At 40.3% G+C, this 109376-nt stretch overlaps 3 protein-coding genes across 4 annotated transcripts; 1 reads left to right on the top strand and 2 right to left on the bottom strand.

Annotated features, from left to right (window-relative positions):
* The first annotated feature begins 4059 nt into the window (after positions 1 to 4059).
* LOC310957701 (noelin-3-like) lies at positions 4060 to 15322 on the top strand. Its single transcript, XM_083928391.1, has 6 exons — positions 4060 to 4457; positions 7496 to 7639; positions 8872 to 9027; positions 9709 to 9928; positions 12575 to 12681; positions 13720 to 15322. Exons 1-6 carry the CDS (start codon positions 4389 to 4391, stop codon positions 14395 to 14397), a joined length of 1374 nt encoding a protein of 457 aa, XP_083784517.1. The 5' UTR covers positions 4060 to 4388; the 3' UTR covers positions 14398 to 15322.
* Positions 15323 to 35828: 20506 nt separating this feature from the next.
* LOC310958266 (retinal-specific phospholipid-transporting ATPase ABCA4-like) lies at positions 35829 to 75772 on the bottom strand (the record flags this gene model as incomplete). Its single annotated transcript, XM_083929120.1, has 49 exons — positions 35829 to 36019; positions 36580 to 36829; positions 37271 to 37363; positions 37570 to 37673; positions 38240 to 38374; positions 38650 to 38791; positions 39778 to 39884; positions 40291 to 40353; positions 41205 to 41325; positions 41508 to 41637; positions 42013 to 42136; positions 44445 to 44592; positions 44925 to 45040; positions 45232 to 45409; positions 45712 to 45881; positions 46191 to 46265; positions 46364 to 46469; positions 46560 to 46592; positions 47191 to 47472; positions 47636 to 47734; positions 47896 to 48020; positions 48316 to 48488; positions 48958 to 49017; positions 49224 to 49278; positions 49968 to 50173; positions 51449 to 51551; positions 51746 to 51927; positions 52315 to 52452; positions 52560 to 52699; positions 53390 to 53521; positions 53781 to 53958; positions 54934 to 55140; positions 56256 to 56348; positions 56460 to 56664; positions 56974 to 57195; positions 57447 to 57669; positions 58568 to 58744; positions 59733 to 59938; positions 62355 to 62552; positions 63133 to 63249; positions 64067 to 64206; positions 65223 to 65460; positions 69380 to 69469; positions 73388 to 73585; positions 73778 to 73905; positions 74777 to 74916; positions 75119 to 75260; positions 75394 to 75487; positions 75707 to 75772. 49 exons carry the CDS (start codon positions 75770 to 75772, stop codon positions 35903 to 35905), a joined length of 6969 nt encoding a protein of 2322 aa, XP_083785246.1. The 3' UTR covers positions 35829 to 35902.
* Positions 75773 to 78294: 2522 nt separating this feature from the next.
* LOC310957444 (rho GTPase-activating protein 29-like) lies at positions 78295 to 109153 on the bottom strand (the record flags this gene model as incomplete). 2 transcript variants are annotated; one of them, XM_083928005.1, is made up of 21 exons in its annotated part: positions 78295 to 80157; positions 80798 to 81098; positions 81672 to 81904; positions 82219 to 82356; positions 82504 to 82692; positions 82930 to 83093; positions 83795 to 83893; positions 84423 to 84557; positions 85078 to 85247; positions 86663 to 86850; positions 87856 to 87993; positions 88303 to 88470; positions 88907 to 88987; positions 89785 to 89895; positions 90023 to 90087; positions 90994 to 91143; positions 91751 to 91811; positions 92051 to 92123; positions 92390 to 92486; positions 96073 to 96216; positions 108868 to 109153. In XM_083928005.1, 21 exons carry the CDS (start codon positions 109151 to 109153, stop codon positions 78985 to 78987), a joined length of 4164 nt encoding a protein of 1387 aa, XP_083784131.1. In that variant the 3' UTR covers positions 78295 to 78984. The 2 variants fall into 2 exon arrangements, with proteins under 2 accessions (XP_083784131.1, XP_083784132.1); XM_083928006.1 differs by lacking the exons at positions 96073 to 96216; positions 108868 to 109153 and adding an exon at positions 93327 to 93534.
* Positions 109154 to 109376: the final 223 nt, after the last annotated feature.

Raw genomic sequence — 109376 nt, 5'->3', positions numbered from 1 at the left:
ACACACACACACACACACACACACACACACACACACACACACACACACACACACACACACACACACACACACACACACATAGACTCAATCTGAAAAATACCAGAGCAGCTGGCAATTTGTGAACTTACTGTAAAAGTTTGTACCTGAAGCAAAAGAGCAAAAAGTACAAGTGCACATTTTTCTAGAAATGGGGACACCATATAATATTCAGCCTATTGGAGAACAAAAAACAACCTGTATTGACTGGTGCCTCTTTTGTAGATAATTGCTGATTCTCTGTGTTGATGTTGTCTTCAACTCCTACAGACACAATACATCTGCTGTTTTTACAGCATCTACATTTTTTCTATTGTCTATTGATTGTTTTTAGTTACTTCAGGAAATCGATTCCTTGTGTCCGTGCATCTGAACTAGGGCTACAGGATATAGCATGAGGAAAATATGCAATATGCGATAACGCTGTTGAATATCACTTAAAAAATAAAAGCTGCTGTCAGTATACTGATAAAAAACAACAAACTGCTTGTTGTGGAATTAAAAATACTGAAAGGAAATTATGTCCGACATTATTTTATTGAACAATTTGAACGTGGAACTAAACACAATAGGCACCATAAAAAATGAAATTACATTTTAAAGTTTTCTATTGTGTCTTTTACGATGCATCTATTGTGCAAGCTTTTGTTGCAATGATGATTAAAAAGAAGATTTATTGTGCAGCCCTCCTCATATGACAACCAAATTGAACTGGATTGAGTCACAAAGCATGCAGCAGCCGTTGTTATTGCTGGAGAGAATCTCATAAGGAATGCAGGTCATGGCTTACGAAAAACTCTTTGTTCAAGAGCACCAAGAAACTTCTGTCTCCTTCTCCTGTCAAAGACACTTTTTGAGTTCAAGTATTCTCTGTTCAAACTGTTTCGCTGGGAAAGACTCCAACAGTACTGTGCTTCATTGCCTAACCCATGACCTCATCCCAACCTGCTTCTGACTGCTGATCTGGGAGAGGGCCTGGAGACATCCTCCTCCTCAGGCCTGCAGTTTATTCTACCTGTAGTCCTATTAGCATTGCCTGACATGCCCAGAGAAGGCTGAATAGCTGAACACCTCACCCAGCCAGTGTGTGAAACCAAATGTGTTCCCCGAAACTGAAGGAGCTTAGCATCCTCCTATCTCCTTTGCTGCTTTTCCACTGTAAAACAACAAGAACAGTCTGTACAATTTCCTCAAAAAAAGGGAAACATTGATGGGCCAGTACAAAGTAAAAGTACGAAGGCTTTCCACCAGGGTTAAGGTGGCTCCATGATGTCAAGGACTGTGAGCATATTCTCTAGTCTAGGGGAAAGGTCTGAATGGCAATCAGAGTACAGAAGCCACGGCCGGAGCTCAAGTCAAGAGCTCCAAGAGCACAAGAATGCTCCAGACATATATTAGTGACGTAATGTTTAAGTACATCCAATCAAAAATGTTCAGCAAAGTCTACTACTTAGACTCTCAGTTGATGAAATGATCGTGTTTTTATACGGGTTTTTGTTGTTTTTACTGGATCATCTCATAATCATGCAATATACAATTAGAATATTGACGTTTCATGCTATGTTTGAGTAATATTTAAAATAAAAAAACTTCTTAAAATGCTGCGGAAACTGTTCCTGAACAACTGTCGGAAAACTGATAAGGACAATTTAAGATAAATGTAAAACAAAAGCAGCCAGAAGCACTTGCTTTCAAAACACATTTCCAATCTTAACCTACTTCAAAACATCTGAAGGTTATGTTTAAGATTTCTTCTAAATCTTATAGAACAGCTTGAGCACAAAATCTGAATAAACAGCCGTGCGTCTTACTCCTCCACAAGCCGTGAACTCCATTTATATGCATATTGAGCTCCACGTATTATTTACTACCTCGTCTCAATTAATTTTAAGCCCTGAAAATACTGTCATATGAGAGTATGTGACTTATGGTTTTGGCCGTTGAGGAACATTATAACAGCATTACACCACAGAAAGCCTGTGCCACTTGTTTCAGCAGGATGATAGATTATATTTCTATATGGTAAAGAGGTCTTGGGATTTTAAGTGTTTCCAGTGTTTAAATGGTCGGTTAATTCAAAATAGGATTTTGTTTTTAGTGGTCACATCGTTGTCTCTATTTCCAGACACGCTGACCTTCTTAACCTGAATTACTATCCTGCTGTGAGAAGTTTTCATAAGGACTAGTTCTTCTGTAAAAAAAAAAAAAAAAGAAGTTCCAATAAACATGTAAATGTAATGTAAAAAGTAATTAAAAAATAATATTATTAGGCCAATTATTTCTGATCTTAGAAAAGTTTTCAAAGTAGCGGGGAAAAAAAGATGGAATAGGAATGAAAAAAATCTAAATACTAATGGTAAGTATGAAAACACCAAATTAAAAAATAGTTTAAGTTAAAAGGTAAATTACAAGATCATTTGTCAAAATGTACACAGCCTCATGTGTGCCATCAGAATATGTTTTTGTTACACTATATTTAGTTAAAAAAAATGAATTGATATGCAAAAATGCACTTAAAAATCTTTAAATAAAATAATTTTGTTTTTAAATGTAGCCTACTTGTGTGTCTGCCCATCAAATACCAACTCATAATTCATCTGTGCCCTGGTTTAACATTAAGGTTCCATCTCATGTTTTAATTTTAATATTTGTAACCAGCTAGCTGCCTAAAGTTGTGTTCGCACGTCTGCGTTCGCAAAGTCAATGCAAAGACACAAATAGTCGTCAATCTGCGGGAAATATTTACAACAAAGCACGGAGTTGTTTGTGCTTTGTCGTCTCGCAGGTCTCTGCTGATCGTGGTGGTGCCTGCTGCCGTGGTCCTGCATGACGCTTCCTGCTACTATTATAACCTATCACCTTAGCTGTGCTTGTTTCTACTATTCTGCTGTATTAATAAGTCATATTCACATTACTATAGATATTATTATAGTTACTGGAAGTGTGTCTGTCTCTGTTTGTCTTTCTCTGTCCATCTGTCCGTCTTTTCTCTCTTTTCTTCTTCCTCCCCAACCGGTGCAGACAGATGTCCGTCCCCTACAGAGCTGGGTCTGTCTGAAGTTCCTGCCTGTTATAGGGAAGGTTTTCGTTGCCACCGTACTCTACGGGGGAATTGTTGAGTCTATGTTTAGCATAAATAAGTCATAGAGTGTGGTCTTTACCTACTCTGTAAAGTGTCCTGAGATAACTTCTGTTATGATTTGGCACTATAAATAAAATTGAATTGAATAGAATTGAACACAACATAAAGGTTCAAATCCTACCCACAAAGCAGCAGCAGGAGCTCTGATTGGCCAGACTCTTGTCAACACGTGGGCCTCTCATCTATTACTCTTTGGGTTCAACTTAAAATGTTTTGACTAATTAGTCAAAATATATGACTTATTATCTCACAGTTTGACTCCTTATTTGATGTAGCATTTCATATCATTGAATATGTTTCTTTTCTTGGCATGAATGGGTTCCCATATCATACCACACCAGTAGGCCTGGAGGGGAACTTGACAGTGTTTTGGGATCATTGTGGTGAACTGAACCTTTACTCTCACACATTTTCACTAAAGTACTGACAGATAATATTCAGTGCCATATGAAAGTAAATTGCCTTTTTTTTTTTTTTTTTTTTCGCGTGCTGCTGTCATAGCATCCTCTCACTTATTATCTCACAGTTTGACTCCTTATTTGATGTACCATTTCATATAATTGTATATGTTTCTTTTCTTGGCATGAATGGGTTTCCATATCGTACCATACCAGTAGGCCTGGAGGGAAACTTGACAGTGTTTTGGCATCATTTTGGTGAACTGCACCTTTACTTTCACACATTTTCACGAAAGTACTGACGGATAATATCCAGTGCCATATGAAAGTAAATTGCCTTTTTTTTTTTTTTTTTTTCGCGTGCTGCTGTCATAGCATCCTCTCGCGCTCCTTCTCTCTGCGCGTGCACTCGGGGAACAAAAACGCAGCATCTCGCGCCTCCGTCCCGTTTTCTGGTGAATACTGCCAGCTGCAACTTTTGTCGCTGCACAGCTGCCGGTGGATCCATTAAAAGTCGAGAGAGGCAGCTGTATGATGTCATATCCGTGAACAAGGGTCCCTGTAACGTTAACGAAGCGGGGTTTTTTTTCCGCTGCGTGCGTACCCACAAACTTTTTCCCCTCTCTTGCAGACAGAAACCGGGTTTCTCCCCGCTGCCCCCATGGCAGCGTAACGGGGACGCTGGAAGCCATGTTTGCTACCAGCGCGTAGTGGACGAGGACGCGCGAGCCCACGGGCAGAAACTTGCGTGAAATTGTTGTTCCCTGTCGCGGGAGTGGGTGGAGGAGGGAGACATTGTAGCAGCCGACAGAATGTGGACGCTGTCGGTGGTCCTGAACCCGCTGCTGTTCCTGCTGCTGTTCGGATACTGCCCTTCAGTGGTGAGTTCACCGTCTTCACGTTACTCTTTAAAAAAAACCATAGAAAGGATATAAAAAATAGGAAAATAGGATAAACTTCAACAGCGTGCCATGTTACGTCCTTGTTTTAAAGTTCAGTTATTGGGGACGTCTTTAATTAGGGTGGAGCATTGCAAAAATGGTAAGTGGATACTGGTGAGTCATTTCAGTTAGCGGGCGTTTTTGCATGTGGCTGCTTCTTCTTTTGCTGTAGTCACTATAGCCCGCACACACATTTCAGCGTTGGCAGTGTTTAACACGGACATGCCAGCAATGTTTGGAGAAAGATCATGTGAAATAATAAAGACTGACTTTAAAGTGGTGGCAGAGGAAGAGGCACCCTCACAGCACTCATGTTTATTGCCTACATCCACCACGCAGCACTGCTATTGATCCTGGAGTATTGCCAGGCATATAACTCACTTTTAAGGGAGAGTTCAATCATTGTGAATAAATGAATTAAAAACATATTGCCTCTGTGAAGTCTATCCCATCCCTCCAATGCAGAAAAATGCTGCACATAACATCTTACAGGCATGTTCCCTCTCTCAGTCTTACTTTACCGTGAATGAGTGATTTATTCTGGATGCCGAAATGTTTTCTTACTCATGCTTCTTTATTTTTTGAAATGTGATGTCTCATAGAGAAATGTGTCCTGTCCGTTTGAGCTTTGCGGAATTGGAATGCATCTGGGAGCGTTATCCCAAATTAGGAAGAGCAGCTTGCAGATCACCAAGCCATTTGGATGAGAACAATGGTCGATTAGGTTCATGCCACCCATGCAGAGTACAATCCCCTTGCCAGTGTCTTGATTGCAAAGCAGTGTCCTCAGATACTATATCACCTTGCCATGATTGATAGTGATGTGCAGAATTAATGTTTCCCGTTTGTTCACAAAAACAGGAAATGTTTACAGGATGCTCAAAACTGAATAGAGATCTGTCAGAAAAGTCTGAAGGAACGGCAAAAACAAAAGAGGAACCAGCTGTCTGAATTATTTAACAAATTATTTGTGGAGACTTGGAGAGTGCATCTGGCTTGGCTGAGCTACAGATTCATTTTAATATGAGAAAATGTGAGAGCGAGAAGAGGGAAAGGACGTGCGTCACTCAAGAGACGGAGGAGAAAGACCGTTTTAACAGTGAAACAGGATTCTTTTAAGGAGCCTTTCAAAGTAAGAAAAAGAAGAGCTGAGGGTGTTCACTCCATTCAGCTACGATGCCATAAGAGAGGAAGATTCCAGCTACACTCATGGTGCACCAAGCCATCCAGTATCTCCTACACATGACCTCAGTACAATATACAGTGTTTCATCATGTAATGCGGTTCAGAGTTGGCACATCATGTCAAAAATCCGATTGTCACGGTGAGTTTATGATACCGTTGTCATGGCTTTAATCTGACGATCATAAAGGGACCAACTTCACATCAGGGCATCAGTACAATAAGTTTTAATTCGTAAATCACAAACTTTACCAACAACCAATAAGGGGGGGGGGGGGCAAAGATCAGGGCTGCAGTGCTTAAGGAATACCTGAAACTATTTTCTTTGAATCTGATGAGAGTTGTGCTTGTAGAAAAATGAAAGTTCAAGAGATTTATTGCAGAAGGTATCGTTTTATTTTATTTTTTGACTTCAAGATTAAAAAATGAAAAGAAGATGGGGCAGAGTGCCAAAAAATAAAATGGTAATAAAACAGCATAACACAAATGCCTGCATTGCAAATGAAGTCTCCAAGGTTTGAACAGCCATTCCATTCTTACAACAGGACAAACGATTCCTAGACTTTACCGTCAAAAGTCTCTCAGGTGGGTTTAAATGATGAGTCAAAGTCTAAGCTTTCTCATCAATGCAATGTTTTGTCTGCTCGCGCGGGGTGTGTGTGTGTGTGTGTGTGTGTGTGTGTGTGTGTGTGTGTGTGTGTGTGTGTGTGTGTGTGTGTGTGTGTGTGTGTGTGTGTGTGTGTGTGTGTGTGTGTGTGTGTGTGTGTGTGTGTGTGTGTGTGTGTGTGTGTGTGTGTGTGTGTGTGTGTGTGTGTGTGTGTGGGGGGGGGGGGGGGGGGTCATGATCTTCCATGGCTTATTCCACACACTCTTTAAACTGTTCTGACTGACAGGTGAAGATGACTGGGAAAAGGAAAATGATGCATGCACAATGAAAACGGGGCACTTCTCTTTTGTGTTCATGAGCTTCAAAGGCTGGCTGATTCCACATGTTATTCTCCAGCCACATTGAGTTTTAGAATGTAAACCTAAGTCCAAACAATGGTTGGTTGTCTGCCAAAGACACTGGTAGTGCAGACACATTTACCGTCCGCAGTCAAAAGGTTGCCAGCTTTTGGCTGTAGGCTTGTGTTAATTTCCCAGGCTGACAATGAACAGAGGTATTGTTCAAATACCGATGCCATTTATGTGTCTGATAGCTTTCAACTTTTCCAACACTTGAGGACACTTTGATCAATATTTGGAGCGAGACATTTTTTTTTACTGTGTACACTCTGACGTTAGTGGATGGTGCTGCATTAAAATATGCTGCATTGGCTTATGCTGCATCACTTTATGTTCTTAAAGCTTTATACTCTGGTGCTGTGGAGCATGTTGGATGTAATAAAGAGTGGGAAAAGCTCCCACAAATCAGGTTTATCTGCATCTCCCAGCAGGACTTTCAGTTTAGGCTAAGTGAGGAGGAATAGAGGAATTTTCATACTTGGGTTATTCATCAGGACCAGAATACTGTATTTTTAAGGAGGAAATTCATTGTAGGCCATATATTGTGGAATATCTTAAAGTAAAAGCAATGCCAGACTTTTTTTTTATAAGTCAGGGGAATTGGTTGTTGTTAAAGCTTTGGGTGCATATGGCAGAACAATGGAAGTCCCATGAGGGAAAAAATAAGAAAACATAACAGCTGTGTGCCGCAATTTCATGATGATATCATTGGTGCTGAATCTAGTCAGTGTATCTGCCTCTAGATGTGTTTGCTATATATCTACAACTGTGCTGCGTTTTTCTGTATGCAGACCATCAGGCCAAAGGAAGGGTGGCAGGTGTACAGCTCAGCTCAAGATGCAGATGGGCGTTGTGTCTGCACAGTGGTGGCACCTGAACAGAATCTGTGCTCCAGAGATGCCAAAGGCAGACAGCTCCGCCAGCTCCTGGAGAAGGTTTGTGCACACAGCCACACACAACAACACACAGACTCTCTAAACACACAAGTTTACTGTAAGCATCCAGCACATTCACATAGATATAGCACATTGATTTCTATCGTTATTCATGCTTCTTTGTTGCCCTAATCCTCTGAGAGATTGCACCAGCAACGTCCGTAACCCTATTTTCCACCTCTGCATATATTACATGGATGACATCAGCTGAATGGCTGCAATAGAAGATGAGAATGCTTTCCATCCTACCTTAACAGAACTGGAGTATTGCTGTTTTGTTTTTTTGGCAACAGATCATTCAAGGATAATGCTATGGTTTTGATTGTCATTATTATTTGATTAGGAAGATTATATCTGTCAGGAAAGAAAACTGCCTTTCAAGAGTTTTTATCATTCTTTCACCATGAGTATGGATTTTAAAGTGATGTAGCTCTGAATTCAACAGCCAACTTTGTGAATTGAATAAGAAACATGACTTTTTATACCAAATTACACCCCCCCTTGACAATAGCAATTTAATTCATTATCTACAAACAAACAGCACAGCACCAAGGTCACTTTTCTAAATAAGTGTGCCATATTAGGAAACATTTCTCTAGCCTGCATTTTAATGTTGTATTCCAAAGGGTGTTCTCTGTCATTCAGCGGGGCCTTTGCCACTAATGTACTAAGCTGCCTCTGGGCTTCAGTGAGGCCATTTCAGGATCCCTCTACCAGAGCCAGAAAAGTATGCAGAACACAATGTGCGAATGTTGTGCCACTTTGCTAGTGATGTGCTCCAGTACTGTCCATTAGAGTCAAAGGCAGAAGAGAGAAAGGACCACATCTCTTCTTCTTCACATGCCCCATAAACCTAGTGTGCTTTTGTTAAACCAGAGAGACACAGTAATGTTTACGTGTCAAATATCAACTCTTAATTGTGATATCAAAACTAGCAGGTTCAATAGTTTATTCACGACAATAAACAACACAATTTGCATTAAATTATAACCGCTAAAGTGAAATATAAACATGTATAAACATGAGCAAGAATGCAGCCATGTAACCATTGTGTGTCCATGTAATAACACATGGCTCAATTCAGTTCACACGCAGATGGGTAAAAGATGTTGGAGGTCAAAATGTTGATTTGTTCCTTGGGAAGTTAGAGCATGGCACTGAACAGCTGAGGACATTTTCATCCCACACTGGACGGAAAAATCAATGCTGCACTGTTCCATTCTTTTCAAAAGGTGCAGAACATGACACAGTCAATCGAGATGCTGAACCTGCGGACGCAGAGGGACTTTCAGTATATCATGAGGATGGAGAGCCAGATCAAAGGGCTGCGGTCAAAGTTTCGACAGATCGAATCGGACAGGAAGACACTCGTAAACAAGAACTTTCAGGTATGATTTGGTTTGATCTGGATTGGATTTTGGATTGGATTGTGTAAAAAACATCACAGGAGAGATTGTGAAATGACCTCCTCTAAAGATATCTGAGAAGCATGTAAATAGACAAACCTATTGATCGTATTGATCTAGTCACAAATAAAGTGACTCGATCAATACGAGACTACCACTTCCAAACACAAAATTGCCTTAAAAGCTAGACAAGCTTTATAAGAAACTTCTGACTTGAAATCCTAAAAAACATCCTAAAACTCTTTTTTTATGCTATTTTGTAGGTTACTTAAACTCTACTACATTTGGAAGAAAGGGTATAAATATTAGAAATATTTGACTTTGTACTTCACTACAATATATTTGCAGTTACTTTACAGACTCATGTTATTAATATAAAGTACAAATGTATGTACGTAATGAATCATTATGGATTAATCGTACACATTAATGCATCAATAATCATAATCATGAGATGCCATTATTCGAGTTGAAAAAAATTTGACAGGATAATATGCTTCTGTTTACTTGAATCATATGTTCTGGCGTAGTTAAAGATGCCGAACCTTATAACATAAAACTCCCCTGAAACAACTGCATTGGTAACGAAGCTAACTGTCTTTCCCGATTGAGAGATTTGCGAAGACAGGTATTTTTGCAGTGGTGTGTCCTTGGTGTTTTCAGGACCTAAAGGGAAAGATGGAGTCCCTGCAGCCACTGATCCCTGTATTGGAGCAATACAAGACAGACGCCAAGCTCATCTCCCAGTTCAAAGAGGAGATCAAGAACCTGTCTGGCGTATTGATGGGCATCCAGGAGGAAATGGGAGCTTATGACTATGAGGAGCTGCAACAGAGGGTCCTAAACCTGGAAAATCGTCTCCGCAACTGCATGAGCAAACTCAGTAAGTCCATAAAAGCAGACTCAGGAATGGTGACTCCAGATTATCCGAGGGTCCATAGACACATTTCTTGCAGCTATCAGCAGATTGGCATTTTAGATACAGAGCAGGGAATAGTAGGACTGCTACTGAAGACAGAGATAATGTTAAGAAAATCTCAAAGAACATTTTCAAAGAGGTAAAACGTGGTAGTAGCATGAAGCTTTGTACTCTGGCTGCTAATTGTGATAAAATGCAATTTACTTTATTTTTTAAGCTATTTGTTTTTTGTTTTTTGTTTGTTTTTATACCCTTCTGGGTTCTTCCTTGCCATTTTCAGTTTGGCGTTCAAAAGCTCTTCTGGTGGTTCTTTTGCCACCCAGTTATGTGTAAGTCATCTAATTCTGCCTCCAGAGCAGCTTTGCCTCTAATAAAGGTTTGCATAACTAAAGTCCAATTTGCCAATTTCCTTGTTATCAACTTTGATGGAGCATATCAAAGTGCCAATGTGAATAGCTAATATGTTTCAGTTCAGTTTATTTTCAGGCATTTCAGACAAAGACATTTCATGACAAACACAAAAAATAAATGTATAAGGTCTGAAAAAAGGGAATAGGCAGAAGCTAAGCTTATAACGCCTACCCTTTAAATACATAAACTTAGGTCGCTGCTACACACAGGTCAAAAAGAAAATGTCTGATAATTAATTTATTCCTGCTATCAGGATACACAATCAACATGTGTTTGAATAATGTTCCTCTTGAGAACAGTTTTATAAAAAATTAATGTTCTGCAATCTTTTAAATCTACGGCAAAATCATTCCAAACATTCACTCCAACAACAGAAATACAATGCATTTTTGCATTTGTTCTAACAATGGGCTTTTTTAGCACGTCTTGCCCTCTCAGCAGTTAGGTACTTTCCCTTTCCTGAAACAGGTTCTGAATCAGAATGGGGAGTTGATTATTCATTATTTCAAACAGAAATTGTGCCGTTCGAAAGTAAACCAAGTCCTTCAATTTCAAGGCTTTTTTTTCGGATGAAAAGTGTATTTGTGTGTTCCCTATATCCAGCTTTATTCATAAGTGGCATTGCCCTTTTTTGGATCAAACTGACTGGTTTGGTGTTAGTTTGGTATGTGTTTCCCCACACCTCCAGACCATAGGTCATGTAGGGGAGCACCAACAATACAATACATATAATGTTTTATCATTTAAAAATGATTTAACCTTTCTTACTTAATGACTGCTAATGATTTGCAAACTTTTGCCTCTATATAATTTATGTGATTTTTCCAACTTACCTTTTTTTGCAATATTATTCCTAAAAACTAAATTTCATTTACTTGTTCAATCTCTGTATCATTTCCACATTGATTGGACGATTTGCAAATATTATAAATTTAGTTTTCTTTAAGTTCAGAGTTAATTTATTTGAGTCGAACCAATGCTTCAATATTTTCAATTCATTTTCTACAGCTTCAAATGATGCCTTTAAATCTCTACCACAACAGAATATATGTTAATGCTAACGGGATGTGGCTGGAAATCTGCCTGAGCTCGAGATGATTATTAAACTATTCATTGTGCATATAGCTTTGATTGATTAGGTAAAACAGCAGTTAAATACTTAATAGGGAACTTGCTTGAGTACAAGTGCCTGGCAAGATTAATGAAGTGCAGCTACTTCAAATAATAAACCATGTGGGATAAATAGTCAGCCAGCTCTGACACAGAAGAAGAGGTTTTACTAGTTGTTGTACTGGTTTTTCTGGTAATCGTTTAATTTCTATAGTAGCAGAGAAAAGCTCTAAAAGTTTCCCGCTAAGAGTGTCCTCTTAAAACCTTTTCACAAAGCTCCTGGGAACTTTTAAGCTAATGCATGATGTCCTGTTTCGTGAATGTGGTTGATCGCCTTGGGTCTAGAGCTGTTATAGGCTATAGGCTAATATAGGCTAAGTGTCACTGATGAAAAAAAGACTAATAAAGGTTACTGACTCGTCACGTATATGTGCAGCTAATCGTCAGCCCCTTACATGTCTGGCAGCTCGTAAACAATTAACAAATATCAATGTAAGATGCCTCGTAATTATCAGACAACAGTAACCATGACTGATAGTGACAGGTGCAAACAAAAACCAAACAGCTTTTATTTCTTTCCCAACTTGTGCATGAAAGGAAGGACACTATTTGAGGAAAATTCAGTCGGGATAAGGTCAAAAGCCAAAAAAAGAAGCGTAGGGAAAGAAATATGCCTGGAAATAAATGCAGCTTTCTTACCATCATAAAGGTTTCTTAAATGTTGACGTGATTGCAAAGATTTCCGGCAGCAGCCATTTTAGGATTGTTTGGGATTTGCTCTGAGAGGAGTCCTCTTCTTTGCTACTTATAACAGATCCAAAATGTTTTGTGAAATACTCTTAAACCAAAAATTTAGGAGTCCTTAATTCAGGACTTACTTTCTTAAGAGTTACTACAAAATCAGCAAGTTAGGAGCTACTTTAGGCCTTAAGATGTACAGAGCTACAACTTTTTTTGTTTATCCCTTCACCACAGATTGAAGCGATGCTTGGAGATTTCTTCCGGTATTACCATCATAATATTGTCTGTAGTTTTCTCCTGTGGAGGATGTGCAGTTTGTGACCAGAGCTGTGTGTGATGTGTTCACAGCATGCGGTAAGCTAATGAAGATCACTGGGCCACTGACTGTGAAAACTTCAGGGACCAGATTTGGAGCCTGGATGACCGACCCACAGGCATCTCCCAAAAACAACAGGGTGAGCTGAGTTGATGTTCTTTGCCGTATGTTGCGACCCTTTGAAGCATCGCGCAGCGGTTTAATAATTCACATACAACTGCTTCCCTCCTGTTGTTCAGGGAGGAGAGACGTTGAATTGCAATACAATACTCACTAAACTTTTTTGTACACTTAACTGCTGTGATCAAATATAAACCTTTTTGTTGCTCGCTTGATATTTTGGACATTCTATTGAATGAATGTGAAAACACATTTTATTCCCTTTTGGCACAGGGCCTTCATCAGCATTTACATACACCACAAGATGGCTGAGGCCTTGTCAGGCATCCAGTGAGCACTAAAGGATGCTTTTGAAGGATGCTGCACCTTCAGGACAGAGATTTACAAATAAATACACAATACACAAACTGGATTGAAACCACCACACAAACAGTCACAGAATAGAGAAATTAGGAGAGGAGGTTTAATGTAAAAAAAACAACTTTTGTTTTAAAATCACATATTACATTGTGTGTATCCTTGAGGCTTTAACTAACATGTTAATGCATTTCCATCCACATATGCATTTGCATTTTTTAAAGTCAGTTTTTCCTTAAAAATAATAAAGACCTCAGATGCTAGTTAGTAGGGCATGGCATTGCATACATTATGCCTCACTAAGTAAAGTCCTTTAACATAACTATTCTCTTTGCTTTGAACATTTTTAATGATTTGCGTCACCTGCCTTTTTGTACGCAAACACATACACATAAAAACAGATACAAACAGACACATACATCAAAACATTGTTCCAAAGCACCAGTTGACTAGTGGTCAAAAACTCCACTGCAGATCTTAAATCGGTTAGTAAATAAGTTCATTAAAAACCTACTAGATACATTTAATAAAAATTACAGAACTATATTTTACTAAATACCTAAACAAACTCAAATTCTAAAATCCTTATTCTGAGATTATGTGAGTGACTGAGTACTATTAGTGTTTCTTGTACATTTACAGGTGGCACTGTTTCTTATAAGTTATCATAGGAACGCTGTCTGTATTTGTTTGTCTTCAGGTCTGGTACATGGACAGCTACACCAACAACAAGATAGTAAAAGAGTATAAATCCATCGCTGATTTTGTGGCAGGAGTCGAGTCCAGAACCTACAACCTGCCTTTCAAATGGGCTGGAACCGACCACGTGGTGTACAACGGCTCTCTGTACTACAACAAGATGCAGAGCAACATTATAGTGAGGTACAGCTTTGAGACGGGCCGCGTGGTCACCCAGAGGGCTCTCGAGTCAGCCGGATTCCATAATGTCTACCCTTACACCTGGGGAGGCTTCTCTGACATCGACCTGATGGCGGACGAGCTGGGCCTGTGGGCCGTGTACGCTACCAACCAGAACGCTGGGAACATCGTCATCAGTCAGCTGAACCCGGACACGCTGCAGATCCTCAACACATGGAACACGGAGTACTCAAAGAGGAATGCAGGCGAGTCTTTTATGATCTGTGGGACGCTCTACATCACTAACTCCCACCTGACCGGCGCCAAGGTGTACTATGCTTACTCCACTAAAACCTCCACATATGAGTATACAGACATTCCCTTTCATAACCAGTACTTCCACATGTCTATGTTGGACTACAACGCCAGGGACCGCACCCTCTATGGCTGGAACAACGGCCACCAGGTCCTGTTTAATGTTACTCTTTTCCACATCATTAAAACTGACGACGACTCTTAAGCACAGGAAAATACTGTACACACGAAAGAAACAATTTAAACATGTAGGGGTTGTGTCTGAATGTTTCAATTCATTTTATTTATTTATTTATTTATTTATTTATTTATTTATGCCATTTCTCTGATTAGTTTGGGGCATTTTATACAAATGCATTTACCAACATCTTGCTATTTGTCTTTATATGAAGAAATTCTCGCTTTGGGAACGTGACCCTTTCTCATTTGTGGAATAACTGCAGGTCACACATTGTCAATTTAATAATGGCACTTGTACTTTTAGAAACACTAACCAATTAAATTTCTGTAATTTCTACGGTTCCTGTCTCTCTCCAAAATGAAAGCTTTTTCCAAAAGGAAATCTTCATATTTATATAATGGTTCTCTCATTAAATATTGCATTTATTCATGCCCCCTAATTCATCCATATTCTTCGTTTTGTTACCATTCTTTCCTTGTCAATTATTCATCATCATCATCATCTGCTAATTTATTCCGGCCTTTCACTGCCTCCATTTAGCCTTCAATTTATCTTTGTTCTTTCCTTTTTATTTGCACTTGACCTTGTATGAGACAATGAGAAATGTGGTGAACCATTATGCACCTGTATAGTTACTGTACTTGGCTTTTGTGTATGAAGATTCTCAGTCGTCCAGGTCATAGGATATCTTAAGTAAAAAGTCAGAGTACTTCAGAAAAAAACAGCTAATCTGGTTGTCTTTAACTTTACACTTTGAGATATGAGCTTCTTTTTTTTGTAACAATCAGCAACAGTTTGTAGGCCTTATTCAGTGCAGTACGTTCGACTCTCGTGCATGAATGTTGGCTATCCTGACAGCATTTTTACTGTGACTGTATATCTGTGTATTTTTATCTGCACAGCCCATTCTCCTGCTCTCTAGCTATCTCCATGGTAAAGATCCATTTATACAGACAGCAGTGGATAACTTGAATAAGCATTCATTTGTGTAAATAAGAAGTTATACATAACCAAAATAAAAGTATTGTTTTCATTAAGTCACTGTTGTGTGCATTTGTGATCTCAGGATGACAGCTCGGTAAAATGTGTTCAAGTGGCTTTTCTGCAACCAAAAAGAAATGCTTCAAACAGGAAGTAACGCTGCACTATAATTCTATGTGACCTCACTTTAACTCATAGTCCTGAGTGCATCAATGTTTTTCTGCCAAAAATGTTATTTCATTGTCCTCCAAAAGGACAAAGTGGCAGGTTTTCTCCCATTCCCCTCACTTATTTACTTATTTCACAGTGCTGTAACTCTTTGTCAGAGCTTTTATTACATTAGGCGACATTCTGCTGGTTACTTTCTGTCATTGGTGGAAGAAGTACTCAGATATTTTACTGAAGTAAAAAGGTGGAAATACTCACCACCAAGCACCAATTGGCTTCTTCCTTTGAGATTGACTTTGGTAATCAACTTGAATGGACTTCACTATGAGTGGAGCTGGTACAGGGGCCAGTTGGTAAGTCTTTCAAAACACTCTTTCAAGATACTCCGGGTTCACTAACTACGTTGTTGGTGCTTCTAATTATGTGCTTCTTTTTATTTAGGAACTCTTCTTATGCTACAGCAGAGGTTTGGTGTTATTTTGAGCAGTATTAGTGGTTAAAAAAGCGGTTTTAATGCCTTCACCGTACTGCCTCGCGCTAATCAGTGTTAGCCACATCCGGCTGTTAGCGACTCTCCAGGATTTCTCCGTTAATAGTTTATACACCTAAAAAACTGTCACGATGGCTTAATTCATAAATGCAAATCCAGAAACAGACCATGGGATGATTTTGCACCAGAATTACACTTTAAGGCAAAAAAAAGAGAAAAGCACTTGAGTTTTACTAGTACTTATGAAGGTAATATAATATTAACATGGAGGCTTCATAGTCTGAACCAAGGCAGTAAACTTTTTTGCCTTCCACCTTGTCAACAGCAGCTCATTACAACTTCACTGCTTTGTTTTTACCTTTCACAATAAAAGCCCCTTACATAAACTAGGCAAGTCAACAATACAGCTTAGAATGCAACACAATATCTTACAGTTGCTACAACCACACTTTTTTGTGAGTCCTAAAATACTTTTGTGAAATATACCTTGAGGGAAGTAATGTGATATACTGACTAATGTAAACAAGTGAGATGACATTCAAAACAACTGGAATTTTACTGCTCAGTACAGACTTAATTTCAGATTTACACCTTTTGCGGTCTGTTGAATCATTAGGGGGGCTTTCTGTGGTGGGGAGGTGTAATCACACGGCATGTGTCATGACCTTAAGGACTTTTTTTAGCCATCCACTGGCTGCTGCATGCCCAAAGGTAGCCTTCGGCATTGGACCAAACGTCCTCAAACTGCACGCACATACAGCGCACACTGATATCCACTGACCACCCACAGCTCAAGCTCTGACAGGCTCTGTGTTAAAACTCTCCTCCAGGTCACATCAATGCAGGTCAGCTAGACAGGAAGCATCTTAAAGGTCAAAGAAGCAGCCACGGTAACTCCATGCTTTAGGAAAATACAATATGAATCCCCTGAGATATTGATGCTTCTTATAGCATCAGGAGGCATTGGGTCTGGAGTCTATATAATGGAACTATTATAGTTTCAAGTCTTGTACAGCATGCCAGCTGTACAGGTCAGGGATCAGTTAAATCCTGACAGTAAATGAATCCAATAATAAACAAAGAATTCACAGAAATACCTATGAAAAACACAGCCCTACTATTTACTATGAATAGGTTTATTAAACATATGAATTATGTCATGAAATAACACATTGAGGCACTAACACATGAAGATGATTTTTTAAGTGTTACACTTTTTTTTCTAACTTCAAACTTAAACTTTGTTGCTTATTTAGTCCAGAATATGTCTTGTTAGACAGAAAGATATAGAACCAAGTTTTCTGGGGCTTTAAAGTGAGGTAGTGAGGATATTAATATTTGAGTCATTCTTAATGATTCAACACCCTACAGGCCAACGTATCACCTGGAGTACATACAAGTAGAGGAAACAGTCTGCAAAAGATGGCATTTTGTAGCTTTCGATTCATGTGTATTAACTTTACCTTAGGTTCTGCAGGATTCATACCAAACTTGACTATAGGCCTTAAAAGCATACATCTACTTAGGGTTGGTCGTTCAGAAGAAATGCAATACAGAGCAACATGACAAACACCATGTAGGGAGCATTAAAGATAATAAAAACACAGCAGGAATTGATTTTTAAATAAAGACGGCACACAATTGGAGCAGAAAAGCGTGTGGTGCTCGGCTGGAGAGACCTCATGTTAATGGTGGCAACAATACAGAGTGAGAAATTGCTTTCAAACAGAAAAATCAGTGCAGTTAGATAGCAGGGCTGGTATATGCAATTTTTCAGACAACACAGACACAACATGATATGCCTTGGATGCCCTGTCATTATTATTGTTTCCAGTGGTGTCCACTCAAATGAAACAGATGTACAGTGACGGGGCGTTGACGTCGAGGCTTTTTCTATTCCTGTTCATTGTTGGGTTGCTAGGTAACAGATTGGGTTCAAATGTATTCCTTGTCAGCTATTGATATTAATATACACCAACAGGAAATCAACCCAGACTAATTTAAAATTCTGAATATGAAATGAAACAGAGGCTGTACTTAACACACAGTGCAACTTTTAGTGTTGAGAGCCATTACCCATCATCCAAATGAGACGTATAATTACTCAGGTCCATTTTATGCCTTTTTATGAGCATTCACTGGGGACCCTTATTTATCATTATCACAGTATAAACATCTGCTGACCAACAATGTGGATGACTCTGGCTGTCAGTCCAGCTTTGCCAACACAAATAGATTAGAATGTTATGTTAACGCTATGGGCATGGTGAAATAAGATAGATTTCTGATCAGTCTGATTATAGTATGTGATGCTGTAAATCATCCTGACAGCTGTGAGCTAAAACCTCAAGAGATTGCCTTACCACTGTATGTTAAAATGGGATTCAAACATTTCTTCGCTGTACTTACAGCACCAAAGACAGGTTTTGCGGCAGAAAACACAGGAAATGGAAAAAAGAAAAGCATGGAAACAGATCTTCCCAGGTTAAGATGGATGGTATTATGTTGACAAGAAGGGGGGAAAACACAAAAAAAATGGCATTCTTTGGGAAATTGTGTTTTTTTAGTTCCTGTGCCAATTTCCGATCTAAGTGAGGGAAGAAATGGTTTTCAAATATCAATTCAGTTTTTGATCGTGTCAGGTGTTCTCTCATGCAATCCAGGCACATTTTAAGGCAGCAGAAAACAGTTTGAGAGCTCGAGATACAGCCGCAGACTGATGTCTCTAAAACAAGTCAACTGTGGTGATGAAAGTCATTAAAGTTAACAGCTATTGGTGGAAGGAACACTTAGACTTTACATTTAGAGCAGGACAATAACGAGACAAGATTTAGCCTCCATCAAAGGCCTCTCTTTGTGTGTCACACTTTATGGGTTCGTTTCCAGATGAGTAAAAATGGAAATTGTTCTGTGATTGCTGTGATACTTTAACAAACGACATTGTTTTGAGTTTGATAATGAACCAAATGTCTTCACAAAATCTTGCTTCACCACAATGTTGTTTTTGGTACAAAATCATTCCATCTTTACCAAGAAGCAGATATTTCTCGCCCCCTTTTGATCCTCAAAACAAAAACTCTTTCTGTCAGAACATGATCCAGGACCTCCCAGATTGGGGCCGTAGTGTATTTAATTGGATCTGGCTCCTCCTTTGTCACAATCAAAATCCATATATAGATCCATATCCAATATTTATCTGTTCTTTTATTTCCCAGCGAAGTTACTTGTCTTTTGACTATTTTGAATGCATTTTAATTCCAATTTTTATACCCAGGGTGACACCTGAAGCGTGAGCAATTTGAATTAGGATTCCCTCTCTGAGCCTCTCTGAGTCCTGCCACCTGCAGAAGTTTGCTGACGATTCTGCAATTGTTGGCTGTGTCAGTGAGGGGAAGGAGGAGGAGTACAGGGGCGTTGTGGACTCCTTTGTCGACTGGTGTGCAGCTAATCACCTGATTCTAAACGCCACCAAGACAAAGGAGCTAGTGGTGGATTTCCGCAGGAGTAAATCTGCCCCCACACCCATCTCCATCAACGGCGTGACTGTGGATGTTGTCCAGGATTACAAATATCTTGGAGTATACCTGGACAACAAACTGGACTTTTCCAAGAACACTGAGGCTGTTTACAAGAAGGGCCAGAGTCGTCTCTATTTCCTGAGGAAGCTCCGGTCATTCAGCGATGTAACACCATGCTGAGGATGTTCTACCAGTCAGTGGTAGCCAGTGCCATCTTCTTTGCTGTTGTGTGCTGGGGCAGCAGACTGAGGGCAGCAGACGCAAAGAGGATCAGTAAGATCATCAGGAAGGCTGGCTCCATTCTGGGGGTCACACTGGACTCTTTGGTGGCGGTGTCTGAGAGGAGGATGCTGTCTAAACTGCACAGCATCCTGGACAATAACTCTCACCCTCTCCACCAGCTGCTGACCTCCAGCAGAAGCACCTTCAGCCACAGACTCATTCTCCCCCGGTGTAATACTGAACGCCGGAGGAAGTCTTTTCTTCCGGCGGCCATCAAACTTTATAATTCATCTCCCCTCAGTCAGGTAAGGAACAGTGGAGACACTGTATCCTGAAAATGTCACTTTGTCACTTTATATCATCACTGCATCACTTTATTCAGTTGTACTTTATTCAGTTGTACTGTCACTTACTTCAGTAAGTAATGCTGCTATACGACACTGTCACTTTATATCCCCACTACATCACTTTATTTATTCATTAATGGTTTACTGTAACTATCGGCTGATACACTTACTGTGCTTTAGGATATGCTGCTACATTTCACTGTGGTTACTGTAACTTACTTAAGTACGAAATGCTGCTACACTCCACTGTGCCATACTGTCACTTAGTTCTGTAGGACATGCTGCTACATTTTTAACATTTTTAACACTTATAACTTATCGCTCCTTCTCACTTATTTAGTTTGTACTTATTTTATTTCAATCTGCTGCTAAACTGCACGCTGCGTATTGTTGTATATTGTATATACCTGCGCTTAACCACGACGTCTGTTGCACTCTGTCACACTTGGTTCATTGCTTGATTTATCTGACGTTAGCTTTATTTTGATTTGATTTATGTTTATGCTTATTGTTACTCTGATCCTTTTCCGCCTTTGTATCGAAACTGTTGCACAATAATTTCCCTCGGGATATATAAAGCTTCTTGAATCTTGAATCTTGAATCTTGAATGCAAACCAGTAGGTCAATCAATATTCCGGCATATTATATCACTGTAAGCCCCGCAGCTAGTTGGTGTTAAGGTTCATTATTCAGTACATCCCATTGTTGTGGGTATAGACCAAGCTTCATTGTCATGTCAGAAGCTGCAACAATATTTTGGCGATCTGCGCGTAACATTATTATGTCATTCATGTTAAGTTGCCCCACGTAATGTGGTTTCAATGTGTCCTGTGACTTTTTTCGCTCCCAACCAGCCCAATCAGCAGCCTCTCTGCTGTGTTCCAGCACCTTATTTACAAAATAAATACTGAAAAGAAACCTTACAACACAAACTGGTTCATTGAGAGTTATTTCAATAGTTGGGAGTGTTCCAGATGGGACTGCAAAGGTGTAGCCACTATAAAGATGTTCTTGAAAAGAAAAACACAATTGTATTTTATTCTTTATACTCTAGATGATCATAGAAAAAAAATCATATTAATAAAATTTGGGCAACATAATTTGCTGATTTAGCATTTATCTAAAAATAATAATCTTTCGTATTCTCCCTAGTGCGTACTAAATTTTGAAAAATCCATCCTACAGACACAGTCACGGCCTTAAATTCTAAATGCATTAAACATCATTCAAAACAATGGTATTGTATCCTATTTCAGTAATCCTTAACTTTGATTTGCTTGCCTTTAATCCCTACAAAACCTTGTTTAACTGTTGAGCACTCCTAAATCTTAACATGCTTGTCAGCTTGCTTGTCATCAAGCTTGTCAAAAAAAAGACAAGAAATAGTGCTTTGAAATGGGACTCCCTGTCTGTATCTGCGTCTAAAACTGCAGGCCAGTGACTACATTAAAAGTGTCAGTACCAAAATGAATCTTTTATGGAATGATAACAGTTGGAGACAGTTTCATCCCCACAGAAATAATGGTTTATATCTTGTAATGAAGGGGTCGCCGAAGTGGGAATCAAGTCCCTAACATCCTCAAAGCAATTTCAGTCAAAAGCAACTGGAATGGTTATTTGTCTAGGAAGACGTTTTACCTCTCATCCAAGAGGCTTCATCAGTTCATATACGCATCTGACCAGGCTGGGACTGGTCCAACTAACTGGTGTGAGATCCAGGTATTTAACCTCTCACAAGGCCGATGATGTCACTGAAACCTGTTGTGCTCCAAGTGCCAACGCCTGTCGTTAGAGTGACAGTCGTTGGTGGGAAGTTGGTTTCGACTTCGTTAGTGCTCTTTTGAGTCTGAACGACAGTCGTTGGGGTCACAGGAGGCCATTTGTGAACAGTTGTTCTTTGAGGTTAGATTGTTGAATCTCCTGGGAAGGGATGAAAGGGCAGCATTGTAAATTGGAGATAAGTGGTGTCTCAGACCTCCTCCTCTGTTTAGCGATGGTTTCTCTACTTTTACATAGACGGCTTCTTTTACTCCTCTTTCTCAGATGCGTACATGAACTGATGAAGCCTCTTGGATGAGAGGTGAAACGTCTTCCTAGACAAATAACCAAGTCCAGTTGATTTTGACTGAAATTGCTTTGAGGATAACGATGACCTGGACGAATGAGAACATTCACAGGCTTAAGTCCCTAACATGCCTCTCAATTTTAACACAGCAATAGACACTTCATGAACAAATACAGAATAACCACTAAACAGGGCACAACAGTTACAAAATTGCTGCCAACACTTTCCCTCATTTATTCCTAACCCTGCTCTATAATTACACCAGTAGCAATTATTAAAAAAAATCATGTACTCGTGAGCAGCATAAATGTCACATCCCCTCAAGCCATTACGCATTATCAAAGCTACTGTAAAGTCTGGCCTGCATGCCCCCCCAAACCCAATTACTGAACCCAGAGGCAGCAGTTATCGTCTTGGATATTTCATGATGGTAGATGAAGTAGGAGAAATAGAAGCCAGAATACTTCGTCTGAATCTATCAGGTTTTGTGTAAGACAACAACTTGGGTGGAAACTTCAATTTCTGCCGATAGATATAGATGGAGACGGAGAGCTAAAGGGATTAAAAGAGAGATTTTGTGTTCATTTTGAATGTGGCTTGTTTCCGGCATGGAATTTCTGTACTTGGCCGCACTTTTCTGCAATCATTTCTTATCTGTGTGCACAGCAGCTGAGGGGGTCATCTCTCTGAAAGAATGGGCTCAATAAAGCTGCCACAGCCCACACTTGTTGACTGTGGATTGACTCAGGTTACAATGATCCATCCTTTTTATTAGCCCCAGTTTGGCCACAGATTTACAATGGGATGTTCTGCCCACACATGACACTGCCATAAAAACACAAAGTCACTAAATATAGTACACTTGTTCTGCACAGTTGTTGTTGTTGCTCTCAGTACCACCTTGTAGGGCACAATTAATTGGATATTAATCCCAATTCAATTTAATTCCCTTTTCAATTTACAGGGCCACTTCATAACAGTTAAATTAACATGATCGACTGTGATATTGGCTCTTAAAATGATCCACTCATAGAAAACTCCCTTCCGGTATAATTTTGCTTCTGGAATAATAGATAAGAATCGTATCTTAAGTCCTTCTTTAATGCAAATATTTAATTAGTGAAGTGAAATCAGTTGATTTGAATGTAAAAGTGCCATAAAAATATTAAAAACAAAGAATAATTGTGATAAATAATCGTGATCTCTATATTGATCATCATGATTATCATTTTACACCACTTTGGTGCAATAACTTTAAACCAAGACCTAGAAGTCAGTGCTTATCATTGTTGTTATCTAATTGTCGGCTATACAACTACTTATACTTGAGACCAGAGTAATTAATATAGGGGTTTCTGTGAAGGTGTCCATATACTCTTTTTATCTGTCACCAACAGAATCAAACTCACATGCATACCCAAGATAATTGGTCTCCCCACACCCAACCTTACAGTACGGAACAAGGCCACGTCACACATTGCAACCTCAATGGAACAGGACATCAGACACTCAGTCACCTCGTCTCTCTGCTGCCGTCCGAGCGCAGGTACAAAGCACTTCTGTGCAGAAGGGCTCATTGATCCCTCGCATGATCCCTGCAGCCATAGGGGCCCTAAACAACAGGCCATGCTGAACACACCTGAGTGTTCCAATACTGTCTCTCAGTTTGGACTTGTTCATCGATGCTATGTGCTGTTTTTGGACCATTTTGCATGGTTTTTAGTTTAATGTGTTTGCCCTTTGTCAGTGTCAGATGGTATACATTCAAAAAAATGTCCTACTGGAGGGACAATAACGTCTGAAGTCTAAGCAAGATTCCTGAACAGTGTTGTCCCTGTCAAACTGGTTGGCTGGTCTGTAATACAAGATACAGTAATACAACAACAATATATGCTTAAATAAATAAATGAAATATATGTTATGCTTTGGGGTAAAATATCAGTTTACATTAACATTTGGAAAGAAAAAATATATAAGATACTGATGCTTTATATGGTAGACTTATTGAATTAAAGTTCACATTTAGGCTGTAAATAGGCTCTTGTGTCCACACCATTTGTTTTCTATAAACAGCGTTTTGCAGCATTTGCACACAACTGATCATCAATTACACACAACCACCTTCCTCAGAGGAAAAACTCAGACTGCTGAATAAATGCAATAAATAAAAAGAGAATAACAGGAAACCAAACAAACACTATTAGGCTACAGAAATGAAACAACCTGGCACTTCTCATAGAATTAACAGCAGAATGAAACATCATCAAAGTGGACAACACTGACATGTTTAAACAATTAAAACAGCAGATGCAGCCACACACGTTAAACATCAGCACAGTTGAACATGTGGAACATTAACACAGCACACACACAATGCTACGTTACCTAGCAACGCTGATGTTCTCCTGTGGACAGTGTTTGATTGTAACTATGTATATTGACTCAAGTACACATAATTAGAGAAGAGTTTCAGTAGTTTTTAACCTGGACCATATTTACTCTTGCATTTCTGCGTATTGGTTCTGTGCTGCAGCCTGGCCGCTGTGAACCGAAACGTGCACACCGACATTATATGATTTCTACAAACCTTCTTTAGCGTTCTAACAGATTTTAATGGATTTATCTTGAGTCATCATCCGGTGCAGCCCAGTATCCTGTATACTAAATCACAGGACTCACCAATAAAGTATATTATACAATAAAGGTGTGTATTTTGGGGGGGGGGGGGGGGGGGGTTGTATGGCCCATGTCCCATACGTCTTCATGGAGTGGGTGGGGTTTATGACCCACTTGTCCGTCATCTTTATCGACGTGCTACTTCAACCACTCACATCGAAACCAACCCATGACGCTGATGAGTGACGCAGGGAAAAGCCAAACAGAACAGCCGTCATCGTTTCCACCAGCAAAAGCCTTCAGTTCTCTGGTGTTCTTTTAAAAAAGAAATATTCTCTAGATTGGACAACACGGATGAAAAAGCAGCATCAATGTTGATGCCTGATTCCTCAATGCGAGCCGCCACAGTCGTTTCTCCGCTACATCACCCCACCCGGCAGTCTTGGTTGGCCAGAAGATTTTTTGCGGACCCTGAGCATCCAATTGCATCCAACATGCAATTCTCTCCTCTCTGGTGTCACTCACAACTCCCTCCATTTACTCCAGTTAGTCCAGAACTCAGCTGCCCGTATCATCACAAGGACCCCATCCATCTACCACATCACCTCAGTCCTACAACAGCTCCACTGGCTTCCTATAAAGTTCCGCATTGAATTAAAAATCCTCCTCCTAACATTTCAGTCCATTCACAGACTCGCCCCCCGCATTCAGCCGCTCTGCTCCCCTTCTCTGGAACTGCCTACGTCGGGAACTCAGGAACTGAAAACTCATCTGTTCAAAACTGCCTTTTCCCTTTGATCTTATTTGCACTGTGCTGTTGTTATTTTAACCTGATTTGATAATTTTGTTTACTTCCCATTTTTATTATTGTTTGTGTTGCACTGTTTTTAACAAATGTACGGTGTCCTTGAGTGCTTAGAAAGGTGCCTATAAATAAAATGTATTATTATTATTATTGAGGAGAGCTCCCAGGGTTGAGAGAGAAAGAGCACGATAAAATAAATATAGCCGTTTTATTAAATCACTTACAACCATTGCCCGGGATGTGCTCACACACAGAGAGAATCACACACATTTTAGAACGGTCAGTCTAGTTTCAGTTCAGAGTTCAGCTTTCCTTAAAAATTCAAACACCCAGAATAAGTTGAATAAGTTACTCTGCTCACTTTGATTTAAGTGAAAACAGACACCAAGACTACTCATCAGATGAAATATGCCTAGGTCCTCTCAAGCAAGATGATTGCTTTTTGTTTTATTGTTATTCAAGTTTAGAATTGCATGAAAACGGCAGATGGTGGGGGTATTCGTGGCGGCAGTTCTTAAGCACTACAGTATTAAATCTGTCATTTAAGAATTAAGGCTTTCATTATGCTCACATTTTTAGTATCTGTGTGATTCTCTTAATCATTACAAAGTCTTGCTGTTTGGGTTTGATCAGCTGACTTTAAAGGTACAGCTCAAGGTTTTAGGAAATGTGCTGCATCTCGTTTGTTTGATCCAGACACAAACAGAATTGTAAGGGCGCACTCACACTGTCCTTCCGCACCGGGCCAAAACCGTTTTTTCAGCTAAAGCCTAGTACGTTTAAGCAGTGTGAGTGCACCCGTTCCGCGCATAACAGCCGACAGCGGGCCGCCCATGGCCCGCTTGAAAGAGGTGGGCTTTAGCAGAGCCGTTTGCACATGTACGAGCACGAGCGTGCGCACGTGTACGAGCACGAGCATGAGCCCTACGGCGGTAGTGTTATGTGCGCCTGTTCGGACATAGAAAATAGAACGACGGACATTTAACAACAACAACAATGGCGGTGAAAGGTTCGCGTTGGTGTGATGCGGAGGTGGAGTGTTTACTGCAGATTTGGTCGGATGAAAATATTCAAAAACAGTCGACAAGACGCACAAAAACTCTGAGGTCTATGGAACGATTTGTAAACAAAGCCACACACACGCGATCAATGCGTGTGACGTGTTACGGCGTGATGGCGTATGGACAGCAAGAAGCATTGGCCGAGGCCCAGGCAGTGTGAGTACAAACGGGGCTGGGGCGCGGGGGGAGAGGGAGTGGGGACAAGTACCTTAAAGCCCAGGTCGTGGTGAGGAAGGACAGTGTGAGTGCGCCCTAAAAGTAACAATTTTAGGGTTTTTAGGTGTGCTTTTGATCTTTGGACAGAACCAAGTTAGCTGGTCTAGCTTCTGATCCTAATGCTAAGATAATTACCTCCTGGCTCCAGCTGCGCACAGAAATGAAAGTGATATTGATCGTCTTATTTAACTCTTGGCAACAAAGGCCTATTCCCTGTGGAATTATTCCATTTACAGAGTCAACAGAGCAAGTTTTCCTGCATTGTTTCATTCATTATAGTAGTGCAGTGCCTGTTAAAATAAGTGCCTGAACGAGCCGATTGCTTGGCCTCGGTATTGCTGCTTGTATCTTTTTTTCTTGAACCGCTCATGTAAACAATTTCACAGATGACACTGCGCTTCCTTGGGTCCTGAGAAATACATGAAATAGTTGATGAATTTGCCAACAGCTAGCTATTTGGGACCAGGCTATTTCCAGAAAAAAAGAAAGTTTATTCCAAAGGTTACATACGTGAGTTTGCTACAATGTTACATCTTCTGTCTCTCTTTTTGTCTTTTTTTTACTGAACTATGCAGAGAGGTACACAAGAAAAAGTATAATAATTGTACAGTGAAGTGAAAAAAAGACAAAAGCAGAAAAACCGCAACATGACACGTTCACAATAACCAACCAAGTAACTGAATAACATGTAGCATAAGTGGATAGGTAAAGTTAAAAAAAAAAAAAAAACACAACTAATAGCAAAAATAAATGAAAAATATCTAATAAAAAAGGGGGTGTCTATATCTCATAGATCTCCAGAGCTTGGACTAAACACTGCACTTCCTTGGGTCCTTAGCAAGTGTGTAGTTGATCGGATGAACAGTTGTCGAGAAAATCAAAGGACGGACAGACAGACACTTCTTCCATTTTTGTGAGATTGTGAAAGTAACCAGAAATATAGTATTTTGTATTAGTCATGGATGCAGTAGAAGTTTACAGTGACCTGCAACAAGCTGCAGACAGTGACCCTTATTGTGATGGGATTGCACCACCTTCATTACACTCCGCTGCTGCATCAGGACAGATTCAAGCAGACTATATGCGTACATCAGATGTTTCTAAAACCTGTCACAAAGCAACTGTACTGGATTTTGTCTAAACTGTGTCAAAAATGATACGTAATCAACCTATGGGATTTCGAGGATGTGTGTATAACTACCGTAGTGTTCATTTCTAATGGTCTTAAGTTAAATCAATTAGACATTCAGGAGAGATTGGAATGCATTCCCAAAGACAAATGATTCAATTATGTTCTGTAAATGAGGCGTGACTGACCTTTAAAAGAGAACTATTCACATTTTCCCCAAGTGCCTTCACAGTTCAGCTTATCTATTTTGAATTCCCTGATGTATTAAATGGGACATACAATATTAGAACATTTCAGACAGTGACGGGTGACAACACAATCTCGAAGACTGACCTAATTACCGTCCTATAATCTTAATATGTGGTTACAGTTGATATTGCGGCAGCCATATTGGAGGCTCCCAGCTGATTTGGGTACTACACTGTTAATAAATATGTGTGTTGGGTAGCCAAACTGGTCAACTAACCGTCACTATCTTGCTTTGTACTTGCGAAGGTAGTATCTGACAAACGCTAGTGGGGTTTCATGACTCTGTTTACTGATTAATTAGTCTTTGCCTACAAGGAGCAAAACCACAGATGCACCAGTCATCACAAACTGATGCAGTGCAGCAAAACACTGTTTGTACCCACAGAACTTTATTATAAACTCTACTCGAGAACCCAAAGTTATCAGAGCAACCGAATACTGAATTGGGGGTAATGTGTATGAAATTATGCACTCTGAAGAGTAAGCTGATATGTAATAAAGTGTGTGATGTAACCATTTGCATTTTTTGTGATGTTTCCATGTGCATGGTGATGGTGCTTTCCAACAAACCTGATTGAACTAACCACACCGACATAGACATGACAACAACCTCACTTTGAAGTACTTCTGTATGTGCAAGAAGTGGAACCGTCCGCACAGAGGTTTTGAGCTGGCACAGATTTCCATAAGTAAAGTTAATGAGACAGACAAAACAACACAAAACAGCCGTCTTTGTTCATAATCATCATCAATAGGCCAAGAATAACAGTTGAAGCTGAGCCATGTCGATCCATCTTTCTCAATCATCTTTTCCTCTGTTCTCCCTGAGGATGATACCGCTGCTTTAGAGGCAACACAGTTATTCTCACACCTCCTCCAGGGAGTGAAAGCATGGAGCTGAAGTGCTGTGAGGAAGCTAATGCATGTATTTTTCATATCTCTTATGGCTCACTATATCATTATAGCACCTTTGTTTGGGACTTATGGTAATCATAACTGCAGGAAAGTAAAAGGATTTTTTTTCTGTTTCTGTTGAGACACCTTGGGAGAACATTGAATTGACGACACCAGAGTTTTTTTGTGAAAATGTCGACAATGTTCCACGATAAATGACAGCCCGAAAATACAGAGCTAGGAGGTTGGTATTCACAGCAGCCCAAGAGTACAGGAATGGCAAACTAAAGATCAACTGTTCTATTGATCAGAGCTGGCTTACTTTAGTCCCTGAGGCCCTTGTGAGCCCACACACCCAGACCAACAAGATCAGCTTAGTCTCAAGTAACGCCAGAAAACTTTCTGTCTTTTACTCTCCTTTTTTTCCTTTGCAAATCTAATCCAGCAGCATAACTTCATCTTCTTACATTAAGTCTCAAGTGACTTCATTTTTATCTACAGTATGCACTCAAAATGCAAATGACACAAGCATCTCGGGTTCAAAGGCAAGCATTCACAAGCGCTTTATTAATTAATATAGACATTAAAGTCATTCATTTACAAATTACCATTTTGCATGGCTCTCTCTGTGATCAATTTACAACAAATTACCAAGAGATATAAGGTATTATTCACTTGGTGATCATCAGTGGGGGTGCCGGAGTGTGAACAAGCCAGAAGGATATTTCATTTACTTTCATTTGTATGGTTTTGCATTTTTGGTAGCCTGAAAAATAGTGTGTACGTGTGAGAAGGGAGGGAGAAATATTTGTTTAAGTTCTCTCAAGGGTGGCTCCAGCAGGTTCTGCTAGAACAAGAAGACACACGTACGAGAGAAGAAGATGCGACTGTCTGCACAGTTCTGATGCTCTTTAAAAACACACTTGATCAGCAATTCCTCCTATGATTCCACAAGTCTTTCAGACCTTCAACACGCCTCCTGAAGGTTAGGGGCACAGAAGTGAGTAGATAACAGAGGGATACCTCAGCAGAGATGCCTTACTTTGTTGACATACGACATTACCGGGTTATTTTCATAAACCTACTGCCCTCATGTGGCTGCTGCTGGCTCACAGGCAGGATGGAAACATTTTCAGAAGACAACATAAAACTTTGATAACACAACTAAAACTCAGTGTGTGCTCAGCACCTGCTGGATCCTGCAGAAAACAAAATGATGGATGGTCATGAAGCTCCTTCACTGTGAACTTTAGCTACATCCTTTGATTCAGTCAGTGCAGTAACTGATCAATTACACACAAAATGATTGATGATTACTACCTTCTAAGGGAAAACGCCATTAGGCTAATTTAGGAAACAGCTGAGCTTTAGTTCAGTGCAGACTTTATCGATGGGCACGGCCCTCTGGAGCTGTCTGATTCTGCAACACCATGGCCCTGTAAGGTTTTAGAAGGCTCACTGTAAAGATGTGTCCATCTCAATACATTCAGTACTCAGGCCAGTACCATTGGCAAATTTACATATAAAGCATTATTTTAAACTGTTTTGTCTTTATGCTCGCTGTGCTTCTGTCAGTCAATACTAAATGGCCTGTTTCATGGCGTTTTATGGAGTTAATAAAGCCAAAATAATAACTAGTGGCCATTCAAACCCCACTTCTGTGACTGTATCTTGCACGTTTGGGACACTATCACAGTGACAAAATCTGTCCAGAGACAGACAGACATTTAAACACTTCGCAAAATTCTAAAAACCTCCTCTGCGGTAGTTCCTGCTACAGTTGGTATCTCCAGGACCGCATTTTGCCATTATGACACACACACACACACACACACACACACACACACACACACACACACACACACACACACACACACACACACACACACACACACACACACACACACACACACACACACACACACACACACACACACACACAGTCAAAACATTACCAGGTGGTAGCAGGTAAATCCAGCTACAGGACCTGACATTTCATCGACATAAATACAGATAGCCAGCCATTTATGCTCCAGTATACAGTAGGTTACTGGTATCAACTAGTTTGCAGGATAAGAAGAAGAAGAGAAAAAAAGGAAAAGAAGAAGAAATAAGAAAAGTCTGCAGACATAATTCCAATGTTAGAAAATGTATTTTCTAGTTTCTGACCTTCCCTCCATGCGTTCCACCTCTCTTACTTCAAACATCGTGATGCATCTGACCCGATAATCTGACCGAGTGTTGCTGAACTCAAAAGGCAACAGATAAAGCTGCAGTCTCCTATATGACAAGCACAATGCACAGCGCTTCAATACTAAGAGTGTATTCATCTTGCCCGCTGCAATCAAGGCCGTCCTCCTTCTGGCTTACACTTTACTCTCATACTCTCATCTAGGACTTGATTCTTTGCCCGTTCCCTGTATAAATACAAAAGTAATCTTTTTTTTTCTCCATCCTTCAGCCATGCCCCCAATTAAACTTATGACCCAAAACATCCGCCACATTGGCCCATGAAGAAAAAGGATTTAAAAAAGTATTAAATGCTGTAAAGTTTCCGCCCTATCACTCTCTCAACATGAACACTTCCACAGTATGTAGACTACAAATCTCTAATGAATTCCCTGCATGCGCAACACTAATAACAATAATAATAATAACTTTATAAGGCGCCTTTCAAGGCACCCAAGGACACTTTACATACATGGGACAAACAGTCATACACACAAAGAACACGTCTAGGGGCCAAAGTCCTTGGTGAACAGGGATGTTTTTAGAGCAGATTTGAAGGTTATCAGGGTGGATGCCCTTGCGAATGTCTGTGGGGAGTGAGTTCAAGAGGGTGGGGGCTGTGACGCTGAAGGTTCTGTCCCCAAACATTCACAGGTTGGTGCGGGGGATGGAAAGCAGATCTTAGTCTAGTGGGCGTAGGTTCCGGGATGGGGATGTTGATGGAGAAGGTCGGAAGTACTGGGGGGCAAGGGCATGGAGGTATTTGTAGGTCAGGAGGAGGATTTTGTATGTGATGCGGAGCCAGTGGAGGTGGAAGAGTGTGTGGGGGGGAAGGGGGGAGTGTTGCCAGTGCTTGGTGTGGGTGAGAACCCTGGCAGCTGAGTTCTGAACATATTGGAGCCTGTCCAGAGTTTTACTTGAAACCACGAACAGAACTCGCAAAAATCCAGTCTGGAGGTGACGAGAGCGTGGATGGGGGTCTCAGCAACAGAGTCTGAGAGGGAAGTTCAGAGTCTGGAGATATTTTTGAGACGAAAGAAGGCAGATTTGTGACTGATTTGATTCGTGACTGGAAGGACGACGCCTAGGTTGAGGACTTCGGGTGATGGGGAGATGATACAGCCGTCCACCTGGACAAGAAGATCTTGATTGAATTTTGGCCTGAAGTCCAGGAACTTGGAGCAGAGTTCGGGGGCACGTGGGGTGTGTGTGTGTGTGTGTGGGGGGGGTAATATCGGGTTTTGGTTTTCTTATACTGTCATGTGGTCTTTAAATGCTAGGTTGTGGACTGTGAGACCTGTTCTCCTGTAGAGCCTCTCCAGCTGGCGACCACTGTCCTTCATGCTTGCATGGGCGAGTGAAAGAGACTGGTCTTGAGGGGGGCGAGAGAATCGGGGCTGAGGGATAGAGCACAATTGTAGTGAACTAGGAACTTAGGCCATGGGAATTGAGGTCAGGTAAATGAGTACAGCCTGCAGTGGAGCAGATCTAGCCAGTTTGAACCCAACACACTTAAATGAGGTGGTCTTGGGTACTGGGAGTTCTTTGACCAGGATGTCAGCTGAATGGATAACAGCCAGCCCACCGCCCATGGACCGGGGCTTCTGAATGAACACATAGTCAGGAAACATGGCTTGGTTGAGTGCCAGAAAGCTGATTTTGCCATTTGCCTCAGTCAAACGTATGATGTCCATTCCTCTGTCAGTAATGATGTCACGGATGACAATAATTGACAATAATTCACATAATTGACCATGATGGAACATTTATTATCGTTGCAGTTTCCATTAATACCAGACACCAACATTATCATAACTTACATCTGAAGATTTAAGGTCACTTTACAATCAACAGTCAACTACCCCTGACCCATGACCCCGCGGAGGACCACCTCACATTTTGAAAACTTCAACGTAATGTGTGTGTGTGTGTGTGTGTGTGTGTGTGTGTGTGTGTGTGTGTGTGTGTGTGTGTGTGTGTGTGTGGAATTAAAATAATAATGTGAAAATGTAATTCCCCAAAAGGATTAATATTTTTTTAGTATTTCGGGTGTACTACATAACCCCTCTTGGTTAATTAAAGTTATGTGAGTTTTAGTTCTTCTAAATTAAATATATGTATATATATATATATATATATATATATATATATATATATATACATATATATACACTTTCTTATCTGCATGTAGGCCTATAATAATCACTTCACTTTCCTTTTGTCGCTTGTAACTGCTAGTGAATTTAGGCTTTATAACAAAGTCAAGTTGCCATTTCATTAAACTTTAATCAATTCAAATTTCAGGCACTTAGCTGACAGAGGTGATGGTGAGTCAAATGAAGTGTCAAATTAAAACAATAAAAGCCAGGGAGTCTGAACTCAATAATCATTTTGCAACAGTTCCAGCAGAATTACTTTTTGCCACATTGAAAATGGAAAAGGGGGTTTAATGAGACTATCGGCTGTCCACTGATGTATGGCATGACCTGATGGTTGACCTGATCCCAAACTATCTCCTGTCAGTCAACTGTGGTGCACAGGGGGGATATTTCTACTATGCGGTAACTGTCTCCTAGTACAAAGTATCCCTGATGAAAACATTGACTTTCAGTTGTGGCAAGTAGTTAACGACATGTAGTCAAATATTGAATTAAAGTCCTCCTCCAGACACCTTTAAAGTATGCACTATGATGAATATTAAGTTTAACATAGTTGTCCCACATAACAGGTACAACTCTGAAAAGGGTCTGAAGGCTGCACTTGTACTCTCTCTCACCCACTGAGAAATTCTAGATTTGACCTTAGGCCTTGCTCACCACCGCTGCCTGGGCTAGGTTGTGCATCAAGATGGCTAGAAAATATAAAACATGCACACATCAACATTCAAGGAACTGTAGTTTACATGCTTGAGCCTCAAACTTGGTTCAGACTGACGACTCCACAGCTGGAGCGTAGCGGCCGTATCTGCAGCAATAGTTTCACGATAGTAGTGTACATTCATATTTTTTAATTTGGTAGTTGTGACATTTAATTGAATGAATGCAAAAGGGGAACAAGACAAACATTATTATAAATTACACACATTTCATATTACTCATGAAAAAAAGGTATGTATGTGTTATGTGTTAATATTTGTGCACATTCACAATGCTTCGTTATTCAATTGGTTTTGGTTTAGAGAACACCCATCACAGCAGTATACAGTAAACAGTATACAGTCACATTTCACAGCCTGATAAATTGTGACTCAATCGCTTTCCCACAGCAGCACTCAGCGGCTCATTCACGCTCATCAGCTTCACCAGATGACCAGACCATATGAGAGGAGCATGAGATCCACACCAGAGAATTCATTAGCAGCCCTGAATTGTACCATGCCATCGTCCCTCTGTTTCTTTGAGGTAGCCAATAAAATTCAGGCTAGTGGGCGGCCTGAGGCAATGACACCATCACTTGCGGCAGGAGAACAGTAATTGGACCGTGTGTCAGATAAGTCCAGGTTGTGACAAGCCACTCAGCACCTAGTGTCGCCTCGGCCTCGATGCAAAGCTCTGCCACTCCACTGACCGGCAGGAACTTTCTTATTATGTCAGTGGAGGTCAGTGGAGTTATTCCAGGTCGCGGCATAAAAAGCCTTTCAAGTCTTCTTCTCACTTAATAACCCGCAGTAGTATCCAATTGCTTGAAGAGACACAAATGAGGGCTGAAATATTTGAGGAATATATTAAAGAAACACTGCCTCACGTGTACATTATGAAACTTGGGACTGTTTTATTAGAGACAGATGATGCAGTACAAATCAGCTGGTCAAGACTGCACAGAGCATTAAGTATAAAGCATGTTTTATTTGGTCAGATACAAAATATAATTACTCTTTATCTAAAGCTATATTTTTCTAATTACTCATTACCTTCCTTTGTACTGACATCGTAGAACAACATAACATGGAAAAATATGAAATGGTGCAGACAAAGAAATACTTAAATGTACAACAGTGAATGACTGTAAATAATGGAAGCAATAGTAAATAGGTTTTGAAAAAAACAACAACATTAAATGACGTTTTTTCTTTATGTGACACATAAAATTGAGGTGTGCATTAATGTAAACATTAAAAAAATACTGCTTCTAAGGTGCTTAGAGTAAGTATTCATTAGACACAGAATACATACACATTTATATAAGCCAGTCAATCTAAGCAAAAGTATCTTTCTTTCCCATATTTCAGGTGAAGAAGCAGCTGTTTTTGTATGAGTTCCTTCTGTTAACACGTGATTCCAAGTCTATGTAATGTGACTTGGTTTTTGATGATATCGTGGATTTACTCCTGTTTGCAGCCAGAGGCTCATAAGGTTTGTCTGTGCCTGGAAACATTCACTGTTCTACCAGTCACTTTGGCAGGCTCTACTCCAAAAAACAATTTGGCTAGTGAAATATTAAAGTTTTTGAACTGTGGAATGTGGAAAGTTATTGCTGCCCTGCAGAGCAACACCTTTACATCTGCAATTCTGTACACTGTACACTTACAGGCGACATTTTCATGTTTTCCTCTGCACTGGCGAGATCTTCGTGTCTTTTTTTCCACCTACTGTTCGTCTGTGTAACGTAATGTCCTCGTCCTCTCCTGTCTGTTGCTTGGCAAAGTTGACAAACACCTACATAACAGACACACTGAATCATTACAAAATAAAGACGTTTTTTACAGCCCCAAGGCAGAAAAAGGACCATACTATATCTAGTCAGGATCATAAATATTAATCATAATTTATTGATTTAAAGCTTTTGGGCTTTTAGCTACAGTACACGTTCTGTTGAAATAGTGCAACATGTTTAAATAGAATCAGTAATGTCACTTGATTAGACAGAAAGTGGAAAGTTTAATTGATGTGTAACTGAAGCACAAAGGTTGTTGTCTTATTCTGACAGATTTCTGATCGTGGCATTACTGTTTCCTGTAATGAGCCAGTCAAATTGCTCGATGAGCACAAAGATGACGATGTATTGTATCGATTTCATAGTTTTGGTTGTTTTTTTAAACAAAACATGATCAAATGGAATATTTTAAAATTGTATACATATTGAAATACAACCAATTATATAAGATTAGATTCCATTTTTACGTTTCTTATTTTTGAAATATTGCAATAGTTTAATAAGTTATTGCTATGATGCCCTCACTTGCATTGACACACTCATTGTCTTGGTTCACACGTACCTGGTCCAGTGTTGTCTGGGAAACAGAGTAGTCTTCGATGCTGAGCCTTTCTTTATTGGCCACCACCAGCTGAAATATCCTAGCGAGGGAGGAGGAGGCGATCCCGTACTGCAGCGTGTTGTAGTGCTTCTCCCTCTGAACGCAGGTGGGGAAGCTGCTCTCCATGAAGCCCTCAACAGCCTCCAGATCTGGGGACAGGCCTACTTTAGCTGGCTTGATTTTCATGGTCACCACGTAGCCGTCGCCAAATCTGGATCAAGGAAACCCAGTGTGAAGATATTAAACACTTTTCAGGATACATGTTAATTCTCTTGTACTTCATACTGACTGTGGTTACACCTACTACGGGTCTTTTTGTCTTTGGGTTGGTGTTTTTTTAAATGTTGTATTCTACCTCTATTATACTTAATATCATTATCCATCATTTGTACTACATTTTTAAGTAGAATACACATACAGTTGTTCCCATCATTAGTATTTTCAAAGTCTGAGTATATCTCTTTTCATGTATTAAGGTTACCCACAGTATACGCACACAATTCTCTATGGAACATACATTTTGATTGCTATAAACTGTCATGCCATGATGAAGAGAAACCTTTATTTATCATGTTTTAAAGGTTTGGAATCATAATATTTAAATACTACCAACCACTGTACAAGTCTGCTAAAATACAGAAAAACCTCTTACTTGTATTTGAGCTGCTGGATGGAACCCAGACATTTGAAAGTCCCGTTGACCATGATGGCCAGTCGAGTGCAGAGTGCCTCACACTCCTCCATACTGTTGAGAAAACAACAATAATTGTTATTTGTACTGCTGCTATTGCATGCCTATAATAAATGAACCATAGTTAACTGATCTCTATGGTAACATCATGCAAATGTCCATCTAGTCAGGATTGTTGTTGCTGGCAGAAGAGCTAACTGTTCAGTCAGCTGCTGCAGCAGATGTGTGCGGTGGATTAACGTCATTATTAGGAGACGGACCTGTGTGATGTTAGCACCACAGCCCTGCCGTCCTGGATCACGCTCATGATGGCATTCCACAGGAAGCGTCGGGAGTGGGGGTCCATCCCCGTCGTGGGTTCATCCTAAACACACACAAACGACAAACTTTACAAACATGATTCTTCACACACACACACACACACACACACACACACACACACACACACACACACACACACACACACACACACACACACACACACACACACACACACACACACACACACACACACACACACACACACACACAGACCCTGCCTCACTTTTCTTAGACTACTTATGCCTCACTACATATCCTGTATATCTGTACCTTGTCTTGCTGTTTGCACCTCATGTTCATTCATTCATTCTTTTGCTTTGTAACAGGACCAGGAAACTGTGTACAGAACTGTATATGATAAAGTCTCTCTCATCTCATCATAATTCCATATGAACAGATATAAATCCTTATCTCTGTCAGCATATGGCAAAGATATTCATGCCAATTTGAATTGAACTGCGCTGTTGCCTGCCAATGTATAAAACATTTGAGGCCAGGCTTGACTGAACCCATATGGCTTCCCATCTGGATCCATAGAACATTTCATTGATAAAGCCCAAAATCCCAAACAATTGGCTCATGAGCTCCCCTCCATTGGCTAACTCTCACCAGCAGCACCAGCGCTGGGCAACCAATCATTGCGATAGCTGTGGAGAGTTTGCGTTTGTTGCCTCCACTGTAGGTGCCTGCAAAGCAACCGGCGTACTCTGTCAGACCCAGCTTCTGTATCCCCCACTCTGCCACCTACAGGGGGAAGGGAAAACACGCATTTGATGGACACGTTCATCCACATTTTTAGGAAGGTACACCCCTACTGTTAACTGAGCTCTTCATACCAATGTTATAGCAAAATTAAAACGACAAATCCAACAGTAGCAAATGCAGAGCAACAGTAAGGAGACATAACAAAATTAACAAAAAAAGATATTAAGATATCTTTGCAGTGCTGAGCCAAAAAAAGCAGAATGAAACATCCTTAGACTGTTAAAGATGTTTTTTTCAGATGGTGTCCTACTCACCCTGGGGATTTCTGACTCAGGTACCCCTCTGAGACGAGCATAGAGGTACAGATGCTCCCTGCCGGTTAAGAGCTCATCGATGGCATCAAATTGAGGGCAGTAGCCCATGTTCTGGTGCACGTCCAGAATCTCTGTCAGGATGCTACAAAACAAGATACAAGATGCCATTCATTGCATTGAGACAATGAAGCAAGGGTTGGACTAGAGATTAGAGATAAAGTCTGTATCATACCTTATATGTATACTGTATATAGTATATTATGTAAAGATATACAGTACTTTCAAGTGAATGAGAAAGAACTTGACTGGTACTGTATATATATATATATATATATATATATATATATATATACTGTAGAAATGGAAGAGCTTACTCAGTAGAAACAATAGCACCCAGGTCAAAAAGTTTCTCAAATTACAGCTAAACACTAAAATGTCTAGTTTGACAGTTTGATCTGAGTTTTGTGAGCCTGAAAAACTGTGCTGAACAGACCTGCGGACTGGACAGTCAGTCATTCTCTTAAACCCGCCCCACATGGGATAAACACTTATGAGTGATCTGTACAATGTCAAACCACTTGAAATCTTTCTGTATGAGAGTTGGCAGAACAAATTAAACATTAGTTTGGAAGTTTCTGCCAGTTTCTGGTTTCCAGGCTTTATATACTATACCGTATATACGGTATATATACATATATACTGTACAATTTGATCAATTTTTTTTTCATTACTGCTGTGTTATTTATCTTTTCTTGTGAAGTAATTGGTACTTTCCCATCTTTAGGCTTCAAAACATTAAGTCAGACTTTCATTAATCTGGGTTTAATACAGTTTAAATGTCCAGTGACGGTACCACGCAGTTTGAGTGGCTTATTCACCCTGACAAGAATTTTGAGAGAGAAATTAACAGCACTAAAGTGAACCACATGGGTTGGTTTTATAGTCAAATAGTGTCATCAAACAGAATTATGTCAGATTGACCTTCCCGTGTTTAAACGTTCTAATTCATTGAACTGTTTCTAGTCGTCTCCCATCTGGAACTGCGTTTGAGATAAACCAAAAGCAAAGTTTTGTGCACACAGTTTGTGTTATATCGACCAGGGACGTTTTTGACTGATCTTTATGTACCTATAGCCGGCCACAATAGCCTCGCCAGAGCTGACATCAGTGTCACCAGTCAGCATTTTGAAGGTCGTCGTCTTTCCAGCTCCATTAACTCCCAGAAGACCAAAGCACTAACAGGACAAAACACAATCAGGCTTTCGATGCGAGGACACTGAAATGCTGACAATAAAGTGCTGCAACCCACTCGTAATTACCAATATCCTTCCGAAACTTTATTATTTTATTAGGCTTCATATAATGACTTGAAATACCCTTGTATTAATAAAGAATATGAGGAGATTAGAACAGAAACATAATAAAGACACAAAATAAGACCAGATAAATAGAGAGTAAATATACTTCAATATGGTGGCTACTGATGGTTAATTACAACTACTGCATATAATCTGTATCTCTAACAGTCTGGGTGGCAGTTTTATTGGTATAGAGGTTTACTGCGAGCAAAAACATTAGTACTATGAATAAAACAATAGTAACAATAGTAACTCTCGATATAAATGAACTCTGTGGCTTTACCTCTCCTGCAGGGACACCCACACAAATCCGGTCCACAGCTGCCCTCTTCCTGCCCACATAGGTCTGTGCAGAGAAGACACAGAAACAATGATATTTTGCTCATATATTATTTCTTAATGTTAACGATTTTTTTAACCTCCAATTGACTTGGAAAGTCACTGCATCTCCTCCACCCAAGATCTGAGTGTTCATGGCAAACATAACAAAATAGCAAAAATATATACAGCTGCTCTCTGTTTATTGAATACAGAGCTATTGGTGCTGACGGACTTGAGCACCACAGTCTTTTCTCCCCAGGATGAATGAGAAAAGAAATATCATTTGTGGATGAGTAAGTTGAATCACCCTCCCTTTAAATAAAAATAAAAAATACATAACCCTGCGCTGTTTCTGAACCCCTATTTCAGATGTCATAATGCTATATTATTATTAAAATGGCAGTTTCACAGGGAGGTTCCAGTACAGCCTTGGAGCCTTTGTTGCATGTCATACCCCCTTCTCTACCCACTTCTACACTGAAATATGTCTAATAAAAAAGCTTTTCATAAACTTTTCGTCATTCATTCATTTCTATGTGAGCAAATATTTATCATATTTTGTGCAGATATATGTTTAAACAGGCCTGCACGAAACAGGGAAGCGTGTGTATGGTCTCTGTCAATTATTCTGTCTGGATTGTTGTGTTGTATGTGTCCATGTTGTGCCTTTTTATCTGTTTAGTATATTTCTATTTCTTAAAGACCTGTGGTTGGTTGAAACATTGCTAATGAAACTAAAGGGAGCTGTAATTCCTCTTCTACATTGTATTCAGCTTTATACGCAGGTGAAGATGGATGAAAGGTCGAATGAAAATAAAGCAGAACTTGAAAGAATGGAAATGATACATCATGACAAACAGCCAGTGATGTTCTTACCTTAGAGAGGTCTTTGATCTGCAGGACGTCCGTCTTGCCCCCTCCATTATAAATTCTCTGCCTCTCTGCTGCCACGTCCTCATCCTCGTCTCGTACTGAAGTCCTCTTGGAGTCTGATAACCTGAAGGGTGAAAGAATAAGAAAGAAGCATCTGGTACAGCACTTATCTGTTCATAGGTGGAAATTAATTCAGACCTTCTTTGAGAGAATTTCTGTATGGAAAAGGTCAAGAAATTGGTGTGGTTGAGATGATGTGTGTGTGTAAACTTGTATGCTATAGTCTGTGTTATGACAGTAACTTACCAGTGGTCCAAGAAGAACCGGTACTGGATCAGAAGATTGAGGATAAAGTAGACAAAGCCTTCCACTGCCATGAAAGCAATATTCTTTCCCACAAAGTCCCACCGGAAAGGATCCTGTATGTGCTCTTCACCTGAAAACCGACATATATTGAAAATGAACCCTTTGTCCAGTAAAAAGTCTATATTTTTTCTATATCTGAAGCTGTACAAACATCATTTTTCCAGATAGCCAGGACAGAAATAAGTCTTTTTTTGATGCGTCATCACTCACAAATCTGACTTGACCAATGAGTGACTATTCACAACTGTAAAATTAAGAGTATAAACAACCAGAGCTTTAATTACAAAAGTGACAATTTTGTAAAATGTGGTAAGCCATTTCCATTATAACATGTATGCAAAATGGTCTCTATGATTGGAAATATGTTCAGTGATGAAATGGTGCTATATAACATGATGATAATGATATGAAACTCATGTAACTTTATCAGCTAAATAGTACTTACCGAATCTGGCATAAACATCGGTCACAGCCTGGTTCATGGCCATGTCTATCAGTCCTCGCCCCAGGCAGAAGTGAGGGAGCACCAGCAGGCCTTTCTTCAGCCATTCATTGAACACTAGCAAAGACTGGCAACACACACACACACACACACACACACACACACACACACACACACACACACACACACACACACACACACACACACACACACACACACACACACACACACACACACACACACACACACACACACACACACACACACACACACACACGATGCAAGAGAGATCAAAATAAAAATCAACACACAGTCTGCAGTATACACAAAACTTAATTTGGTCAGTCAGTTTTCGTGAAAAATACTTTAACTAAATTACAAATGGTGTGTTATTAATTGTTCGGAATTTCTCTATGCCCACGCATAAATGAAATAAGACAGATGGCAGAAAAAAAACAGTAACAAGATTTTGCATATTGTAGGTTTTTACTCCTTATTCAACTTTAAAAATATGCTGAAAACAAACAGAAAACTTATTGGAATTGAAGCCAGGCCATAGGAGCTGTGGCCAAAGGCTTTGTTTCAGGGTTTGAGGAGGTGGGAATGATTGTGTTAGAATACTTTTATTAACTATCTTAGTATTTGTTACTCTTTCAATGCCCATTGTATTATTCTGCCCAGGGATTACAACTAAAAAAATAACAATTTGCTAAAACTCAGTACATTACATCTCTTCTTGTTTTATATGGTTAATGTTCTTAATGCACCGTCCCGGTTGAAAAAGAAAATAAAGTCTACACCTACCATTCAGACATGTTTAAATCATGTGAGCTGCAACTGTTGTTCATCAGTGTTACTTAAAACTGGAGTACAAAGCTGTTCATCTTTTACTCATGGATTCGATATGAGTTCAGTCCGTTAGCAAAGACTGAGACTTGTATTTCATTTGATATAGTTTCAACTGAAACCGTCAGTCATTTACTGTCAGTTACGAAGAAGCTCTTTAGACTCTTGGAAATATCAACATGACAAACATATGGGCCGCGCCGCCTCAAGTGAGAGCAAAGGAGAACAGATATGTGGTGGAGAGAACCATCTGGCAAAAAAGAACCATCTCCATTTTTTTGACAGTTGAAGGTCAACTGTCACCCTGACTGGAGCGACATCTGTGTCCTTTTCCCTGCATGTATTTTCTTTTCTTAAAAGACTGTCTTACATGTTCAGACTCAACCATCCTTCACCGATCCAACGGGAACCCTCAGTTTGTTCCCCTGCTCTACCGACCTGTGACACATCTTCAGCCCCTCTGCTTCCTAAGATGCACAAAATTATGAGTCTGTCTCTGTGAAGGTACCTACTGTATAATTTTGACATTTTGACGTGTCACAGTGGGAAAAGCACCGGTGTAAATAATAAAATCACCTGTGCCACGAAGGTTTTCTGGCTTCTATTCCTTTTAGCTGCTTCTAGCTCAGGGTCCTGGTATTGTGCATACTGGCTATCTGTCACACTAACATGGCGTACTGAGACACTTGAACAAAACAAAGCTGTTATTAATGTTATAAGTAAAACCTGTGCTTTTCCTGCTATGACAAGACAAATGTCTTATGTGAAAAGGCCTATTGTCTTCAGTCTAAACCTCATTTTGATTATGCTGCAGTCTGCTTTTACATTATGCTGATGTTGTGTAGTGTCTTCCCAATGCACAATGTGACATCTGAGTGAAGCATTTTCTATGTCATTTTTGGACGTCCAAACAACAATCATAGTGACATTACGACACAATGATCACGACACAAGGCGGGGCAGGAATCGAAACACCAATCATCTAAACATTGGCCAACCCGATCTAGCACCTGAGCCACAGTTCAGCAACAGCAACTATAGCAGGTTGTAGTGGGTATAACACTTTGTTTGCTACTAGCAGAGGCGCTAACATTAGCTTGTTGCTCCTGACCAGCATTTGACAGTCGGAGAGTTCTGTCATAATAAAGTGGATAGGCTACCATGAAACTATTTTCCACAAATTGCATTTCCAAATAAAAAATCTGATATATGCATAATATATATATATATATATATATATATATATATATACGCATAAATGAATAACTTGATTACTCGAAATAAAGCAGTTAAAGAAACACAGGAAAATGGAAAATAACAAAAAAAAAACACACATCATGTACATTTCCTGCACTTGTCATTGACATCCAGAAAATGCACCCAGTTCAAAGGTCAAATGATGAATGTCAATAGAACGTTATGTCATGGTTGGACGTCCAAATAGTGGACCTGGTTTGGACGTCGAATAGATGGACCCAATATAGACATGATCTGCACGTCTACCCGACGTCCAATGTTTAGTGGGTTAGCTGTGTGTTGAAAATATTTTTCTTGCAATGTTTCTATCTTTTTTATATGTATGTCCTCACCCGATTGTTTTCAAAAAGCTCCAGGATGAAGGTGATGGCGCTGCTGTTGATGCCTATGAACAGATTGATGCAGGACAGAGACACATAGGCAGTACTTGGGATGTTGAAAATGTAGGACATGGGGTACATCATGGGCGTCACCGACCACCTATAAGTCAGAGAAAAGAGGACATATTTCAAAAACAGTTGAAGTTATCATCTGTCTGTTGTTTTATTGCCTTCCTTTCATGCAATTTATGCATTTTGTTCTCTTTCTCTCTGTGGTTTTACTTTCTGTTGATCTGGGTTGTTATTCAGCTCGTCTTTGTTTTCTGTTCAGAGGTTAGATATACTAATAAGGCCCCTTGGGTGCTCTCACACTATAACACTAACTCACTTCCACAATCTGTGTTACGTTTTTATATCTTCTCTGTGTTTTATTGTTTTTACTTTTTAAGTGTAAAGCAAAACTGGACCAAAATAAACTAAGTGAAGTCTTACCCATAAAGTAGAAGCAGTGTTATCAGTGCTGGCAGGTTGGATGGGGATGTGTAACACTTCTTATCAAAAACAAGGAAAATGCCAACTACCATTGCAGTGCTGAAAGAGTAGTTAACCTAAGGGAGAAATAAAGCATGTTTGCATGTGATAATGAACACAAAATCTGTGTGTGAGATCGGTTTCAAGCTAGTTCATATCCACTAATATGACATATAAAAAACTTTGTGTTGCTTAAAATGATTTTGAAACTGGAAATGTATTTTAACATTAAGAGGAGACATACTGACTCCAAGCCTGCTTGATTTACCATGTCCCAGAAGAAGTTGGCCACCCAGTACACTAAAGGGCTGACCCCACTGACAAACTGCAGGTGCTTGGCCTTGGTCACACGCTCCTGAATGAGGTAGAGGACAAAGCTGGCGGGGATGAAGGACATGGCAAAAATAACACAGATGGCCACCACGGCGTCTACTGATGTGGTCAACCTGAGGGAAGAAGCACACAGAGTCAGTACTGTACATTCTGGTATAACAATGTATTTTTATTCATGCAGTATTTGCAAATTAAGATGGTGCCATTATAGAATAATGCATATTTACAATAATAATAATAATAAAAATAATAATAATAAATGTCAGAGTAAGAACAGCAGGTGTTATGGCTGCTCAAAAGAATAAATACATACACAAATAAATGTGTTTGTATACAGTATAAGAATTGTATTTTTTTTGTATGTGCACACCAATAAATAAAATACATTATCAAACATAAGAAGAGTAACACTCACACTGTGACTTCGGAAAGCTGCTCTTTGGTGAGGTTTAGGGGGTGGTTGATGGCAGTGATGCCAAACTCAACAGGTTTGGCGGATGGAGGTAGGAAGGCCCGGAGGATGGCATTATTCGCCACATTCATGAAGGCCACCATGGCGTGCCAGCCTTTGTTATTATACCATACCTGACAGAAGAGTACAGTACAGGAGTCATCGCTCAACCTCCTGTGATAATTACATATCTAAACTACAATACAGAGACTTGCAAGCCGACTGTCATAATATAAAACATTCAAGTGAAAAGAAAAGCCTGAAAAGCAAGTATTTACTGCCAGTCAGTCAACGTCCTTGTGATATGAGACTTTATAAAATGAAGTTTATATAATAAAAGAAAGGACCAGCGGTGTACCAGCAAGTGTTTGCACTTAATTTCTGCCACTTGTTGATTTGCAATTTGCAGAAAAAACCCACTCCTGTTTCCATCCAACACATACCTTTATATTGAATTCACTTTCCATGTATCGTAAGAAAGGACCAGTCTCCCTCAGTGCAAGTCTAGAATAGTGACCCTGTGAAAGAAAATGCTTATTAGAAACTTACTTGATGGTCTTGACACGCTACACTTATGAAAAAAAAAAAAAAAAAAAAAAAGGGAGTATCACATTACCGCTGTGATGTTGAGCATTCGTCCCAGTTGATGGAAAACATTCTGGATGTCATTGGGGCTGACGTCCAGAATGGGAAGCTGTCCTCCTACTGACAGACCTCCATATCTGAGGGCAGAGAACATTTACACTCAGGATCCCACATCGACGACACAACAGGGCGACTGAGACTGACGGCAACAAGGCGCAAATTGTTACCTTTGTTCATTCACCCAGTATTTGCTCTTCAAACTGTGAAATGAAAAGACAAAATTTATGAATTAAACATGGGTAAATCATGTGTTAGAAATAGTCGGGCGGTAGTAGCTCAGTCCATAGGGCTGGGAACTGGAGGGTTGCTGGTTCGAGTCCCTGTGTGGACCATGAATGGAGTGTGGACTGGAGGCTGGAGAGGTGCCAGTTCATCTCCTGGGCACTGCAGAGGTGCTGTTGAGCAAGGCACCGAACCCCCAACTGCTCGGGGCGCCGGTCACTGGCAGCCCCCTCGCCCTAACATCTCTCCATTGGTTGCATGTATATAGGTCCTGTCTGATCATGTGTGTGTATTTCAGGCCTGTGTGTGTGTAAAATGAAAAACAATAGAGTGAAAATTGAATTTCCCCATTCGCGGGACTAATAAAGGAATTCTTCTTCTTCTTCTTCTAAAGAAAATGTCAAAGCAATCATTGCTTTTTTATAGCATTTTTATAATATGTGTATTGTGTTTGCAGTTTTCTGTCACCTTAAACCACGTCTTATTTGGTTAAAGACATGTTTTTTAAGCCCTTATTATTCTTTAATTCAATACTTGTATCATTTGAATGCAGATGTAAATGTGATTGAAACCTACCTAGTCCTGATGAGACTGGGGTAGGTTTTAACCAGGTAGTCAGAGATGTTCCTTTCTGTCAGGTCTAGCATTGTGTCTCCCGTGGCCTCGATTCGTTGGCGAGGAGGAAGCCCTCCTGCTCCGACAGGACAGATGGGCATCATGGTGAGCTTCTTGCTGGTGCTGCACTGGCAGGAAGGAGACGGGTTTCTCTGGTTCCACTCAGGACTCTGTAAGATGTTGCTGACCACAGGAGAGACATCAGGGATCTCCCACTCTGATGTGCTGTTACTACAGGGCATACTGTGGGGAGAAATGCAGAAAGGTATGACTTTTACTGAAACATTCTCAGTCTGCGTGAACTCTTAATGTTAAAATGCATGTTGCAGAGTTTCTGTGCAAGTCATGTATCGATTCATGTAATGGTCCTATCTATTCTTGTCCTGTCAATAATCCTGATACTCACTCGAGTGGTTCTCCTTCCATGCAGCGTGTCCCCAGGCCTGGTCTGTTCAGTAGGCGATTTGTGAAGCGTTTCATTGTGGGATCAAATGGTTGCTCGTTACTAGACAGGGATGAGGAAATGTAAAGAAGAAAATGAAGTTCAAGCCACTGACTGAAGAAATATAAACAATATAATCACAAGCAATCAGTCAGGTACCTCATTGTTTATGTGATACATGACTGATGGTTTGTCTAAAGTAAAGTGTCTTGCATATGTCTGACCTGAAGAAGGTGAACTGTTGTCCATACATCCAGGGGGTCAAAGTCAGACTTGGATATTCTCCGAACGGAGGGACGATCATAGTGAAGATCAGAGCTATTAGGACAAAACTGGCAGGAAGGATGATCTAAAATCCCCAAAAATACAAGTGAGCAAGTTGCAACACTCGTGGTGGTGCATGAGAGTCCATCATACACAATGCATGAACAGTTTAAACAATTACTCACACATTTGCCTATGAGTTATGTTTTCTACTAGATTTAATGATGGATTTCATATTATTAAAAGTGTTTGATGCTTAAATATGTTGTCACTTTAGTTGAAATACATAACTCCCAGTCTGCAATCAGTCCTTACAACACATAATCCACTTTTCATGTCAACACAAGGCCATCAATCCACCCATCGCTGCATCGCTGTACCTGTGCCAGGAAGTCTTTCTTGCTTCTAATGGAGTGGTGAAACCTTTTCACTAGCAGTGCATGGAACTGCTTCAAGATCAGAGAGGTCCCTTTCACCTGCCTGGAGCCCTTTCCCGCACTGCTGTCTGACGCACCATGGGTAATGCCGTTAGTCTGCATCACACCATTATGTTCTGTGATAAACAAGAAAACATACATCAAGTTCTGTACATAAAATATAGACACAGGAGAGTTTTTTGCTAGAGAGGCAGCTGTAGATTCCACTAAGCAAGGCATCTTAACTCATCGGAGTTTTCTGATTGTGCAGGTGACAAGTCATAAATGTGAGTAAATTTAAAGCAGTGCTACGCTAGAAAAGCGCACACAAGCAGAACAACCTTTATAAAAAAAGAATACCAGCATAATCATTGCTTTGTTAACTTTGCAAGCAGAGCATCTGATCTAGAGTCCAGACCTTTTTGAGTACCAGATGTGTGAGGCTTAATTTATTTGTGTATAATTAATTCCATTGAATGTGTCACAGACAAGCATACTTGGTCAATAGAGTAACTTGAAGTAACGATTCTTGCACATCCTGTTTGACCCAAGTAGTTTAAAAAAAGTTTACATTGCCAGAATTCTATCGCCTTTTAAGTCTCTGACCTTCATCTCCCTCTACACCAACTTTGCTGTCGTTTTTTCTCCGCTGTAACATCCACTGTTCTAGAGGTGGGAGTACACAGGTGAGACACAAAACACACACACACACACACAAACTACAGGGTTAAAACTCACAAATGACGCACCACACACCAAATGAAAATACAAGACAAGTACTGTGACTAATTATAAACTTGGCAGCAATAAAAACAGCTGTGAGACACAAGCATTAAAGAGCGAGGGCAGTGGGTCAGAGTGGTGGTATTTACCAGGAGAGATGGCATTATTCGCTGCTTCTCCATCAGCAGTGACCTTTATGAAGATCTGGAAAGAAAAAAAAGTCCTTAAACTTCCAAAACTTTTGAAGCATTAAATAAAAGCTCTCCTTTAAGTTCAGAATTCATTTTATATACGTTTTTTTGTTTTCATTTTTATTTTAATTTTCAGAAACATCAGCAGAATTGTATTTAGATGTGGACAGGAAAAATGCTGCCATCATATACTTATTCTACACATCTAAAATGTCCATTTTGCCAATACATTTGGGTCTACTGTTGAAAAAAAGACTCATTTCCTTTTTGAAAAATGCTGCAGTTTTCCATAGTCATAGATATTCTGTATAGGAAACATCATCAAATGTTTCAAGAAAACAAAACTGAAAGGACAAAGTAATACACAAAATGTTAAATAAGATGGAGACTTTTTTACAGTGTACAGCAGGTGCGATTTAGATTTAGAATATTCACGATGTGGTTAGCTGCTTTGTCATTATAAACGTTATTACATAAAATGAAAACAATTAATCTTATTAATATTTGGTCCAAATGAATATAATTTTTTATCCTGATTATCATGCTAAGTTTATCATAAACTCCAAACTCCCCAAGTGGAAAGCTGATGTTATACTGTCGAAGCTCTTATTTACCTTATTTTGCATGCAGTGTAAATGCAGCGTTAAAACACCACACAAGGTGATAGTGAAGTCAACGGACGGAGACAGAAGATGTCCTCACCTCTTCTAGTGATGTATCAGAGATGCCAAAGCTGCTGAGGCCCATGTCAGTAAGTGTCTCCTCCAGCTCCCTAAACAGGCTGGCGTACGCTCGATGTTTGAAGCCCTTATTGGGGAGCAGATAGGTCAACTCCTGACCGATCATCTCCATCAGCTTGGCTTCAGGGACGTGGTGGTGGATGAGACTAGTGATGTTGTCTACATCCCCTGGGAGAAGACAGAAAATTATCAATAATGGAGTAGGGTAGTTAAGTGTTACCAAAATTGCAGAAACCATACTGACAAAGAGGGGGGGAAACTGCTTATAATGCTGAAAACATAAAATAAAAACCACTATTCATCAAGCACTAAAATGAGTAAATTTGTGCTTGAATCATTTGATCTAAAATAGAGTGTCTGCAGGCAGAGTTAGGAGGGGAAATCACGTGGGTCAATATCACAGCAGAATTATAAATGTGAGAAAAGTGTGTGTTCGGTTTTACAACTTGGATAAGTGGGCCAGTCGCACGATGACGCTCACACACAGGTTTTTACTGCTATACTTGTGAGGACCTTCATTGACCTAAAGGCCCTGAGAACCTCTCATCTCATTAGGAGCGATTGGGAAATGTTTTCGTTAATTTCGCATTTCTGTATTTTTATATGGGCCTGTGATCTTCCTGCTAATTTTATAAGGGTGAATCTTTGTCGATGTCACAATCTTCCCTGCACCAATGAGGATTTAGCAATATTTTATATAAAATCTGTCGACAGCTGTGGGGCTGTTTTCTGTGTTGCCAGTAGATACATTTGGATAAGACCACACTCACCTAAATTAAACAGATTAGCTGAGTTTTTAAATGTTAAACTCTTTATTAATAATAAGTAATAATAATTTTTTGACATTTAACTTCGATTTTTGCTTATTTCATTATGAACACTAATTGAATACTGTATGGTAAATGTTTAATGTGTGAAAGCAAGCCTAACCTTAATTCCCTAGTTCATATCCCTAAATGTCCGTGTCTGCGTGAGTTTTCTCCGGGTTCTCCGGTTTCCTCCCACAATCAAAAAATATGCATGTGTTTGGTTCATTGATGACTCTAAAATTGCCCATAGGTGTGAATGGTTGTCTGTCTCTGTTCGTCTCTATGTGCCCTGTGATAGACTGGCGTCCTGTCCAGGGTGTACCCTGCCTCACGCCCGATGTCAGCTGGGAAAGGCTCCAGCACCCCCCCGCGACCCCGACCCCGGGATAAGCGGTTGAAGATGAATGAATGAATATCCCTAAATGTAATAATCACATCTACAACATGCCTATCCCCAACTCTTTCTCCTAATCTTAATCTAAACCTGAATCTAAAATGAACTCTTAACTCCTTAAACAGTCTAGACTCGCCAAAATGTCCACAAATACCCCCACTCACAGGGTCTATGTCTCAAGTTGCACATAAACACCTCCTGGGTATGCAGTAGAAAAAGAAATATGCAGTGTAAGGTTACCATCCAGAGCTCTTTCTAGCTGGAACTGGTTCTGAGACTGATCTTTGTAACTGGTACAGATGGAGCAGGAACAGGAGCAGTCTGAGGCACAGTCACAATCATTCTGATGGAAAACAGCAAAGACAAGAACACCTTTAACGATCCAAAACAACCTGCCAGGAAACTGAAACGTCAACAGAACAAAAGCAGGTATTCCCCTCTGTATGTCTGCTTTTGAAACCGATTATGAGTCAGGGCAGAGATGACACACATTTCTTTGAAGCCGGTTTATGGTTTTGTGTGAAAGGTAAAGCTTACCTCCTTATTCTTGATATCCTTCATCCGGCGTACAAGTGTCAAATAGAAACCAACTCCAAAACAGTTCTTGAGGAAGAGAGGGGATCCACAACAGTGGAGTTGACCTTTGGAGATGATGGCGATGCGGTCACTCAGCAGGTCGGCCTCGTCCATGTGATGAGTGGACAGGATCACTGTTCGGCCTGCACAACAGTCAAACTTTGAATGAAGTACATTTTTTATTGGCAGGTCATCTGACTCAAAGGAGCCCTTTCTAGATTAGCAAAAAAAGGATAAATTTCCATAACTTTAAAGTGATTCTGCCACCAGATTATTGACTTTATAACTGCAAGTTTTGCTTTTGTTGAAGCGGTGTAGCTGAATTTTTCCGTTTGATCAGTTCACTACTTAATTCAAGTGCCTGAGGAGAGCTGTGTAGCTGCAAAGCATTTGGTTTCATCCTTCAGTGTAGCAGTTAAAAGTGGATCTAAGTGGGTGACGAGTGTACTTGAGGGGGTAAAGTGCGGATCTGAAGGGGTGCAATGTGGACCTTTATGTGTTAAGTGACTTTGTAGCAGGGACATTTTTACCGGCTCTGTATTTCAGTAGGAGGTCCCATATGGATCTCCTTGAATAGGGGTCCACTCCGGAGGTGGGTTCGTCAAGGATCACAACCTTCGATCCTCCAACAAATGCCATAGCAACTGACAGTTTCCTCTGCATACCGCCTGTAGAGTGTGTGAGAGGCAACTGTTCAGAGCAGAGACAACGATGACGGAATCAATGACATCCTGTCTCGCTCTCATTCACAAATAGAGAGGAACAAGTGGTCCACCTGAGAGGTTCTGAGACTCTTCGTCTCTCTTGTGAGGCAACCCGAGATCCACCAGCATGTCCTCGACCTCCCTCTCCGCCTCCTCCTGCGTGCGACCCTTCAGCAGTGAGTAGAACAGGATGTGCTCTTCCACTGTGAGACTGGGATTAAAAAAAGGGGCAGTGGTAATAAAGAATTTCACAGGGGAAGAGCGTAAAAGTTGTTGTTTTGACAGTTTTGTGACTGTATGGATGCTGGCTGGGAAATTCAATCGGTAACACTTGCTTTAGCAGCTGCTGTCAAAGCCGATGTGTGAAGACTGTGTATTGATTTTAACACCAGTCTGTTCATCACTTCGTCACAACTGAAGACACTCTAAACTTTCCAAGTTCAATCATCTACCCTGAAAAAGCAATTGTTCAATGGACTTGTACTTATATAGCGCCTTTCTACTCTTCTGACCACTCAAGACGCTTTCACACTACGTGTCACATTCACACAGACATTCACACTGATGGCAGTGGACATCTACATACCATCTAATCTAATGTAACTATTCACACCACATTCACAAACACATGCGCAGCAATTCGAGGTTCAGTGTCTTGCCCAAGGACACTTTGACATGCAGACCGGAGGAGCCGGGGATCGAACCACCTGATCTCTCTCTGGAAGACGACCCGCTTTACCTCTGAGCCACAGCCGCCTGATTGATGAGTCATTTTAGTTTCTTCAACATAAATAGTTCCTTTCTTTTTGCTGTATATCCTGGAAACACTGTTGCATGTCATTGGTTTTTGTTTTACTGAGGTGACTCCAGTCCTTTCAGCAGCATGTGTAATGTAACTCACTGTTTAAAGAGGACGTTGAACTGAGGGCACATCCCCAAGGAGGAGCGGATGGTGTCCATGTCGGTCCTAATGTCGCTTCCATTAATGTAGGCAGTGCCAGATGTAGGAGGGAACAGACCAGTCAGGATGGACCTGGACAGAGCAGAAGAACATACAACACCAATAGCACGATACGGGGGTTGCCATCTTTGTGTTCTGAACTTCAGGAGATTATCATCTTGCAAGTATTAAAATTGTTTAACAGTTATGAACCCACATATAAAGTCCACTTTTGAACTTGTTTACACAGCTTATTCAGTTAAATTCTTATTTAATAATCTCTTTGAATGGACCTTTACTCCACTTCGTCATTAGAGCGATTTGTAACTTGTTAAATGTGATTTCAGCTCACATAGTGGTGGTTTTTCCAGCCCCGTTGTGGCCCAAAAAGGATGTGATCTGGCCTTCATAGAAATTGATGCTGAGACAGTTGACAGCTGGACGAGAACTTCCATCGAACACCTTCACCAGGTCCTGAATCTGCACCCCCATCACCAGGCCCAGTGGGTCGGGCTCAAAGAACAACTGACCTGCATGGGCAAACAGATCCAAATAGACAGAGTTAAAACATTTTTTAGATGCATTACGATTTAATGGATGGCACAATAACCAAAATAAATGAAAAATAAAAATGCACACACCTGGTTTTAGTCCACCAGTTTACGGGTATTTCACATCACTTGTAATAACCATTTTCCTTTAAAAAACATATGTTATCCTATGTCTTATGAATTACTGAATTATTTGTGAATTAGAATTGCTGTAATAATTTCAATGGAAATGAGTGGAATTTTGAATATACGTACATTGATATAATTTCCTTTGATTGCCTACAACAAAGAGACATTATTGTTTAGTCGGATGACTGAATGCAACTACTGCATATGCTCACCTAGTCATATTTCAAATATGATGATTTCACTGCTTACCGCAAGTCTCTTGGTCTTATTATTATTTTAGATGCTTTTAAAGTTTAATAGGAATTGAAGATTTAAAAAAAAAAAAAAAACTTTTTACCCTTTTTGGATTATATATTAGTGAAAGCTGAGTGTGTCATGAACACCACCACAATTTCCCATCCTTTCACTAGGTTAACTGAGGCCTGGTACAGCTGACTCGACAGGCCGTGTCCGGTTGCCTGACTCGGCTGAAACTAGGCATGAATGACTCCCAAGAATTGGGCCTTATATACTGGCATCTTTTGGACTTCAGCCAAAACTCTGAAGTCTGGTCAGTCATTAAATTTTCAAAGGCAACATCACATTTTCTGTGTCCCTAATAGCAATACTTGCCAGTTACTCCGACATGTGCACCTTTTCTTTGTTTTCCCTCTAGTATTCCCTAGTCTCTTATCTGTGCTGTTCCAGGTGTAGTGCGTTACTCTTTCTGTCCACCAGATGTCCAGATTGTTCCCCGCACACATTTTGGTGCAACTTTCCAATCCCAAGTCAGTCCTTTCAGTTACTACCAGCTCGTAGGCTTCTGCTCTGCCTTTGTGTCCTCACCTTGCGTGCCTGAGTCCTGACACTCCTCCTCCTGTTTTGGAGTTTCTTCTTGTCGTCGCAGCAGCTCCCGCTCCCTTTCCAGTTGATCCCTCTTACTTTGGTGTTTACACGTTTTCCTGCAGGCTGATCCATTACAGGTGTGATCTACAGGTGTCTCCCTGCTCTCAACATCGTTCTCTGCGTTGTCTGGTTCAGGTTTCTCAGGATCTGAAGAAGATAGATTGCAGAGTAATTTCTTAGTTAGGACGGGTTTAGTGTAACGTGTACATGTATGTTGCTAGTGATGGTAACAGTGTTTCTTCCATGTTAATGGCATCAGTGTAAAATGTTAACCAGAGGAGATGTTGTGCACTCTTAACCTGCTGTTACACAGCTAACATGGAAACTTGCACCCTAAATGGTACATGTTTTATTATTAGCATATTACTGCTTTCTATAAAAATAATATACAATATCTGTATTGTCATTGTACAAGTACAACACGATTAAGATTGCAACCTCTGTGTGGATGCTATAAATATAAATAAATAAAGTAAAAACAGATAAACAAGACAAATAGGTAAATATAGGGATTTGAAATAACGTCAACAAACAGTAAACAGTATCTGGAAGTATTCTATTAAATGCAAATAGTAATAAAGTGGTTAAATTGCAATAAAAGTGTCAGTCAATTATAATATTAATATGAACAGTGTCCGGCAGTGTAAACAGTATCCAGCAACATTATTTTCAAATAGTGCAAATCAATAAATGACAATAAAATGAAGTTATAACATTACAGATGTTGCTTGGTTGTTTTGGTGTGTATGGGGATATACAGGCCTTTTTCTTTGTTTCTTGTCTGTTTGAGTTTCTATGTCTTTTCAAAATTACTAAAATGTTAATCATAAAAAATGAATAGTGCAAATAGCTCGGTTGTGCGTTGCAGCATTAAAACCAAAACAACACAAACAGAACACAGAATATAAAAACACAGAATGTAAGAATGGGTGAATGTTATCTGTTTATCGAATAGGATGAAATCCAAATTTAGATCTAACATCTAGAGCAGCAGTCTCAAGTTGTTTTTGTTCATTTTTATTTTCCTAGGGTGGGTCTAAGAAAAATAAACTGTTTTCTACCAAGATGCTGACTCATTTCCTGCGCTGGTAATGCTGGAGGAGGCAAAGGAGAGAATCTTTCTTGGGGGTGCCTCGACTCAATAAATACCATATGTTGACCTTTCCAGTACAAGCACAATCTTTCAGCATGAATTAGAAACGTTTTTCTCTGAACAAATTACTTTTCAGCATGAGTCATCTAGGTGAGTCAGTCATACTAACCTTGATCACCCATTTCTGTGTATGAGCGAGCAGGTGTCTGCCAGTATGAGGACTGAAACGGGAAGTAGAATGGTCGACCAATGCCATACTGTCCTATAAAAGGAGAAATTTGATATAATCCTCAGTGTAATAATAAACTAGCAGTACTTATAAAGTAGTAAAATACAGTGTAAAGTAAATCATGCAGTATTTAAGCAGCCCAACCTGGAAAGACGTTATCCAGATACCAGGCCAGGACGGCGTAGAGGACAGCATCAAACATCATCATGAGGATGGAGGTGAGGAAGGAGTAGGTGTCTTTCTCTAATGGGCTGGTCATGATGTTGTCCCACTGCAGACCCAAACCCTGCTCCTCATACCGCGACAGGTACTCTGTCCCGAAGCCAAAGGCCACCGGAGACAACAGGCTCTAGAGAAGCACAGGGATGCATTCATTATATACACTTAATTTACTGACATACTGGTAGTAGAAATGCAACTGTTTCATCATCCAATGTAAACGCCTCTACATGTACATGTGTAAAAAATGTACTTTTAAACTCAGTACTATTTCTTCAAACAATCAACCACAATCACAGTTATGCCTGATGTGTGATCTCCTCTAAAAAAAAGAAATTGGATCAAATACTCCCTATGCTTGCAAATGCTTGTGCTCTAGCAGTATCTGTGTGTTTTTTCTATGTTTGTAAAATACGTCACACGAAAGGAATAGACATACAGCAGCCATCTTTATGTTCGTGGTGATACGGTCCTGCCAGGCAAAGCAGAGGACATGCGGCAGATAGAGGGTGAAGTAGATGATGCCGCTACAGGCAGCTGCCAGGTTGGCCTTGTTGAAAAACACACTCAACAGGAAACATTGCATGATAGTGGTGATGGTGAAAGTCAGCAGGAAAAAGAAGACGAGGACGGGGTCGCTGTAATTCAGCACCTTTCCACCCTGAGAGAGAGAAAAAAAGATGTAAAGTGGTTGATTATATTGAGGTGATTCTCACTTAAACATTAAAACACAAGTGGCTGCATTAGTATAACACTTCTCTCCATAAATAGAGATTTTAAAAATCATCCACAAGAGGGCGCCATCGCATGCTACAAAACATGAACCCTCCAAACCAGCAAATCAAACTTGACCCTGGTTTCTCTATGGACATGTAGCCTCCTTCTTTCACCCTCTTTATCCTGTTTACTCACCATGATGATGGCAGTGAGCAGGGCAGTGCTTGCAGTCATCATGATGAAGCTGTCAATGAAACATGTGTACCAAATGACTCCGTTGTCAACCCCCATGGCTTTGAGAGTCTCCTTGAGGCGCAGCTCCTTCTCCAGCACAATGCTCTTCACAGTCATGGAAACAGAGTAGATCCAGGCCAGCACCATGAACATGGGGAAGCAGCGGTTCAATGTGATCATAAAGCTGGAGGAGAAGAGAGGAACAAAGAGGGAGAGGAAGTGAGAATCGTTTAACCCATGGGAAGTATGTCTTTGATGATCTGCTGTTGTACATGTATATTAACCTCTAAATGATTGCATTTACTTCTGGTCTCTTTTAGAATGAATACTGTGAGAAAGGCATGTCAGAAAAGGTGGGTTTAGGGGAACAAGATTGTAAGATTTGGAAAATTCAAACCTTGGTGCCACCCAATGGGGATATCAAAAACAGCACCTTAACAAAAAACAATTTAGGCTGCTGCCCCAACCAACAGACACCGGCAGATGAATAGGCTGAAAACATACAAAAACCATTACATACTGTGTTTGTGGTAACTTAAATTATGTGAGGTGCTGGCGTTCTGGCTGGAGAGGGTGACAATGGAATTATAAATAAATTAACAATAAACCAACAAATCGGTCACGTGCCCTGAATATTGTCATTTACAATGTATCCAACGTGCATATCTGGGGGTCCTTCTGCTTTAGATCAAAGTAACAGAAAATTGCATCTTTTGGCCAATCGCTGTGTATTACTGAATAAATACTGTGGTTTTAAAAAAGCAAAGTACACTGTCTTGTTTGATTATTTGATTTAACATCGGGTAGATCTATATAACTGATGAGGTTTGTTTACATCATAATTTTGTAAGACAGTGTGTGTTTGTTTCACTTGTATTTGGGCTTTGCTGTTCTCCAATGCACATGTCACATATTTTGTTTTTAGTTGGGTTTTTTTTTGTTTTTGAAGAATATTTTACCATAATTCTCATCCTTGTAATTGACCATTGTCATAGCAATACAATTACCAGACTTCGGTTTAATTTAAGGCCATTCAAGTGTTGTCATGGTAGCCTGCTACATGAAGTGACCAGTTTACTCACAGATCATCTACATAGCATGGGTACGGCATCTGCTGCACGTAGACCCCGAGTGGCCAGTCTTTGCCTGTGTGAAGCTTGATGATGCCGTGTTCAATCATGTCCTGCAGGTAGGCAAAGCCTCCCCAGATGTACCTCTGGTCCTCCATTGGGTCTGCTCTGGGGCCTGGGTCCCAGTACCTGAGAGGAGGATACAGAGAGTGAATGACAGAGGTGACTAAAGGCTCTTACGGGTTAAAATGTGGCCACAAGATCATTCATCACACGCTTAAACTACTGAAGTATTTTCTTTGTTGTATGAAATAATCCCAATTACAGTCTCCATTCAAAACATTTTAAAAATAAAACATACAAAGCCAAAGTCTTTAAAACCCCGAACACGCCACGTGTACAATGCTTTTACTTAAGCTGATAAGTCCGAAGCAAAACCCTCTTACAATCTGATAATTCAATTGTTTAGAGGCAGGACTCTCACTGGGTCCATTACAGCCAGTTGGTGCGCTGTAAACAGGCAAAACAGCTAAAACATTTTGTACGCTCCGAGGGATATCGACATACTGCCTGTTTATGAATGGGAGATCAAAGAGAAAGGATGATGCATGTGACAGCCTCACATGCAAGGATGAAAGGGCAGGTATCGAGCTAATATGGAACCACCAAGAGACCCTGGAAAACACACTGAGGCCAGCTGGAGAGGTTTCTCCTTTACTCCTTTGAGGAATGTGACAAATCCATATAAATTGTTTCATTAATACGACAGTAACATGAAAAAAATGAAGGATCAGTAGGTTGTCAGGGTGATTTGGTAGTCTAAACAGGACTGGTTGGATCCTACTTAACCCCTATGTGTATGCACATCAGACAGCTGCAGTGAAAAGGATTGGAAAGTACCTATGATTAGCCTTTTTGTCCTATGTTAATAGAGCGTTTATATCCTGATTTTTTGAGCGATAAAGAGGCTTCCACCAATGGTTTGGAAACCACATCCCTTTGCAAGATACATCTAAGTGGTTACATCATGTTGAACAAAAATAACTTGTAGGAAATGCTCAAAAATCACAATTTGTGATAAAGAGTCAAATATAGACACTACACACTTCGCTTCATCTTGAGGGGTGACAAGCAAAAAAAGGTTGGGCAGACATGGCTCCTCACAGCTGCTACTGACCTGTCTTTAATCTTGTTGGTGCGCTCTACGGCGTCAATGTCCATGCGGATCTTGTACTTGACATGCGGGGGTACGCTTGTGGTCCAGGGATACATGTCCATGAAGACCACGCCTGCCCAAAACTTGTTCTCCTCCAGCAAATACAAGGCCTGAAGGGTCATCTGGGACTCATCCGTGTAAGCCACAAACTTATCCAGGTTGATGCACTACAATCAGAGGAGAAAGGAGAAAAATGCTACAGCAGTTTGATAGAATGCTCTTTGTACTGTGATGTTCTTCTATATGCTGTTTGATTCAACAGTGATAATATGAACAAAGATTATGCTGTTCTATAAAACCATACATATTCATTTTAGACAATTGAATTTAGTTTAGTTAAGTTATTATATAGCTGTTTGGTTTTGCAGCCAGCAATTCATAGTAATAATAATACTTTATAGTAGTATTAGGTAATCATGCCATATATTAATCGCACTTGTTATTGTATAATAGATGCTCTTTTTTAAATAATGTGTTCCTATTTAAAATGTGTTTATAATCTGCTAGTGTCTGGACCCCTATACACAAGCTTATCAGGGTGTCTTCATTATGTCTCATGATCTTGTCTTTTAATTGTTCTGTGAATAAACTGAACTGAGTGACACCACTGTCAGTTTACCACGCATAGTTCCTGTTTCTATTATTATTTGAGTTTTATTTTACATTCTATATCCCTGCTGGAGACCAATAAAGTTTTATCTTGTCTTTTTAACCGAAAGTATTGCCAAGAATATATATATATACTTATACTTATATATATATATATATATATATATATATATATATATATATATATATATATATATATGAAGAGCTCTTTTCCAAAACGAGATAAAAGCCAAATTTAAAAAAAATGAGTTTGAGCCACTTTGCTGTATACAGAACCTTTTCACTGCTTCATCAATGTTTCTGCCAAATCTCTATATTTCCTTGTTTAAAATGGTCCTCAAGATGCAGTTCCTGTCCAAACCGCGACCAGCGCCAAACCTATTTTTAGCCTAAACGCGATACGTCCTCTCGACCAATCAGAATTCAGTGAGCGTTCTATGCGATCCAACATGGCGGCGCTCTGAAGCGGGAGAGTTTTTTGTTTTGTCCGTCCGTTCAACATGTTCAGACTGAGCCAAAAACAATTCTGACAAGATACATTGAATATTAACCAAATGTGTGGGTCTAGGTAAAAAATGTAATTTTCCTGAAAACTATTAAAATGGATTTATAGCGTTTTGGAAAAGAGCTCCTCATATATATACACTGTTAATGCACTGTAAACGGAATGAAAGAACGGTTCGGAAGAAAAACGTGTTTATAATCCTCAAAGTCGGGTATTAAGGTAAAAAGTATGATGTATTTTGGTTCTGTACTGCACATAAACTCAGGTATTGTATTAGCACCAGAAAAGTTTTAAACCATACCCTGCCCTATTGATAGTTTTGTGTGTAGTTATCTGATTGGCTCTTAACAGAACTATCTTTCACTGAGGCGATCTGGTGACATGGGAAAATCAGAGCGTACATTCATTCTGCAGTGACACAAACGTGCAGGAAAGCATAAGCATGCACTCAGACAGGCATATGTGTATCTAAACACACATGAGCGCAACTGCTTACACACACACACTCTCTAAGAAACATGCGTAATTGCCATGTGAAACTCACACACACGTTGCTCTCTAACCCCCCACAACCCTGTGTACACCGTGTCTAATGTCTCTATTCACATTACTGTACAATACCCTGAGAGCGCTCAAAAGAAGAGGAGAGAGGACTTCCCATTCATCTTTATGGGACCATACATTCACAGCATAATAATGTTCACTCAAAGATGGGCTGAGAAGAAAGACCCTCACTGATACACATGTTCCAATGGGATTTCAGTGTGAGAAACATACCCCTGACGGAGTGAGAGGACCTAATTTCAACTGCAGCAGTTATCCCATAGCCCAATACTAGCTGACAGCTATATCTAATTGGCTAAACTGCCTGGGTTTGTTTGTGGGGCTCTGAAGGGTCTCGATGCTGAATTTAGAGACAAAAGACAGATTGAGATGGCTGCACTGATAGGGCTCTCTCCAAAACTGCAACCCCTGCCCCCTTTAAATCAGTCGAGAGAGGAGAGAGGGAAGGCGTGAAGGATGGATAGAGCGATTTGCCCTCTTTTATTTCACAGGCACAGGGGTCTGTTTCAATGTGGGGCCATACACTTAAACAGCATTGAGCTCATAGGGGGGTGACTCACTCCCACCAACTCTCCACTTTATCATTGGCTGTACAATGAGAGCACGGAGGGGGTTGACAGCAGGCTTGTTCTCCCCACCTTTCAGCCTACAGGATGGAGGAGCAGCTCTATAGCCGTGCTAAGTGGCCTGCTCTGTTTCAAAAGGGCCTGGCTGAAGTCTCCTGAGAGCAGAACTGGAAGACTAATGCACCTGTCTGAGAGAGACGAGAGTTGGTCCTACAAAACAAGGCTGGGCACTGAGTCCTGGGAATACACAACATTTGGCTGATAGTAAAGGGGCAAAGAAGAAAAACAAGCAATGACTAGATAGATAGACAGACAGATAGACTAAAGTGTGTTTCTTACCTCTCCATACTTGTTAAACATGCGTATGATTTCGTCAGCAACATTAAAAATGTTCCTCCAGTCAAAGTTGGGCATGCCTGCCTCCCTGAATTCCTCTGGACCGTTGTGCAGGAAGTTAAGAATATGTTTGGTGGTAAGGTCAGTGTCTCCCAGACTGTTGTCCATGAATTGCATCACTGTCGGGTTTCTCAGCGTGTCCTGCAAGTATAATTACAGCGTGTCATATGAACATATTACGTATGCAAGAACAAGCAGCATTTAGTTAGCTCTCAGTATATAGTGTATTAAGGAAAATGAAAAATTGCCTTCAGGGTTTCAAGTCATTATCATAATTCACTTTGTTAAACTAATTGCCACTTGTCTGGAAGGTGATGTTGGTACATTGGTGATTGTGAGTCGACAGCAAGCCTGGATTATCAATTGTTGGAACACTTACCACTAGGGGGCTTCCACAACCCGACCGACTGTGGCCTCCTTCTCGGCTTGCTAGCAAAGAGCCTGTGGAGCCTTGTTTACTCTGTATAAGCTACAGGCCTTTCCAACAGATTTGTTGCTCTTAACACTGGCAATGTGTTCAGTAAGGTTTATTCTACTACTATATGTTCTTTTTAATTTGAGCAAAATACTCTTTTTAAATACTTTCAAATGTACCACTGATGGCAAAGAGGATTCCTAGTTGTTGGGATTTTTTGCATCAGAAGTTAATGAGAATTTGCAGGTGTGCACACAGTTGTGTACAGCTATGACTGCATATGTGTGTATGTTGGGGGATTCCTACTCTGATCATGTTCATCTGGACACTGCTTTGGAAGAAAGTCCAGAGCTGAGGTCCCAACTCCTCCCAGGCCTTGGCCATGTTCTGCAACCTCTCTATCTCCTCGAATGTTGTGTTGGCCTGCAACACACACACACACACACACACACACACACACACACGCACGCACGCATGCAGGCACACACACACACACACACACACACAAACACAAACACACACACACACATGCACGCACACACGCACACACACACACACACACACACACACACACACACACACACACACACACACACACACACACACACACACACACACACACACACACACACACACACACACACACTATGTCAATTCATGACATCAATCAATTAAATTGTAGTGCACCAGCTGTGAAGAAGCAAAATCAACAAACAACTCTGTTGTATATCAACTGATACAGATTTTCTTTGTCAGACAGAACTGAACTGAGATCTCTAAAACCTGAAGTTTTCATTTATCTTAGCTCTAAATTGCAATACTCTTCACATAAGATAGGTAATAGACAGTCACATTAGGTCATTTTCTTTTCTGGAGCTGGTTGCTAAATTCTCATTACCAAAACTCCTCTTGAAATTGAGATCTGTTTTGTGTCAGGGCCACTGAATGAGATGTGACAGACTGAAAAACATTCTGTTATTCCTTTCATTACTGCACCCTCACATTCAATTTATTGCTTAATTCTCCCCTCCTTTTTCCTTCCCTCACACTGCACTATCCCTCTGCCCTCCCCTGCTTCTGTAGTCAGCTCATTCCTAAGAAGGGTGGGGGTTTGGACGCACAAAAACAGATACGTAGAGTGGTGAAAGAAATGAAGAAGGAGAGAAAAAGTGAGTAGAGAGACAGAGAGACAGATAGACAGAGAGAGGTGAGGGGTCGGGCTGGAGGTTGTCTCTCTTACACTCTTTAATATCTTGTGGACGGCAGGGGAGTCGGGGGTGTACAGGATCTTTCCCATCAGCAGGGGTTTGACTGAATTCCACACAATTTTGGTGACAGGGTTGGACTCCATGGTCTGCATGACGGCGTTGCAGAAGGGAGCTAAGGGTCGTAGAATTGCAAGAACAGTGAGATTAGAAGAAATTATTGATACAAAAAAAGTACAGAACAAAGGAGACAATGCATCATATTGAACATTCTTGTGTCCTCCAAACTTGGGCAGCATTCAGACACTATCAATTAAGTTAGTGACAACAGTCACACATGCTAAATTAGTCACCTATTGCTTTATGGGGGAGATTTCTAGATCCATTCAGCACTAACATAGACAATAACAAACTGATAAAAGAAAAGAAAAGCTCCAACATCAAAGCTGTGTACACATATCTGAACAGGTTTTCAATATAAAGAGCTGAAAACATGAAATATTTGAATATTCAAAGATGGTCAATGTGATTATTTGGCAGATGTTGGGGATTATTGGTGCACAATACAATGCAAAAAAGAAATCGAGAAGCTACTCACAACTGGAAAAAAATAAAATGAAAAACGGTTTGGACCAACAAACAAAAGAAAAAAAGGTTGAGAAAAAAAGGGTATTAAAGTAAAGTTATATTAAATCTTTGGAAAATATTTTGCTTTCCCTTGTTGTAGTTTTTAAGCAGTCTTACAAAGTAGTTGTGTAGCAGTTTAATTAATTTCCAACTCGTGTCATTCAAGTTTACTTTCTATTTGCACACTTAACAAAACAATAAATCATAATAAATGAATGGGTTTTAAAAACAGGTTTGTGTTGGTCGGAAAATAAAACCCAAATGTCCATATGAAAGTGTTCCCCCAAAATTAAAAACGAAACTAAACCAAACTACAATTACATTTACAGAAGAACAATTAGAGCTTTATAAAACACAATCATAACACAGAGACAAAATATGAAAAGAATCATTTGTACTGACAATTTAAAATGAGATAGATTTTAATATGGTAAAAGGGAAAGTACATTCATGTCCTGTATAGTAACAGTACACTATATACTATATTGTATCTACAGTAGGCCATATATACCATATTAGTAACATATATTATAGGGTTTTACAGTTCAACACCTCTTCACTTACTGGCAGAGTCATCATAGACATAGTTGTGGTTCTTGGTGCCATTGACCCCCAGAAACACCTTGTAGTTGTTGTCCTCATACCAGTTGAAGGACAAGACCCTGGAGCCGCCTCCCTCTGGGTATCCACAGAAGAGCTTTGACACACTGGACATCAGCTGGGTGAATGAGGGGGGACCCCCAGCTTGAAACAGAGAGGAAACCGCCTTCAGGAGTTCCTGAGAGCTCTCCCGCTCCACCAGCTGTAAAAGTCACACAGAGGGCCATTTAAAAGAGATGCTCTCAGTGGTCAGCAGTTTTAAAACCTATAATAGATCATTAGATCATTATCCAAAACAAGTATTTCTACTAGGTTTGCCTACCTTCTACATTCTATCTTTTTGTATCCCACAGTCGACGTATAGAGCAGTTTGAATTTTCCGTTTCAAAACACGGAAGTAAAAACTCAACACAGAAAGCATCAGGGCTTAAATTCATGACCTTCTTACAATGACAGTACACTGCTAACACTGAACCACAATCCAAACTTCTATATTCAGTTAACGAGACTAGGAGTCAAGAGTCTACAGTCCGCTAGCAGCTCTATAGGGCTGTAGGCTATTTGTATAGTGGTGCTTTGAGATAAATGCTAATGTCAGCATGCTAAACTGCTCACAATGACAATGTTACCATGCTAATATTTATTTTTATGTTCACAATCTCAGTTTAGCATGTTAGCAAGCTACAATTTGCTAACCTGCCTTAACATAAACCACAATTTAGGCTAATTATTATATGCTAGTATTTGGTACTGTTTTGGTCTCTCGACCAACCGGTCCAGACGGATGGCCGCCCACCAGAGGCTCTGTCCAACATTCCTGCCTGTTCACAGGAAGTTGCCGTTTTTGCTCATGGGGGCATTGTTGGGCATGGAACATTATTTAACAGAGACACAAAGATGCATGTGTGCAGTTACACGGAACTATATTGTAAAGTGAGAGCCAGGAATAGTAGAAACAGTATTATTTACATTTTATTGTCTGATAGAAATATGTCCACACTTTCATTAATTATCCTGATGTGGTAACACCAAAAACACCAAGAACCTCTAAACTTTAAATTACAATTTAGGTCCCCGAAAAGGTTTGACCCCAGTCTTTACAGTAGAGCACCCCCACACTGACTGGTCATCAATGCGGCCTAAATAATTATCCAACAGGACGATTTAATGTTGAGTATTGCTGTAGTGTAAATAATTAGCCTTGAGCTATTTGACCTTTTGTCCGATAATTATCTACGGGGTAGGGATATTTCTGTCCTTCATATTCATTCATACTGTGTGAGTATCATAACATAACGATCACTAGAAAACAATAGTTTGAAAGATAAGCAAACATGTTGGATGGACGCCTATCCTTACATCACGATAGGATAGTGAGGGTCGAATAAATATCCTCCTATTGATGAAACAAAAATAGCTTCGTCCAAGTGCATTTCCCCCCGCTATGCATCATTTCCTTGAAATGGCGAGGAGCCTGCCAATAATTTTCAGAGTTTTATGTCAGTCCTTTCATTGGTGAGGATACTAAGAGCGTACACACACTGTCCTCCCGCACCGCGACCCGGGCTTTAGGGTACTTGTCCCCCCTCCCTCTCCCCCCGCGCCCCAGCCCCGTTTGTACTCACACTGCCTGGGCCTCGGCCAATGCTTCTTGCTGTCCATACGCCATCAAGCCGTAACACGTCACACGCATTGATCGCGTGTGTGTGGCTTTGTTTACAAATCTTTCCGTAGACCTCGGAGTTTTTGTGCGTCTTGTCGACTGTTTTTGAATATTTTCATCGACCAAATCTGCAGTAAACACTCCACCTCCACATCACACCAACATGAACCTTTCACCGCCATTGTTGTTGTTGTTAAATGTCCGCACATGGTCCGTCCTTCTATTTACATGTCCAAACAGGCGGACATAACGCTACTGCCGTAGGGCTCGTGCTCGTGTTCGTGCTCGTGCTCGTACATGTGCAAACGGCTCCGCTAAAGCCCACCTCTTTCAAGCGGGCCATGGACAGTCCGCTGGCCGCAGTTGAGCGCGGAGCGGGTGCACTCACACTGCTTAAAGGTACTAGGCTTTAGCTGAAAAACGGTTTTGGCCGCGGCCAAAAGGACAGTGTGAGTAGGCTCTAACACGTTGATCTGAAGATAGAATCAGATAATAATGGCATCCGCCTAAAATGATCTCAAATCTGAGAAATGACTGTTTCAGATCTTGAGATGATCTCATAAGAAGTTGAGTTCTTCCAGGAATAGTTGTTCATAAGCCTTCATTAGCATAGCTTTATAATCCTCTTACAGGTTAAAATATACACTGAGAATCGAACTGGTTTCAGAGGTCGGTGATGAATAACTCATTGTTTCTCAACTCTCAAAGCTAACCTTTTACATGTGAACATACACGTATGCTTAAACACACCCCTGGTTTATTTCGCTCTCCCTTTTCTTATTTATCATTTCACACACGCTCACTCAATTGAGAGGAAGGAGATGTAGGTAGTGAGCGCATTTGGCTCGCCTTTCTGTCACCACAGTGATACGAAGGTCCCACCTACAGGATGTGTCACCTCAAAGGAATGCTCGCCCACCCCCCACACACACACCCTGCAGAAGGTGACGATGGGATACACTCCCCCCTGGGACATACAGTGAACATGCTGAAAAGCACAACACAATCCCAGTCATTCTGTCTGTCTGTGTGTGTGTGTGTGTGTGTGTGTGTGTGTGTGTGTGTGTGTGTGTGTGTGTGTGTGTGTGTGTGTGTGTGTGTGTTAATTCTTGATTTATTCTGAAATGCTATTATTTTTAGAATATCTGCTGTGGCCATACCACTGCTGTGCTGCCATGTTTTTTTTTTTAGAAACAAGGCAACAAAAACCTTTATTTTAAGGAAAAAAACAGTGAGCAAGAGATCAGATTTAAAGAATGCTTTCTTAGAGCTATAGGATTAAAAATGAATAGGAAGTGTAGAGGCCACAGCTTTGAATGACTTCAGCCCATCTGCGCCCACAGGACATCACTAGTTTCTCACACTGCTCTGGTTTGATCTTGGTCCATTCCTCTTCAGTCTCTTCCATAGTTCAGTAACGTAGACATTACTTTGTCGCCCAGGATTTTCTAGAGATTCTCTGTGGGTCTAGATCTGGACTCTGAGCTGGTCATTTCATTGTTTTAATATTCTTAGCTTCAAGGAACTGCTTAACCTGTTCTGCAGTGTGACAGGGGGCATTGTCTTGCATGAAAATTGCAGCTGATAGAGAGACAATTGCAGTGCAGGTATTGCATGTTGCTGAAGGCGGTTCCTTAACATTTGCATTCACCCTGCCATGTAGCTGTGCAAGAGGCCCTGCACTGACCTGGTGAGCAACTCCAGCTGCAGTGTTTAACTGATTTCCCATTCAGAGTCTTCCATATCCTGTCCTCCATCCTTCTCATGCACTTGTTTTACGTGGACCGGCCTGTTTGAGGGACTTAAATGAATCTGTGTCCTTGTAAAGTTTCAATATTTTTGAAATCACAGACTCATAACGCCCAGCCTGTCTTGCAATAGCTGAGAGGGTCATTCATTTGGCCTTCAGTTGAACAACCTGTTGTCACAGGGTTTCAGTCACCTTAGAGCAGCTTGCCATCTTGCATCGTAACCAGAAGAGCTGCCAGATAAATAGCCAATAACTGGGGGGGATCTGAAAGTGTTCACTAATTTTGCTCACTGTTTTTTTTCACATAAAGGTTTTTGTTCAATTATATTGTTCTGCAAAATACTGTATGCTATATTCTACTCTACTCTTATTTACAATATCCATTCAATTATATTCCTAAAAATATCTGTTGTATTCTACTTATCTATAATATCTTTAGACACTTTTACTCTACTACTAGATATATACAGTACATGAATGCCTGTACACATGACCCCACACACACATATAGCTTGTTAACACACACATGTACACCCCACATTGTTGAGCCCATCACTCAGCCTCCTCTGTGAGCGATTCTCAAACTGGGAGCAGCGGAAAAGGCAAGTTTCCTGCAGCACTAAAAATACTGGTGCCTCTGATCCTGCAGGACTGAGGAGGAGAGAGGAGCAGGAGTGGAAAGGGATTGATGGACTTTGGAGAACTTACAACTTGGATCTTCTCCGACGTTGCCTTAAGAACCCCACCCCAGAAGTGCAGGTCAATCCCTTCGGAGCTGCTGTCCATAACTTGAGGCATCTGGGGAATCAAAGTCACAAGATTCATCAGTCTAGTGAACAATATTCATACAGTGTTTTAAAAAATGAGAGGTTAAACACAGTGTGCTCTTTGTTCTTTTGTATCAAAACCATCGCTGCTCTATTTAAGTCAATCCTGTGATGACCTTAGACGGATGAACACATTATTTAGCAACAAAACCGTGAATCAGCAACCCTAAAGGGCTGGAAACCAAGTTCCAAGAAATGTTTGTTACAAAGAAGAAACCATTTTTGGCACACTGTGTCTCGTCTGCATGTATAGTGTTATAAATCTAGCAGTTGTTCAATATGGAAACACACTTCCCCTTAACCTCTCTCTATGACTTCATCTTGAGAAACCATTAGCAGTAGTAGGTGATAGAAAAGGCCTGGTCAGGGCAGAGTGCTGAGGGCTACGGAAACCCCGAATGCAAACACAAACAGGCACATGTGATATCCTTCCTCCTGCATTCCTCGCCCTTGCATTTCAATGAACGAAGGAAGGAGGGAGGCGGTGCAGGGAGAAAGAGAGAAAGCGAGGGAAAAGGAAGGGAGGGTGTTGAGAGGTGGATGGGAGGAAGGAGCCAGGAGGGTAACAACTTGTTACAAGGCAAAGGTCAGTGTGGTAATGGGCTTTAACCTAGAGCCAATGTGTTAAATGGATAGATCACCACTAAGATGCTGTAGTACAAACTAAGAAGTACTGGACATATGCATGGTACTGCTTGGTGTTTGTCAGTCTTATTACTTTGATATTCACTGGAAATGTTTCAAGGCAAATTCAGTAAAACAATGTAAGAAACTACAGCCTCAAAAACACCTGGTATAATAGTTGAGTCCTGCATGTATGGTAATGTTATTGCATGGCTTCTGTACTGAGTTGCTGGATAGTGTGATGTCATTTTGTTTATTAGAATCTGCCCACTCCACAGAACTGACTGGTTATTTAATGTTATAGATGACTTAAGACCTAAAGTGATGGGATCAAACCAGCCACATTGCCAAATCAGGCCAGGGGTGTAAAGTTGTGTGGCCAAGGCCCTTTCCTACTTCCTACCCCCTACTTCTGGCCCCCTTGCTGTGATCACACCCATCACTTGGCCATTAATTTGATCTCAACTACAGGCAATGTAAGGTTTCAAGACTGTATCTTACACAGTTGTGACGTCATCATGGTGACAAATAGGGCGATTTAAACACCTAGCAAAATACTTCAAACCATCTCTGTCCAGGACCACATTTTGCCATGATGACAAACACACAGACTCAAAAAGTGTAAACAATACCAGTGTCGCTGCTGCAGCTGGTAAATATAACAAATAAAAATTTGAAGCCAAGCTGAATCATTACTTATGACCTACTAGAAGTGTGTGTTGGTGTCTGCATCTGCAGAGACCCTGCCCTCTGCCTGGATTTTCAGTTTACTTGGTATTTTGGCCCATGTGGGGGTTTAACCTCCAGCCAATAACAGCATCCAGGGGGAGCAGCCCTTTGATTACCAACCGCCACTTTGCAATGCCCCTCCCCCTCAGCATCAGATACTGAAGGACATGGCATAAGGCAGACACAAAGAGAGACAATGAAGCTCTGCATTAACTTATTATCCAACAGTGCAGCACCTTCTTACAGGACTCTGTGGAGATATGTGTGCTCTAAACGTAACCTCACAGTTTAAGTGCAATATTCTTTTTAAATACTTTCTTAGCAAGTTCATTTCCATATGCTTGCAATGCAGAGATATTTACATTCTCATAATATGATGTATTTTATATGAGATTTAATATTATATATGAAGCTTTAGAGGATAATCAGGTGTAGAGAACAGATGGATGGATATATATATATATATATATATATATATATATATATATATATATATATATATGGGAAAAATATTTCAAATGAGAGGGTTTTGTTGGTCTAGCTTTGCATTATAAATGTAGTTAAATAGATCAGAAAAAAAATACAAATACATAATAAAAATGACCACTCTGTGTATTTGGTTGATCAAAATTCCTAAATCTTTGTTACGCTGTCAAGTTATAATAGTTAATGCAAGATACTCCTACCCTGCCATGCTCTTATCGTTTCAGTCAGGCTTACTAGCAACCAGATGACCAGGTGTGCTCTTTAGACTGGCACATGTTGGTAATGTATTTATACGAGACGCAGCATACAGAATAACTCACAGGCTGAAGGTGGGGTCAAGCTAAGCCCATTAGAAAAACAGGCCAAGAGGGATAAGGCCATGCCACCAGCCTGAGCTAATTACCTGATATGACTCACTCAGGCTGAACCTGAACACATACTGCGTATAGAAGAAATTGGTGGGTGTTTAAATATAGCTCAGTTTTCTGATGTATCTGCTTTCTTTTAATTCTACTTCTATTTCCTTTATTCTTCTATATAATATGCTGAGATACACATACATTTGAAAGGGGGTATATTTCACAAATATATGAAAAATAAATAAATACAAATGGCTTTTTATTTCATTAAAATAATGCTCATCATATATACATGTGTAGTCAATTTGAAACAGAGCACATGGATTATTCCCAGCCCCCAAAATAGAGCCAGTGACTGAGTCAACAGGTCTGACAGAGTCACCTGCAAGCTACAGTCAGGTGCTACGGCCTCAAATGCAGTCTTGGCATCATCAATAGCTCCACATGGAACAATGAGCAAATTTGATATCATGCCACAATTAGCAACAAAAATTCAACATTGGGAGCACAAAGCAGCACCGACACATTTGCAAGCACAAGGAAGCACACGATCCAGAATGTTTACTGTTGCAGAAACAATATCCCAGAAGCAACTGTACTGCACTATTTGATGTCTTCCCCTCCATTATCAACCTCTGTTAAGTTTCCTTTTACATCTGTGAGTGTTAAAGGCCAACAGAATTAACAGACTAATTGCACTGGCCACATCTCCAGGTTTAGTACAATGATTCACACTGTATTGAATCATCCATCTTCATTCTCTCTGGAAATAGTTCACGGTCAATTTACCTGGTGACATAGTGACTCAAAAATATGAATAGATGTGTGTTCTTGAAGGATTATTCCGGGGATGTTTCATATGTTTCTTATAGTCAATAAAACCTATTTAAAAGACCAAAACCAACAATGAATTGTGTGTGTATCCAAAGTTTAATATATCTTATTGTGCTGTGCCATGGAGCTCGATTGTTTCCCCCCCAAAAAATATTAAAAGCACATCAGTGAGCCACATTGTTGCATTGGATGATAACATTCATTACTATGAACACACACAGTTATTTTGTAGTATTTTGACTAAATTTCACATACAATGTCCTGCAGCCAGACATCCTAGCTACACACTAAATATGATAACGAAATCAAAAAGTATTCACTTGTTCAACCAGAGCATTTTAGGGCATTACTGAGCCTTTGTTAAAAAAAAAAAAAAAAAAAAAAAAAAAAAACAGAAGAAACTATTCATTTGTGAGGTGTTTATAAAGATCTACTTCTTCAGTAGGAACCAATGGCCTTGGAGCTGAGTGCTACAGACAGGGTAGGGAAATTAAAAAGTATTGAGACTAACACATTGTTAGTCTGTCTGCTAGAAGACAAAGAGAGACATGGTTTCTTCAACAAATGCAGCCTTCAGAGGATCTCACAGTGGAAATAATTACTGACATGTCAATAACGAAAGTAAAAACAGGGTGGATAGGATGGATGTAAAGAACAACATTTACTCAAAGCAGGAAGCAGGTCATCAGAATAATATAGGAAAATATGAGAAACACTGACATTTATAACGTGAATATACAGTATATATATATACAGATGTAAGTATATATATATATATAATGAATGAATGAATGACGTACCACTGTTGTGACAGTGACATACTGACATTCAAAAGATTTGTTCAAAGCACAACTCACCAGTTTGAAAATTTTAAAGAAGTCCAGATTAGCATAGATGATGTCCTCTATCCTCTGCAGCCTTTGCTGGCTCAGGGCACACATGGCATTGCGGACCCCATGGAGCCCCATGCGACTGGGGAAGATGATAAAGCGCTCCAGCAGAGCCTGGCTGCAGGCTATGTCTTTCAGCTGCAGGTCTGGGATACCAAAGGCGAACTGAAGAATATGAAAACAAAAGGAAAAAGGTGGAATATTGGGTTAAATGTGGGATATGTCTGAAAGAATCGACCAATATGGACCTCTTAATATTGAATCTAACTACATAAATATATAGAAATTCTTCGGTAAGCCAGGATGACCTAATATCAGTCCAGTGCAACTTTTCCCATTCTTCATTTCAAACTGCACCTGTTCAAGTCGTATCTCTGCATTGACGAGCTGGTAGACTATAGATTCGGAGAGGCCAGCATCTCGCAAAAGAAAGGCTGTAAGAACCTCGTCATCCTTCAGAATATCCGCTATCTTAAGCCCACGGCCTATACAAAAACATCAAGAGCAGAGAAAGTGAAAGGTTAGAACCACTGTAGACAATGATTGTCCTGACTGGCTTTGGACTACGCAGAGGAAATGATTCACAGCAAGAAAGATTGGCAGAGATTTTCAGGATGTTTCAGGGAATGTCCAGAGAGCAAGAGGATGTGTGTTTATACGCATGTCCGGGCCAAAAGGTTAAGTTAATTTCAATAGAAGTAATATTAAAAAATAACCTTTTTAAGGCCAGGTCCTGGATGATCCTGTGCGTATAAATCACCACAGTACTGTGAATATTACCAGGAAAAAAGAGGTCCAACAGAGTAAGAGTAAAAGGGAAATTTAGTTTATACACCACTATCCTAGATATATTTTTTTGTAGCTGTCACATGTGTCTATAATGACGAAAATGTATAGAGTTAACATTCAGCAGTTGTAAATGCAACATCTGACATTTCAGATGATGGTGAAAGATTACTGCTGAATGGTTTATATAAATGTAAGTCAGACAGAGCATTTTTGAAATGACAGACAAAGAGAGGGGGTGCTATTACGAACACAAGCCACGAAACACTAACAGAAAGACGATGTGCAGAAAACAAACAAAAAAAAAGGTTATTATCAAACTGTAGCTGATGTTTCCTGTCAGGTTGAGAGTTCATTATAAACATAATAGGAAAGAGTCTTTTTTAAAGGAAAATGATATACACCTGTGGTTTTACATCTTGACCAGAGAGCTACAATCTACGAAAGCTGGCGTTTTTTCTCTCAGACAACAGTGTTTTTCTATTATGATTGCGGAGTTGAAAGCCTTTACTAACCATACACTCAAGAAAAGTGCTTCTGTCTGAACTGTTTTCACATTGTGCACTTTACCTGACACCACGGATGGGTCGTTGCGTAAGGTTTCCATGAAGTTCGAGAAGGACGACATTTCGTGCCAGAGACGGCCGAGCTGCTGGACCTCCGTGTCGCTGAGCAGAAGCTCCTGGGCATCAACATAGAACCGTGCCAATCTAGAACAAGCCAGGAAAAAAACACAACACTAAATGCATCTAATTCAGTATCTAGATTATGCAGAATGTTATACTACATTATCTGATTTCATATAATCACATCATATCATCTGTAATCAGTGCTAGAGCAAAACTGTAAAGCAGGGATTCAAAAAAGAGTTTCTGGCCTTGCGGAGTAGTACAGTTCTATGATCAGGCTTACACTGAGTTGTTATAGTTGGAGACAACGCCCGGAGACTCTCCTCTGGTTGGATATCTGAAGCAGGGGTTGTTGACATTGCAGAAGATGCCCTGGAACCAGGGAAGAATCCCTGTTGAAGGCATGGCCTTGTTGGGGAAATGACCTGAAGAAACACACAGCATATTTTAGTGCATGTGAGGCCTTTAAAAGGGTTAACGAGAGTTATTCTCTCCATGAAAAGAACTTTAAGGAAGAACTCAAATAATCTTGTTAATGAAGAGGTTTGTTTTTTTTACATTCATGTTGTTGGTACAGTGGATTGGCCTTCCTCAGCCACACCAGACCAATGAACAATAACACAGGCCAGCAGATCTCAACCAGAAAGCGGACCTGGACACAAACAAGTAAAGTGGGAGTTATATTCACAAATAATTGGAACACCTGTACAAACTTATTCAATAAAACAGTCTGAACATTAGACTATTCTTTTCCTGTTGTTGGAGGTGTTGCAAGCTGTAGTTTGTGGTGTTACTATATGAGATTGTATTATGCCGAATAGTATTTCTAAGGTTTTGTCCAAACCCAGTCACACAACATAAATGATAATACCTTCTGCCTCTTGCGGAGGGTCCAGTTTTTCCACAGTAACAGGCGGATTTGAGAGCCTGTCTTCATTGCTCTACAGCTTTACCCCTAGAAGGGGTCATCAGACTCTGACAAACCTGCAGATACACAACTCCATCAGTGACCACACTCACTTCTCACAAAGACATCGGTTAATCTAGACCAGACTGGCCCAGAAAACCCAGGACTGGAGTCTGATCTGATCTTGAGACCATTTGAATTCTGTGTTTTTACCTGACTTTTATTTTGCCTTACATATTTTAAGGTATATTTTACTCTGCGTGGTTGACCATTGTTTGTTTTTTGGCTTCTTTTCTTTTTAATATATTTTCACAGTCCCCCAAAAACCTGTGCTTTTATGAAAAGTGTCATGGCACTTCTATATACTGTATCTACTACAGATCAATCCTATGAACTATGGAAAACTCATTAAAACTAGTATTTCCATCAGGAAAGACAAATGTATCATTACTAGTGTTGAAATGCACTTTTTTTTTTAAATCTGGCTTTGTTTTTGACCTGACTTTGACTCAGACCTGGTCTTAGCATTAACTTTAAGGTCGTCTTGACTACAACCTCAGACAGACCCTCCTCCAGAAGGGATCTCTCTACAGGAAAATACAACATTATCAGAATATAGAGCCTAACACTGATATTAAGAACATATAAGCATGAGTTTGTATGTGATTCATAAATGCAATTTGTACGTGCTCGATCGTACAGACTTATTCCTTAAGACAAATTCATTTTGGGACTGAATGCTGGCAAAAAACACAACAACTCAAATGCCAATCACATATACAAGTTATGTGCAGAAGAGCTCAGAGAATGTTGGACATGAAGAGTAATTTGTTCAGAGTGACCAATAGATGTCCAATAGATTACCGCAGGCTTGCAGACTGAGAATCCAGGGACATAAATACTTGTCTAGAAAAACAAGAGGACAAAGACTGTGAGCCTAAAACAGGAGAGTGAAGGCTATTATTATGTCTGACTTCACTGAAATAACCGTATTACTCAAACAGTAATTACACATGACAGGACTTCATTGCACAAGACTGGCAATAAGGGGTAGAAATGTTTTGCCATCGAAATACGCATGTTAGCATCCGCCTTAGGTTAGAGTCTTGGCATTAGAAAAACTGTAATTAGCGGCCGTACACCTGTCAGCTCTTATATGATCTAACAGCACAACCTATTTTGTCAGCAAAAGAACAAAGCGGTTCCTTACCTCTTATGGAATGATATAAAAGTCGTAAGACATCTAGAGAAACAGGTACACAAACCGGCTGAAACAGTGGATGACAAGGTAGAAGAGCTCTGTACGTCTCCAAGCTGCCCACTCTCTCTCCTCTCCTTTGCCTGCAGGTCAGCTGCACTTCTAATCTGATTGCTCTAATCTCCCAGCTCAACATGGGCAGGCAGAAAAAAGACAACAGTCATCCATTTTGAGGAAGAATTAGGGGGATATCGGCTAGAGAGGATGGGAGGGATACTGGTGGAGAGAAAGTCCGTCCTGGGGTTGAGAGGGGTTACAGGTTTGTTGAAGTGCCTATGAGCAAGATTTACCCGCACAGTTATTGTCAGTCCGCAAGAAAGCCGTTCAGCTAAACACCTACAAAATAAATCAGAGTTTTGATTTTGAGATACCAGACTTCCATGAGAACATGTTTCTGTGCGACACACGTCTGAAATGACTCACTCCTCTGAGCAGCTCGACATGGTGGAGCAGGTGACATGGGGAATTAGGTTCGGAGCATTTGAAGCCTTGACAGTCGGACATTAAAGCCATTTGAACCTGCTGTGAAATGTTTTTACAACATACACTAAAGCTGAGGTAAATTCAAGGCTAAAACCCGGTGGCTCAGGCAGCTTGGTCACATAATCCTGTCACACAACTATATCGTGTCTTGGTTTGTCAAATACAGAAAATAATAGCAAAGAATCGGACTGGATTTATGTTTGAAATACACAATATGATGCAGGATTATAGGTAGTATAATTCACATGCAGTAAACTTGTGTCTACAGAAAAAAAATCAAAAATGTTCCAGATATAACCCTGGTTCCCTGAGGCAAACAGCAACAGTGGAATAAAGTCGAAGGCTTCGATGGGAAGAACATTTTTGGAAACTCATTTCATAATAAATCTTATAAATAAATCTTTCATTGGGTTTTGGGGGTTGGTCAGATAGAATAAGGGATTTGAAGATGTCTCCTTAGGCTCTAGTCAATTGTGATGGATTATTGAACTATTTTCTGGCATTTTATAGACTAAGGAAATAATAAATCAATTGAGAAATTAATAATTGGTAGTTGCAGCCCTGATTCCATTTCACTGTGTGTTTCTCCAATTGCGATACATTAATATTAATATAATACAGCAAAGTAAAGAAACAAATCTGATCGCATACATGTCTGAAATACACAATAGGCTGCCATTAAAAAAGGGACACAGGGATTTCTGTGTCAGCATAAATTACACACATGATGGAAACACATTTATATCACAACCCAGGTTCTCGGACGCACTGAGCGGAAATCTAAAAAGACAGACGCAAATCAGAACAGAAGTAACAGTTTAAACTACACTTTTAATTTGTTGCAACCACTGTTGCATGTCATTTTTTCTTTGTATAGTCACAATAATGCAATAAGAGAAAATTACTGTGGCAAACATGCAGTATGAATGAATGAATATTAAAAAAAAACGTAAACAGATACATAAGGTTTACATACTGAGAAAAGATGTACCAATCACAGGCAGCAAAGGACACATTTGAAGGTAAAAATGTTGAACGCTTTAAAATTGAAAACCTCATGTTAAAAATACTTCCATCCGTTCCTTGAGCAATCAAATACAAAACTAAGCAAACTTTAACATTAATGGCAACATTAGAATTTGAACCTGCGTTAAGTGCATTGTGTGATTAAAATAAAATATAAATTCATAACAAATATAAACTGAAAAGTTCAAGGAAAATGATAGACTTACAATTCTTTACAGAGTCAATCTGTGGTTGGCAAATATTCTTTGACATAAAAATAGAAAATTCATGTATTTGTTATTGAAGAACCAACCACTGTTGACATTTGGACTTGAACATATAAAATATTAGTACTTATAACACTTTCACGGTTTATTTTCACAGGCCTACATTTTCTCCCACTCTCAGCGCGTATGATAAAAAAACGTTTTTCTTTCCCAGTACAGATTATGGCACAGATACAATAATATTTATAGATATAATGTGTTTTTTGGCATCAGACAAAATGGGCCTCTCTGTGTTCAAGCTCCTGCAGCCGCCGAGGTCGCAGTCTTTGGTAGACGGGTTTAGTCTCACTGGGGCTGAGGTCGTCGGGGCTGCTTGGGGGTGGGGACTGTGGGGGCGAAAGGGAGGCGGAGGTTGAGACTCCGGGGTCAATGGCGCTGTCAGTGGAGTCTTGTGTCTGGAGCCATGTCTGTGGGGGGCTTGTAAGGGCAGGGGACGGGGTGACTACCTGGGCAGGGTTGGTGGAGGCGAGCGATGAAGTGGTGGAGGTGGTGGTGACCGTGGTAACAGTTGTAGTCCAGTTAGGAAGCGTCCTAGCTCTGCTGTTAAAGGAAACAGGGGGCTTATAGAAAGTTCCAGGGGGAGGCTGCAGAGTTCTCGGTGCCCTGAGCGTTAGTGGAAGTTTTGGTGAGCTGCTGGACTCACTGACTGAATTATCTGTGTCACTTTCCCTTTTGGAAGTCCAGCTGGGCTTGACTGACATTGCGTAGGGATTGTTCGAGAAAACGGTGCTCAAACTACTTGTGGTAGAGAACGCAGTGGAAGAGGTAACTGCTGGGCTGACACTGACAGGCACTGTAGCCTTTGCAGGTTGTACTCCAGAGCTGGAAGGCGGCAGGTTAGCCACAATCATAGCAGTCCTGGGTGTAACATCATAGTGCTTGTACTTCCTGTCCCACGTTCTCCTCTGCATTGTCTGTGTGTCAATGAAAGGAGTTATGTAGTAGGTGCTAACCCTTGATGAGACACTTTGGCGAGCCTTTTCTGGCTCCGGTATCTCCTCTATAGTTTCAGAGATGGGGTCCCGCTCAGAAGAGATTTTATCAACTTTAGCAGCAGTGTTACGATAATTCCTCTCGCTGATCTGGGCGGGTGTGGGAAGGCGTTCTAGCGGCATGCTGATTGGTCGAGACACATGTCTGGTGCGTTGGGTGCGTAGCTGGACCTTTGATGCCACAGCAGAGGTGGAGGGGATGGTGGTGCTGGGACGGCCGGACACTAAGGTCGACCTCTGGACTTCTCCTTCACTAGATGTCTGGATCCCGTTGAGTCTGTCCAGGTCTGAAGCCTCTATTGTGTCTGTTCCTGGCTGGACCTCCTGAACCTCATCCATGATGTGTGTGGATGGGATTACTGATGAGTATCTTTTGTACACTTTGGCACTCTGGGGGGACATGATAAACAATTAGATCTCTGAATCATGTATCAATCAATTAATTTGTCAGTCAATCTATTTGTCACATAAAAATCATGAAATACAATTCTAGTTCAGTATAATCCTGTAATCCATATTAATGTTTTCAATGCAGTTAATACATTCTTACATATCATAACAATTATATAACTTACATAATTCATTTTATATTTCTTAAGAGTGCTCAGCAGATTTAGCCCTGCAGTCCTATAACACTGTCAGACTTACAATGGACAGTGGACAAAAAAAAGAATCGACTCATTGCAGCAGAACTAAGGATAAATCAGCGATAGTCGACAAATAGTTAGAGATACAATTAGAGCAGATGATGACAGTGACACAAACAGGTAAAAACAGTAACAATAATAAACAATAAAAATGTTATGCTAGTAGCAGCTAATGTAGCCTTGAGCTGCTTGCCTCAAACACAGAGGTCTGGGGGCTACAGAGGTCTGGTTACCTCACTTCTTTCTAACTTCTTTTAACTTGTAGTCTTCTGCCCAGACCAATGCTGACTCAAGTTAACCTTTTTTTCCTTCAATTGGTTGCTAATACTAACTCTCTGAACAATGTTTTATTGCATTACTTCCACCATTAAATCCCTCCTCACCTCTTTGATGTCCATCAGGGAGGTTGAGTGTCTGCTGAGCCGCTGCACCTTCTCTTGGGGGGTGAGTCTGGGGGACGCCTGGCCAGTTGTGGTGAGGTCGGAGCCAGACAGAAGTGATGCATCAAAGACTGTTTGGAAGTGTCGCACCAGCAGCTCCACCATCAGGGCCTGATATGGGTAGTCTACCAGGGAGGACAGGGACACCTCAGCGTCCGTCTGCCGTGGCTTGACCAGTGTGGGGCCAAAGATAATACCCAGGTTACTCGCAGTCATCTTGTTCTCCTCTGCCTGCTCAGTCACTCTGTGGTAGTAAAGAATGATGATCCGTTTAATTCATAAAAGGCATAATTCAGGTATTGTTAAAAGTATTTTATCTGGGTTGTAAGGGACAGTACATTGACTTAGAGATTAACTGAAATTCATGCAACCTATATACATGCAGACATGCAGCTGGTCTGTGTTTGTCATGGCAGGATATGAGTAAAGGTTTCTCTGGACAATTTAAAGTGGCAATCGTCTTTTCTGACGTGTGATGATCTAAAAGTCTCTGCAGCTACTCCTGCAAATACTATTGAGAATGCCAAATACTCCTCATTTCTAGTCTAAACCATCAAATGTAAATATATTAAGGACATAAGCACAGAATATCAATTGTAAAAAGGATTGGTGCTGGTATTACATTTGAAACCAGACAATGAATAGAGTATGTATGAGTTTGAGTTGTATGTACTTTGTGCTACTTCCTCTGTGCTCTAGGGAAGTCTATGTTTCCCTATGTGTCTGATTAGGAAGTTGGTGTATCAGTGTATTTATGCAAAAAGCGGCAGACAGAAATCCTTACAATAGACTAGGTCTGGGTGTTCATGGTCCTTACCTGTTTAGGTGTGCTATAAGGAAGCGCAGAGTCCTGTAGTTGGCTGAAGGCAGCTGGCGGAGAAGGTCTCTGATCTTGAAGATGACTCTGTTGAGCTGAATGCTTGCCCCCTCTTTCTCTGCCCTCTGGGTGCTCTGAGATTTATCAGCCTCCTCCACAATCACTCTCTGGCACTCTTTGGCCAAGCCGATAATGTCGTTATAGTATCGATACAGGATCAGTGGCTCTGGTAACTGTACACAGATGGGAAAGTGATATGTTTTGTGTTATTAGCAGTAGAAACTGTTGTGCTAAGTAACTTCAAGTGTATGTATTCTGAATGAATTTTGTTTATTTAAAATAGTTACAAAAAGAAGAGTAAAGGCCAAAGGCTAAGTTTAAGCTGCATCTGTAACCCACTGCTTTATTAAAATGACCCATTTTACAATAAAGAATTGGACTAAATGCAATACTACATACCACAATGTCTAATGATTTAGACTTAAACATAACCATACCCACTCATTTCATTAAACCTTTAACTGTTCAATTAGAATTTAAGATCTACCTGTCTCATGTAGAGTTTGAGGACATTGCTGATGTCATGAGGTGAGAGGTCAGACAGCTCAACCAAGTCCTTGCCATTTTCAAACGCCTGACAGAGCTTCTCGACGCGGGATTTGGCACCATTCACACGATAAATCCCCTGTGAAGAAAAAATTGGTTCACTGATTGGTATATTTTTACTATAAGAGATAATCATGGCACATCAAAGACAACCCAAAGTAAGGTATTTAAGGTAAGTCTACAACGTGTATGACTTCAATCCAAGGTGCAACAAAATTAAGTTTACCTTGATGTTGAGGGCTCGACTCTCAATCTCAGACGTGCACTTCTTGATGATAAAAGGGATACCATCTGGGCTGTTCTTTGCTGCTTGGGTAAAGTCGATACCAAACAGGTGTAGTCTGCCTTGTAGCTTTTTATGACCACACTGTATAGCAAGCGTCTCCAAACACTTCTTATGGCAGGCCAGGGAGCACTGGCGAAGGAGGCAAAGGAGACAATTAAAATAAAAGAATATAAAGTGTCCGATTTGTTCTTTCTAATTCATACTTCTGTAGGTAGTGAAACAGTTATTTGCAATTGCGGCAATGTATATTTATACTTGGGCCGCTATAAAATTAAACTAGGTACTACATAATTTAAAGGTTTGTGTATATAAACACCCAACACCATCATCATTTCTAAAGCTTTAGAAAGAGTACATGTACTGTACCTCCTCACACTCAGCTCCGTGAAAAACCACCAGACTATCACATTCTCTGCACTTAGACGGGGCTCGCAGTTTTCTCAGCTTATGGGTTTGAGCAGCTTTGGACATCTGAGCGTTACGAAAAGGACCTGGAGAACTGGCTGTCTCTGTCACCATCTCTGCCAGACCTGAAAATCAGAAGCGCAGATGAGGGAACTTGAACGCTGAGTTCCAATTAGTTCAAAGCAGAAACAAACTGAAACTGTGAGGGGGGGCCTTTTGAAAAGTGACAGGTCTTGTTGGTGTCAAGTCACTATTAAATTCAGAAGTGTGAAAAAAACATCATACCAGAAAAAAATATCTTTAGATATGATAATTACGATAAAATAAACAGAAACAGCATGTGCACTTAATAACAAGATGAAATAATAAAAACACATCCAGGCATATGCAATTTGATAAAGTCATGTTTTCATATAGAAAAAAACAGAGATGATATTTTATGCACAATTGTACATCCTTATCATCATTAGACCTGGTTTGCTGCTTCAAGTAAAAATAAGCACACACTGACTGGGAGAGCTCTGCATAGATACAGGAAGTGCAAGCTGAGGCCATACGCCAAAACCAACATGACCCCAATGTGCAGCTCTGTCAAGTGTAAAAACATTTGATGTAAGCGAAAGGCATTAGTCAAGCCATACAAAAGCAACGTATGAGGTGTGCGATATTCTATCTATTTCACCATACCATCCTTAACTTCCTGATCACATAAATGAACACACATTGGCTTTGTTACTGCAGACACAAAGCCCAGAATTGGTATACACATTAGCTTGCATCTACCCGAGAAGAAGGAACTTATAAAACACAATCATAATTGACAAACCATTGTCTGAGGGCGATGGTGGCTCTCTCTCATCCAGGTCATCAGCAGAAGACATGGTCCCCGTGGAGGGAGTTCTTGGCAGTCGTCGTTTGAAGTCACCTGCATATATAGATATATATATTTCAATTTGTACACAGGAATGTGAAGAAGTGATTAATTGTAATTTTAAGTTTTACCACAGGACAATTCCCCAGTACAATACTGAGGACAGAAACTATTGTGCTCTACATGTGTACATTTAGTGTTGAATATGTCAGAGCTTTGCACAGTGTGGCAAGGAGTTTCAGCTATAGAGGGAAGTGTGCTAAGAGATGAGTAGTGCGTGGGTCTGGTGTACAATGAGGAAGTTACACTAAAAAGATTATAAGCAGAAGAAATAGCTTTGTTGTGAATTTTATACGGAACTCTATTACTTTATATGCTATTCTTGTTTTTTTATTTTTAGATTTATTTTATTTGTCTCACTTATTATTACTCACTTCTCTCAATATTTTTTAAATCATCTTTTCAGTGGGGTTCTTTTGGTGTTTTCCCTGATATGATTTCTTGATTTTATCTGCACAAATGCTCATTTTCATGTTCAAATACTCTCAGGAAAAGTTCAAAGTTAAATGTAAAATCCTCTTACCTGGACTGGCGGTGGGGGAGTCCATGGACCTCGACTCGCTGCTGCCTCCTGCACTCTCTGAGTCACTGCACATCCCGCCCTGGCTCCCCTGACTACTGGACGCCCATGCTCTCAGCGTGGCCTGGCTTCTCAGCGCTACAAGAAAACATACAGACCACCAGTCATACACAAACCAAATAACAAGAAAGAATATATAATATAATAAAACAGGGGAGAAAAAAAAATATATATACTGTATACACACACAGAATTACGGCTTCCTGTTTAGTGATATTCTTAGTGTCTGTTTCAGTTATTTTCAGAAAGAAGTGGTCACACAGATATTCTAGACTTATGACGAGTGAGCAGCATGCAACTGTTTTGATTTTAGTCCGGAGAACATTTCCATGACTCAGAACATAGGGCAAATCCCTGAAAGGCTCATGTAAACGTACAGGCTGATCTGTCCAACAGCTGTCCAACCTTCAGCAACATTTATTTTGGATTTGGGATTCTATTATATTAAATCTACTAAATTATTATATATTCAGGTTGGGAAAAAGCATTACCTAAGTAAGTATCAATCATCCATCCTGGTAGTAATACAAAGATCATCCTTGTTTGTCTTGTGATCCCTTGAATTCACATTAGTACCCTTAATAAATCGAATGAGCACCTTGTATGTCCGTGCTGCTGTTGGACCTCCCCTCGCTGATCTTTGCAGGCCGAAGTAGGAGACTGTCACCTTCATCTCCACTCAGCACGTCACAGGAGGTGATGGATGCCTGCGACAGGTTGCCATGGGAGGAATGAGTGCTGCCGACAGACCTTTTGTTGAATACAAACCTGGGGAAATAAAGTTAGTATTTAAGGTTACATTTGATGACTCTAGCAGTAAGAAAGATTTCTATTGCCCCAGACCTCAGTATTATGATTTTACGAGATTGTTGATCAACACCATTAACTCTATCATTACTTCTCCAGGCACTGAAGTTTTTGTTTTCCATTTTCTGTTTCTATGTAATCTGTTTATACCCACCGCCAAGAGACCATGCATTTTAACTAATTAGAGGGAGTGGAGTAGCATGAATAAGCAGTATGTACTCATATCGATATATTACCTCTTTACTACACATACCTCTTTGCTGTATTTAGCAAGCCAATTCAATTTATTAGATAAAAATATGACTTTTATTACGGCATATGTTTTTTTGTTCATTGCTGGCTAAGCTGTTCTGGGGACCCCCCCAAGGTTTCCATAGTTACTTATAGATGTTGATAAAAGGTGAAGTAAAAAAGGCCCAGTTTTATTTGTTGAGTAACTTTAAAGAATTTCAAGAAATGAAATTTGTGCTATGGGCATAACTAAGACTGAAAGAGAGGATTAGGAACAGAAACTGAAATTAGCGCGGCCAGCAGACCACTGCAACAGAAAATGTCACGTCAAACACATCCCAATAATGGAAGCACTAGATTGACATTCTAAACCACAAAGGCATTTTCAATCAATGATTTACGCTTTTACTGTACAAAGCCACAACAACATCATTAATCTTACCATTAACTAGGAAAGTGAAGCACTGCTTATTTTATCAGTGTTAATGAGTGTATTGGTGTGGGGGGGGGGGAGTTGATTCTGACACTGCTTTGACAATCTAAGCATAGAGGGACAGCTCTAACTCAGAGCCAAACTCTCACGCTCACAATCTCCCCTGCCGCATTCAGCCTGCGCCACAGATATTTCCTGAGGAAGGGCAACAAATTCAACACGCATTCTGTCTCTCCTTAATCCTCCCTGTCTCTCGCTTCCTCCCACTCTGACTCACTGTTACCTTTGCTGAAAGAAGAACTAGGCTATGAACAACTTCTAAATGGGCAGAAATTGCTTGAAGATCTTTTGAAACACTCTCTAAAACTAAAGTTCAATCCAAGAAAATCTTTAATCCTGAAAGCATGACCTCAGCTGAGCTCCTTTAACATTGACTATGGCCACATGTGCAACCAGTTGCCCTGTAAAGAGTTTGTTTAAACTACAATTAACCATAATTAAGGAAGCAAGCAGATTTCATAAGCGTATCGCTGAAAATACTTCCACAAAGCTGATGAGTTTAACCGACTTCGGTGGCAATGTCATGTTTGGCAGAGTTTAATAAAGCCAACCCTCTCATTCGTAGCCATAGTAGTTTCCTCAACATCATTGCTGAGTATAAATAGACATAATTTCCAGAATCTTAGTGTGTATCCATCAGATTGCTTGGTACCTGGTGTTGTCAGAGGAGGTGGAGTCTAAGTGCACACGCTCTTTAGGCAGATTTTTGGGCAGGTTCCGGACAAACTCGGCATAGCATTCACCCGGTTCGTACAACTTGGCACTCTCACTCAGGGCCTGGTAGTGGGCAGGGAGGGACACGGTCTGCGCCTGCTGCATCTGAAACCAGTTCACTGTCACCTGAAGATTGAGTGAGTGAATGAATGAGAAGGAAAATGAGTACTCAAGTGATTGTAAATAGAAAAACATGAAACAAAAACACAAATTGTTTTATGTACTGTAGTTTCTATTCTTGCTATTCAATATTACATAAAGGATCCGGTGCAACTTTCAGTGCTTGACAGATTTCTGAAATCTGTTTTAAGTACTCAATTCTGTGGACACAATTTGATTAACCATTAAACTCTTAACAATGGGTACAGTGCATGTCAAACTGCTATGAATTCGTGATTATGGTTTTGTCAGCCTTCACATACCTGCAACTTGGCTTATCCAAGCACAGCTTTTTAACTTGACCTCCTATATCTAAATCTTTACATTTAATGTAATTAAAAGAATATTTTAGCACAAAAGTTGTCAAACACAAGAAGCACAGTACATACCATAAGAACACTAGCCTACTGGCCCAACATCAGTCTTTTTGTGATCATGTAAATTGTAGCCTCCATATATTCTACTATGGAAGACTTTGAGTTATAAAAAATCCGCAATGTATGTTTCTTGGGATGCTTTATATCATGTTAACAAATCACCTCAATATGTATAGTGTTTGTGTGTGTGTGTGTGTGTGTGTGTGTGTGTGTGTGTGTGTGTGTGTGTGTGCGTGCGTGTGTGTTTGTGTGGTGGGGGGGGGGGCTTCTCCAATTTCTTGAATCAGCCATTTAAATAGCAATATGCCAGGAGCAGGGCATTAAATGGTATGGCCCCAAAACACCAATGATTACTTAAGAGACTAAATACAACCCCTTTGACCCTTTGTGTGTCTTACTTTGTGTCTATATTATACACAGTTTAACTAGCAAAAGTTTGACACGCCTAGATGCACTTGCGCCATGCACTTTAGAACATGCGCAATATATCGTTTAATCAGGGCCCTTAATGTTCTTGGACAATCCAGTTCCTGCTCTCAGTTCATTGGCTTGTTAGCCAACTGCTAATATGTATATATATATCATGTCCACTTACAGCTTTGAGTGTGAGATCACACTGGAAGACCATCTCTCGGATCTGTGTGAGGATGGTGCTCTTGGCATTGGCCAGATCCATCCTCCTGACGCCTGCGTCAGCCATATAGCTCTGATACTGGTCCTGGGCCTCCTCTGCCTGACCACAACAATGAAAACAGAAATATAGTAGTGTGTAGTGAATAGTGTGAAGATGTGGATGAAATGCTAAATTGCTAAGTAAAAGGAGTGTGCAGGAACTCAAATGCAATGCACTTCTGACACATTTTGACAACTAACAATGTTTGAAAGTATAACTGTCACACAACGATGTAGCAATATAAATTGTCCTAAACTGGCAAACCCCACCTATCACGCGCTCTGAGCAGGCTAGAAAATGTTTAGGAATCATTATAAGATGCTATTTATCATACAGACTATTTTACCCCTTCATGTTCTGCTACCCTACCTTCTGCAGAGCCTCCTCCTCCAGTTTCCTTTTCTTCTCCAGCTGTTTATTACCAGCATTAGACTGCTCCTCCTGGGAGCGGCTGGTAGATGAGTGGGCTTTCTGATACTCCTCTCTCCTCTGGGCCTTCAGCACACGTGCCTTACGCAAGGTTGCATTTGCCTCTTGCTGCCAAAACCACACAGATCAACCACAAAAGCCCATGTGATTAAAATGTGACATAGGTGTGTAAGAGTTATCATAAATGTAATCAGACTCAGTACATTTTGGGAACAGCCAGGGCATTGAGAAATGGCGATGTGATGAAACAAACACTGCTAAGAGAGTAAACAGAAAAAAAAATCTTATTTCTTACTGCCATCAAAGAAGCATATTCTTATACATGACTGATAACACATATTTAGATCTATTTTTATGCAATTGTATTACATGAATTTAGCTATACTGACATTTATGCATCTGATTCGCTCTAGTTGACAACACTGTAACATTTACTCTGTGATGCTACTTTGTCTGTAGTGGAAAAAGAAGATTGTTTACATTGCTATCAAGCTAATAGCACACATCTAAATAGTGTGTTTTAAAACAGAGACTCATTACATACCATTTTCTTTTGCTCCCTCTGCCACTGCTCCTTTATGTCTTTCCTTAACTTGTCAAGTTCATTTTTACGGGCCTGAAGAGGCTGAAAAGAGATGGAAGGTAAACAATTACACTGAGGTACACATTTCAAAGGGCATTTGTCTGAATCAGTTTATTCTCAAAAGCTAAACCTTGAAGATAATTATATCAGATATACTCATTTCCTGATCAGCAGCACTGTTACAAAATATTACAGAATATTACTTCTGAGTAGAGGATTAAAGGAAGTCTTTCTGACTTAAAGTCTCGAGTGTGTTGAAATGATGAGCCTCAAAAGGGATCAAGAATAGTGTGAAGATGAGAAAGATAAACAAAGAAAATAAATTACTGACATTAAACTGTCTTCATCGTGTCAAAAAATTGCCTGTTACTTTTAAGAGTGCTACATTTTGCACAGGAGACACAGTCATGCTTTCTTTTTTCCCAGATAGTGTATTTCACTCTAGGTCTTTTGTGCACTCTTTATGTGGGTAAAAATGTTCCATGAAACAGCCATTGCCTGTGAAATGCTTATATGAATCCAACACCAGAAGGTTCAAGGTACACCCAACTTGTTTGATGTCAGATATGGTAACAGATGACTTAAGTGCTCTATCAGTGGGCTACAGTCTACACTGGAGATCAAAATTAGAGAACAAATTATAAATACTTGTTTTATTATAAAATACTCCTGTTTTTCCCCACAAAATTAAAAAAACATATTACAGCAGTGGTATAGCCACAGTGGATATTCTATACGATTCTGAACAATAACAAATAACAGTATTTCAGATTAAATCAAGTATTAATAATTTGTTCTCTAATTTTTTACATCTCCAGTGTACTTCTTGTCACTCTTACCTGTATGAATTTATTGGTCTGAAGGGCCACAGCAGTTTGAATAAGCAGCTGTTTGTATTCAATGTCGTTCTTGAATGTGGAAACATAGACATCACTGAATGGCATGTAGTCCTTGGACAAATGAAATAAAGAAAAAAACATCAGGGGGAAACAAATCATAAGAATATTTATTTTAATAAAGACATGAGGTAGCAATCTATATGAATTACACATTAGAAATCAATATTTATTCTGTTACCTGTTGACTGGCCAGTGTCTTAGCAGACTCTGCCATTTTGGCAACACTTTTGGCATACTCAATATCTGAAAGAAAAATAGTCATACAAAATAATACAAAATTATTTATAATGTATGTAATCACTGTCAACTAATGACTGGGTATTTTTGGGGATAAAAGCATTTGCAGTGTATTTAATCTAACTGCATAATTACATGGAGGCCCAAAGCAAATAAAATATTTCAAACTCCATTCTGGTTATTACATTACACATTACAGTATATTACAGATCTTACACCGAACAAATTGGAGTATACTAAGTGGATGTCACTATAAATGCAACAAACTGTAAGGCAAACGAGGAAATGGTTTCTGCACAGATTCCACAATAAATAAAGATTCTCAGTAAATACTCTACAGGCATGTTAAGCTAAACAGTTTGCTTGTTAATATAGTCAGCTGAAGCATAAGTATGCATAGACTCTATGATATTGTAAATATGCATAATAAGAGCATAGCATATCCACTATCAGACTGATTTTGAAATTCCAGATGTCTTTTCATGGCCACATTTTGCATGTGATGTGTAGGAAACCACCGTCTCTGCATTTAGATGAAGTTTGCCTTTGGGTATATAGGAGTAAAGCACTTATTCCTGACTGAGAAAATGTACCATGATTAAATGGCTGTAAAGTGCCCCCAAACTGTTCTGCCACTTTTGAAGTCTAACCTCAATTAACAGTCCAAAGGCTTATAACGACTCAGAGGTCTATTTGCAAAACCTTCAGTCCTGGGTCAAATACAATTTACAGATTACGCTGTAATTTTTAAACTGCACTGTAACACAAGATGAAGTGAATTTTTACCATATAATTCCAGTTCATAAGTTGTCAATCATCACATCCTTTCCCATAATATCTAATATAATGTCCTAATGCAGTAACCCTCGTTTTTAGCAACCCAGTGCACGGTCAATAGTATTAATGTTTCACCCATAGCCAGTCGTTTCTCCATCCAGGCCAGAAGGTCTTTAATATACTTGGACCAGGCCTTGGCGTAGAGTAATGCAGACTCCACCCCACTGTCATTTTTCAGCAGGGTCACGTCGACTTCTTCCTCTCGTGACAACGGCACATCTGGACCTGGATTGGCAGCAGAGGAGACACACATATCAAAACAAAGTGAATCAAAACATATGGTATCAAGAAAATTGCAAAGTGTTGGATCGGTGTGACTCGGTTCTACTATCCCAACAGACGAGAGTGGGAGGTAAATGAAAAAAACACATTCAGGTTAAAGTTGACAGTGTAGGAGGATATGAAAGCATTGGGCATCTTTTCAAATAGTCCAACAGCCTTATTTTCTTTTTACTGGTTACACTGTGATGCACCTCTCCTAGCCACCCACCATCTGATTTAACACAAACCCCATGTGTTTCCCATCCCACACGGAACTACTCCTAAACAGGCAAGGAATGTCAGATATGTGGACGGAGAGGGGAAAACGAGCAGCTAGTATGAAAAAAGCAGCAGAAATAACAGGGGTGGAAGCAGAGGCTTAGGGTGGGTCTACCTCAGGCATTCAAGAGTCCAGAGCCTAAAACACAAGCCGACACTCCGGGCTGCCTTGGGCTACAAAGCAACCATTAAATAATTTGCAAAGCAGCCATTAATACTTACATTTCAGGATTAACTCATTTTTACACCCACATTGCTCAGAGGTATAGGACGGAATTTGAAAAACACTTACCCACAAGGTCACTCTTCTCTGAAACATATGCCTCAGGATCCACAGAGAGATTTTCAAAAGACTGTGAAAAAGAGATTTCAGATTATAGGGGGGGACAGGACATCAGAAGCAGGGTGGTTTTCAACACCCCAATTAAGTATAGGAAGAAAGTCTTTGATTTTTTCCCCCCCTGTTTTTTTAAACGGATGCATGGTGAAGTTACTGCTATAAATGCACCCTTTTCAAAACTGTCATGTTTGAAAACAAAGGAAAAAAAATTTAGCTAGCCAGAAAGCTGGGAAAAGAACGATGGTGTCTCACCCTGCTTCTCCTGGTCTGGGGGATCCCCAACCCTGATCCACTGTCCACATCTCCCATAAGGAAGTCAGAAACTCTGAGGGGAAGATGTACAGTTTGATATGCTCAAAAGTGCAATCTATTAAGAGATAAAGGGCTTCTGTGAAGTACAAAATGTGGTTGTTCACTCAGATTAAAAAACAAACAGCAGATCTATTCAAAACACCAATATATAGACAACAGAAAAATTCAAGATTAAAGATTAAATATTGGCTGAAGCAAAGCTGTCAACCCTGCTTTTCTTACACAGAAAAGTCATGAACATCTAGTGGTGTTGAAAAGGTATACAAACATTGTACTCACACATTGCCGAATGTGAATGCCAAAGTGTCAATGGATGTGTGTATCTCGCCAAATATAGCTTTTGTGTTTTCTGGGTTCACTTCCTTGAAGTTAACGCCTGTGGAGAGTGATAAATTACACATGAACTTTAGCCAAAATTAAATTGTATGACGTACCAGGTCACGTATACTCAATCATTCAACAAATAATACAATCAGGCTGTATGTGGCTGGGTGATGAGGTCCCACCAATATAATGGACAGTATGTATAGATATAAAGCACCATAGATCAAAATAGAAACAAAACAAACAACAATTCATGGAGTCACTTGTTTTTTTGTTTCCTTTCCGTAATCATAAGTAATAGACCATAGTAAATTGAGATTTTCATAGACTCTACAAGGGCTAAAGTTATTTCAAGTAAGTGTTGACATTCTCTTTGATAACAGACAAAAAAGTTAAACCCCCTAAGTGGTTACACAGGGTCAAGAGTTTTAAAGACAACGCTATGAAAACAGCTTAGAAATCACAACCGTCTTAATAACTGCTTCAAGGATCTTCAAAGCAATTAATTAGAGCAATATTCAGAAACGATCCCAAATGTGTCCTCCATTGGTCCAATGTGTTATAATCCCATATGCCATCTTCCATGTTGATCATGCACTGAAAAGGCAGTCAATTCTTTACTTTGACATATATTCACAGCAAGACGTTCACCTACTTTAGAACCTTAAGGCCATTCAACCTTGGCAAATCTTTGAGAATGCATGCACAGTGCTTTCCTTGTCAGGGAACAGTTTACTCAGCAAGAAGACATTTGCAGTGAGCAATCAGATGAACCAAAGACACAGTGAAATCCGACTAAGCTGAGTACTTCCTGTCTGCCCGCAACAGGAAACACTCACACAGCTTGAGTTCTGTGACATGTAACACTGTACAAAACGGTGAAAACACTTACCTTTTCTCTCTTTCACCTCGCATTGTATTCTAGTAACTGGGACCAGAAAAAAGCTCTAAACACTCCCAGTTTCCCTTCTGCTTTCTAGTTTTTGTGCTTCCATTTTCTCTTCATGAGAGCAAATTCGATCCATGTTAGCGGTGGTTGGGTAATTGTAAATTCCCAACCTATGATGAAGCACAAAAGGGTCATGGCATCCTGGGATGGGGAGGTAACCCCACAATCCAGGGAGACTCTCGAGGACACCAAAATAGGGGAGACGCCAAGGTGCAAGCCTCCCTGTCGTGCACCTTCCTGGCCCTGAATGCTAGCGTACAACTCTGCTCTGACTTCTTCCTCAGGACATCCTGTGGCTCTCATAACAATGATTCCAGAGCTCTGCCCCCCTTGTCACAATTGAAATATGGAAACTGCATCATTCAAGTACAGGGGCCATTGTTTTCTCACGGTGGAGCTGTAACTGGGACAATTAACCCCTTGAAAAATGTCTTTGGTGAGTTAAAAGAATGTTGATAATTTTCTGATAATTATGACATGACATAACTTGACTACTCTGGTTTGATAGGCCATTCAAAGGAATACTGAATATAAAATTCATTATGAAGGCAAACTAAGATTCATTAAATACTTCTACAATAGGTTTATCTGCCATGAGACAGAAAAATGCCTTTGACATACAAGATTGATAGCAGTAAACAAATACTCTGTCAGCTTCACGCATCTTCCCTAGACAAAGAGGGACAGACAGAAGGGAAAGAATTTCAATAAGTTGAGGAAGTTGACACTTTTATTGCTGTGCCCTTCAGTTTTTCAGCAGGAGGAGGGGAAAAGAACACTCAAAATGTGACCAGGAAAAGAAACCTTAGATGGCACACCGACAGAGAAGAAGTACAGGCAATACAACAATAGCTGCCTCTGTCTAGCACTAAACCTTTTGCATCACACAGCTGAGTGGAGGTGAACGTGTTCTTTACATTTTCTGGTTAATTAAAGAGTGTCAGGTGCAAAAAACAATAGGAGGAGAATAGCTGGAGTGGATAACATCTACATGTTTGGCATTTCAAACTGGTTAGACAACCATGTGTTTGGAGAGGGAGGGAGGAGGATTTCTTTCCAGTAAATTCTGGCAGCTGTCCAAATGCCCCAGGTGTCATGAGCATCAAAGAGCAACATGAGTGAAGAGACGACACACTCTGAAGACACGGAGACGCACAAGGCCTGTTATCATCCAAACCTTTGAGTACTCATCTCTGATGTCTCACTGATTCATTCCTCTTTCAGCCTCTTCTTTTCAGTCCTCCCTCTGGCTCACTGACTGTGTCATATTGTGTTACCTACTGGCCATTAGGGACAGTCTAGCCAGGGTGCGTGTTGATGTTAGGCCCCCCCCTTGTGGACAGGCAAATTTCCAAATTTTGACTTGTCAACTAGATTCGCAACTTCCCTTATAAATACTGCACTGCCATCCGGTACAGTATTAATATCATTTCACCGGTTTTAATGCATATTTTTGTGCAATTTTACTATACAAAATATTACATATCTTGGTAACACTCTGCTCTGATAGTAATAAATTCACTCAAATGTTGGCAAAACCTTGATTGAGTGTTGGTATTTCATATTTAGGGAGCTTTTTCCCAATAAAGATTCCGATTCCTCAACTCAGGCTATCTGCTCATACTGAGTACTAATCCAATATGTATACATAAAAATGGTATAGGATCTGTACGCCTCAATGCACAAAAGTCACTGTAATCATTTTATGTGTAAATTAATGTCACATATTGCACATACCTAATCTAGGGCTGTAATGGTATGAAATTTACACAGTACAGTAAGCTCCTAAGAATATTTCACAGTATACGACTTAAGTATGGATGCTTATACTGATCTGACACATTGGATTGGTGCATTACTATTTGTACTATCAAAAGGTATTTTTGTTGTATTTGAGACATTTCGGAAACCCATTTATTTCATCATTTGTGTTTAACTGGGCTTCAACCATGCTTTATAAATGTGTAGACTGAAGAAGATGACTGGTTCCATGGAGCCACTGCCACAAGTAAGTCTCAACAATGGCAATAATTAATTTGGATGGCTAACAATGGATCTCGTTTGTTTCCATTTTACATTCTAAACATTGTCAAAACACTACTCAACAGATGCAGACATGCATTCTTACACATTCTTTGGGAGTAGGTCACAACTCAGATATTGAGATAGGGCAGGTGAGCTGTCAGACAACCACACACCTCACAAAACAGGGAAAAGAATGAAGACACAATAGATGTGTTTGACCGACAAGCAGCCTGCCAAAGGGCCTCTGTGGTCGCTGAAATATGGAATGCAAATTACAGCCATGTAGTCTCTGTGTAAAGATTCTTGTGTGCAAGTCAAGTGAAGCAACACCCTTGGAGTGGATCATATTTCTAGTGGACTGAACTCGTGTTTGTATTCATTCAGGAGACGGGAAATAGATCTGTTGCTGGAGGAGTAATAACTTCTCATACTGTGCCATTTTAGAAAGAAATCTCAAAATCAACTTAGACCAAGAACAGAGCAATAAAATATTACTGCAGGGTATTTCCCACACAAGTCTGGAAGACTGACGTAGGCCCTTAGCCTGAAACAGTAATGCAACAATGAAATTTCATGCCAAGATATCTGAGCAACATCTGGGCGCCTGAGTGTTTTTACCTGTATGTCTGTGTGCGTCCATGCGTGCTAATGAGTAATTACTGACCTTTGACCTTGGCAATGACTGTGCCAGCCGCTCCCAAGATGTCTACGGAGTTGAGTGTCTGGTGTTTGCTGATGACAGCCTTGAGGATGCGGAGCAATTCTGCCAAACGTTCCTGTACCACCTCCTGAAGACCTTCCAGGTTCTCTGAAAAAAAAGGAGAAAAAACAAGTCAGTCAGACGGGTCAAATCACGCAAGTATCAAGATCTTGACAAGACTAACAAAAGCTCAATTAAATCTGAAACCCAACTACCATGCATCCTTTTCAATCACACATTTTCATCTATTAGTCAAAGTCACTACCATCACATTACATTTTGAGTCACAGGTCAAATGAATTCTTGACATTCATTTTGTCTTAGCCATGTTTGTTACGTGGCAAATACTTTGTCATCCTGAGACTAGAACTAAGAAACTTTGTCATCATCCTTTGTGTGATCCATATAATTTCCCTCAGGGCAAGTGATACAGTACATGTTATGTTTTATCTGTGTGCATGGTTGTGACTCCACATGAATAGTGGAAGACAGTTGTGGTTGAGAGACAGTGACTAACTCAGTTGTTGCAACATAAAACTGTGATGCAACTTGTTTTCTGCTTCCTCCAGGCAGTGACACCGTGTACAACGGAAAAGGTATATGTAAACAGGCCACACTGTGTCAGTCACACTTCTAGCTTTCAACAGGTGGAGATGATCAACGCATGAATGATGACGTGCTTTTTGTGCTTCTGTGGTTACAAGCAGAGTCGAAGGTCCCAGTTAACATACAGTAAAAGTCTCAGATTGTGTCTGTGCAATAGCCACTGTGTCTCTCAAAATATTGGAGTCCTGGTAGAGTTAATAATTAATGCTAAATGTTTATTTATTTGACGTTTGCTGCTTGAGCACTGAATAAATACAGTACAATTTGAAAAATGCAATACAATAAAAGGGAACTCATACTACTTAAGGATGAAGGAATTTCATTTAAGACGTGACTGAAGTCACACAGGTTAGCTATTATGTAAGCATGCTTTTGCTGCAGCAATCAGCAGACAGTGTGAGCAGCAAAAAAGTTAAGGAAGATCTTGCATTTCTTTCTGTAACCACTGAGGTTTCAGAAGATGACACTTGAGGAGGAACAGAATGTACAAAATGCTTTTAGATTACATCCATCCATCCCTTTATTTTGCCAACCAAATGACATTCTAATGTCATTCTGCTATGAAAAACATGCCTTTCCTGTAGAATTTCATGAAACAGAGAGTGAGAAGTACACCATTTATAAGTAGTGAGGTCTTTGTTTAAATTAGTAGTTTCACACAGCCTGTTCAATTTCCCTTTATTAAGCCCTGGCATTTGTGTAAAAGGTAGGGGGTATGAGACGGAATGGAGGGACAGATCTGTTGCTCCTCTAAGCAGGCAGCGGAGGTAGTTACAGAGCCAAAACAGTGGTGAACCAATATCTGTGTAAATTGGAAAGCCGGCAGGGTGGAACTATACACAGTAGTGATGCATGAGCAGGCAGGTCAAAAAGTGACAAAGCAGAATCTAAGCTTTTAATAACAGGAACAGTGCGTGCAATAATCCACTGTCTCTTCCCCAATTGTAGTATTATAGTGCATTGACTAGAAGCACTACTAGTTAGAGTTTGTTTTACAGACAATTAAGGTCTTGGGCAAAATAAAGGCCCAAAAGAAAAACAGTAAAACCTGACACACAATGAATCTTTTGCAAACAACAGGAGAGAAAGAGTCTGTCTCTCGACTGCCCTGCTTTGATGCAGGCTAATCAGCAGAGGTTCTGCAAGTTGGCACTAGACAATAGGTGAGTTCATGTCTAACTCACTGTTTTGGAAGTGGCAGGGACACTGTCTGGAAACAGAAAAGTCATCTGTTTTTCATCAAGGCCACCCTAACAGGCAGCAGCATGAGATGAGAGACTGAATTTATTGGAACGTTAAAAGGAATTACACAGGGCGTGAAAATGAGTGCCTGTGTGTCACCAATTTGACTCCTTTATTCACACACACAAAAACAATTGGCTGGTGTAAAACATGGCAGAAGAGACATAATCTGCAAGCGAGACATAAGCCCTGGCCATCTGTGACACTATTTCAGAAGAACGACAGGAGAGATGGACATTAATATAGATGCTAAGCAAGAAAAGATTTTGACAATGAATCACTAGGGATCACAACATAAAGGAGACTTGAAAACACTCAACACACAAAATTATAGGACACAAAACCAACACCAGGACCCATCTTGCTGATTAGAAGCTAACCAATCCTTGTCCCAAGCCTCCAACCCCCAGGATTAGAAAACATGCATCCCATAGAAGGGGTGGGCTCACCTGCTCGCTTGCCCCAAGGCGAGAGGTCCCTGACCCTGTAACACACACTTTAAGGTGTATGGCCCCTCCCAACTGACACTGATAATGGCCCTTAATTAAGGACCTTCCCCTTTTTCATTTGTGGTCGTCAGGGTATTTTCAGTTAGGTCAGTGGCGTTTGAAGATTTTCTTATCAAAGACTTGTGTGGTTTGACCATTAGTACATTTGAGCCAGTCCCACTGAGGGTCAATTTTCACTTAGCATGACAGAAGTGGAGCATGCCTGAAGGGGCTGCTACCGAATCACAGCAGTAACTTTAATTAGGATCACCCATTTCCCTTTCCTCTGAAAGGAGAGGGATTTAATTAGACTAATCTGTACTTCAGAGAAGCGAAGGGGATACAAATTGTGAGTAAATAACAATGGCTGTGATATTGTGGCAACAATGACAGAGGGATGTCCTGAGCCAATCTGTTGGAATGGAACTAAAGCCAATCAAAGCTTCTTTTTTTTCATGATTGGTATCGGCTGTATTCTTTGTTTACTCTCCACTGCCAGCTGTCAAAAATGCTCCACTGTGCCAAGTCGAAACACTGTAATGGAGTGGCACAAACAAACAAATAGCAGCAGGAGAGAGCTTTAGCGGGCAAAATACATGTCCGCACTGATTAGAGCAGGGCAACGCTGGGGGCTAAAAACATCTATCACGCATTAACTCTGGCAACATTTTGCATAACCCCTAAAAGAATCTGAGGAAGAGAGGCTGTGCAAATCCTGTGTATATTTCCTGTAACAAGTTGCACTTCATGCAGAGCTGACAAAAATTCAAAATGTTTCCCTAGTTATAGTTCTACATGGGCTGATAATGCTCTTTGCAGCTGTTATATAAATATAAGTGGACCATGGAACATTTGATGACAAACAGAAACTGTCATCATAATTTCACAAAGATATATATATATATATATATATATATATATATATATTTATTTTTTTTTTTTTGTTTAATTCTTTTGTATCTGAAATCCACAAAAAACTGATGCTGTGCGGGTTGAAATGAAGATTACATGTTTGTCAAATACCAGTGTGCACATAGCTCAAACTCCACATTGTGCATGTGGATGTCAGAACAGTCATAACTGCAATTAGGCTACTTAGATCATCATTAATTCTTCACCCTAAAAACCCAGATTAAAAAAAATCAAAACAAAGGAATTGTATTCAACAATCAGAAATGTGAATAAAGTTATCAAAACAAGGTCAAACTTTGTGTGACAGCTCATACTGATCACCACCATTGTTGCCCCCTGAATTGTGTGAGAGGATCTGTGCTCACTGCAGCGTGAGACCTCTGAGAGAAAGCTGGTAAAAATCAGTGGTGAGTGGTTTTGTCACAACAATGGCATCAAAAACCGCACTAGAAATTTGCAGCCAATTGTTGGGGCCATGTCATTGTTTTGGTAGAGATAACAGCACTGGGGCATAAAGCTGGGCCATATTGTTTAAAGGAGGACCCCCTGCAAACGGCAACGCAGCTCAAGGGCTGCCTTGTCTTTCATTACACTGATGGGATGAGCTGGTGTTCCAGCCATGCTTCACGCTCGGTCTGCTTCATTTATTATCTGCAAGACACCCCCCCCCTAGGAAAATAAAGTTACAATGAATATAGTACTTAATAGTTAATAGTTCTAGTATTATGTATAAGACTGTGATAGATCTAAAAAAGTACAAAAAAAACATTTGGGGCATTGCATTTAAAAATGCCAAAAATGTATGACTACTAAATTATAATTTTTTTTTTTTTTTCCTGTTGATCAATTAATCGGAGTTTCACATGGGATGTTTCAGCAATTCCATCACATGTATTTCATGCAACATGTAACAATCATACTAGTCGTGCTTCTAGTACCTTATTTCATAAACAACTCTGACAGCTGAGCGTTAAAAATGCAATTATGGTAAGTCGATGTAGCCCTACAGAACACTTTCATATTCAATTTGGAATAAAAAGGTCACCCATCTAGCAGTCTAAATGTTTCTATATGTACTTTCTTTCAGTAAATGTTTTTATCAGTGTTCCATAACTACAATAAGACCCTGGCCCTTCAACATCTCTAGTATTTGATATATGTATATTCTGGTTTGCGAAGCAAACATGCATAATACAACCAAAACATTAAGATTGGAAAATCTGCTTCTAGGGTGCTTTACTTGCTGCTCAGTATGTGAAAAAAAAAATGTTGTTGTGTCCGCATGTCCCCACACGTTTAATTTTTAAGTCTCTATAAAATATAGCGAGTAAACTATAGACTATACTACAAAATGGATTATATAAGGATAAATCCCTTATGTTCTTTAAATAATCCCAAAGATTTTGTCCAGGTTCACCACAGGAATGCACGACCCAGAATCAATATTCAGCCCCTGTAGACTTCATTTGAAGCAACCATCATTTTACTGCCACCTTTCAAATCATGTCCGTTACAATGAATTCCACTAGTGACAAGTTTCCACAGGAAAAGAAGGGATATAAACGTCAAGAGAAACTTCTCAAACCACTTCTCTGCTGTCAATCTATACACTAAAATTCTGCATAATAGTCATAACCCACATTGTGTTTGAAGCAGCACTTTTGGGGAGGTTTAAGTCCTGACTCAACTTCAGCACAACATAGTAGCTCAAACATTTGCCTATGAAATTAATGTCCCCAACTTATATTGTTGTGTGTGGGGGTTCCATTGTGTCTAACAAAGCTCATTGTGTGTCTAGTGCAGAGAATGACCAATCTAATCCAAATCTTCAGGTGGCCTGACAGGGGTTACAGCCTTTACTCCCCCCACTGATAACAACAGGCAATCAACTGGCCTGTCTGGACACGCGATCTGCTCAACATTAAACAAGCCTCGGCAACTCTAGTGACACAGTGCTGCTTGGGAAAACAGCCGCAGGGCTTTACTGAAAGGCCTAGGAGGCCATGTTTCTCCATCAGCATCCCTCCTCCCCCGTCCTCTCTGGAAGGAGGGAGGGTGACGGATTTACACTCGCAGCAACAGATGATTTTCAGGTTTTCTTTTAGATGCATGTCCGTCAGCCTCATTCCAGGATGGTGACACATTGTTCTCTGTGGTGACTCAGTCGTCACCCAAAGGGCTTCTCTACAAATTGAAATGGCCACTTATTGTTCATCACACAAAGACACCTTAACCAAAAAAAATACAATCAGATTATCTACAAATCCCTTCAATCACAAGCCACAGGGCCAGAAAACATTAAATACTCACTGTAATAGTCTGTGCTTGCATTGTTGAGCTGCTTGCAACCTGATCTGCGACAGGTGGAATTGTTTGGTCAGGAAACCATCTCCACACACTAAGCCCCCCCCCCCCCCCCCCCCCCCATCCAAACAAACAGTATTGCTGGGTGCCTCTCTGGCTTTCCCATGCCTTGTTTGGAGACAAAGTGGACCCCAGACATCACACAGACAGTAAACAGCAGGCACTCCATAAACAGCTACCTGCTCTCAGCCTATTAGTGAACTACACACTCTGTGAGGTCCAGGCTCCACAGTCTAATTCTTCGACACTTCATTATATGTTTGGGGGACTATAAAGCAGGTGCACGACAAGACTGCATTCTGGAATGTAGGCATCCTACCTACAGGGTACCAGGTACACAAGGAGGTGAGAAAAAGTAGAAAAGGAAAACAGGAAATAAAAGCTTGTACATATTAACCAATGCGTAAAGACCATGGTGACAGTCGAATGGTTTGTCTTGTCTGAGTGGCATGATATCCCCAAATATTCATTTTAGTATTATATAAGATGAAGAAAGACAGCAAATCTTCAACTTTTAGAAGCGGGACACAAACAATGTTTGGTATTTTTGCATGAAAAAGGACTAAAATAGATTAATAACCTAGTTGTTTCAGACCTGTAATGTCGTAATGTCAGCAGGGACAAAGAAAGTCTGGTTCTATGGTTAGGCTCGGATTTAGGAAAAAAGTCATTACAGAGCAGCCGGTCCTAAAGTCAGTGCTCCTCACTTAACTCCAGATAGAAAAATGTCCTAAGTTACCAAAATCCTAAACAAACTGTCCTAACTTTAGGATGATCGATAAGTTCTCCTAAATGTCACTTTTTAGTGTTACAAATTAGCAAGATGGCAGCTCTTTTGTTACATATAGTGCAGCAAAAAATCTTAGACGTAGGCCTTATAATGAAAGACAAAATATGTTTGTTGAAAGGCTCTTGGCTGATCCCAATGATGTGTGAAGTTTCAACAATACATTACTGGTAAGTCAATACAGACTACCCCGGGCCATGATCCTGGGGTTAGCCGAAGACCTAAGGCCTTTTTTGGACAGACCGACACCCCGTCATGGGGCTCTGCCAAAATTTGCTTAGATCTTTTGCAAAAGGCGACTTTCAGATACCAAAAATACGCAAAAGTCTTGAACTTAAACTTCTCCTATCTTAACCTAGGACTGAAGATAGGAAGTTTCTGTAATACCACCCCTGATGTCCCATATGCATCTAGGGATGACTTTACCTTGAGAAGTTGGTAGCACAAGGTTTTGGTATCCGTGTTGGAAACTACTTTATTAGGCATCAGAAATGACTCATTCATTCAGACGTGTGAAACGAGAGGTCTAAGAATTTGTTGGGACACACATCAAAACTGAGTAAGCATAACATTTGTTATTGGTATTCTACAAAAAACACCAACAGTCTGACTCACACAAAACAGCACCACGAGACTCAGCCCCTCTCTGCTGGGGCCTGATCCACAGCTGTAAATTTCAGCAGGTCGGCCCAATCGCCAGCAGTGACGTCCCCCTGCTAGCAGGAGCTCCAATGGCCAATCCAGCCCTCGCCATGACCAATCTCCTACACAAACATCCAGAGCCCATAACCATAAATCCCACCCCAGGAAACACACCCCAACCACAAGCTTGCACAAAAACATCCTTCAGCATCACAGGGGAAAGTTACTGCCCAACAAATCTCTCCTTTCTTTCTCCTAAGAGCAGCAGGCCATTAAACTATTATGTGCTAGAATTCAGCTTTTCTCTTGATTGAGGGCACCACCTGCAAGTATCCACTTCAGTTGGCACAAGGGCACTTGTGTGGGGAGATATTTGTGGCAGCTATTGCTGGGTATTTTTTTTTTTGAAAGTGGTGTTGGCTTTTATAGCCAGTAAACAGGGTTTTAATTGTTTCACATTTTAAATGTGGGCCTTATTCTACAAGAAAAGGATAGAAGGAATATAATGCCAGAATTTACTCTAATAGGCCCACTAAAGCACATTTTATCATTTTCAATTGGCCCCACAAAACTAAACAGTTCCAGTAACTGCAAATACAAACATTTTAAGCTGAAAAAAGTCCACTAATGAACAAATTTGTCACAATTAGTAGTAAATAAACAAGTATCTGCAAGATACAACCATACTCTTCCTGAAGATTTTATATACCGCTCTAAAAAAGTATTTTCTTCTGACAACAACACAGATACAGACTGGTACTGTGAAAAGAACAGCCAGATCTTATCAGTGTCACCAACAGTTGAAAAAAGCCATTTGACAATCCAGACACAGACAGTTTTAACAAGGATTTGGGATTCAGCAAGACATGTTCCTCCTCACTTTAAGACATTTAATACCTCTACTCAATCTTGCATTACACTACACTGCATGCAAAACCAGTTCTGTTTATCTATGGTAAATAAGCTGTATCCTCATACTCAGCAACTATGGTGTGAGCTGTTTGTTCTACCCTGAAGTAGAACTGTAAAAGAAGTGCTGTGAAACACTTTTTTCTTTTCCACCTGAGGCTGAAAGGCTAAAATGCATAACCCAATTCCTTTAAGCAAAGAAACATTTAAGGAAATAGATTATGAGTCAGTGTCCTGGTGGCTTTCTGTTGTTGTAACAAAAGCCATTTCAAGTAAAAACTTCATCGTGTTAAGCCATGTTGGCCTGCACATTATCCATAACTTCCACCACACATTTATCAACACACATTCCTAAACTCTATTTGGCTTGATAATGAGGACAATCCACATGTTGTTTTGCAACATGCAGCAACAACAGCAACATTGGTTAAATAGGACACATTTCTGAATACATGTACATTTGGTCTGCGCCTGTGTGGTCCCATAAATAAAAGCAAAACAAGGCTGTAAAATGATGAAGAAACACTACTTGTGCTTACTACATGAGCGTGTGCAACAGTAGCATGGTGAAATGACACTTCACAGTTGACAAAGTGGATTATCAAATTATTCAAACAGTTTTGTCCTGTCAGATGACTTCCACACACAGGTTGGGATTCCCCCAAGGACCGTTCATTTAATGTGTATACTCAGAAATATACTGCCATCTGTTAAGAAGGGCTACAATTGCAAAAAAGGTATCAAATGTTCATGGTATTTTTTTTGGGTTGAAATTTGGAAGTGAAAGACAACCTTGGCTATATAGCCTCCGGTGAGTTGTATTTATGACCACAAATTCAAGCTGAATTATCTTGGAGAGTTTTTATAGTCAATCTGCCTCACACCTACCATTAGTCTATTGAAGGCACTACAGCTACAAGTGAACATTTGTTCTAAAGGAATGCAGAGTATGCAGGAGAGTGGGGGGATGGGAGGGGGACAGCAGCTCGGCTGTGTGTGTGGAGGACTCCTTTTTCATCCTGATTAAAACCATTAACTAAGCTGTCGTCTGCAAAGCAATACAGACTCCAATAAAACTTTTATTGCATTTCTCGTTTATGATATTGGCCCTGAAATGCTGTACAATGTTAATATAAGGGGAATTTAAGCCACATTTTGTGTGTTATTAGTTATTTCAACATAAGAAAGGAGCTTTTGCTGGGCAAAGTCCTGATGTCTTTCTCTGCTGTCTCTCTTTTCTTCCAAGACCAGACTTACGATTTATGTTAGACTATCTGTTCAAAAATGACGTCAACATTTTGGTATTTACAATTTTAGGTCGATTTAACTGAAATGTAAGGTTGAACAATCAAATAACATTTTGAGTGTAATGCACAGCAGTGAAAGGTTAAGGTTCATTGATCAATGGTGTGTGTTGGAACATGCAAGCGGACAAAGATCATCTTGGGACAGCAATGGGTACGGGGACAGGGGTCACCTACTCAGTCAAAACTCATAAAGCCTCAAATTCTTTTCCTGGATTACATTCTTTGACAGCTTGACTATTGTTGGGCAACAATTCCTGCAAGCACTTTGACTGAAGGCCCAGTTATGAGAGAAAGTGTAAATCTACACCAGAATCTGACCCTGGGGAGCCTACAAGTGTGAAGTCGTGGGTGTAAACGTGGTGGGTCTAGTTAACTCAAGCTCACGGTCACTGATGGAGTTCCCCTGTGGGTTTCCGTCAACCAAACATGCTGCATGCATGTGCCTCCAGCTAAAAACTGGCGGGTGTTCTGAGAGGAAAAATAAGCATCTTCCAATCTAAACTTTCTGAGTTTTCTCTGTACGAGGAGCTATGAGACACACACAGAGGGGAATAGAAACCGTCCATATCCCAACAGGCGCACAAAAAAAACTTTGTGTCAGTTTCACACAGTACTCCAGTGACAGACCTTTCCAAATATGAAAAGAATAACACAAGAGCTGGCATGTGCCTCGCTAACCCCCCTCCCGGCTTCCCCCACTACCTTGTTCCTGCAACTTTCCTCAACCCCATGGAGACCTTTAGCTGCCAGGCTGTGTATCTTTTCAAGCAAAACACGATCACATGCGGTTAACCAATAGATGTTAAGTTGTGTAAAAATACAACTTTTCATCACCATTAAACAAAAGATCTTATACACATATATGTTATATTCATACATTTTTGTATTAAATTATGTGTTTGGACATGGAGGTAATGGTGATAGGTGATATTCAGTGCATGTCTTTAAGAGACAACTGTCAGGATGCCTCCAGGGTCAGCAAACAGGAGCAAGACTCATAACAATGTTCAGGATGTATAGTACATTGGGCTGCTGGAAACATCTTAAAAAGCTAAGAACACATGATCATAAGCTGAAAACTGCCAGTCTCTTAAACAAATTGCTTTGTCTTGTTTCCCCCCTTGCTTTCCATTTATCTTTATTTTTAAGTGGGAAAGCAGTGGATTCTTCTGTTTTATTTTACTGTTGGGGCAGTCTCAGATCACATGTATATTTAAAGTTCAGAGAACTGTTGACTTGGATTTAATTTAAACTGTGGACATTTTCCACCACTCTTTGTAACCAATTAGTAATAAAAATGACTCAATGTTTACGTTTGACAGGACAGCAAACCACATTATAGTAGCAGCATCTTTCATGAGTTGTTCCACCAAACCGCTGTCAGTAATTCTTGGGAAAAAAACAAATAAACCACTCATCCAAATGACTAATAGCTGAGTAACATTAGAGGGGGATATGGTATGATTTCATTCTCACCTGCACAATAAGAGCTGCTGTTAACAGGGAGGCAAATATCACAATTTTTTTTAGATGGCTCAGAGCAACACTCAGCACGACGCAAGTCAAGGCTTACTCCCAGAGGCCTCCCTCCTCCAGACAGAGGAATGGTTAAACAACTCACTCCTCCAACCAGACCTGCAGTTGCATACTTTGTATTTTTGACAATTTTAAGCCTATTTAACAGGCAGCCTGCTGGCCACATGTGGCCCAGAAGCTATACTTCAAGAGGATAGCCATAGAGTAAATTATTAATGAATAAATATATACACAGATTAAATGATAATGAAAGATTATACACACCATACAGTAAGTTACTATCAGTGCTACTGTGCAGTATTATTAAACACTGCATGAGCATTTGTGTGGGTGGAGTGTTTGTATGTGTCTGCAAACAAGAACAAAGCCATTAAAACCAAGTGAGAAAAACAGAAAAAAGTAAGTAATCTATGTCTACCCTGGTGTCTGCTGTATTTGTGTGCGTGTAGCACTGTGTGGGTTTGTGTATTGTTAAGATGCCAACAACACTACGAGCTCTCCAGCATGTTAGCGGTGAGGCTGTTATTACACTATAAACTGACACTACACTGGTGGTTATGGCTGTCGGTCATGTTGGCATACTTTGGGTTTCAGTTTTCTATTTGTAACATCACAAAAACACACAGAACTAGGGTGTGTTGATAGACTATCTAAGATACGTAAGAAAATCCAACTTAAGTAAAAGTAGACTAGTGTAAAGTGACCCACAAAAAAAATGAAATTATCCTGTTATCAGTACCATATAACCCCTAGATTACAGTGAACATGCAACTTTGACGGGCGAGGACACCTCTTCCACCCACATTCTTAACACTGGTTGGTTCACTGCAGGACACACACACACACACACACACACACACACACACACACACACACACACACACACACACACACACACACACACACACACACACACACACACACACACACACACACACACACACACACACACACACACACACACACACACACACACACACACACACACACACACACACACACACACACACACACACACACACACACACACACACACACACACACACACACACACACACACACACACACACACACACACACACACACACACACACACACACACACACACACACACACACACACACACACACACACACACACACATAGCCTCTTTCGACTCCAACAGCATCATCAAGATTGCTGAGGACACAGCTGTGGTGGGTCACAGATAGATCACAGATCACAATGTAAATGCCTACCTGAAAGAAGGAGAGGACATGACCCGCTGGTGTCAGGAAAACAACCCACTCAAGAGTGCCAGCAAGACTAAGAACATGATGGTGAACTTTGGGAAGAAGCAGGAAAGGACCCCCCCGTACCTTGGTGTCCACATCACCAAGGGCCTGACCTAGGCACCGCGCAAGGCAGTGGCTGATTCACCTTAGACGCCTGAAGGAAATTCCGAGTGTCCCCTCAAATACTAAGGAATTTCTACCTGCGCCATCAAGAGCATACTGGAGGGTAAATCACTGGACCACAATGCCCTGCAAAGAGTGTTTTTTTTGGCTCAAGATACAATAGACTGTGGCCTAATTTTATTTTATTTACACCAGGCGTTGCAAGAATAAGGCTAGGAGAGTCATTAAAGATCCAAAACCCCCAGATAACAGCCTTTTTACCCTGTTAAGGAAGAAGGTACCAGAAAGACCCGTCCAGCAGTGAGAGGTTTAAGAAGAGCTTCTATACCACCCCCACCCCTCAACATACACATTTATTTATTTCTTATTACACTATTTAAATGAACAAATTGAAGGAACTGACTGGGTGCCATTTCAATTACTTCATATGACTGAATGACCGATTGATGATTAGGTTAGCCAATGGTGTATTTTCCTTCCTCAACTATGTCATTTTATGGTCTTCCACTTCCCTGACCTCGGCAGCTCCTGCACAAACACCTCTTGATTCCAGCTCTACTTGAACTCACCTTTACTCTGGAAAGCTTCCTTCAGGTTGAGCAACACATCAGCGAAGCCCCGTACATCATTCACGAGATGCATTACATAGTCCGGATCCACTCCTGGTGCCCCCACCAGGTGAGACGTTAGCCCCATGCTGCTCAGAGGATTGGGGTTCTTGGAACTGCGACCCATATCCCAGGTTTTGGTGGATCCAGCGGACAGAGATCCACTGTGGTGCTTGGAGAGATGTCGTGGCAGACCCTGGGTATGCTTAGTCCCACCGCCACCACTGCTGCTGCTCTTCCGTAGCATCCCAGCAGCCACTCCAGCTGACACCCTTTATGGGGGGGGGGGGGGGGGGGGGGGTACAGCAGGCCAGCTAGCCCCTGAACTTAACACGCTGCCCTGGTCCCTGGATGGCTGGAAGATAGAGAATGATGGATGAAGATGATGTGTGTGTGATTATGTGCCTGTGTGGGTCTCTTCTCCAAGCTCATTACTCTAACGTTACAGTATAACTGAATTGTTAAAGATC

This window comes from Echiichthys vipera, assembly GCF_963691815.1.
Source record: "Echiichthys vipera genome assembly, chromosome: 15".
Taxonomy (NCBI): domain Eukaryota; kingdom Metazoa; phylum Chordata; class Actinopteri; order Perciformes; family Trachinidae; genus Echiichthys; species Echiichthys vipera.
The sequence above is the reverse complement of the archived record's forward strand: the minus strand, read 5'-3'. Positions and strand labels throughout refer to the sequence as shown.

Coding starts and splice junctions, on each gene's coding strand:
- LOC310957701 (XM_083928391.1), top strand. CDS start 4,389: ATGTGGACGCTGTCGGTGGTCCTGAACCCGCTGCTGTTCCTGCTGCTG. Junction 9,028..9,708: donor TCGTAAACAAGAACTTTCAG/GTATGATTTGGT, acceptor TGGTGTTTTCAG/GACCTAAAGGGAAAGATGGA. Junction 9,929..12,574: donor CAACTGCATGAGCAAACTCA/GTAAGTCCATAA, acceptor ATGTGTTCACAG/CATGCGGTAAGCTAATGAAG.